Source organism: Rhinatrema bivittatum, chromosome 2, assembly GCF_901001135.1.
Source record: "Rhinatrema bivittatum chromosome 2, aRhiBiv1.1, whole genome shotgun sequence".
Lineage (NCBI taxonomy): Eukaryota > Metazoa > Chordata > Amphibia > Gymnophiona > Rhinatrematidae > Rhinatrema > Rhinatrema bivittatum.
Window position 1 is genome coordinate 175,079,213 of NC_042616.1, and position 143,070 is coordinate 175,222,282.

General features: G+C 40.6%; 1 protein-coding gene across 1 annotated transcript; it reads left to right on the forward strand.

The window, feature by feature from the left end:
* Positions 1-40,699: 40,699 nt before the first annotated feature.
* Positions 40,700-120,038, forward strand: COL1A2 (collagen type I alpha 2 chain). Its single transcript, XM_029588900.1, has 52 exons — positions 40,700-40,906; positions 44,139-44,149; positions 44,791-44,799; positions 45,604-45,639; positions 46,822-46,896; positions 49,633-49,689; positions 55,872-55,916; positions 56,033-56,086; positions 56,195-56,248; positions 56,755-56,808; positions 57,422-57,475; positions 61,142-61,195; positions 63,635-63,679; positions 63,992-64,045; positions 66,041-66,085; positions 70,163-70,216; positions 71,548-71,646; positions 71,744-71,788; positions 71,886-71,984; positions 72,253-72,306; positions 72,413-72,520; positions 73,800-73,853; positions 73,959-74,057; positions 75,175-75,228; positions 75,962-76,060; positions 77,180-77,233; positions 78,584-78,637; positions 78,757-78,810; positions 79,589-79,642; positions 82,314-82,358; positions 83,055-83,153; positions 87,495-87,602; positions 88,912-88,965; positions 89,579-89,632; positions 90,607-90,660; positions 90,788-90,841; positions 90,944-91,051; positions 94,031-94,084; positions 94,183-94,236; positions 98,573-98,734; positions 100,964-101,071; positions 102,841-102,948; positions 104,264-104,317; positions 104,423-104,530; positions 105,449-105,502; positions 107,284-107,391; positions 110,915-110,968; positions 111,092-111,199; positions 112,102-112,348; positions 114,288-114,475; positions 117,323-117,565; positions 119,616-120,038. Exons 1-52 carry the CDS (start codon positions 40,837-40,839, stop codon positions 119,760-119,762), a joined length of 4,071 nt encoding a protein of 1,356 aa, XP_029444760.1. The 5' UTR covers positions 40,700-40,836; the 3' UTR covers positions 119,763-120,038.
* Positions 120,039-143,070: the final 23,032 nt, after the last annotated feature.

The following is a 143,070-nucleotide window of genomic DNA, read 5'->3' on the forward strand; positions in this document are numbered from 1 at the left end:
TCTACCTGGCTAATAGTGTGTTATGAACTTTTCCTCCAGGAACTTGTCCAAACCTCTTTTAAACCCCGCTATGCCTCTGTCGCCTTGATCATGTCCTCTGGCAACAGATTCCACAGCCTGACATTATGCTCAGTGAAAAAGTACTTTCTACAATTTGTTTTGAATCTGCAGGTTGTTAGTTTCATGGAGTGTCCCCTTGTTTCAGTATTATTTGAAAGGATAAATAACCATCCTTTATTTACCTGTTCCACCCCACTCATGATTTTATAAACTTCCATGATGTCCCTTCTCAGCTGTCTCTTCTACAAGCTGAATAGCCATAGCTGGATTAGCTTCTCATCATAGGACAGATGTTCCATCTCTTTATCATTTTTATTGTCCTACTCTGCACCTTTTCTATTTCTGCTATGTCTTTTTTGAGATGGGGAGACCAGAACTACACACAATACACAAGGTGGGTCACACCATGGCTCGATACAGAGGCAATATGATATGTTCCGTTTTATTCTCCTTTCCTTTTCAGATCATTCCTTTCTAGGGATGTGCATCGGGTGCCTGATCGTTTGTGCTTTCGGGTTCATTTGGCCACAGGAAAATCTTTTTTTCCCACAGATCGGCATTTTTTTTTAATTTTAGTTCGGGTTAGTGCACGCTAATTCCCGTTAGCATGCACTAACCCGAAAAATGACTTTCACAAAAATTCGGGGGGGGGGGGGGGGGGGAAAGTGTTCATTTCAAGTTTTAGCCGATATATAACGAATTAAGAAATATCGTATGATATTTCAATTCATTATAAAAACAATTCACATCCCTATTCCTTTCTATTTGCTTTTTTGACCACTACCGTGCACTGAGCCAAGGTTTTCAACATATTGTCCTCATGATCTCTGAGGTCCTTTTCCTAGATAGTGACTCCCAATACAGAACACAGCATTGTATACCCTACATGCATCACTCTGCACATTTCCACATTAAATTACATATCCAATTCAATTGTCCACTCTCCTAGTCTCACAAGGTCCTTCTGCAGTTCCTCACAATCCACTACTGTTTTATCAAGTTTAAATAATTTTGTGTCATCTGCAAATTTGATCACCTCACTCATTATTCCCTTTTCCAGATCATTTATGAATAATTAAACAACACAGGTCCCTGTACCAATCCCTGTGGTACTCCACTAACAGCCTTTCTCCATTTGGAAAGCTGACCATGTAGTCTTACCCTGTTTCCAGACTTTTAACCAATCCACAACAGAACATTGCCTCCTATCTCGTGACTTTGTAATTTTATGAGGAGTCTTTCATGAGGGACTTTGCCAAATGACTACTAAAAATCCAAATACACTATAGCAACCAGCTTACTTTTATCTACTTATTTATTTATATCTTCAAAACATTCTAAAAGACTGATAAGAAAAGATTTCATCTTGCTATAACTATGTGACTCTTCTCCATTAAGCCATGCCTATCTATGTGAGCAATAATTTTGTTTTTAAGAGTAGTTTTTACTATTTTGCTGGACACCAACATCAGGCTCACTAGTCTATAGTTCCAGGATCACCCCTGGAACCCTTTTTAAAAATTAGCATCACTTTGACCACCTTCCAATCTTCAGGATTCATGGCTGTTTTAAATGATAGGTTACAGATTATTAATAAGGGGTTAGTGGTTTCATGTTTCAGTTCTTTTAGAACTCTGGGGTGGATGCAATCCAGTCCCAGTGATTTGTTACTCTTTAGTTTATTAATCTGTACTAATACATCCTCTATTGTCACAGATATTTTTTTTAGATGCTCTGAATCTCCACCATTAAGAAATGTTTTAGGTGTGGGTATGTTCCCAACATCCTCCTCTGAGAAGATTGAGGAAAACAATTCATTCAGTTTTTCAGCTATTTCCTCCCTGAGCACCCCTTTTGCCCCTCAGTCATCTAGCAGCCCAACTGAACATAAGAACATAAGATATGTCATACTGGGTCAGACAAAGGGTCCATTAAGCCCAGTATCCTGTCTCCAACAATGGCCAATCCAAGTCACAAGTTCCTGGCAAGTACCCAAACATTAAATAGCTCCCAAGCTACTAATACTGGCAACAAGCAGTGGCTATTCCCAATTGATTAATAGCAGTTTATGAACATCTCCTCCAGGAACTTATCAAAACATTTTTAAACCCAGATACACGAACTACCTTAACCACATCCTCTGGTAACGCATTCCAGAACTTAATTGAACACTGAGTGAAAAAATATTTTCTCTGATTTGTTTTAAATGTACTTCTGCTAACTTCTTGGAATGCCCCCTAGTCCTTGTATTATCCAAAAGAGTAAATAACTGTTTCACATTTATCCATTCAAGTCCTTTCATTATTTTGTAGACCTCTATCATATCCCCCTTCATACATCTCTTCTCCAAGCTGAGCAGCCCTAACATCTTTAGCCTTTCCTCATAGGGGTGCCGTTCCATGCCCGTTATCATTTTTGTTGCCCATCTCTGTACTTTCTCCAATGCAACTATATCTTTTTTGAGATGCAGCGACCAGAATTACACACAGTATTCAAGGTAGGGTCTCAACATTGAACAATATAGTGGCTTTATGACTTTCTCCGTTTTATTCACTATTCCCTTCCTAATAATTCCTAACATTCTGTTTGCTTTTTTGACTGCCACAGCACACCAAGCCAATGATTTCAATGTATTATGCCCTATGATGCTTGTGTGGTAGCTCCTAATATAAAACCTAATATCGTGTAACTAAAGCATGGGTTATTTTCCCTGTATGCATTAGAGATGTGAATCAGTTCTGGTGCTGGAATTGGTTCCAGTTTTGGTATCGTGGACCCGTGGGAAATTTCGTTTCTCGCGGTCCAGACGGTTTTTTTTTCGGCTGTCTTAAAAAATGGCGTGGGCCATCCATTGCTCCTACCATGTGACAGGGGCCAGCCAATGGCACTGATAGCCCCTGTCACATGGTAAGGGCAAAGGGCCATCGGCGCCATTTTGATTAGTGCAGCCAACGGCCCGAGAGGGGGACATCACTCCCAGGATCCCCGCTGGACCACTAGGGACTTTAGGCAAGTTTTGGGGGGGTCAGGAGGGTGGGGAATTGTAAATATTTAGATCTAAAGGGTTGGGGTGGGTTTGGGGCTTTTTTTTCTGCGTGTCCTTTCTCCCCCCCCCCCCAAATTGATAAGAAAACCACACGAAAATCATACGATGTTTTCATCCATCAAAAAAAACGATACACATTCCTAATATGCATCACCTTGCACTTGTCCACATTATATTTCATCTGCCATATGAATGTTCAATCTTCCAGTCTCGAAGGTCCTCCTTCAATTTATCACAATCCGTTTGTGATGTAACTACTCTGAATAATTTTTTGTCATGTGCAAATTTGATCACCTCACTCCCTCACAGGCTTTTTGCTTCAAATGATGACACTTATTGAAGGGAGCTAAATATACCATCACTATCTATACCAACCATAAGAATTTGTCGTATATCTAGCACACTCAGTGCCTGAATCCATGACAAGCTCGTTGGGCTTTATTCTTTAGCCATTTTAACTTTAAGCTGCACTTCCACCCAGTCGAGAAGACTCAGCGAGCTGAAGCCTTATCAAGAAGCTTTGTCCCCAATGACACTTCTGACCCACCTTGTTATATAATTGAGCCATCCCGGATTATGGTTGCCACTACCTTTACAGTCCCACTAGGGAAAATGGTTGTGTCCAAATGACTGAGAAAAAGAGTCCTGTGGTGGGCTCATGATTCTCGTCTTGAATGTCTTAGACATTCATAGAATCCTGCCCTATGTGCGCAGCCCACAAAAACTCCGGGACTCGATCTTGGGGGTTATTACATCCCTTACCAATACCCGACAAGCCTTGGACTCATATTGCCACTGATTTTATTAAGGATTTACCTCCATCAGAAGGGAAAAATACTATCTGAGTGTTACTGTTCAGCAAGACTCCAGCCTGCTCCCGTGGTGTGCAGTTCGACGGCATCACCCGGCTCGGCGCAGCACCGCACAACTTGCGGCTTGACTCTGTCCCCTTTTTGTCATCAGCAGCCTGGCCGGAAGTTCCCTCAGTAGCGCGGGAAAAAAACTGTATTTAAAGGGAACTCTCCAGCACAGCATTGCCTCGGCTTCAGGCTTGCTTGTGCTGAAGCTACGGTGGTTTCCTGTCTGGATTCTATTTTGATAAGCTGCCTCTCAGAAGTAGGGGTAGAAGGTTTTTTTGTTTGCTGGATTTTTTTATTCCTGACTGGGAGTTCTCAAAATAGGGATGAATCTGAAACAAAACATTTCCCCTGAAAATAAAAAAAAATGTTTATTTTCATTCAATTTCAGACTCAAGCCAATTGTGAAGAGTGGCGTGGGTATGAGCCCTTTGAGTTGCAGTACAGTTGATGCAACCTCGTAGGCAAACCAATGAGGCCTACTCTGGCAACTGGTAACCATGCCCTGTAGCAGGACAGACTGGAGCTTTACCTATACCAGCCACCTCCCTGCAGGTTGAGCCTTTGAGTTTTGATGGCTAGCAGAATCAAAAGGTAAATTGTGGTCAGGGCAGGCAGCAGACTGAAGGAATTGGAGATAGGCTAAGGTTGGGGCAGGAGACTAAGTAGAATCCAGGCAAGAGGTCAGATCCAGGTGGCAGGCAATCTTGGTCAGGTCCAGGCAAGAGGTCAAGATCTGGAGAGTCAGACCAGAGGTGAATGAAGACACACAAAAGACAATGGATGAGATGGGCAGGACAAGGCAAGGCTGGATAAGGAAGGCCTGATTAGGTAGGCCGGAAAGGCAAAGCTGGATGACGCAAGGCTGGAAGACGAGGCTGGATGAAGAAACAGGAACGCTGGATACAGGAACCAGGATTACTAGGCAACATGCAATGAAAGGCAGAAGACCCTTTGCTGAGGTACGCTGATAGTCCGAGTCTGCCTTAAGTAGTAGGAGAGGGTGACATGACAGGAAGGGGCCAGGTTCAGGTTTCCCATACTGAGCCCTTTAAACATAGGTGAACATTTTGCACATGTGCCTAGAGCAAGGTCTAGGAAGAGCAGGAACATGGTGGGGCCTGGACACTGCATTGGTCTCCAAGCCACGTGGTACAGCCCTGGTAGGCTGGAGTAGTGTTCCTGCCACGTGCGGATTGAAACGGCATCAGGGGGCAAGTGAGACAGTTCATGAGGCCTTCCCCTGAGCCACACATCATAACACCAGTGAAAGTTCTAAAATGTAGACTGACCAAAGCCAGAGTAGGAAGGAACAAAGAAGGAGCAGTACCAATCAAGGTTAAGCATTTTTTAACCAGCTTATTTTAGCTGGCACCTGCATGGATTAATGATGATTTCTTCATTTATTTTTTTTTTACTTGAAACTGAAAGCAACTTACAACTTTGAGCAGTTACCATTTTGTTTCCACATTTCTCTGCTGGATTTCAGACAGAGAGGTTGTGCTTTCTCAGAGCCAAAGAAAATGTAGAAAAAATAGATAGAAAGATAAAAGGAAAGAGAAGCTTAAAGTAAGGTAAGCTTTGCTTTCCTCTTGTCACACAGTATGATTGTGTGGAGGAGAAACTGCAATTTTCAGCCTGTTCAGTGTTACAAAGTTACTTCTTTTTTTTTTATTTAATGTTTATTGAGAAGAACACAAACAATTTATAAAAAAGACATTACAAAACAAAGTTACTTCTGAATCATTGAACAGGCAGAACAAACAATAGTTAGCATAGTTATTACAGAAAAACTGTTACCTTTGAGTACAGTAGTGCTAGCAAGTTGTAGTAATGCAGAGCCAACTGCTGGTCAGATCCACTACCAAGTTTAAGCAAAATTCCACAGGCAGATTTTGCGTGGTCAGGAGTTCACCAACGGACAGGACAGACAGACAAAAAAATGGACACAACAAGGACATAAGACATTTTCTTAGAGAAAGAATGCCTAAAAGGGTATACATGCTGACACGTGCATCTGCCTGAAGGGAAACTCTGAACCTTGTTGAGAAACGTATTCCCCCTTTTCATTCTAGCTTCAAACAGCTGTGACTTACACATTTTTTGACCAAGATCTAGTCAATAAAAGAGGCTGATGCAAAGGGGAGCTGCAGCAGTCTTTCCTATTTTAGCATTTTAATATTACAGTAACTGACCTATTCTCCAACTAACATATATCCAATTGGCCCAGTTAATCATTTTGAAAGCTGAGGTCCTCTGAATCAGATAAATTCAGCTAACCAACCGGTACCATCCACTTTTTTAACTTTGAAGGCTATTTTCCTTAGAGATGTGAATCGTGTGATCGATCGTCTTAACGATCGATTTCGGCTGGGAGGGGGAGGGAATCGGATCGTCGCAGTTTGGGTTTTTAAATATCGTGTAAATCGTGTAAATCGAAAACCGGCACACTAAAACATCCCTAAAACCCACCCCGACCCTTTAAAATAAATCCCCCACCCTCCCGAACCCCCCCAAAATGCCTTAAATTACCTGGGGTCCAGTGGGGGGGAAGGGAAGGGGGAGGGCGGGAAAACTGGCACACTAAAACAACCCTAAAACCCACCCCGACCCTTTAAAATAAATCCCCCACCCTCCCGAACCCCCCCAAAATGCCTTAAATTACCTGGGGTCCAGAGGAAGGGTCCCGGTGTGATCTTTTACTCTCGGACCTCCTGTGCGTTGTAGAAATGGCGCCGGCGCTACGTTTGACCTGTCATATGATAGGGCAAAGGTAGCGCCGGTGCCATTTTGTTTTTTTGTCCCCCGACGGCAGGAGCGTAGGAGATCGCTCCCGGACCCCCGCTGGACCCCCAGGGACTTTTGGCCAGCTTGGGGGGGGCCTCCTGACCCCCCACAAGACTTGCCAAAAGTCCAATCGTTTTTCCGTATGGAAAATGGCGCCGGCCATAGGGCGTATGGCCGGCACCATTTTCCGTACAGAAAAACGATTCGCGTGCAGGAAGTCGTTCCCGGACCCCCGCTGGACCCCCAGGGACTTTTGGCCAGCTTGGGGGGGCCTCCTGACCCCCACAAGACTTGCCAAAAGTCCAGCGGGGGTCCAGCGGGGGTCCAGCGGGGGTCCGAGAGCGATCTCCTACGCTCCTGCCGTCGGGGGACAAAAAACAAAATGGCGCCGGCGCTACCTTTGCCCTGTCATATGACAGGTCAAAGGTAGCGCCGGCACCATTTCTACAACGCACAGGAGGTCCGAGAGTAAAAGATCACACCGGGACCCTTCCTCTGGACCCCAGGTAATTTAAGGCATTTTGGGGGGGTTCGGGAGGGTGGGGGATTTATTTTAAAGGGTCGGGGTGGGTTTTAGGGTTGTTTTAGTGTGGGGGAATTGTTATTGTATCACGGCTCTAACGATTTTTGACGATTTAAAATATATCGGACGATATTTTAAATTGTCAAAAAACGATTCACATCCCTAATTTTCCTTATCTTCTCTTTCACCATGGGCCTGCTGCTGCTTCTCCTGCATTGGGCCTTCCTTTGCAAGACATTTACTAGGCCAAGTTGACCAGATATCTGACTTTTCCCATTATCTAGCCAACCTCAGTCCCAAAGTGGACGGATAATAGGTCAGTTACTGTACATTCAAATCTAATGGCTTGCAAAAAACAAAAAAAAAGAGAAACTTGAATGAACATGAGTAGGTATCCTTTCTTGTAGCTTTCTGAGCATTTTTCTCTGCATGCAGGTGAATTTCATTATATGTAGGGATTTGACTTACCCATCTGGCTGTGCCCTCAGAAACTTGGAATGAGCTAAGAAGAAATCTGAGAGTCTGGAAACTCAGCCAAGAAAAGTTCAGCAGGGCCAATATGGTAAAAAAAAGCAAATAAAAAAATCATCTGGAATGTGACAACATCAAGCGCTGACCGTGTAAATGTGTAAGTTAAGGACTTGGAAGCAGCTGTGGAAAACGAAGTCATTTATCCTTCCTTAAAGAAAAAAAAGCAAACATTCTTACAGGCTGAGACATGCATGTCTTGCTGCAGCTCAAATTAAAGCAAGAGTGCTAGGAAAAACATCTTTTTGGATAAATCAGCTGCAAGATAAAGCAAACCAAACTAATAAGATTCCTTTTTATCTCTAATATTTATTTGATTCTTAAGGAGGTATTCATATTTAAACTTCTCCCTAGCCCGTCCTGCTCATTTTGAATCTAAGTAAATTGAAGAGCTGTTCTTCTGAGTCTTATGGAGGTCATTTTGTAACACCTTGAATAAATCAGCCAGCAAATATGTATCTAAATTATACCAGTTTTCAAACGGAAAGTATGTGCTTAGTTCCCTTTCGAAGATTATCCCACCAGAAGTACCCACGCATGATTATTACAAACATTTAGCAAAAAATGTTTCATTTGCAGCTGCAACTGAAAAGGTGAAAAGTTCGAGGCTGAAAGGGTTAGGCCTAAAGAGGTGGGGGAGTAAACAAATAGAGCTCTAAGAGCCCTATATGCAACCCCCCCCCCCCAGTAAAACTACTATGAAAATTATTTGATAGCACCATTCAACCTATCTTCCTACATGGGAGTGGGGTTTGGGGTCTATCATCAACCCCAAACTATGCAGACTGAAACAGAACCCTAATAGAACACCTACACCTCAAGTTCTTCCAAGACACTCTGTGTCCACAGAAACACCCCTAATGATGGTTGCTGAGCAGAATTAGCACACTTTCCTTTACTACTTACTAGGGATATGCATTCTTTCAAAACAAATGGGTAAAATGCAATGAGTCCATTTTTGTTTCATTCATGAATCCCTGAAATGAATGAAGGGTGCACACAAATTTGAGCAAAAATTTTCATCTCATTCATTTTTGTTTCCAGTTCCATTCAAGTCTATGGACCTCTGCATTGCCTAAATACTCCATTGCCAATCTCCAACCCCGGACCTCTGCATCGCCTGACCATGCCATTGCTTCTCTCCAGCCCTGGACATCTGCTTCATCTGACCATCCTTTGACTCTCTCCTTGTCCAGACTTCAACCTTGCTTGCCACTGCTTCCAGCCTGCTGCCAGTCCTGAACCCAACTTGCTTAAAGATGCCTCTTCAGCCTTTGTCCTGGACGTGGTTTATTCAGGCTTCAGCCTGCTCTTGCTCGGGTACCCTCTGTCAGACTGTGTTCCTATTTGTGCCTGGGTCTCCGGGACTCTGCCTCATCCAGCACAGACTGTTACCTACACTGGTTGCTGCTTCTGGGCTGACCTCGATCCATCCATCGATGACCACTGATGGAGGCCACCTAAGTCCAGCCGGCCCCGGCACCCAAAGGCTCAACCCGCGGGGAATGAGGGCTGGTATTGGTGAAGCACCAGCCGGCCTCCGTCCATCAGCCCTCTCTGTCTGCTGGTGCTGGGGACCCATAGGATCCCTCCTACGGGTAGCATCAACCCCACCTCGGCCCAAGGGTCCACCTCCGGCGCAACACTTAGTAATTTGGTTGGTGCCTTTTGCCCCTCATTTGGAGACTTGGGATGTTCTTTTCACTCTGGGATGTTCTTTTCACTCTGGATGGCTGCCTTTTACCTCTCATTATGCTTTGGGGACTGCATGCCAGTTTATCTGTTGCTTTGACCCTCTATCAGCGCATGGGCGAGAGGGGTTCTGCCTCTTTTCGTGATTTGTTGCCACTTCATAGTACCTTGAGCTCTTCTTTCCATACTTGGTGCCACATTATCTCTTTCTTGCAGCCTTGGGCTGTTCATGCCATGGTTTTTGGTGTCCTTTACCCCACTTTTGCTGTCTTGGATTGTTCCAGTCACTCTTGATGCTGCTTTGCTCCTCTGATGGTGCCTTGGAGAACTCCTTTCACTACTGGTTCTGGTTGAAATGCCTTAATTCTTCTGATGATGTCTACCCATCAATTTCATTAGAAATGATTAGAAATGCCCAATTTGGGAGTCCAGAATAGGCTGTATTGCTTCCTCTATTAACTATAATGGATAACAAATGAACAAATAAAATAAACAAATGAAAAATGCTTTTTTCATATAACTGAACCAAATGAATGACTGCAAACTACAAAATGAATGAACAAACCATAGAAACATAGAAACATAGAAATGACGGCAGAAGAAGACCTAACGGCCCATCCAGTCTGCCCAGCAAGCTTCACATTTTTTCTCATACTTATCTGTTTCTCTTAGCTCTTTGGTTCTATTTCCCTTCCACCCCCACCATTAATGTAGAGAGCAGTGATGGAGCTGCAACCAAGTGAAATATCTAGCTTGATTAGTTAGGGGTAGTAGGGGAAGTAACCGCCGCAATAAGCAAGCTACACCCATGCTTATTTGTTTTACCCAGACTGTGTTATTCAGCCCTTATTGGTTGTTTTTCTTCTCCCCTGCCGTTGAAGCAGGGAGCTATGCTGGATATGCGTGTAGTATCAGTTTTTCTTCTCCCCTGCCATTGAAGCAGAGACAATTTTTGACTCTGCACATCCCTACTTACAGTTACTTCATAAAATAAATATTCAAATTCTGATTTATTTCAAAAACAGCAATACAAAACTCCCTCCAATCTGTCAATTAACACAAAAACCAGGAGAAAACACTCAACACCTATATAGCAAACATACTTATCAATCCAGCACTAACACCCAGAACTCAAACAACTACAACACGGCCTACATAAAGGCAGCAACACAAATATTGCAATGTATCCTAGAAAACCAAATATACCTCATATTCAAAGGCATAAATTGCAAAACAGAACAAGCTGGACTGTTACAGATCCCTACACAGAAAATTCACACCTGCACAAATGCAAAAAAATAGAATAAAATCAGAAAAATCTTCATCAAATACAGAATAAGTGATCAAAGACTAGAAACAAATGCAGACAAAACTAAACTGGAAACACAAAGAAACCAGATTCTGTATGCAATAGGGATGTGAATCGTTTTTCAATGATTAAAATTATCTTCTGATAATTTTAATATTGTCTTAAATCGTTAAAGAACACAATACAATAGGAATTCTAACGATTTATCGTTAAAAATCGTTAAAACGAGTTAGTGCGCACTAACGGAAGATCACAACACTCCCAGTATCAGGCAAGGGCACTGTGTGCAGGAAGATCACAACACTCCCGGTATCAGGGATAGGGCACAAGTTCTAGTCACATTGACTGATCACATTACTTTTTTTGTCAAGCTACCAACTGTTTCCATTTCCCATCCCCCATATATTGTCAGTGGGAACCTTGGTAACATGAATAAATAAGAGGGCAGCCAATAGGAATACATATTCATTCCTAAACTGACCTTAACTGACCTGAAAAGTGTCAAATTGTATCATTTTCTGATAGTGCGCACTAACAATGGTTAGTGCGCACTACCTCCCGTTAGTGCGCACTAATCGGAAAAACCGATTTTTTTAGCTAAAAAATCGTGCCAAACACGATTTTCTTCTCCTGCCAGACGATTTCGATCGTTAAGACGATCGGGCACACGATTCACATCTCTAGTATGCAATGCAACACTGGAGAAATAGAAACATAAATTGAAACATAAGTGCAGCAGCTGCTGTGCAAAATATAAAGGTATCAGAGATGCACATTTCCCAAAGCTAACAGAGAAAAACAAAGACTTCCCAAAAAAGAACGAGTAGGAAAAAGTCTTTATAATTCAAGGAGAAAAAAGATAAACAGTGGTTACAGGGAAAAATGTGGCATCCTGCTGACAGATCAAAATGAAACCTCACCAGAGACAGTATGAACCAGCACCAAAACCAGAGACATGCCACTGATTCTGTACATTGATTCTGTAACCTGTACCTTTACTTGATATTATCATTTTGTAATATAAGAACATAAGAAATTGCCATGCTGGGTCAGACCAAGGGTCCATCAAGCCCAGCATCCTGTCCAACAGAGGCCAAACCAGGCCACAAGAACCTGCCATTGGCATACAGACATTTCAAAGTGCATTTTTTGTTTGCAGTAACAATCTGCTTTTCAGTTGATAGGGATAATTTGGAATTCTTTAGCTCAGGTGATTTTTTACTTATAGGCACATGGACTACATTTGCTCTTATTGGATTCTCTCTGTTGGGATGCATCAACTCTCCTGTTTCATTAGTATCCTTAAAAGATATATTCCTCTGAACCATGTGCTGCTGCGCGACTGTCGGCTTTCCCCCTTGTTCTTGTTTAAAAGCTGCTCTATCTTCTTTTTAAAACTTAGCACCTGCAGCCTGGTTCCACTCTGATTAAGGTGGAGCCCATCCTTTTGGAAAAGTCTCCCCCCTTCCCTAAAATGTTTCCTGGTTCCTTACAAAACTGAATCCCTCTTCCCTGCACCATCGTCTCATCCACGCATTGAGACTCCGGAGCTCTGCCTGCCTCTGGGGACCTGCGTGTGGAACAGAGTTAAGGGTGGTTGAGATAGATTTTTTTTTATGGTGTATTTTATATATTAAAGTTGTATATTATAATTGAATATTTTGATAAATATTTTTTCTAGAGTGTTTATATCATTTTTTAATTGATGAATAGGTTGATATAACAAGTAAGGAAGCCAATTTCTTTTGTATTGCAAACACATGCATTGCCAACTAATTATCTTCCTTCTGAAATATATTATTAACTAGAAAGTTAAAGTTGGTTTTTTTGTGAGGATAAAACCAAATCAGACATTGTTATATGAGAGGAAGAGATCCTTGTATGTGAGAGAAAATGAGAAAGATTTTCCAAGGTTTAACTAATCAGTTTACTGTTTGGACTTTACTACACAACCAAGCTCCCGGAGCTGGAGGTTTGCCTGCTTCTGCATCGTGCCCGATTTGAGCGCATTTGTCACTGTCTCATACAGTAGAGATTCTTGTCTTGCTGTTAAAAGAGCGGTGCTAGTGCCGAATTCCTGAGGTTCATCATAAATTCAATAGTGAATCACAAGGGTGGCTCCCATTCTTTCCTGTACTGATTCTTCTCACTGTAATACAAGTGTATGTGCCCACAGTACACTGGTTTCTCACTTATTTTGACCTGATCAGCCCAGTGTCTCCCTCACCATTTTATAGCAGCTCTAAGCAGAGAATTAAACAGTTTTCTGTGTGCTGGAAAGATTTTGGGGGACAGTAAAAGTCCTAGAGAAGATAGGAATGTAAAGAAAGGATGAACCCAAAGGGGCGGATTTTAAAACCCCTGCGCGCCGGCGCGCCTATTTTGTATAGGCCGCCAGCGCGCGCAGAGCCCCGGGACGCATGTAAGTCCCGGGGCTTCCTGTCGGAGGCGTGGCGGGGGGCGTGGCGGGATGACGCGGCATTTAGGGGGCGGGGCGTTTCGGGGGCGGTGATGTGGGCGTGGTTTCGGCCCAGGGGCGTTCCGTGGGCATGGCCGCGGCCTCCGGAACAGCCCCCGGGACCGGACCACGGAGCGGGGCAGCCGGCCGACGCGCGCAAAGTTGCGCCTGCTGAAAGCAGGCGTAACTTTGCCGACAAAGGTAAGGGGGGGTTTAGATAGGGCCGGGGGGGGGGTGGGTTAGGTAGGGGAAGGGAGGGGAAGGTGGGGGGAGGGCGAAGGAAAGTTCCCTCCGAGGCCGCTCCGAAATCGGAGCGGCCTCGGAGGGAACAGGCAGCACGCGCCGGGCTCGGCGCTCGCAGGTTGCACAAATGTGCACCCCCTTGCGAGCGCCGAACCCAGATTTTATAAGATCCGCGCGGCTACGCGCGGATCTTATAAAATCCAGCGTACTTTTGTTTGTGCCTGCTGCGCGAACAAAAGTACGCGCTCGCGCAAGTATTTAAAATCTGCTCCAAAGGGTAATAATAAAAGGCAAATAACTGTTAAGAAACAATTTTTAAAGAAAATCTGGGGAAAGAAAAGAGAAAGAAGATAAGGTAATAGAAGTCAGTTTTACACTCATATTGCAGCAGTGTCCCCATTTCTAGACCAGATTGATTGGAGCACAATTTCTGAAAGCCATTTTCCTGGGTAAGCAGGATTTTACTTAGGTGATTTGTCTTGTCTGAAACTTTCCCACCTTTTTCTGGCTAAAAATGTGCATGGATGTCCGCAGCTCACACACTTTGAGCTGGGTGAAACAGAGGCATCCCCATGGGTATGTTTAGGTCAGTGCTTGTACTTGGCATTTTCAAAAGCATGGGCACTGTATTTTACCACCTCCCTTTACCCACACTAGTAGAGGGTGCAAAGTAGGAAAGCACATTTAGCTTGCAAACTTTATGCTAGTTGAACACATAGCTTGTCTTTGAAAATATGCTACAAACGTCAGATGGTAAAAGTGCCTACATATTTTGCAATTACACAGTCTACTCAAAATTGCCCTCTATGGGGGCAATTTTCAAAATGTGCACATTGGGCAAAGTCCATGGATACTTTTTTACCTGTAGACTTTACACCAGGTTTCCAAGGGAAAGTACTTGCATACTTCACCTTGAAACGTGCCAGGGCTACAAAGTACCCGCAGACTTTTCCACTTGTTTTCCGTGGGTACTTTTTCAATAACAAAAAACGTGTATATTGAAAATGCAATCTATGTGAGTTATTTTCCTCCCTCAACCTAAACACACCCACTGGAACACCTCTCTTACTGGGTCATTCATCAAGCTACGTTAGACCATCATCACGAGCCAAATGGGATTTAGTGCGCGATAAATATACAATGTTTAGTGCCTCATGCATTAGTATTTAAATAAAATAATGAGTATGTAAAACCATGAAAATTATGCAAATAAAGGACTGACCACATTTTGCAGAAAAATATCACATATCAATATTGGATTTTACATGGGATATAAGAACAAGTTTTTGATCTGCGGTAGGGAGGAAAAAGAACCGTGGATCATTGGTTAATATCACACACAATAAAAAGAGGCCTTCTCTCAGACACACTTCACAGCCCTGGTGAGCCAATAATTACACCTTTTGTTACCTGCTCTGTCTTCCTAAAGCTACAATGTTAGAGGGAAGTGTTCTAGTATTGGGTTACTGGATGCTTCTGGATGCTCATCAACAACAACAACAACAACAACAACAACAACAACTACTACTACTACTACTACTACTACTACTACTACTACTACAGATAAGGGAGGTTCAACTCTTAGAAAAGTACCCACATAGGAGCCAGAGGTGCAAGCCCCACCAGTGGAGTGCACTGGCTCACGTTAGGGCTTGCCATGGAGGAGGGCACGCAGAATACAGGGAGCGCATTTTTCATCCCCGCACCACATTGTGGGTATGCCAGAGGACCACATGGTTATGAGCTCTCAGACTATCATAGAATTATGTCAGAAACTCAGAGGGGATCTGGATCCAGTCATGGAAAGGTCCCATGCTATACCAGGACTCACAAAACTAATGTGTACCCTGCATTTTATAGCATATGGCTCAATCCAAACAACAGTCGGGGTTTTCAGCGGAATGTCCCAAACATCTTTTTCCCTCTATCTGGGCCAGGTCATAACACCAGCTATGTGTTCATAGAAAATGGCAGTGACATGGGGGAGGGGGGGGCTATCAGGGGTGTGACTGCATCAGTTACATGTCAAGTGGCTCCCAAAGTTAGGTGAACAAGCCATTGTTCCAGGGCCCAGCTTTCTCTCTCCATGCTGTAGAGGCCTACAAATGTTATGTGTCCCTACAAAGCACTTTCCACTAAGGTCAGTATGTGACCGAGCACTAAAGGCTTTCAACTTGTCTGCTTAAAACAAGTGTCAGTTCAAATCATCTCTCTTGGAGCTGTTGAAAAGTCACTTGTCTACTCAAACCTTTTTGGGCGCATAGTTCAGGGACTCCCAGGACAGGTGTGTCCTGTTAGTGCTCTGTCAGCCGTCAGCTGTGACTATGTCGATACCCTGTCTGCAATGCTTCGGCTTTGACAGCCAGGATATCAGTCACAGTTTGTCTTTACCATGACAGGGGTACAGGGGTTCAATGGAAGCTGTGGGAGTAGATTTTTAGGATAATCCTATTCAGTGTATCATGTTTGATAGAAGTGTATCTCTGGAGGACATACTGCTGAACAGCCAGAGACGTGAACAATCATACCACGAGGTTGATGTCTTTCTGCAAGATCATGTGTGGCAGCTGTGAGGTACATCTTCAGTGTTATAAAAATGCTAGAAGCGGGTAGAGATTGCTTGCTTGTGAGTAACATAGACACATTTTGTACGCTCCCCAGATACATGTCTCCATTCATGAATATCTGACACAACATAAAAAACTGCTATAGTGTACATTTAGGGGTAGATTTTAAGAAAAAGCGCGATCGCGTACTTTTGTTCACGAAGCAGGCGCAAACAAAAGTACGCTGGATTTTATAAGATACGCGCATAGCCACGCGTATTTTATAAAATCCTGGATCGGCGCGCACAAGGCTGCCGATTTTGGGCAGCCTGCGGGCGCCGAGCCGTGCAGCCTGCCTCCGTTCCCTCTGAGGCCGCTCCGAAATCGGAGCGGCCTCGGAGGGAACTTTCTTTCGCCCTCCCCTCACCTTCCCCTCCCTTCCCCTACCTAACCCACCCCCCCAGCCCTATCTAAACCCCCCCCCTTACCTTTGTCCCTAGATTTACGCCTGCGAGAAGCAGACGTAAATCTACACGCGCCAGTGGACTGCTGGCGTGCCGTCATCCGACCCGCGGGCTGGTCCGGAGGCCTCGACCACACCCCCAGGCCGGCGCCACGCCCCAGTCCCGCCCCCTAAATGCCGTGTCCCGCCCCCGAAACGCTGCGTCATTTGGGCCCGCCCCCGACACGCCCCCTTCAAAAAACCCCGGGACTTACGTGCGTCCCGGGGCTCTGCGCGCGCTGGCGGCCTATGTAAAATAGGCGTGCCGGCACGCGAGGGCCCTGCTCGCGTAAATCCAGGCGGATTTACGCGAGCAGGGCTTTTAAAATCCGCCCGATAGTGTTAAATAAAAGATGGCATGGACTTAGGGTTTGTAAATAGCTTTTTATGGCTCATATCAAGCTATAGCTTAGCTTCTAGTGTCATGCTATGGGTGGGCAGCGAGATAACAAAGTCACGGGAGTGTGAATGATGCTGCCATTCTCTTTGTCACAGGAGAATTGTGATATGGTTGTAGGATACCATCACTATTTCCAACATACCAGCAGAGATGAGGTACAATGTGGCCTTATGTTCTACTCATTGGGGTAGATTTTCAAAGGGGTACGCGCGTACAATACGCGGGTGCCTCGCGAAAACCTACCCCAACCCCCCCCCCCCGCGTGTGCCGAGCCTATTTTGCATAGGCTCGGCGGCGCGCGCAAGCCCCGGGACGAGCGTAAGTCCCAGGGCTTGCATGGAGGGGCGTGTCGAGGGCGTGTCGGGGGCGGGCCGCGAGTGACGCGGCATTTTGGGGGCGGGCCCGGGGGCGTGGCGCCGGCCCGGGGGCGTGATCGAGGCCTCCAGACTAGCCCCCGGGTCTGGTGATGGCGCGCCAGCAGCCCGCTGGCGCGCGCAGATTTATACCTGCTTTCCGCAGGCGTAAATCTGCCAACAAAGGTAGGGGGGGGTTTAGATAGGGCCGGGGGGTGGGTTAGGTAGGGGAAGTGAGGGGAGGCGGAAGGAAAGTTCCCTCCGAGGCCGCTCGTGCTGGGCTCGGCGCGCGCAGGTTGCACAAATGTGCACCCCCTTGCGCGCGCCGACCCCGGATTTTATAAGATACGCGCGGCTACGTGCGTATCTTATAAAATCCAGCGTACTTTTGTTCGTGCCTGGTGCACGAACAAAAGTACGCCTGTGCGTACATTTATAAAATCTACCCCAGTGTATCATTAAACACACCTTTGGAGTTTCACTGTTGTACAAAATGGGGAGAGCTTTAATGTATGCCCCACCCACAGTAGCAGAGATAGTGCTGGTCTGCTGTGTATTCCATAATCTGGCTCTTCGGTATGTCATCCCAGAAGACATTACAGATTTACCTCAGGATCCCCCATATCCCCCTACAGAAGTCGGGGAGACAACACAGATTGGAAGCTCCTTTGCCTGTTAGCTGTCATCTAGTCCTTCCCCTTCCATGGAAGGCAGCCTAGCAGAGTTGTTCTTGCTGGTCACATCTGTATCTTTATTTTACTCACTGGTACTCTGTCTGGGTCAGTGTGCAATAGAAACTACTTCGGACTAGTTAGACAATATCATGATCATAAAGCAATAAGTGCAATTGACAGTAATTGACAAAGTAGACACAAAATAAACCTAACAACAAATAGATGTGGCTGTCCTAATGTATTCATATTGATTGTCAGTCCAAAAGAGTCATGTCTCACAAATTCCAATAGCATTTGTGTAGGACTGCCAATACAGTGTGCATAGCTTGGCATAGCTAGAGCCTTCCTGCAAGCCATAGCTACACCTTTGACCCAGTCCTAGCCCTCACATATTTGCAAGATAGTTGCATAGGTATGATGGACCTCCAGCAGGGCTTAGAACATAGAGCCAAGTGCTCTGTAAGTCATAGAAATCACAAGTAGCTCAGCTGCTTAAAGGCACAGCATGAAGCTATAAATTGACAGCTACAACCATTAATCATACAATCTACATGTTAAGGCATATTCCCTAGCTGACATCCATGTTCATCTGTATATATCCACATGTACATCGAAATCATAGTCTCACATGGGGCTGAAAAGTAGGGATGTGCATTCGTTTTGAACGAATGCGCAATCTGCAACATATAGGTCCCTATTTGTTGCATTCGTGGGGTTCTGAAACATATGACAAATCCCACGAATGCAATGTATCACTAATGAATAAAACCCCCACCCTTCTGATCCCCCCAAGACTTGACAAAAGTCCCTGGCGGTCCAGCGGGGGTCCTGGAGCGATCTCCTGCACTCGGGCCATCGGCTGCCGGTATTCAAAATGGTGCAGATAGCCTTTGCCCTTACTATGTCATAGGGGCTACCGGTGCCATTGGTCGGCCCCTGTCACATGGTAGGAGCAATGGACGGCTGGCGCCATCTTGTCCAACCGACTCCCTCACAGGTTTTCTGCTTCGGATATATTTTAAAAGGTTTTGTTGAGTTTTTGCATTTACAGCCAACTTCATTTCAAATTCTCATTTAGCCTGTCTTAACAAAGTTTTACATTTAACTTGACAATGCTTAAGATTTTTCCAATTTTCTTCAGATGGATCCTTCTTCCAATTTTTGAAGGATATTTTTTTGGCTAAAATAGCTTCTTTCACCTCATCTTTTAACCATGCCAGTAATCATTTTGCCTTCCTTTCACCTTTCTTAATGCATGGAATACATCTGTATTGCACTTCTAAGATTGTATTTCTAAACAATGTCCATGCCTGTTGTACACTTTTAACCTTTGCAGCTGCACCTTTCAGTTTTTTTCCTCATTTTATCAAAGTTTCCCTTTTGAAAATGTAATGTTAGAGCTGTAGATTTACATATTGTCCCCTTCCAGTCATTAGTTCAAATTTGATCATGTTATGATTACTATTGCCAAGTGGCCCCACCACCATTACCTCTTTCACTAAATCCTGCGTTCCACTAAGAATCAGATCTAAAATAGCCCCCTCTCTCATTGGTTCCTGAACCCATTCCTCCATCCAGGAACTTTACTTCTGTAGCATGTCCTGATGTTTAATTTACCCAGTCAATATTGGGGTAATTGAAATCTCCCCAAGAACACTGGTGCAAGTAAATCAGTATATTTTCCATCCAATTATAAATCACTGTTTTATTATTGTAAATGTTCCAATATCCTTACTGTGGCAACTCCATACAAAGTTACTTTGTATGGAGTTGCCACAGTAAGGATATTGGAACATTTACAATAATAAAACAGTGATTTATAATTGGATGGAAAATATACTGATTTACTTGCACCAGTGTTCTTGAGTACTTGCTTATGTGCAAGTTGTGCTTCTGTTTATGATTGGGTAATTGAAATCTCCCATTATTACTGCATGCCAAATTGGTTAGCTGGTTCAGACAGCATGAAAAAAGGGTTTGGGACATTCCCCCCACAACCCCTACTGTCATTTGGAAGGATCCGCTTGCCATGAAATGCAGGGTGGCCAACAGTTTGGTGAGGCCTGGCACAACATGGGACCTTTCGGTGATAGGATCCAGATCCCCCTTGGATTTATTCATATAATTCCACGGATAGTCCGAGAGCTGAGGCAATACCTGCAAACTACATAGTCCTCTGGCAAGCCCAGCAAGGGTGTTCGTGGAGGAAAGATACGCTCCCTGAATCTCCTGCGCCATGGGCACGTGGGCCGCCACCCTGTGGGGCCTGTGGCTCTGCGTGTGGTGCAGGTATTTCCCTAAGTGGGCTGGGAACTGGCTTTGCCTCTTCTTAAGGTTGTTGTTTTGATTGTAATTGTCTGCAGTGAGCCTGCTGACGCATCCAATATGCCGCAACAATTACACTGGCCACAAACATTATGGCTTTAGGAAGATAGACAAGGTTAAAACAGGTGTTTTTATTGGGCCAAGAAGGCCTGGTAGGTATGTCCATTAGATTTTATCTTTTTATCGCTCGGAATAAGCGATGTGATAATAACTCGATCCACAATATCACCAGTGATAAAAAGTTTTTTCATCGTACCGCAAAGAAAAAAGGTGTAGTTATTTCCGGTGTTAAATCCCGTGATAGTGCCTTACTCTATCACACACTGCACTAACAGCCCCTCATTTTCATTTACTCCTCCCAAACTCCTACTTGAATACAAATTTTGAATTTGCATACGCATTTGGCAGAGCGGTAAATATCACGCAGGTTACGGCATTATTGTGCATGTTACAGCATTATCACACGTGATAAGGCCCTAATGCAAAATGATAAATGACCCTCCTAGAAAGTATTTTTATTCTCAGCACACCATCAAGTTATATAACTTGTAGCTAGATGATGTGATCAAGGTGACTAACATAGCAGGCTTTAAATGAGTTTGGACAAGTTCCTGGAAGAAAAATCCATAAGCAATTAGCCAGGAAGATTTAGGAAAGCCATTTCTTTTTTCTGGGACTGAGCAAGAAGAAATAGGTCTATTTTTTGATCTCTACTGGATACTTGTGACTCATATTGTATGGAACCAGCAAAACTAAAAATAGACAAAATTGTGGGGGCTGGATGAGATACATCCTAGGAACATAGGCTCCTTATCGAGCTTAGAGTGGTTCTTGATGGTCCACTAAATTGTTGCGCTTCCTAGCCGCATGCACTCCGCGGCCGGGCCTGCTCACCTCTCCAGACTGTCCACGAGCTCAGGCCTCCCTTCCTCTGCCGGTTCCAGCTGTCCCCGTCACTCTCCTCGGCCCGCTCCAACTCCAGCAACATCACAGGCCTCACAGTGGAGCTCCCGCCGGGGCTCCGCGTCTGCATTCCTCGGCCCTGCCCCTAGGCGCGCGCGTGGCTGACCTCCTTCAATTTAAAGGGCCAAGCACGGGAAACCCGGCCAGGTCGCTCAGTGATGACATCATCCCTGCCTAGTATATAAGTGAGGTCCTGTCTCCCAGGGACCTCACCTTGGCAATCGGGTCGATCACTCTTTGATACCAAGTTTGCCTTCCTGCGTTTCCTGTGTCTCCTGTTCCAGTTTCTTTGTTCCAACGTCTCCAGTCCCAGCATCTCCTGTGTCTTCCATTCCAGAGTCTCCTGTTCCTTCGTCTCTCCATCCCTGGTAGTACCCTTCGGACTGATCTCACGGTACTGACCTCTGCTTGTTCTTGACTACAACTTGATTGCTGCCTGCCCTGACCTCTGCCTGGAACTCCGTCTACTCCTTGATCACTGCCTGACCTGATCTCTGCCTGGAACACCGTCTACTGTCGTCTACCACCTGGAACCCGACCTCCTGCTTGACTTGACCACATCTCATCTGACCTCTGCTACCGGCCCTGCCTGACTGACCACTCTACTCCAAGTCTCTGGCCTTGATTCTCGCTATACACTCGGACACTCTTTTTTGGCCTCCTGCGACCTCTGGACTTCCTTGTCTGAACACCAACCACGTACCCTTGTTCATGGTGGGCACTCCCTTGAACTTTCTCTCTAGGAGACCCTGCGAGGCCCACCTAAGATCAGGCGACCCGGGTAACCAAGGGCTCAATCTGAGGGATTCTCGGGTTGCTATTGGTGAAGCTCCAGCTAGCCTCTGTCTCCTCCTGTGCTCCGCCTCCTTGTAGCAGGCACTCTCCGGGTCCGACCAGAGGGCCATACCAATCCTGCACCAGGTCAAGGGTCCACTCCCAGTGCAACATAAAGGATCTGTTAAATTGATCTTTGAAGACAGGAATAATTTTGTGAAATTGGAGAAGAGCTGATGTTGTCCCCTTCATAAGACTGGTAATAAGTCACATCACCTTCTATTGCCACAGGTACAAACGTTTAGGGCCTGTTTTGATTTACTAAGTATTTTCCCCATACACAGAATGGAAGAAAAGCCTTAATAAATCAGGTCCTTAGATTGTGAACCCTTTGGGACAGGAAAATACCCCTCAGTACCTGAATGAAATCCCTTTGAAGTGGCTAAAAGCCAGAATATAAATAAAATAAAATAATAGGGAGGAAGTGAGAAATTGTAAGCTGCTGAGACTCACTTCAGTGGAGGGTAAATGAATGGGGATTCTATTGAAGGAAGGAATAGTGAAGTATCATGAATCCAGCAGAATGCAGGATCTGAGGTGGATGTGGAATAATTTTACTAGAGTGAGATTCTGTCAGATTGATCTGATTGGTTTCTTTGATTGTATGATTAGGGAATTAGATCAGCTACATACAATGGATGTGGTGCCCTTGAATTTCAGGAAGCTTTTGCTACTTCCCACCTTAGGAAGCTCATAAATAAAGGGGTCTATTTGAAGATCCGTGCACACAGGTCCATGTGCGCGCGGTTCCTGGCGCACATACATGGACGTGCTGATTTTATAACATGTGCGTGGCATGGGGGGAGGATTTTAAAAAGCAATGCGCAGCGATGCGAGTAGGACTTCTCCATACCTCTATACCCCTATCTAACCTTCCTACCTTTCCCCCCTCTCCTCCCCAACCCCTACCCCCTAACTATTAGAATTTTTTAAATTTTGTGGCTATCCTGAAAACCCAGCTGAATATGTGTGCCTCCAAGAGAGGATTAGGAAGTACTTCTCTATGCCTGGTAGCTGGATGTATCTTTGCAGTGTGGGCAGGAATAACTAGGCAAACCGCTTTGGCTGGTTGGTCGTTTTCTGCTATCTCTTCTATGTTCTTATGCATTATCCCCGTATTTGACTAATGAAAGACACAGCCACCTTCAATTTTAGCATGCTAGAAATCACGCATTTTAACATGGCTTTTCAGGGTATCCCTAATGAATATGCATGACAGGTTTGCATGTACACTGCTTAAACTGTATGCAAACCTCTCTCATGCACATTTTATACAAATCTTTTCTATACATATGAGGATATCCTGAAAACCAATGGGGAATGCAGATTGTCCACCCTTGCTTCCTGGTGTTGGCACTGTGGGGGCAGGAGGAACAGTGAACACCAGCAAGATTGTACGTGGGTGGGGAAGTCCAGTAAAGTGATTTTACAGGGAATCACTACCCTGCCATCTCAGAAGTGGCAGGATTGCAAAGGGAAATAATTTGTGAGAACTTAAACCCTGGAATATCCCTTTGTGGGCAAGGCTGGAGAGTATAAGCAAATTCTTCTTTCTGCACTCTCTGATTATTTTTTCCTTTACTGAATAACTTTTACAGTGTTTCAAACACACCAAGTAGCAACTGAATGTCCCCTTTAATGACAGTAGATACTTAAGGAAAAAAACCTAACATTCATCCACAATTTGACAGTGAGGGCGCAAACCAGTGAGGGGAGGGAAAGAGCCTTATGTTATTACTGGAGAGAATATCATTCCAGTATCTCTTCCGACAGTGCACATTTTCGGACATAAATTATAAATAGTCTAGGTTCTGTCAGAGAACAATTGTAGCTAATGAGGCAAAGATGAAGATTGCTATTTGAAGACTGAAGTTTATTTTCAATTAATAAAGCCTATCTCAAGCAGAACATGGGCTTACTTTGGAATAGTAATGCTTCGGAAATTAAAAATGGGCTATCATTCTACTACAGGTGCATCAGCTGATGCTTCCACCATGCACGAGCTGATGGAGTTTTATGGCCCTTCATTCCATTTTTCTACATAATATATTCTTCTCTCTGAGACAAATCCTTCTCTTCCTGAGTTTCGAACAAATTCCATTTGATTACGTGGCGTGAAGCCTGCCCTTTTTATTTTTTTATAGGGATGAGCCCAATTTCAAACAAGTAAGCCCTCTATCATCCAGAGGTTTTAGTGAACCACAATCCAAAACTGAGCAAAAAGGACTGAATCCCCAAAAAAATGTGATCCTTGAATCACAAAGCTGGTCTGGATCGGCTCATTTCTGATTCCAGTGTGCAGTGAAATGCCGTAGAAATGATTTCATCTCGTCCGGCAGCTCCCATGGCATTCCAGCCTCTCGGCAGTTCAGAGCATGCTCAGATTTTTCTACCCTCGAGTCCCCTAACATTTCAGAGCCTTTTTTTCAACACAGACGGACAGACCAAGCAGACCTCTGGGAAGAAGCAGTGAGAGAAAGAATTAGAAGCAGGCAAGAAAGTTAGAAAAGGGCAAAAACTGTCCAGTAATGCAGTAAAGTGTTTAAGGAACATTAATCTTTATAAGAAAACCAAGAAAAAGAAAGAGAGGAACAACCATGGTGGTCAGCCTCATATCCATGATGAAGTATGCTCGCTGGAACTCTCTGCATTCTGACTTCTCCATGTTTTTTACGGTTCCTCTCCTTCTTACTTGGTTCATTTAATCCATTTCAGTACATTGCCACTGCTCATTCTCTCCAAAGCTCATTTCTGCCTCTCCCCTGCCCTGCGTTAAGTTTCAGCTTGCAGTTAAGGATTTGCAGTTCCTTGCTTCCCTACTACTCTGGATTGAGTTTCCCCTTCCCAGCTGATCAACCTTCTCCGTCTCACTCTTTGATCTCTCCTTCCTTCTTATCCCCCATCGCCCTGTTCCTTCTTCTCAGAGAATTCCAGGTTTCAACCTTGGGACTGATACTTTACTTTGGATCCGCTAGTGATTATTGTTTGTAAATGAACTTAAGTTACAAGTGCTCTACAAATCTACAAAGAAATATCGCAACACTTTGTTCTCCCTCTAACACTCACAAGTGAATACTGACAAAAATTGACCCATTCACAAGATAATATTTTACAGTAACTATTTAGGACCTTTAACATGTCATAAAGAGACACAAATCATTTAGAAAAAGTAATATTGCATATTTCTTTTAGATGTTAAGCAATAGAAAACATACAGCTCCCTGACAGTATAGCTCCCAGCATACCAGATATGTTTCAGTGTTGAGCGCTGTTTTCCTAACGTGCACCCAGCCACCTCTCCAGGGCGTGTGATGCAGTATTTAAATTAGGAGTCACGCCAAAAAAGGAGGCACTAGGGAAAGTTTGTGCATCCCTAGCGCCTTCTCGGCATCGGGCGCACAGGAAAGGTGGCTGTCAGTGCCGGTTGGGAAAATGGACGCTCAATCTACGAGCGTCCATTTTCTCCCGCTACCGGCAAAGGCACGCACAAGATACATGGCCTGGACCGTGTATCTTGTGAGTTTATACAGGGCCGGTGCTAGGTTTTTTGCTGCCCTGTGCGAACAATTACTGTGCTGCCCCCCACCCTCTCCATTCATTCATTCTCTGTCCCGGGCCCACCCACCAAAAAAAAAAAAGCCCAGCTCCCTTCAGTGATACAAACTTTAAAAACTGACACCATCCTCCCCCCCACCCACCCCCAACTCATGTCTAGGGCAAGGGTATTAAGTGCCCTAGGCGAACCTTATAGCCTTACACATCAAACCTCCCCTGCCCCATTCTACACACATAGTTAAGAGTTATGGATTTATATTTTATAAGAAAAATATCAAAGTACAGTATTCTGAGGTAAAAATCTCACTTACATTATATTTACGTGCACTGCTGAGATGCCAACCAGAAATCCCTGCAAAAAAGACACTTGGAACGCATATGGTATTAGGCCTATGATGATGTGTGTTGGGTGTGGGCTTGACCCTCTAAAAGCCCGAATACACTAATACACTTCCTATTAACTTAGAACATCTGAATATAGAAAGAAACAATAACAAGAAGGTCAAAGAATATTAATTGAAGCACTAAGAGAATGAAAAAAATCGATGCAATGTAATGACTAAAATGTGAAAACCGTTATATTATTTTATTTTATTCTATTTTAATTTTCTTTAACCATGTCTTAAACCTTGTGTTGTGTTCCACGGCCGTGGTAGGCCACGACCGCGGTCCCCTACCTTGCCCGCGACGGAAAATCGCCTCGGGAGTCCCGGGGAAAGGCCCTGACTCGAGGCCCGTCATTCCGGCACGGGTCCCTGTGCTGCTCGCCGCAGGGGGAGCCGTCCCTGCTCCCCCCTCGCGGCGTCCAGCAGCGATTTCCTCCACGGAGGAAATCCAAGATGGCCACCACCATCTTTAGGCGCGAGGCCGCGCCTCCTTGACAGATTTAAAGGGACCTGATCCCTTTAACTAGCTTCAGCTGTTCTCTATCAGCCAGAGCAGGGGAAGTATAAAGGGCGGCTTCCTCTGCTCATTCCTTGACTTGGCAACTTCCTTGGTTAGTCAGGTCTGCTTGCTTCGGTGAGTTCTTGTGCTTTGGATCTTTGTTCCTGTTTCGTCTGGTGTTCCTGGTTCCTGACTTCAGATCGGCTAGCGGTGATTCCTGGTATTGATTTCGGATTGGCAAGTGGTGATTCTCTGATGTGCAACTTCGGTCTGGCAAGTGGTGATCCCTCGGTGTGTGACCTCGAACTGGTGAGCGACGACCCTCTGGCACTTGACCTCAGACTCTTCTTGACCATTGTCTCCAAGGGCCCGCCTAAGTCCCAGCAGCCCGGGTCCCTACGGGCTCCTCCCAGGGGGACCGCGGGCTTCCAGAGGTGAAGCTCCAGTCAGCCCTTGCACCGAACTCTCGACCTCTCAAAGGTCCACCTAAGTCCCAGTGGTCCGGGTCCCTACGAACTCCTCCTGGGGGGACCACGGGCTTCCAGTGGCGAAGACACACTTCCTCTCTTCAAACGCTCGACTCCTCGTCTGCCTCCACAGTTGCCTCTGTCTTCAGTGCCGAGGGTCAGCTGGTCACATCTTCTGCTCCTGCCTCGCCACCTGACGGGAGAACCTTCGGATCTTCCTCCTAAGGTATTCCATCCTCCCGTCGGCCCAAGGGTTCACAAGCCTGAGCATAACACCTTGAATCAAATGTATCGGAACAATTTGATTGTTAGATGTCAATGCCTATTTATGAAAACTACCTCCGTTACCCATCATTACTTGTTGACTTATAGCTATGAATGTTACTTTTGTAAACTGTTGTGATCTTTTACATGGAACGATGATATATAAAATGTCTAAATAAATAAATAAGTAAATAAATAAATATTAGGAAAATGCCTTACCTCAGTCACACCATGCAGAACATAAATAGGCCCTCACCACATCCAGAATAAGCAACCATAAAGTAGAAATACAAATGTACAAAAACTGATCTGAAAACCGCAATAAGGGCTGGATTTACTAATACCACTGGGCTCTTTGAATCCCGTGGTAATGGGGCCGGTGGGGAGAAACAGGGGGGTGGTCCTGCGATAGCGAAACTGGCAGCGAAAACACAGCGTACCTTTCGCTGTCGGGGAAGTCTTTGCGGCGTCATCCCCAGTGCCGTCCCGACTCCTCCTCTTCAGGGGCTGACGCCGCCCCGACTCTGTCCTGATTTTGGTATCGCGTGCGATCCGCTTGGAAAATGACCCCCTTAGCCAGACACTATGCAGTGCAGCAATGAAAAAACAGAACCATCACTATTCCTCAAACATCAAACAATAAAATAAAGAAAAAAATAAATTCATATTCATAATACTAAAACATACTAATAATATTACCATATTTAAAAAAGGCTGATGAATTAAAGATCAAATAATTGAAAACTCATATACAAGTTCTTTCAAATGACCCAAACACCAATAAAATATTTCAAAACAGCAGACATAGCAAATAACATCTCAAAAATAAAACTAAAAAGGATTTAAAAAATTCAAGCTCTCCATACCTGGGAACTTTTGATTTCCAGTTACCCTGGGTTTGTCGTGGAGTAGTGGAAATGGGATGCACACATTTTCTCCTCTCTTTTTTATATTTACACACATACACAAGCTCATCCGTAGAAATGCTCCCTCTCAGACAAACCCATAGGCATCTCTTGCTCTTCTTTGCCAGCAGCCCCAGGGCCTCATCTTCATTTCAGCTGATGGCAGCCCATTATCTCTGTCCCTCTGTCTCTCTGTCTCTATCCATCTCTCTCTCACACACACTCAGACAAGCTCCCATTTATACCCACACACCCCAGGAAGGCTCCCATTCACATCCACCCAAATGCCAGGCAGGTTCCCATTTTCACACACAACCTCTGCTCATCCCAGGAAGGCTCCCATGCATGGAAGTGCACACACACATATTCACCCTCCCCAGGCAGACTCCCATTCACACATACACCCTTCCCAGGCAGGCTCCCAATCACACACACATCCCAAACAGGCTCCCATTCACATACACACATACCCATCCTAGGCAGCCTCCCATTCACCAACTCACTCATCCCAGGCAGCCTCCCATTCATACACCCACTCATCCCAGGCAGCCTCCCATTCACACACACACACACACACCCAGCCCAGGCAGCCTCCCATGTCACACACACATACCCAACCCAGGCAGCCTCCCATTCACCAACTCACTCATCCCAGGCAGCCTCCCATTCATACACCCACTCATCCCAGGCAGCCTCCCATTCACACACACACACACACACACCCAGCCCAGGCAGCCTCCCATGTCACACACACATACCCAACCCAGGCAGCCTCCCATTCACCAACTCACTCATCCCAGGCAGCCTCCCATTCATACACCCACTCATCCCAGGCAGCCTCCCATTCACACACACACACACACACACACACACACACCCATCACAGGCAGTCTCCTATTCACATACACACCCATCCTAGGCAGGCTCCCATTCACACACATACACCCATCCCAGGCAGCCTCCCATTCATACACCCACTCATCCCAGGCAGCCTCCCATTCACACACACAAACACACATATACAAAAACCCATCAAGGCAGTCTCCCATTCACACATCCACTCATCCCAGGCAGCCTCCCATTCATACACCCACTCATCCCAGGCAGCCTCCCATTCACACACACAAACACACATACACAAAACCCATCAAGGCAGTCTCCCATTCACACATCCACTCATCCCAGGCAGCCTCCCATACCTACCCATTCCAGGCAGCCTCCCATTCACTCATACACATATGCAGACCAGGAAGTCAGGGTCCATGGGTCATTCCTCCTCCACAGCTGCTGCTGCCAGCCTATCCTTCTTTGTGGAGAGCAGCTGTTCTGCAGCTCCTCTTCCTGTGCTAGCCCCGACATAATTTAACATTTGTGGTGCTAGCACTTCCTGTATTCTCAAGAATACAGGAAGTTCTAGCACCACAAGTGTTGAATACCGCAGGGCCGGCACCTGAGGAGGACCTGCCAAATGGGTTTCCTCTGCTGTGGCCTTCTGCTTCTGCTGATGGTAGGATAGGCTCCTCTTCTTCTGCCGCAGGTGGGATCGAGTCCACCAGCAGCACCACGGACCTCTTTTTCTGCCACCAGGGGATTGGGTTCACCAGCAGTACCACAGGCTTCCTCTTCTTCTGCCGCTGGTAAGATCGGGTCCAATGGCAGCAGCATATCCTCACTCCCTGCTCCTGACTCTGCCCCACCAGGTGTGCTACCCTGTGCAATTGCATAGTTTGCACACCCGGTGGTGCCGGGCCTGTGCGCATATTGGGCATCCAGAGTTTTTTATTTTTCAAAAACATTTCTTTTAACTATATCTGCTTTATTTGGTTCCTCCTACTTAGTTAGTATTGTGACAATACTATTAGGAGGAATCACAGAAAGCAGGATTTTTCTTTTTTTTTCAATGCACCCTTGAACATGGCAGACCTTTATGCCAGCCCCAGGCTGGTGTAAAAGTTTCCAAGATGCAATGGGCACATTGGCCACTTGGGAAATTTTTTGTATTGCGGGGATTGGCTAATAGCCTCAGCTACATGGAATTTACATATGATGAGCGCTGTTAGCTACATGGTGATTTGGATGCACATTTTGGATGTGCTAATCCCTGTATTGCATCGGGGGTTATGGACGTGCATCCAAAACGCGCATCCAATCACGTGTTAAGCCATGAACTAGCCGCTGTGCGTGGTATTACAAAATGAGTGTTCCCTTTTTTAGTGAAAATTAGAAGTAGGTTAATTTTTAGCTATAGTGTTTTTATATTTACATTTTTGTATAACATTCTTCCCAAAGTACATTACAAAGAAGAAGCAAACAGATAAGAAGAGTACAATAATTACTTAAGGTAGGAATTAGAACCATTGTAGTGAACTAAGGATCCAGGAATTGGAATAAATAAGTAAACTTGGAAAATAGAGTTTTGAATTTAATTCATTCAGATAACAGGGAGTGAGCTGGAATTGTGGGTACCAGATGTCAGCTTGATCCAGAGGTAAGTACTATTAATTAAAAAGCTCAGAAATGAAAAGCTGCTTGTTTTGTAGGAGTGAAAGAGCAAAAACGATTTGTGGGTTTTCAGCAAAAAAATGATAAGAGCAGTCAAGGGGGGGGAAATGAAATCACACAATGGTTTGGTAGAACCAGAGTGGTGGCCCCAGGATTGAACCCTGGGAGACACCAACAGAGAGGGAGGAATGAGAATTGTGATCAACCTTTCTGAACCTTAAAGGAAGGTTTGAACAGGTGGGGGGAGGCAGAGAAGCCAAGCAAAGACCCAATCCAGAGAAACCAAGAGCATAAAGATTAGCCCAAAGAATCGGGTGATCCACAGTATCAACGGCAGTAGAGACCTCTGCAAGAACGTGCATGGTAGTAGAGTTAATGGCAGAGGGGCAGATTTCCAAAGGGTTACGCGCGTAAATCCTTAGGGGGTTACGCGGGCCGGGCCTATTTTCAGAAGGCCCGGCAGCATGTGTAAAGCCCCGGGACTCATGTAAGTCCCAGGGCTTGAAAAAATGGACGGTCCGGGGGAGGTCCGGGGGGTGGGGCGAGGGCGTGGCCAGAGGCCTCTGCTGGGCCGGGGGATCATGCGCCGGCAGTCGGCCGGTGTGCACAAGTTAATTTGTGAAATAAAGGTATGAGGTGTTTTTATTTTGGGCTGGGGGATGGGACAGGTAGGGGAAGGGACGGGAAGGTGGGGGGGAAAGGAAAGTTCCCTCCGAGGCTGCTCTGATTTCGGAACGGCCTCGGAGGGAACGGGGAAAGCCAGCTGGTTTCCCCGAGGGCTCGGCGCACACAAGGTGCACAAGTGTGCACCCCCTTGCATGCCCCGACCCCTGATTTTATACCATGTTATAAAAACGGGCGTACATTTCTGCGCGCCAAGTAGTGCGCACAAATGTAGGCTGCGCGCATACCTTTTGAAATCTGCCCCAGATTGTTTAGTGAAAGGAATTCCACAAACTATACTAGAAAGTTCAGGATATCAACCAACACTTTTTTTTTTTTAATTATTATTTATTTATGAAAATTTTACAATTTTTCAAGAACATCTTGTATAGAAATCAGAGAAACATTGTAATTAAACTCGATATTGTTTTTATACAGTATTGTCTATTATATTGAACAGAGGAAAAAAGAATTTTTATTTGTTTCTCTGAAGAGATCCTCAGAAGAAGGGGAGCGGATCTTACCAAACCTTAGAAGACAAATATAATCTTAACAATTACCGGAAATTCCAGAATTGAACAGCGCCACTTATTACTTATGAGGTATTAGAGATCCTTCTCAGGGTACACCATCTGTAGCTGCTGGTATCTTACCCACCAAGAATTGTGTTAACTGGGGTATTTTGCATATATTTTACCACACACTTGCATGGAAATTTAAGGAAATATCTTGCCCCAATTAGCAAGACCTGAGGTCTCAAAAGCAAGAAGGCCTTCCTTCTCCTCTGTGTCTCACGAGACAGATCAGGGAAGGCTCGGACCATTAAACCAAGAAATCTCTCATTTCTATGTTTTATACTCAATCTTAAAAGTCTATCCCTGTCTGCCTCTGAGGCAAGTCACAATCATTGTTGCCGGGGTAGCCATTCCAGTATCCGATGTTTCCAGCAATGCTGTTATATTGAGAGGTTGATCAATCATTGGTACCTCCATCTCTGATCTTCCTCCTTGATTTTCTGCCTCTACTCTGGGCTTCGACAAATAAAATGATTTCAAAATCACTGGACATTGATCAGCAGGAATTTTCAATAATTCAGACATATATTTATTAAAAACTTCCTTTGAAGATCTCAATGGCAGTTGTGGAAAGTTTATATACCTTACATTCCGGTTTTTTGCACAATTTTCTAAACTTTCAATCTTTTGTCCTATATTTTTATTATCTTTTATAAGCATTGCTTGCGTTTGCTGAATCATTTTTATCTCAGTCCTAGTAGCTGCAGACTGTTGCTCTAATTCCATATTTGACTTTTCATACACCTCTAACTTTTTTTCAAATCTTCTCAATTGTTCCATTGCTGGAGTTAGTTGTTGTAAAATATTTGTCCTCATATCATTAATGGCATCCCACAAAGTCTCAAAGGAAAAAACCAGAGGCCTTACCATGGATGGTATTTCCCTCGTGGAGAAAGAGATAGCAGCTATAGAATTTTCCCCCGGTAGGGTTCCTCCTCCTTCACCGCCCTGCCACAGATCTTCTGTAGGGCTAGAAGCCGCCGTCAGCAACACTCCTGCCCCTGTCAGGAGGATATCAGGACCACTTTGGTTCAGAGTGTCCTCCCCAGGTAATGGTGCCTCTCTCCCGGCGGCTGGATCAAGCGGTGGAGTCCTCAAGGCGGGACTCAAGGGTGACATAGAGCCAGGCAGAGAGGGGAGCTCCACTTCCCGTCCCCCACTCTGCAACGGCTGGTCTCCCGCCTCTCTAGCGCTGCGTGAGACATGGGCGTCCATCGGGCCGAACGGAGCACTCACCGAGGATTCAGCGGGGTAAGGAGTCCTTGGTTTACGCTTCCTTCCCATACCAGGCAAAATTTTCGCAAGAAAAAGGTTACTTTGAGAATTACTCGAGGGCGCTCTGAGCACAGCTACTCATCTGGTGGCCATCTTGGATCCGCCTCAACCAACACTTTTAACTCTTTCTTATTTTTGGATATTCATTTTTATTGAATTTTTAATCAAAAGCAATGTAACAAGAAACCCCCTAAAAACATAAGTATCTCCATCTTGCATTTTATGCAACAAACACAGTGGCATATGAAAAAAATATTATAAGCTGACAAAATAAGAATAAATAAATTTGAGGGAACAAAAATTGAAGGAGCGAGAAGAAGGAGCAAGCTCACAACACTACTGACACCTTCTCAAATGACAGCTTAGTCAGGTGTCATCAGGAAGGATGACCCAATTTTGTTAAACCGCAGGCGGTTTACCTTCTGGCTTATAGATTGTGAGGTCAGTATTTAAAGGGTTTGTCTGGGTAACCTTTCTAGTTACCTGGACCAAACCCAAAATTTAAAGACGTCCTTTTGCTCCCCAGTTCAATTTTGTCCAGGTAACTCATTCCCCAGACAAAATGGAACTGGACAGAACTAGGCAGTGATGGAAGATTTCTGAAGGCAGGCCTAAATTTTAGCCAGTGAGCGCTGATATTCAGTGCTATCTGGTTATAGTTAACCACGGTAGTCTAGTACCCATCCTGAAGTTGCCTGTGTACAGGTACCCTGTTTTATTCAGTGGAACACTTGTCCAGCTAACTTCCACTCAAAAACTGAATAAAGTTACCTGGGCAACTTTCCTGCTCACTGACCTGCTGAATATCAACCTGTATCTTGTATTTTTATAAAGGCTATTGCTGACATTTCTTAACACTAGAGGGATTAAAGAAGTATTCCAGTGACTGAGGACAATCCTTTTTTGCACTATGTGCTATTCTGATTGAATTAAACCTGTAAATGTGGCAAAGCCACATGGGTTGAATTAAACCCATAATAAAGCCACATTTATCTCTAAGTGCTATGTATTTCATAAGGCATAGGACACCTATTTACAGGAGATGCATGCACAAAACTGATTTGATTATTCTAACTTAGGTTCCTGAAGGGTGCTTCCAGTGCAGTGTTGCATCCTGGGATTGCAGTGGAGACACTTACTAGGCATCTGCCAACCCACAGCTCTAACCAGACATAAAACTGGCCTTCAGAGTAGAAAGAAATGCAAAATTGTAATTTACAAAGATTATATGCTATTATACATTTTCAGCTAAAAATATATGTCTCTTTTTAGCAAAGCCATGTTTTCAAACTCATGGTAGTTAGTATTGTTAAGAAGAATGTTGAACTTGGTAGCTGTGGATAATCTAACATTTGCTTATTTTCTTAAGAATACTGTTTTGGTTAATGTGGATGTTCATTGTCTAGATAGATAATCTGATGAAGGAGGTTTAGTTCTCAAAGTGTAGTCACAATACAAAGGTATCACCTAATGCTCAATTATTTCAACATTTTCCAGATTATAATAGTTTCAGAATAAGCAATACCCTGTGTTCACCTTCCTTACAGAAGTCCATGCCCCCAGGGCTACTATTTTAACTTCTCCCACGGAAACAAAATCTTTATCTGCAGGGTCGGAAGGCTCTTCCCATTGTTTTTCAAAATAATTCCCTGTAGTAACAATAATGCCTGTCTTCTCTAGGCAAATGTGCCCATGGTTATTTCCGTCATCCAAAAATAATATCCAAGTCCAGTGTTTTATTCCAGATCTGTTAACCATGATTGTCTGATAGGTTTTCACACAACTAAATATGACAGAGGTATAATCTTATGTGCAGGCGAAACAATATTTTCCAAGCACCTTTTCATCTCAGACCAGTATAATACAACCTGCGACTCTTCCTTTCAGTCCCCCCTTCATTTAGGTTTTTGTACAGCTGTTCCTCACAATTTGGAGTGGGCAGTCATTAGAAAAGCAGAAACTTGTTGCTGCTGGTTCATTTGCATTTGCAGGAATGTACTCACCCAGAGAGAGAGAGAGAGGAGGAGAGAAAGAAAGACACGCACAAGCAATCCTTGGGCTCCTCGTTCCCTTTCCTCCAGCAATGCACATAGAGGATGGGTGACTGGCTGACAGAGGCAGAGGAAATTAATTTGTCTGGAAATGGAGGTTGATGTCTAATCTGTTAAACAATATTAACACATATTTTGATTTTTTTTTTTTGCAATTAAAAATCCTACTGCTCCTGAAGAAAGTGTCTGTAAATTCTTAGGGATGTGCTCTGCCCAGGACGTTTTGAAGTCAGGGTGATAATGTGTGCTAAGCTTAGTGCGTTGCTTTACTTCAGGTTTAGTGCATACTTTTTGTGGACTAAAATTACTTCCCATGTGCTGAAAAAATGTACACTAAAGAAGAAATTAAAAAAAAAAAGATGTGATATAATAAGACATGCACTAATAAAAGTCTATTTCCAATTTAATAAAAGAAAAGTTTACTTCCAATGTAATAAAATAATGATTTACACTGCACTCAGTAGCTGAAAAATATGCACTAAAAAAAGTAAATGTAGTAAACTTATAATAAAGTTAAAAAAAAGCTAAAATGGTGATTAACTTTTTACTTCAGTACTGTTTTTACTTCAATAGTTAGACAGAAGTCAAATTTAACTCAAACCTCTAATCATTGAAATACAAAAAAATTAGAGGCTCTCTCTGGTATGCAGAGCCTGAATCTGAGGTCCTTACGTCTGGGAAGCCCTAGTTTGAGGCTTCACAGCAGAGTCTCAGGCCAAAAAGCCTCATAACTGTCCCCTTCTCTGCCCACTAAGCTCCCAACCCCTAATGCATCCCCCAGGGCAGTCCATCCACCTACTGAGCCCCCAAAACCACTATCACATCCCATTTTGAGGTCAGTGAGGTGCAATAATAGGTTGGATGGGCTGACCAGTGGGTTTGGGGCATCAGTGAGGAATGTTAATAATTTAGTTGTGGAGGTCAGTGGTATATGTCAATGGGCTAGGTATCAATGGGGGTGTGGTATTGAGTTGGGGATCAATGGAGTATGTAATGAGTTTGGGGTGCCAAAGAGATGCTTTAGGTGGTTGTGGACATTGAGGGTTTTAGTGGGTGTGGACATTATTGGGATGCATCAGTGTATTATGGAGCAATATTGGGGTGCATGGTTTGGGGGATAAATGGGTGAGTGAAGAGATGTCATAAGAATTAGGGGCTACGTGGGTGTGTGGGCTGAGTGGGAAGTGAAATAGAGATTAGGAGTTTAGTCGACAGGTATGCTAGAGTGGTGGGCTTATGAGGCTCTCTAATCTGGGACGCTGGTACAAGGGCCCCAGACTAAGGATTCCTGAATACAGGGGTCCCAGATTCACACCCAGGAAGCTTGAAAATGGGTCCCCTGAACCAGAGTTCTGTAATGGAGAAATTCAAAACACCACACACAGACACATACACATAGGCTTCAGCCTCCTGAACCATTAAAGCCCTGACCCAATGCACTTCTACATTCAGCCCACCCAACCACTGGACCCTCAAACTCACCAATGCTCTAAACAAATACTCCCCAACCCACTAATGCACCCCATTAGGCCCCTACTCAGAGATATACCTAACTAATGCCTTCCACTCACTAACAGAATCCCTAATGTCCCCAACTCACTAACTCACCCCACTGAGACCCCCAACCCACTCATGTACCCCACTGACTCCTTTAACCCATCTACATTTCCCTTTGACCCCCTAACCCAGCAACACACCTCACTGACCCCAACCTATTCTATTGACTCCCTAAACTAGTAACATACCCTATGGATGCCCCAAACCAGTAAATACCCATTGACCCCCAAACCTAGTAATGTACCCACTGAACCCTCTAACCCAGTAATATACCCAACTGATTCCCTAAAACCAGTAATGTACCTCACTGACGTCCCTATCCTAGTAATCTACACCACTGATTCCCCAAATGCAATAACATACCCCATTGATCCCCCTCCCTAAATCCATTAAAATACCTCTTTGACCTTTAAACCTACTAACATGGTCCACTGACCCCTAAACCTAGTAAGATACCCCATCAATCACACTCAGTAACATACTCTTTTGATCCCTAAAACTAGTAACATAACCAATGGCCATACACCCAAATAAAGTACTCCACTTACCCCCAAACCCAGTAATGTACCTCACTGATCCCCTAAATCTAGTCCCCCCAGACTAGTAACATACCCCACTGATGCCACAAAAGTAGCAACATACCCCATTGGCTCTTTAAACTACACTGAACCCAATGTACATTAACCGCATAATCTTAATAATTTATTTATATCATGGCACTTCAAACCAGATTACATTCAGGTGCTATAGATATTTCCCAATCCCTAGAGGATTTACAATCTAAATTTACATTCTACTGACACTCCAAACCCAGAGCATGCTCCTTGACCTCCCTAACCCAATGACTTACCCCACTGATTCCACACTCCAGTAAACGTACCCCATTAACCCCCAAATCTAGTAACATACCCTTAATGATTGCTAAACCTATATCTTACTGGCCCCCAAAACCAAGTAATATAGTCCACTGACCCTTTAAACCTAGTAACATACTCCATTGACCCATAAATCTAGTAACATACCTCTAATGTTTGCTAAACAAAGCAACATATCTCACAAACCCATTAACATTCCACATTGACCCTTTCAGACTTAGTAATATTTACCATTTTGGCCCCCAATCCACCAACACTCCCCTCTGAGACCCCCCAAAATACTAACACATCCTACTGAGCCCCCAATCCACTAATCATACCCAAAGTTATCTTACCCACAAACACACCCCACAAAAACACCCCACTATGCCCTTACAACCAGCACTGCACCCCATTATGCCCACAATCCACCAAGACATCCTCCCAACCAGGTATTGATCCACAATGTGCTCTTCAACACACCAGCACATCATAATGCAATGCCAACCTAATAACAATCTTCACCGTGTCCCCAACCCATCAACATACCCCACTGTGTCATACCCCACTGTGTCAATAATGGGTTGGGAGCACATTGAGGTGTGTTAGAATTTTGGAAGGGCACAATGGGATTATGTTAGTGGGCTGGGGACACAATGGAGATCATAAGTGGGTTGGAAGCACATTGTGATGTTCTGATGTATTGAGGGACACAGTGGGGTATGTTGGGGGCTGGGGAGCACAGTGGGCATCATTAGGGGGTTGAGAGAATATCTAGGTGTGTTAGGGTTTGGGGAGCATAGTGGAGTGTATTTGTGTTGGTGGGCACAGTGAAGTGTGTTGGTGAATTGGGGGCATTAGGGGATTTGTTAGTGGATCACTGGTTCAGTGGGGTGTTTTAGAAGTGAGGAGCTTATGCAGTGGGGATTCACAGTAAGGGGTGAGCGATATAATGGGTGGAAGCTACAATCAAGGGTGAGTTAGTCAGTGGATGGATGAATGAGTTATTGTGGGGAAGTGAGGGTTAATGAGTACAGCTAAAATAGGGGATGGGTTTGTGGGTGGGGATTAGTGGGAGAGTAGGGTTGGGGAAGGGGTGAGACATAGTGGAGATGGGGATCTAGTGGAAACCCTGTCCACCTTTCCTTGACATTTAAGAACTGTCTCCCACCCTCCCATCTAACATCACCTCTAGGCAGGAGGTATCCCTACCAGTCAAAGAAGGGACCAAGCCCCCTTCAGAATCTGATTTTGAAGGAGAATTGATCCCTTTTGTAAAAGTGCAGTGAATAACACATTAATAAGACATATGATAGATTAGTCCAGCTGTAGAAATGCCCTGCTGGAGCTGGGAGGAGGTTAAGACACCTCCTCCTGCCTATGAGGAATCAGGGGGAGGGGATGTTTAGATGGGTTTGATTGGGATGCTGGCTGATTGTTTTTATTTTTTTACTTTTTTTTTTTTGTTTGTTTGTGTGTGTGGCTTCCATTTACTTGCCACGGATGAAGTAAAAAAAAAAAATAAATCAGCCTAAAAGAGAAGTTAACAAGTGAGCTAATTTTTAGAGCAGATTACTGCATTGGAAGTAATTTAAAATGCAGGTCATTATCATGAATTTGCATGGAAGTTATGCTAAAATAAGAATATGATGATATAGTACGTTTGCTTAAATTGCAGAGAAAAACACATGGGCATTGCTTGGAGATGATGCTGGCAATTAGGGACCGGCCTCAACAACTCTTCTCCCACAGCCCAAACTTTAAATAGGGCACAGAGCCCAGGGTGGAAGCAGGGGTTTTGAGAAGAACCATTGTGCGGACGAGGGTCCTCAGTTTTAATTTCTACCTTTAATTGCAAGCATGAGTGTGTAAAAGTATTGTTCTTTTGTTTAATAGATGCAAGTGTTGCGTTCTAAAGAAAAGTTCCATAAAAGACAGCAAAGCAACATCTGGGAAGAGGAGAGAGTGTGAGAGAGAGATGGAGCACATCTGTTAGAAATATAAAGTGATTGCAGTGCTTGGTATGAATAACACCATAAGTTTTCCACTCCCTGTTATCCTTCACCACAAATGATTTGCTGTGAAACACACGGGATCTTTCAGATCCTGTATTTTCAGGAATATAGATTATAAAGCCGTGACCGAGTTATGCTTTTCCAGCACCACGTTTCCTAGTAATGATTTAGACAATAACTATAGCTCCACCGACCATATTGTTGCATTAGGTGCCCCTTTTCTCTCGGCTTCCCAGTCCATGTATTAAACAAGCTTGAAAGAAATTCGAAGAAGCCCGATCAACTTCCAAAGTCTGGTTCTGCATCCTGGAAATAGCACGATCCCATAAGGGAATTCTTCTTAAACTGGCAAAGAGGAATTGCTAGTACAATCTTGGCGAAGATGGAGGGGATGTGCCGCGGGTGTTTAAGGAGGGCTGATGGCCAGGAATACAGGGCAGTCGCCTGACTGGAGGGGCTTTGAAAAGAAGCTTGGAAACTGAGCGTTTAAAATAACCTAGAAGAGAACAAGAAAGGTGAGGTGAGGTTTGGTTAGAACCAGAGAGAGGGATCCGAAAAGAGGGCGAAACGAGGAAATCAGAGGAGCGAGGAGAGGGAGTCAAAATAAAAAAAATTAAAAAAAAAGAGCCAGGTCAGGACCAGAGAAGCAGTACCTGGACAGCTCCTACTTTGAAAACCTCTCCTCAAGCCCTCACTGCTGTGCCATCCAGCGAGAGCTCGGTGGCTGGAGAGACACCCCAAAAAAATCAGAAAGAGGGGGAAAAAAGACACATTTTCCTTTTAAAGCCTCAAAGTGTCCACGTCCTCAAAAAGAATGGAACTAATTTAACACAACTGCCTTCGTCATCACAGGGCTTTTGCTGCCAGCAGAGCAGGGGAAGGCTGGCGATGAGGGGGAGCACATGTCCCTGCCCTGACTCGGGCGAGGTGGAGCAGCAGCACTTTCCCCCCTCTCCCATTGGCCGGGAGCTTGGGGATCACACGCAGCCCAGGGAACCTCCTGCCATATAAATAGGGCTGATCGGGCTTTATTATTTTAGCATCACGGCAGCAGGTTTCTGCTAAGTTTGGAGTTACTCATCCCATCTGTATGCCTGTAATCTATAGGTAATAAAAAAAACCGGCAAGGCTCTGCTTCACAAGGAGTCTGCATGTCTAATTGCTAGACATGCTCAGCTTTGTGGATACACGGATTTTGTTGCTGCTTGCAGTAACTTCATACCTAGCAACATGCCAATGTAAGTGTTTCAGTTTGGTTTTTTTTTTAATGTGTGTGACCTGGGGGCTCAATATATTACTTTATTGTACTGCTTTGGAGTTGGGGATCGAGTAATCTTAAAGCTGAGGCTAAGCAAAGGCTAAGCAAATCATAAAATAGTTGATAATAAATAAACTAAAATGGGTGGAGGGGCGGCGTCGGTATTCTAATCTTTATTTCGCGGACAAGGTAGACTTTTGGGGAGTTAGTAAGGATGGCAAATTTCCAACAACTTTTCATTCTCTCTCTCCAGTCGATCTTTGCAAAAATGTAGAAAAATCAAGTTAATTGTCATAACTGCACTTTTAAATAGCCAAGCTATATCTACGCAGCAGTAAACAGCAGCCATACTAAAACGTGTTAAAAATATTGATAACTTAGGAAGTGTCCAGCCTACACCACTCTTAGCAATGCAGAAAATAATAGCTTACAGCAACTTTGTAAAATCTGTAACTTTAGGGCGTTGTACAGTTTTTCTTTTCTAGTATTTATCAGGCGCCCTCTACTGGAGAAAAGATGTCATACACGTAACCTCATTGTAAACCAACGAGGTTAAGCACCGATGTGCTTCTCTATAATTTAATTGTAGAACTGACTCCTGGAATAAATTATGCATCTTCTATTTTTATTTAGTTTAATAAATCCAAACACAAACAATAAATATATATGTGCTAACAGTTTAAAATTCAACCTATGAGAAAAGCAAATGACTGCTTATTTCAAATATAAATAAAACTAAGGTATTATTTTGAATTATAATATTGTTAAAGCCAGGAACAGTGTTGGCTATTTCTGTTAGTAGAGATAAATTAAATTTGGAGCCTCTTATTTCTTTGTCTTCCTTCGCCAGATAAAGACGGAGTTTTCCTTTTAATGTTTTTCTTTTCCACCTGTAACGTTAAGAGTTTTACATCTATTGTTTCATAGTTTGAACAAAAGAGAAATAATAGTGCTTTTTTGAACTCGCATCTTCCTCCTGCTTTTTTTGTGCTTTCACATCAGTCAGAATTGTCTCCTACTGTATTTAGGGTTCTATGAGGCTTCATGCTTTGCTACCTAGCGTTTATCCCCTATTTTATCCCCTCCCACTTAACCCCGCCATGGCAAGTGACCCTCCTCTAACCTAGGACATAGCACTTCCTTCCCTTCAAAACCCAGCCACTGGGTGTCACTGTTACACCATCACCGGGGCTCACTTCGCCCAGACCTGTATAATAGTTAATACTATTCTGGCGTATAGTAGCAAGCTTACATTTACAACAATTATTCTATTATAGTATATTACTGACATATACACTAACTGGTCATTTCTAGTTGAAAAGATGAGATAATTACCTAATTATAGATTACAGAACGACTTACTTGGGCTAATATTCAATGAATGGGTATACGGGGGAAAAAAGCAAAGGGTCTATAATATTTCAGTAAGTAGAGAAATTAGACTAGATGAATCTGGCAGACCTAATCTGTCATCAGTTTCTATATTGCTGTGTAAAGACACACTAAATAAATGGCCCATACTGTAATTCATATAAGAATGAAGAACTTACTTAAATGTTATAGTTAATTATACTGTGCATACATTATATATGATATTTTTATCCCAAATTACATCCTTTATGATAGCTGATTATACTGTAAATGTTAATGTAGCATATGGAATTATGATCACCATTGCTTTCTTTATGCAATGGACTGTACAGCACTAATTTAAAAAAATATTCTGAGGGATTCAATTTGGATGCTGTAATTGTTTTTTTCAGACTCATTTGGCACCTGCAGGTGTAGTATTCATTACTAGGTTATTTGGCAGCTGGGCCAGAGTAACTGTTTGCTCAGTAAAAGAAAACAGTATAATATGCATAGGATTTTTACTCCCTCTGGTGGCACAGAAAAATAGTAGCATTTTTCTAAGGAGAACATTTTATATATTAATGTACTAAAAGGGATCTGAAAATATACTGGAAGGAAGGAGGAGGGCCTAACCCAAGGCTTCACATTTCAGCCCTCCCCCAATTAAACAGTTTCACACTATACATCTGGTAATTACTTATCATCAAATAAGAGGCAAAAGCAAATAATTTTTTTATTTTATGGACTCTTTATAGGTCTTTAAAGAGAAGGATGATCTATAAATATTTAAATTAATTAGATACAGAAAAAGTGAAACTGATCAGCTATGCATTAAATAAACGACAGTATACTATTTCTTGATTAAAGCAGGAGTGATTAAAGTACATATAATTCTGTGAATTTAATTTTTTAAAATAGTTTTCTGAACCTTTTGTTCACTAACTAGCTGCTTAATTTTGGAAATTCACTGATATTTATACATTTATAAACTACAGCCCCTGGATTTTTATGCTTACATTTCCAGTCTGCTTATTTTGTTAATTGACTATGACATGATGCACCACAGCTATGCAAAATGAGAATTATATTAAGTTCGAAAAAGCATAAGATATCAAAACCTTTATCAAATAAGCAATGCCAATGGAAAATTAATACATAGATTGCAATGGCTTTAACAGTGTCCAGAAAAAGATGATTATACTGTAATCTTTTGGGTGTAAAATGTATGGGTTTTGTTTTCAAATGAACAAAGCAGATGCTGAGACAATTGTCTAAGCTGTGCACTTATCTTGTTCATTAGTGTAATTATTTTTTTTTTATATAAATCCATACTTTCTAAAGGCAGATAGACACATACATTAACACAATTGTGCATCTAGCAAAAAACTAAGCATGGAAATGGCTGAGATCAGTATGCAACCTGTCCAATTGCTTGAGCATATGCTTTGTTCACTTTTAATTGTCATAACAGTTTTTTCTTGGCTTGTGTCTTCAGCAAAACCTTTTCATTTCAAAACTGGAGGTCTAAGAGTCACCACTAATAGCTTTCTCAGCTATTGACCGTGAAAAAGTAGGCCTCCACTTATTGTGGAAAGCTGAAATACTTACAGGTGACTAGAAAGCAATTTGTTTCAATCAGATTGTTTAAGTCAAAAGAATTTCACCTCATTTACAGTGCATCAAATTTTAAAACAATGGATCATGATCCTGTTTGCAGTCCTCCTATTCAAAGTGCACATTCCTTAAGCCCTGCTTTCAATGTGATATGTAATGTTCTGTAATTATTGTGGAGCTCCTAGTTCTATTATCACCTTAATTAATTCATTTTATTTTTCCTCCTTTTCCTTCCCTCTCTACAGCTGAAAATGAGGTTAGTATAACTATTTTGAACCTAATGTGCAGTGCACAGTCTCCTGGAAGAGGTTACATCCCCTTAACTCAAATATTTACCCATCTCAATGTATTCCAGAGAGGACTATTTCAAGGCATCTTGTTTTTAAGGGCTTTGGGTATTGCCTTGCAGTGTAGCCTCCCCAGTGTCCCAAGTGGGCCGGCCTTTTCAAAGGATGGCCCTCTTACAGGAAAGCAGCAATATAAAAAAGAAATGTGAAAAAGAGAAGCGTAGGAATTTTTAGTAATACTAGCAAGATGTGGTGACCGCACGACATCTGAAAGCCATGGAGTGTCATGCTCTGCAGTGCTTCAGGAGGATTATGAACGGGCTCAGGTGTGAAGCCTTCTATTAACCTCTTACTATTGATCGGATAAGATTAGAAAACAAGTGCACATTAATGATCCTCCTTATATAATGTTGCTTGGTAGAATTGGTATATATGATTAACTTGTTAAGAAAATTTAAAAGGAGAATAATGAAATTTGAAATTATCAATTAGATTTTAAGAGAGGACATCCATTTCCAGTTGCAATTCTTTTTATGTTAGAATGTGTATGAAAATAATAATTCTAGCTTTAACTAATAATTCCTTCTTGTGTTATATTTGTTTTTTTTAGGTTCGTAGGGTAAGCATGTTTTCCTTTTTTATTATTTCAATGTATAAGTCTCTTCCGCAAAAATGCCCTTTTTTAATTTGTCGCTACTCTATAGTTGGTAATAGATCATCATATTTGCCATAGATTTTTATGATAATTTAAGAACAAAAATAGACAGCAATTATTAAAATAAAGGTGATTAAAAACTAAGAAAAACTGGTAAAAAACAAAATTGCCTATGGGAAATTGCCATTCTAGTTTAAAAAGCTTGCATGCTATTTGCAAAATCCATGTACGTTTTTGATAGTATGTAGAAAAGTCATTTGATTACATTTATTTCCACTCTATAGACATGTAATGACTGTTATAATTGCCTAATTGTAGTACAGTGATCCTTTTTACAATAATTCCTTTGACAATAAATTATCATTTTAGTAAGTTTAGGTCTTATTACCAAATGTAATTCATGATCATTATTTATATGTAAAACCACAGGAGTAGTGCCATAACAAACAATGTATGTAACAAATAAGTATTGTGGCTTCTATCCTGTGTGTCTGTCACTATTATTGTTTACATGTTATCCTGTCAACATGACCTAATATTTCAGCAAGAGATCTTTTTGTAAAAAGCTGATCTCCCATATTGCAAATTGCATCTAATTAAGATCTCATTAACGTTAAGTATCTTCAAAAGATGTTATGCGGTCCATTTTTATTTACGTTTTCATTTCCATGGCTTGATTATTCAAACCACTACCTAGGCTATCAGCAATAGATAAGATTTGTTTTTCTTATACCTATGAGTGCTTCAATCTTATCTGCTTTCCCTCAGGGTCCCAGAGGAGACAGAGGCCCACGGGGAGAGATGGTAAGGAATCAGGATCTCCATTATGGTATTGAGATAGTGCAAGAACTCATATTCTTTAAAAAGAACAGGAAAAAAACAAACACACTTTTTTTTTCTGTGTTCACTAAGCTGAATTATTTTTTTAGGATTTCTGTACCCCTCTCCTCATTCCATAGTCAACTATGATAAATCTGAGTAATAAATTCATAGTAATAGCTAGGGGAAAAGGCTCATTAGAAATGAACAAGTAGTTTTTGTCCTTTCAAGAGTGCACACACACATACATACATACATACATATATATATATATATATATAAAATTACTGAAGGTATATGGGGTATTTTTTACACATAAGCAAGTTTTGCAAGTGCTTAACTCTATTGGTTTTCCATTGATGATTCCAAAAATATTAATAGAGTTGATCAACTTGGCCTATGGCATTCCTTTTGATAAAAATCCAGATCCATTCTCTTAAAAAAAACAAAACCTGAATTTCTACATTTCAAAGAGGACAAGTTCAAAGTATGATACGATTATAATATATGGCATCTGCTTTTATAATCTAGTGATTTTCTCCTGCTTTCCAAGAGTAGAACAGAGGACATAGTTTATAATAAACCTTTCAGTTTGACCAAGACCTCCATATTAACAGTTCTGATTCAGCTCAGTAGGTAGTACATATACATCTACTGAGCTGTATACACATTGTGAATATGCATCTCTTATCTTGCCATGTGATCCTAATTCATTTATGGATGCAAATTCTGTAGTCTGATACTGTGCCTTGGATGCATATTTGTGGATCATGTTTTAAATATTTTAAAAGATATTAATTAATCAAATTTAATAGAAAAGAAATTAGAGTCAGAAGTCTGGCAAAGCAAATCAGGCAAAGTGAGAAATGCCTTCAGATTAGTCTCTATTCTTTTGATATCATTTTCATTCAAATGCATTTACTGTATATCATTCAATATTCTGAGAGTCTCTTGTACCTAAGGAGTACAAATACATTATTTCATTGTGCATTACCGCTAATGTTAAGAATACCCTTGGCTTGTATTAGAAATTAAAACAGACATGAGGAAAGCTTCTCATTAATAACAAAGCTTTGAAAATTATGAGTTTGACATTTGCATGGATTAGGCAAGCACCAATTATTTGATACAGCCTGTGTTTTGTTAATATTTATCATTTAATTGCAGGGTCCACCAGGCCCACCAGGCAGAGATGGTGAAGATGGTCCTCCAGGCCCACCCGGTCTCCCTGGTCTTGGCGGAGTATGTGAACAAACATTTTATTATTGAAATTCAAACAAAATTCTTTAATAGATATTATAAATATACAGATATGACAGTTTAATCATTTTAAAAGCTGAGAAACAACTATTGTCAATTTGTAGGATGGTAATTTTATTATTGGGTCATTTGTAAAACAAAATGATTCTTAAATATGAACTGAAACTGAATTAAGTTTTCATACATTTAATTTATTTTATTGAATCAGAGATTAAGAAATCCATTTGCAGATATTAGCCCTGACAGTGGAATTAACAGCTTTGTTCTTGTGAAAAGAATATTTAATGTGCCATGGATAGGACATACAAGGACTATATCAATGATGGTCAAGTGCTGTTAATGCTGTGTTGGCATACTGATATAGTGCTAACTCAAAAGGAAGAGGTGCGAATTGTTGGTTAGCTGATTCCATGCCCTATAGCATATGATGTCTTTCAAGCTCCCCATGGGCTGTAATTTGCAAAATACACCCTAAAGGATTTCTGAGATCTCATCAGATCAAAATCTAAAATGCTAGTGTAACACTTGCTATCAGTTCCTTAATTTGAATTGGACTACTTCTGATCAGAACATTTACGTCAGGGTTCTGATAGAGCCCCTAGAATAGAATGGAATAATAGACTAAAGGACTGATTTATTTAACATTTGCAAGCATTTTGCTGCATTGTAAAACCTATGTTAGATGTATCGATAAGAGTCACATTATTTTTAATGTGGAAAAACATTGGCACAACCCCAGCACAAAGCTTTGATGAATCAGTCAGTTCCCGAGTGCCCTCTACTAGTTACAGTATACATTCAAGACCATTATTTTTATGGTAAGTTGCAATTGACTGAATTTAAAAGACAGCTCCAAAAAGGCCTGTTATCCTTTTGTTCGTGCTGATATTCATAGAATTGTGTTTTTAAAGCTTTTCAACATATTGGCCTTATTCAATAGCAATTGTTTCCATAAGCACAAAATGGAGCAATATCCTTTTTGAATGCGGCCCTTTGCCCATAAACTCACTGTACTGATAAAAATGTCTGTTTTTGTGTAGTGTTATCACATTAAACAAGCCAATATTTACAGATCAATTAGATTATTTTACAAAATTAGTCTATGAAGGTAGACATAACCCAGCTGGAAACACTCATTTTTTGCATAGCACTGTCCCCATGTAATGTGATTCATTGTTTACAATGTCCATGTCCCAGACAGCAGAGGTAGGTTTAGTGTCTTGCATTAAGTCATCAATGATCTATGGGTAGGGGAATAAAATCCCGGGTCTCATACTAACTGAGATCTCCAACCACTGGATGCACACTACAAGACCAGAAAAGATTCAGATAGAAATTGGATAATTTTATTATACTTCACTAGCAATAAACTTGCGGTTTAAAAAGAATCTAAAATTGATCAATGCATTTAATTTGAGAAATTTTAGTGAAGCACAAAAGGAGAGGTATTTATTTCTCACAGATTATTGTAATAGAAAAGGATCTGCAACAAAACTCTGAAGCTGATATCCTTTAAAGAGATGAGGCAGATTTCTCAAGCTTTTTGCTCCAGGACAAAGTTTGCTCTAGAATCATCAATAAAAGTATCCCAGTATTTTTAATGAGGAAAATATGATTGCATAAAACTAGAGTAATAATTGTACTGAAACAAAACTGAATGAAGACCATGACAAATTTCCCCAAAGGATTCTGATCAAATATGATGCAAGAAACTCTAACTGTAAATAGCATATCATGCAGAGAACCCTTATGAAAAAGTTATATGGCATAGAAAACCTCTCCATTTTGAAGGAACTGAATCAGAAGAACACATAGGGCCAGACCAGATATACTACGGGGGTTTTCTCCCATTATGACTATGGGAAAAATACTTAATAAATATGCACACACATTTTCTGGAGGCCGATTCATACAGGTTTCTTTTATCATATTCTGTGTCTTTGAAAAAAGACCTTTGTGAATTGGGCCTAAGTGATTCTGAGACATTAGAGGAGTGAGAAAATTCAAAATCAAGTATCAAACATTAAAAATGTACAGATCAAGCTGGGTTGGAATCCAGACCCCACATTCCCTCAACTTTCTGTCCATCAACAGAGAGGTGTTATGTTTTTAGATTTAGCAACATCACCCTCAGTACACCAAATAACTTTCATTCCCAAATCTGTTCTGTAGACCCCACTGCCTGCCAAGTTTTCAAGATATCTAATATGAATATACGTGAGATAATTTTCTATCTATTGAATCTCTAATGTATTCATATTTGTCTCATGCATATTCATAGAAGATATCCTGAAAATCTTACAGGCTGTGGGCCTACAGGATGGGTTTGGGAAGTCCTGATTCAAAAGTTATGGGAATGCTGCTGTGGGTGTTGAAGGAATACAGTTGCATTGCTGGAGCTGTCTTTCTAAATTCTTGTACTCATTTTCTGTGGGCCTTTTGAGGAAAGTAGTATATAAATCTAAAAGCAGAATGTGTCCTTTCCTCCTTGACCTAGCCTATATAGCTTGATCTCAGAATTCTATATCTATCCCAACACTACTATTGGTTATTTCTATACAGTAACTTCATCAACATTTCTGTGACTTAAGATAAAGCTTTAAAGGCTTTGTCATTTAAAGGCTTTGTCATTTATCTAATGGCCATGGTTATTATAGAGTCCACTAACATTAATTTAGTTCTAAGACACTCACTTTTCACTTTTTTTCTCTTGTTTAGAACTTTGCTGCTCAGTATGATCCATCAAAAGCCGCTGCACCTGAAGCTGGAGCTATGGTAGGCAGATGTTCTAATTTCTAAGATATAATGTGTATGCTGTACATGTCAAAGTTCTGCATTTAATTTTTCTCATCCAACGCATTAAATAAATAAACAACTAAATAGATAAATCCAGGGCATTGAAAATACATTTGAAATCTGCTTCAGAATAGAACAGTGCTAATTGCAAACTCATCATTCAATATATTATGGGAATAGTTCAATATACACTCTATTAGATAGCATTCTAATTCTTGTTTTACTGTTAGTAGCATATAACATATGGCATTAGTTTTGCAGATCATTCAAGAATACACATATCTTTCCAGAATAACTTTTAAATGAAATACAATTGCAACATATACAATTTAAACTGATGTAGTAAATGATTATATTGAAAAATATATTAATCATATTCACATAACAAGACATTTTCCAAAAATTAGGATTTTTCTGCCTGTGGCTAAGGTAAAATACATCTTACAGGTTCTAATAAGAGCCAGTTACATCCCCAGTGCACCAATTTTCCAGCATTCCTGGCTGAGGTATTCACCTGGCATCGAGTTGTCTTTGCTGAGGAGGTTAGAAGCAATAGATCCATAATTTGTGATCTAGAGAATCATCATACCTTGTCCCCCATTTCCCTCACCCACTTTTTCCCCACCCCATCCCCCTCCCTCACACACATACATACTGTCACACACACACACACACACACACACATGCACATATAAATCCCAGGCACAAAATAAGCTTCCATTTTGTGGCTAAGAGGACAGGGAAAAGTTAATCTGGTGTCTCTTTGCAACCAACGAATCAATATCCTAGATGAGTGCTCTTAGCTTCCTTTTGTCCCAGATACTGAGTGTTGTCTCTATAATTTTCCCAGCTTAGACCAGCTTGAGGAGCAGAGAATCCTAAATTGTAGCGTAAAGTACTGTTTTGTGTCATCATTTTCCATTCCCACCTGATGTTAACCATGTTCATTTCAAATCATGCATAGTGCAAAGGATGGCGGAAATGAGCCCTTATCTCCTCTAAATCTCTAACAGAGCAGAGTCAATTTGGATTAAATTTGTACTCCATCTTATCCCAGCTCCACAGTGGGTAAAAATAGGATTAATGTAAAATGAAGCCATTTTCCATGTTTGCTGAGAATTTGTTAATCTTCATGTTTCTCGGTTTTAAGGTAACCTTTTTAACTTCCTCGCTAAAAGCATCAAAAAGTTCACAAAAGGGAAGGCAAGACCATCTTTTATGTTTCTGGGTTAAAAAGATCAAATGTTGATTTACCTGTAAAACACAGTGGCTGTATAATACTCCCCATGAATTCAACATTTGTCATTTTTGATCATGAAATAATTTTATTCTAGTGGTTCCCATGTCTGCTCTTCCAAAATCCTTGACATGTCTTTGTTTCAGGATATAGGCAATGAATAGCCATGAGATATATTTGCATATATTTGCTCTAATAGCATAACATGAGAATCATGTTTTGGCTAACCTGAAAACCCACACCTGTTGGCAATTCTCAAGATCTGGATTTGAAATTATCTGTCCTATTTATTTATTTATTTATTTATTTGCACATTTATTCACCACTTCTCCTAGGAAGGCTCCAAAGAAATTTTCCAAAAACACCCATAAATGCAATGAACATAACACAATCACTTTACAATCAATTACACTGTGGGGCAGTTCAGCCAAAGCTTTTTCCAAAAAGCCAAGCTGTACATTTTTTCTGAAAATTCAGAAAATCATCTGTAAATTTGATTACAAGAAGTAAGGAATTCAAAAAATGCGGGCCTGTACATAAGAAAGCTTTTTGTTTCATTTTAGCTAGTTTAAAAGTAGGGGTCTCAAGTTAGTTTTGTTAAGACAAACTCAAGGATCCTATTACACAGCTCCATTTACTGTCCTATTTAATGTCCTATTATGCAGCTCTGTTTAATTAACATAACATCAGCTTTTTGTACATTTTTAGGTTCATTGGGGGAGGGTTCTAGAAGATGGGTATTTAAGCATCTTCATAAATGTGACTCCTGTGCAAATTCTTAATATCAAGAAGTAGAATCACCTTAGTCTCGCAACACCTTATTTGAAAAGACCGCTGAGTCTGAAGCACAAATCAGGATTTTACTTGCATACGTTTTCTACTGGGACTCGTATGCAAATGAGCCTAATAGAAAACTTACATGTGTAACTTTCTCTCAGCCAACTTCACAAAAAAGTTGCTTACACTTCAGTGAGAAGTAGGTAACCTTTTTTGGGGAAAACAGCCTGAGGCCTTTTTGCATGCAAGTTTTTGCAGAATTCATTGTTAACAAACTACTTTGCATGATTTTGCCTCACAGCAGCTCATTAACACTTAATTAAACTTTCACATAGCAGACCGTGCATGTTGATTTTGAAGGTGATGTTTGCATAAAACCATGCAAAAGGCCAAAATGGAGGTGTTCCTGCATGTTTTGGGCTGTTTGTGTGTTTTTACACATGTAGTGCTTCCTCTATGAAAACATTCACGCTTTCATAGCTCAGCATCTACATCTCATCCCTAGTGATTGTTTCTCCTCAAACCAATTTTCCCTCAGAGAACTAAAGTTAATGAAGTGCAACCTATCACTTGATCAAAAAGACTCACGCCTCAACTCAACCTAAATGTCCACCATAAGGTGTAGTAATTAACACAAAAAAACCACCATTACCAAAGTGAAAATCAAAATTTGAAAAAGAGAAACCAGGGTGAAATCTCAAACAGAGCCAATGCCTAAATTAAGAGAACAGCTACTTAGCGAACGTTGATATCCTCTAATTGTGCCGGTCTCTTAAGTTAGGCATTGGCTCTGTTTGAGATTTCACCCTGGTTTCTCTTTTTCAAACTCTGCAAGGTAATGGTAGCAATGACAAGGGACCTCACAACAGCCAAGCAATCTCTTTAGATAGTCCACAAGTCTTTTCTAAGTAATACTTTATGAGCTTTGCTTCTCTGAGGGAGACTCAGTTTTAGATGAAACATGTCAGGATTGAAATGTGGTCAGTATTTATTGTCTATACAGTATGATGTTTTCTAGTAGTGCTCTCACACAAAGTTGTTGGCTAGACAAAGGTGTTCCTGCTTCCTGATGTTGAGGTAGTATTCATGTACAAAATGTAACCTAGAGAAAATTATATGACTTATTTTAACCCAATGCACTTTGGATAAGTCCTTTTTTTGTTCTTAATTAATTTTTAAAGTGAATAGTGGTAGGCCATAGTATAAAAGTTGTAGGTCTGGCTAATCAGGTCTGGGTCACCTTTAAAATAATTCAAGTTCATCATTTAATAGAACTTCATAAAAGCCTTTTTTCACAATGAAATTCCTTTCATGTTCCGCTTATGTCCCAAAGATTCTTAAGAATTTTCACTCAGTTTGTGTCTATAGCATATGGACTTTAGGAGCTGATCCTGAAACAAACATTGACTCAGCCTGATTATTCATTCTGGGTTTACTTGCTCTTAAAACACCTGCATCACCCAATATCTCTTTTTAAATCATATTCAAAATGAATACGGTCCTAGGTGAGTAGTGTCCTAAATGAGAATACCACAGAGTTTTGTTTTTTTAAGAATTTTACTGTGGATGATCACTGCCATCACTTAGCATAGGAGGCATTGATTTTTTTTAAAGAACAGTGCTTTTCTATACAAAAGTGGGAACTTGACTTTTAAAGGTCCGGTAGACTGGACATTCCTGCAGTGACTTTCTGCCAGTTCTATACATGGAAATCCATTCCCGCACTGACATTATTAGCTCAGTTCCGAAAGGCACAGCACTATTACATGCTTCATGTTAAAATGACAAAAAAGGAAGGACTGATTTTGAAAACATGATCTTTGACATATCCCAGTCTCCTACTGCAAATAATTACAGTGTTCAAAGAAAAATTCACAGAAGCCCCGCTGTAAAGTCCTATTTAATTGAACTAAAAGGTTATAAACAGCCATTCATTTCTAAAGATTTTTTACTACTGATTTGGATGTAAATATGTTTTGAAATAAGTTGATATGTCCTCTTTCCTTCTTATATACTATTACAAAAATGAGCACGGGTAACCAGAAAAAAGCTTACTCTTGTCTTTCAAATTCTTCATTTTATTTATGGTGGAATCAGAAAAGAAGTATTAGATTTTATTGAAGTAAAGTTGAATCTCTCAAGAATTACAGATAAAATTAATACATCTTTTCCTGAAAGACCTCCTTTCTTTGAATCTCACAGACTGCAATGTTGAATAAATTCTCAATGGGCCATCACCAAAAAGCTGATTATTAGTTTAACGTACAAGTTCACAGTAAATGATATGGTTTGCAGGACCATGCAATACATTTTAATGAGCACATCTAGAACACATACCCTTATAAAATGCAATGAAAGGAAAAGACAGACAGCAATGGGATATTACAACATACTTAGCTGAAGCGAAACTGGTAAATATTCTCTTTTCTATCTTTTCCACAGAAATAGTTTCTTGCATGTTGAGCCCATGGAAGCAATATTTATAGAATAGAAAAATGTTGGTAACAGGTACCAATGTTTAAAACACAAGATCAAGAAGAAAATAGGAATTTGATTAGGTTTGGTCTCCTTTTGTTCTCTTAAAAGCTATCATTTTGAAATTAATTTGCATTTCTTGACTTATATCTTAAGGAGGAAATTTTCAAAATGATTTATGCATGTAAAACTACTTTATGCGCATAAATGGACCTTGGAAGATTTCTGTGATTATATGATGCTTTCACACGTGGAACTCCTTGGAAAATTACCTTTATGCGACTGAATCATTAAAATTATGATTCAGATACCATCTGCGCATTGGAGGCTACAGCCATTCACAAAGCAGTCTATGGTGCCAATGTACAAAAGTATTGTAAGCTTATTGATTTATTTTTTTTTTTGCTACCGTTTTGGCATATTTTTGTGTACTAAATTAACTACCAATTTAATAAAGATTTTAGTGCATGAAAAATCGCACTAAAAAAAAAAAAAAAAAAAAAAAAAGTATGCCAAGTATAGCCCATTTCTATAGAAGTAGTATAGTACTGAAGGAAATTATCCATGACTACTAATGAAAAAAAGTGCATTTAAGCCTGCTAGACCTGAAGCAGGAGTTTTCACTGCTGAAACTTTAATTTCACTTTCAGAGGGGAAGTGTAGAGCACTTTTCTATTATAATGAAAGCCTTTGGGCAGAAGGGTACCCACTACATCCTGGGTCCAAGGGCTCGGATCAGAGGAACTCTGGCTTAGGGTAGCTTGGGACAGATGCACTTTCATCAAGGGTCTCAGGGCAGAGTCTCCCTGGTCCAGGGGTCCTGGGTGAGAGAGTCTGTCAGGTCTGGGGCCTCAGGTCTAGAATCCCTAAGGAGAGAACCTCTGATGGCTTTCTTCAGTGGTTAAAGGTACAAGTTCAACCTAACTTCCACTTCTTAATCCTGAAGTTAAAAACAATAGTAAAGTTAAAATTAGCTACCATTTTAGCACAGATGTTAACTATACTACAATTTAGCAGAATTTTCAGAGCACGTTTTATAACTCCCATGTGGTAGACATACCAGTAGTAAAGTGAATTGCTAGCAAGGTGGTTAAAAATGTGCTCTAAACTTTAGCACACATTTTTGTATTGCTAATTTTATCACACAACAATCTCATACATATTCTAAATTTGTAATAGGTAAAAACAATTACAAAGATGACTATATTTCTTGACGTTTGTATTTTAATGTAGGATGGGGTTTATTGATTGGTACAATATGTTGATTGTCCATTGTCCAAAGTTCTGGATGGGCTAAGAAATAAATAAAGAAATTGCAATGACCATTATATGGCTCAAATGGGTTTGAAAGATTTTGTTAAGATTTCTGAGGAAGAAAAGTCCCTAATATATTTGCAAATGGAGGCTCATGGCGCTCTGTCCAAAAAAAAAAAAAGGGCTATAATGCCATGAGAGAGCTAGAAACACGGAGTGGAAGAAAACTGCCTGGCCAATAAAGAAAAGTCGAATGAGGAAGTACCGCGTTCAGGGCAGGGCTGCGGCACTTGATCTTTATCATTGAACTGCTATAATAGCTATTTTATTAGGTCGTTTAGTAATTCTGCCTTTTGTTTTGCTCTACAAGTATACTAGGGCGCCAGTACTAAAATACTGTTATTATTCTTTTTAATAGGGAATAATGGGACCAAGAGGCCCACAAGGTCCACCTGGATCTCCAGTAAGTACATTCAGCTAACAGTCAAGCTGTTCATCAACCTGAAATGTATGATGTAAAGATATATGAATGATCAGTGATAGTATAACACATTCCTAACCATTCTACCTTCTCCCTAGGGGTCTCACGGTTTTCAAGGTGTTCCTGGTGAGCCCGGTGAGCCTGGTCAAACTGTAAGTCCACTTTCCTAGAGTGCTAAAACAAAGTTTTATAATGAATTCCATTTAAAAAAAAACAACAACAATTGGCTTAATACAACTACATTTGGTATATCTTAACAGGGTCCTGTTGGTTCCAGAGGTCCAGGTGGTCCACCTGGAAAGGCTGGTGAAGATGTAAGTCTAGGTTTTTACAAATTATGAAACACCATTTCGGCTTCACATTTTCAGGATTCTTAAGAAGCTGCTAGTAAACACAGAGAGCACCTTAAATTGGTAAATTCAAGGGAGGTTTGGAGATTTGGGGTTTCTTCCAGGACACACATAGTAACTTGCAAGTGCATTCCTTCATCCATAGGTAGGACAGCAGCATGAATTCTGATGTAGTTTTCTTCTTTTTCTTCTTCATGTCATCAAGTAGGTACAGAGCCTGGAGGCACTCCTCACACAGGCACTCATTCATACCGGGGGGGGGGACATGATTAATGCAAAGTAGATCAACTGATAAATAGCAAAACACACACACAAATATCCTACATCCAAACAATAACCCAGATATGTTGTGTACTGCTAAAAAAAAAATGTTAAGTAGTAGATATATTGTACATTGTCTCTTCAAGAAGTCATTTCCATTGCTGCAAAATATTCTTTAACTAATTGCATCACCTCTTCATTCATGTTAGGGTACCTCTGGCAAACCTGGAAGACCTGGTGAGAGGGGTTCTGTTGGTCCTCAGGTGGGTTTTCATATTAGTAAAAGTAATTGACTAAGGATCAGTAAAGTAAGTGCATATGATTAAAAGTGAAATAATAATACAGTTGTGATACTGACTGAGCAGCAGGCTGAAAATCAGGGAGACCTGCTTCTCTCACAAACGCTCCTTGGGCAAATCCCTTCACCCTCCATTGCCTCGGGTACAAATTACAATATAAATCCTCTGGGGAAGGGAAATGACTACAGTACCTGAATTGTAGCTCACCTTGAACTCAGCGTGGAAAATGCAAGTTATTAATTCTAAACTTCAAATCCAAATCCAAATGGAATAACCTGCCACCCTAAAGTACTAGAAAAACGATGGAATGATGGCTAAATTCTATTCTCTATTGACTGAGTCAGCTGCCATGCGGCTCTGCTACTTAGCTGGATAAGCTAACGAGCGCTGTATATTCAGCGGCCATTTTGAATATCGGCCTCATAATTGCTATGTTTTCACTTTTATGATAAAATCTATGTTGTTATTTATTTGACTACACAAAAGCATTCTCTGTGGGGAAAACCTGCTTATTTGCCAGTTTGCACATTTATATCTACAACTGCAGACCATTTTAACATTTTGTTTTCTTTTCAAGGGTGCTCGTGGTTTCCCTGGAACTCCTGGTCTTTCCGGCTTTAAAGGAATCAGAGTGAGTAAACTGGCTGCTGAAATGGTAGAGAAAATAGCTCATAAGGATAGTGAATCACTAAAATAATAGCAGAAAAACATACAGGCATGAAACCATTCAGATACAAAACTTTCAATGATGCAAATAGTATTCGAGATTTTTTAGTAGCAATATCAATACTAATTATTGTATTTATGCTTCATGACTTGCGTACAAGTTAAACAAAAGGTCCTTTACCAAACAGCACATACCCAAAGTTGGAGTACAAGAAGCTTAGGTGATTTATTCAGAGTTGTGCAGTAACTGATGGAAAACCAAAATGAACTCAAGTCACAAGACTTAATTCATCTGTGATCCAGTCACTGAGCTATATTCCCATCTATAGAATCACAATGGAATCCTGCTTTTTCAGCTGATATAGAATGTTAACACAGCAGATATCCTGTGAGCTGTCTCATGTAATATTATAGCAGATCATAGAACACAGCCCACTTCCTGATATAATAATCTGCGTTAAGTGTGGTTAATAATTTGTGTCTTTGCTGAACAATTATGTAGCTCCTTCAGTTATATGATCTTAGGATCCTATTAGGAGTTACCACACAGGAAAAGGACTCTGGCACCTCCAGGCTAAAGCACCTTCAAGCTTTAACCCGTTCTCACTATCGTATCTTTATAATTATTCCTGCCTTTATCTTCTTTCCAGCTTGTTTTTAAGCTTCCAAGTTCTCGATTCCCGTTGATTGTAACTTTGACTTATTCATATCTATTGTTATCTATTGTTTACCTGAATTGTTCCTTCAGTTATACCCTCTGTTAAATGTAAACCGATCCGATATGGTTATTTACTATGAAGGTCGGTATAAAAAACTGTTAAATAAAATAAAAAATAATAAATAGTCAAAAAAGGAAACGGAATGTTAGTAATTATTAGGAAGGGAATGGAGAATAAAATGGAGAATATCACACCTAGAAGTACTGTGTGTAATTGTGGTCACCACAGCTCAAAAAAGATATAGTAAAACTAGAAAAGGTGTGGAGAAGGGTGACCAAAATAATAAAGAGGATAGAACAGCTCCTTATGAGAAAAGGCTAAAGAGGTGAGAGCTTTTCAGTTTGGAGAAAAGATGGCTAAGAGGAATAAAGATAAATGTTTATAGAATCATGAATGAAGTGGAATGGGTAAACATAAATCAGTTGTTTACTCTTTCAAAAATTAAAAAGACTAGCAACATGCCATGAAGTTACTAAGTAGCACATTTAAAACAAATCAGAGAAAATATTATTTTCACTCAATACACAAGTAAGTTCTGGAATTCATTAATGGAGGGTGTTAAAAAGACAATTGGAGTGAATTTTCAAAGTGCTTATGCATGTAATATTAGCATATACATGTGTAAGTAGCTTGTACTCATGTAATCACTATTTTATAAACATCAAAAGTATGAGTGTACTTTAGGATTCATGCATAGATATATGTGCAAAAAAAGTGGCAGTCTCTGGGCATTCTGGGGTAGGGCCAACAGATTTTTGCAAAAGTTGCTATTTTATAAGAGATTTACATGTGTACATTTGGCAACTTGCTCGTGTAATTTTATACCTGCTAATTATCTTGCATAATCGATATCAAACTTGTTTACTGTCTACTATTGGCTGGGTGGGAGGTCTGGGTGAACTGGGAACCAGGAGGGTCTTGATGACCTGGAGCAGGACTGGGTGAACTGGGGGAGGAATCAGAAACTAGTCATTTCAATTACACTCGCTTGTTTTAAAATATACCAACTTCTGCGCATATATTGGATTTATTTTTTTGTGTATAACATACACATGCATATATTTTTTAAATTGGTAGGAAAAGTACACACATTCATTGCATTGAAATACCCACTTTCAGCGCATTGCATGTATTTGCTCATAAGCATACATACGCAAGCGTATCTTAGGCGTCCACGTATTTTATAATACACGTGTATCTGATATGCACAGTTTATAAAAACCTGTAGATTTCTGCATGGCAATATACTCTTAAAGGGTAACGTTCAAACAAATGTGCACTGCAGCATATATGCGCGTTGAAGGCTGCAAGCAGATCTATGCTAGTCTTTTCATAACTCGCCTGTTTAATGTACACACATTTCATAAAATATGCATATCTCTGTCCTGCAAAATACACACGTATGTAGGCTTACACGTGAATGCATCCAGTGCATTGAAACAACATATAGCAATGCAATGAACGCACATAGTTTTCCTACCTATTTTAAAAATATGCATACATATATTTTACATGTGAAAACAAAGTAGGACTTACTTGTATAAATTAGGATTTATGCGTGTAAGTCAGTGTATTTTAAAACACACATACATGAAGGAAATTGCCTGTTTTACAATTAGTCCACCAGTTCACCCAGTCCTTCTCCAGGTTGTCAATATCTTCCTGGTTCTTCAGCCTGAACTTCCCCAGGTCACTCAGTCCTCCCACCCTGTCACTATTACACAATAAACACATTTATGCCAGATAATTAACTGATGTAAAATTTCATAAATTGGCAAATCTATATGTGCAAGTGTCTTTTAAAATAGCAACTTAAGGGGGTCATTTTCAAAGGCTTATCGCATGCGATAAGCCTCTATCGCGTGCGAAAAGGCCTTTTTCACGTGCGATGGCATCCTGGGGCGGAGTCATGGCAGCGAGGGGAGGAGTCGGGGCGGCAAGGGGGCGGACTCTGCGATGTCTTTACTGGCGGCGATAAGGTTAATAACCTTATTGTCGCCGGTAGCATGCCAAATAGCACCACCTTTCACGGTGGCGCTATTCAGTGCGAAAGCCGGCAGCAAAGACACTGCAGTGGTGCGAAGGCTGCTGGCTTTGGCAGGCCCGCCCCCCCCCCCGTTTTCGCAGGATTCATTGTTCTGCGATAGAATGATGAATCCAGGCCTAAATGAGTAAATGTTGGTTCCACCCAGAATGCCAATAGACTGCCCTTTGTTATGTATGTGTGAAAGTGAAAATGCATGCCTATTTTTTACTTTTATAAAATACAGGAGACATAAATAGGGGCTACTTATGTGTGTATATGCTCATTTTTATACAGATAACATTTTGAAAATTCACCACTTAACTAGGTTTAAAAAAAGATTGTACAAGATCCTGGAGGAAAAGTCCATATTGTATTGGGGCAAGACTCTGATTATCCCTGCGCATAAGAAGCATGGATACTAGATATGATCCTGCCAGGCAATTGTGATCTGGATTGGCCGCTGTTGGAAATAAGATATTGTGCTTGATGGACCCTGGGTCTGACTCAGTATGGTGGCTCATATGTTCTTAGATTCTTCTTGAGAACAGAAGAAAAATCAAAATTAAATTCTTAAGAAAATACAGGCAAGGATTAGAGCAGGGATTACCAAAACAGTTGTGATGATGCCCTAACCAGCTGAGTTTTCAGGATATTCATAAAGAATGTGCATGAGATAAGGTCGTATGCTTTGGGGACCCTGTATATGCAGATTTATCTCATGCATACTCATTGTGAATATCCTGGAAACACAACCGGCTAGGGTCACTAGAATAGGTTTGTGAAGCCCTAGATTAGGGTTAAGTTTAGGGTTAAGAGTGAGATGGAGGAATCAGACATGATGTCTGAAAGAAATATTTATTTTTAATTTTGTTTCCATATCTTTTAGGGTCACAATGGTTTTGATGGTCAGAAGGGATCTGCCGGTGTTCAAGGTGTTAAGGTAAGTAATTCTAATTCAGAAAACTTTCAGGAAGCTTTTAAGAATCTCTTTTCATACAACTGATTCACTATTCTAAACTTTAGTACTATTCATTTTAATTTCTGTTTTTACATAAAAATCACAGAATGTGGAACAGAGCAATAAAAGTCATAGTACAAAAATACACAAACCTCAAGAGAAATGCAGGAAAGAGAAAAACCAATCAGCTTTGAAAGACATAAGAGCTTATCCAGTTGACTGAGATGCACAATTATCTTGACCATTGAAATATACATTTTTGATAAGGATGTTATTCGATTAGTGTATGTGCCAGTTTGAATACTAAACAAAAAAAAATAAAGGCCGGATTTTAAAAGGCCTGCTCGCGGTTTATGTGTGTGGCTGGGCCTTGCGCACACCGTGCGAATTTTCAAACGGGCTCGGCCACGCACGTAAATCCCGGTACTAGCACAAGTGCCGGGTCATTTCAAAGGGGCGGGGGGAGTGGACCGGGACTGCGACATTGTATGCTGTCACGATGACTCCTGCGCCGGCGCAACTTAATTCAGCTTCGGCCCTGAAGTAAGTTGAAAAACAAACAAAAAAAAGGATAGACAGATAGGGTTTAGGGGATGGGGAGGAGAGGAGAGTGGAAGAGGGGAAGAGGGGAAGTGGGAGGGAGTTTAGGTAGGGGGGGTAGGGAAGTTCCCTCCCAGTTCGCTCCTTAATTGGAGCAGACTGGAAGGAAACTGGGGAAGGCCCGATTGCGTTGCTGTGCGTGATTTGCAAAAGTTCACACACATACATCCCCCTCCGCATGTGCTGCCCATACATGCATGCGCGGATTGTAAAATCCGGCACACATGTGCGCACAGCCACCTGATTTTATAACATGCGCACACCGGCAGACCCTCATCTTGATAGCCTTATTTGTTTTAGGTTGGCGATAACCATTTAGTAAATTTACACTTCCACACAAAGCTATTCTCATCTGGTTTTATTTCAATTAGAAGTTTTTCTTTACCTATGGCAGTGTGATAGCTTAATAGTTGGTGAATTTTGAAATTTACTGTGCATAGTTAAATGTTTGTTGTTCTAATATGTAATTTTTAACACAAGCTGAGAGACTCTGTTCAATTGAAACATAAGATGGTAATTAGCTGGAAATGCCTTATTTCACAAAATAACTTTTCGGTATTTCAGAGGTTTCTGCTTCTATTTAAAAAAAACAATTTTATTAAAGGCATAAAGTAATACATTTTACCACATAATAGCATCAACATTTTACCTCCACTGGTGTTCAAGAGCTGTCAGTAGGGTGGTATGTGTATGGATGGCAAAGGTTGACTCATCAGAAAAATTCGTAATCCAGAACAAAATAATTGCATTTTTAATCAACCTTTGTGCTAAAAAAAAAAACCGAAACAAAAAACATGCTAATAGATATTTCATGGGGAAATTGAGTTTTGCTTTCTATGTGGCTTAAAATACTTCCTAAAAAAATATTAACAAAGCACTGTTGCTGATTTTAACAAAGCTTTCGGGGGTAAATTTTCAAAGCTATTGACATGCATAAAACACAGGTTTATGCACGTAAATGGCTTTTTATAAAATTACATGGGGTTGCCTGTTTAAAAGTATGCATGGAATCCAATTTTAGGGTCAGTTTTAAAAGGAGCACGCGAGCGTCCATGTGGGCAGGTTCCCAACGCGCTCACATGGACGTGCCGATTTTATAACATGTGCGCATTGGCACGCGCATGTTATAAAATAGGATTCCCGTGAGCACATGTGCCGTTTGGAAAATGCGTGCACTGCGCACAAGGCCCGGCAACGCACGTAACCCCTGAAATTTACGTGTGCAGGCTTCTGAAAATCAGGCCGTTTGTGCATACTTTTGTTTACACAAAAAAGGAGTTGTGAGGGGGGTGGCATTGCGGCGGAGTTTGGATTTACACAATACTTTAGACTTCAAAAAGTATGCACGTAAATTCCCATGCACATTTTATTTATTTATTTATTTTTAATTTTTATATACCGGAATTCCTGTATGCAATACAAATCAATCCGGTTTACAAGTAACGAAAAGGTTGCCCTGGTCTTGGGGTTAGACCGGGGTTATTTTACATGGAACACAGAAACATGGAACACATGTTACGCGTTGCAAAGTGCGGGTGTTCCTTTGTGCAGAGGAGCTTGTGTGAGTACGTTTGCAGAATTTTCAAAGAAACCTTAGGCTTACAAGTTCACTTTGAAAATTGATGTGAATTGTGGGGATAAGCTGCTGCATAACTCACCAACGATGCTTTGAAATTACCCTCCCTATGCATAGTCTTATGTATGCTACATGATAAATGTGTACACTTAGAAACTGTAGGTTATATTAAGTTTACTTATTGTAGAGATTTTTCTTGAAATGTAAAGAAAATGATCAAAAAAACTCCTCACTTTTCTTAACAGGGTGAAACTGGTTCCCCTGGTGAAAATGGTAGCCCAGGACAACAAGTAAGTATTTAACCTTCATAACACAACAAGGCACATTTTTTAATATGTACAGTACAGAATACTGCATATAATAAATTAAATGTTCAGAACTGCATCATTGTTTGCTAGGCAAATATGTGTCCCCCCCACCAGATAAAAGTTTTATTTTAACTTAAGAGTTCATTCAAATTACAATTAAAACTTGAATAAACTGCAACTCTTTTTGGTGATCTGATGTAATACTGTCAAAAGTGACAAACTGAACAGCTTGTTCTGTTGAATAGTTATATTCTGCAATAACAAATGTGGTTTCTTTTTTTTCCTGCTTTACAGGGTGCTCGGGGCCTCCCTGGTGAGAGAGGACGCATAGGTGGTTCTGGCCCAGCTGTAAGTACTTTTTATGTCCGGCACTTTGTTTTCGTGACAAACTGCCTATGAACATTCCTGTAAAATGGCCTGGAAAAGCAAGAAAACACCACAATTTCTATACCTTCAAATAAACACTGTCTAAACCTCATAAAACACATTAGAATTTCTGTTGCTTTTTTATACATTGAAAGATGAATTTTCAAAAGGTTCTGCGTGGAAAAATTAGCATATATGTGTGTAAATAGCATGTACTTATATGTATATTATTTTATAAAGTAAAATATACATGCATAAATAAGGTTCATGTGTAAATATATGCATGAAAAAAGGAGAGGTCTGGGAGCACTCCAGGTGAATTTTCAAGAGTTACACACATAAATGTAAAAAACTATTGTAGCAATTTTCAAAAGCCATTAACGTGTAAAATGCACTTATGCGAACAAATCCTATGGACAATTCAATGACATATATTGTAGCAATTTTCAAAAGTCCACTTACATGGGTAAAATATATTTACATGTGTAAATCACAGTTTTACATGTGTAAATAGCTTTTTAAAATGGCTATGAGAGTATGTTACATTTATGTGTGTAACTCCTTTTAAAATTACCTCCCTTTTTATAAGCTAAAAGTAAAAATACATGTGACCAGCAGTCCAGCACCACTTACCCGCCGCTTAGCCAGATAAATCTTAAAGAGCTACTTATCTGGATAAGTAAGATAGTTGGATAAATCTTAATAGCACTACTTATCCAGATAAGTAAGATAGTCGGATAAACCTTAAAAGCGCTACTTATCCGGATAAGTAAGATAGTCAGATTAGCCTTAAAAGCACTACTTATCCGGATAAGTAAGATAGTCGGATAAGCCTTAATAGCTCTACTTATCCAGATAAGTAAGATAGTCGGATAAGCCTTAAAAGCGCTACTTATCCAGCTAAGTAAGATAGTCGGATAAGCCTTAATAGCGCTACTTATCCGGATAAGTAAGATAGTCAGATAAGCCTTAATAGCGCTACTTATCCGGATAAGTAAGATAGTCGGATAAGCCTTAAAAGCGCTACTTATCCGGATAAGTAAGATAGTCAGATAAGTCTTAAAAGCGCTAGTTATCCGGATAAGTAAGATAGTCGGATAAGCCTTAAAAGCACTACTTATCCGGATAAGTAAGATAGATAAGTCTTAAAAGCGCTACTTATCCGGATAAGTAAGATAGTCAGATAAGTCTTAAAAGCGCTACTTATCCGGATAAGTAAGATAGATAAGTCTTAAAAGCGCTAGTTATCCGGATAAGTAAGATAGATAAGTCTTAAAAGCGCTACTTATCCGGATAAGTAAGATAGTCGGATAAGCCTTAAAAGCGCTAGTTATCCGGATAAGTAAGATAGTCGGATAAGTCTTAAAAGCGCTACTTATCTGGTTATATAGCCAGATAAGTCTTAGATTTATTTGGCTATCTTACTTAACTGGATAAGTAGCACTTTTACTATTTATCCAGCAATGGGTGAACTGACCAGTTGAACAATAGGGCAGTGACCAAAGGCCCACAACAGGGACCCACAGCAATAGGAGGCCCATGGTCCCACTCTCCCCTAGTCACAGATGGGTGGTTAGGGGCCAATAACTTTTATTGTCTGGGGGCTCAATTCGCTGTCAGTCCACCCCTGTATCCGGCTAACTTACTTAGCTGGAAAAATAGCACTTTTAAGATTTATCTGGCTAAGTAACAACAAAACTGCCACTTAGCCAGATAAGTTTGGAACTTATCTGGCTAATTTGAATATCTGTTCACACATTTCTTTTACATGCTTGTGAATGTTTCTGGATAAATTTATGTTTATTTTGTAACCCGCGCACATATGATACACACAGGTTATAAAATACTGGGATAGATCTGTACATAGCCATATATGGGTGCGCACAGGTGTTATAAAGTTATGCCTGTGTTCTGCTTCCTTATAATGAGTGATGTTATCCAATGCTAGACCATTTATCTGAATATATTTGTTCACAGGGTGCTCGTGGTAGCGATGGCAGTACAGGTCCTGCTGGTCCAGCTGTAAGCATCTATTCTCATCTTTTCCTTTTCACGTCATAATTTATTGCTATGTATTACAATTCACCTGTTTTCTGAACTTCAGTTTCTAGAACAGACTGCATTATGAAAATGAATGAAAATTAATTGATTTTCCAGAATGCTGTGAACAAATGAAACAATCTGATTGCAAATGCTTGGTGCTTCAATTATGTTCCTATCAAATGAACTTTTAAGTTATTTCTCACACAGTAAAACCAAGCAATAAGACATTTTCTTTTGAAGAAACAGAAAAATGCATTTTGGCAGATTTTTACAATTAAACAGTGAAATGCTACATGAAGCCCCTTCCATTCTGATATGTATAAGTTTGAAGGAACATAAAAAGAGCTGAAAAGCATGCATGTGAAGGTCCATTAGTTTCAATGGGAGACTCCATCGACTGATGTATCTTTCAGTTCCCTAAAACCTTTTGCTGAAATTGGAGTAAAATTGTAATAAAGAGTTCTGATCTGTGAAATTTGGAATAGAGCAAGAAATTATGCACAGGAGCACATCTCCTTGGGATAAATGGAAGACTTCATATTCTAGTGCAGGGGTTTTCAACCCAGCTCTCAGAACATACTTAGTCAGATTTTCAAGATATACATAATGAATATGCATGAGATAGATATGCATACAATGGAAGCAGTGCATGCAAATCTATCTCACGCATATTCATTGCAGATGTGCATTTGTTGAAATGACAATGTCAGACATTTCAAAACAGATAGAAAAAGTCACAAAATTTTGTGATTTTTCATCTTTTATTTCTAATGTGCACTAGCACTGAATAATGTGCACTATTTGGAAACAGTGCAGACTATCAGCAAGTAGTGTGCACTGTTTCCAAATAGTGTACACTATTCAGAAATAGAGCTCACACTTTCCAAAATGTAAAAAAAAAAAAAAAATGGAGAGCATTAACAACATCAACAATCAACTCTCAAACAACATGAAATGATATTTTTTGGATCGTGCATTCCTAATATTCATTGTCGATATCTTGAAAATTTGACTGGCTAGATGTGTTGTAAGGACTGGGTTGAGAACCTTTACCTAGTGCCATAAAGTGTTTAAAAAGAAAACTAGCGCTTTTAAATATTATGATCATCATTTTTTAAGTTGTTGCTTTGTGATCTGTTTGCATCTTGGAAGCAGTTAAATTGAGCAGTGTCATAAGCTGCATCATATGAACTTTTACCGAACTGGTTCATGCAGTCTGTGATGGCATAGATCACAACAGGAGTAACAATTATAGATGATAATGCTAAATATTCACTAAATATCATGGACATGGAGGAGGATAACTAATAAATGAAAATAATACATTGAAACGACAATGTTTTTTAATTTTCCAAGAGGCCAATGCAATATCATCCGCATAAAAAACACGCGCGTCCAAAGTGGACGCGTGTTTTTTGAGTGCACACACACATCCACCTCTCCTGGGCACTAGATGCAATATGCAAATGAGCTGCTGTGCTAAAAGGGACATGCAAATGATAATTTGAGCGTCCCTAGTGCTGTGCATCGGGCCCCCAATAGAAGTGACTGTGCATCCACAGGAGCCTGACAAGTGTCAGAGAAAGGACCAATCCCCCTTCAGAACAGCATTCTGAAAGGGGATTGGTGCTTTCACTGACATGTGACAATGACTGGACCAATTGACAGTAAGTGAAGCAGTGAATAAATTAATATTAAGTGCCCTCTGTGCGCAGGTTACCAAAATGGACGCTCAATTTATGAGCATCTGTTTTATCCTGCAGTAGCTAATATATTGGTACAATTCCCACGCACAATATACACGGCCCTGAGAGTATATATTGTGGGTGTACATTGTGCACTTCGAAATTTTTTTTTTTTTACATCAAGATGTTCTTTGCCTGGTACTGCTTTCTGTGGTTCTTTCTACTTAGTATTGTGACGATACTAAGAAGGAGGAACCACAAAAAAGCTAAATTTTTGTTTTTAAGTTGAGCCCTTGATGCGCGGGAAAGACTTTATGCCTGCTCTGGGCAGGCATAAAATTTGACAGATTAAAAAGTAAGCCTCGAGCAGACGGGGATTTTTTGCATCACAGGTTAATAGCTAATAGCCTCATCTACATGGAATTTACATGTGATGAGCCCTATAAGCTATGTACAAGTTTGGACACGCATTTTAGATTTGCTGATCTCCTTATTGCATTGGGGGTTATGGATGCATATCCAAAACATGCATCCAAGAGCTCGTTAACCTTTAACCTTTGCGCTAGGCTCAGCAGACAATATTGCATCGGCTTGCAAATTGTTGACTGCAGAGGCCTCTGATTGATTGGTGTACTGGTCAACCAGTTTGGAACTGATTGAGGTGACTAGGTCTTGGTTGATGTATCTATCTTTCACCCAGTCATTACTCAACCCCTAAAAGATTAGGACCGGTAGATTAAACAAAGTGCATCTATTGTATTCAGACTGGCTTCCTTGGTTTACAACATTTTTCTTGCACTACAGCACCTCCATGTAATCTTTTATTTTCCACGGGAAAACTTATCTGTTTCTACTATTTAACAAAGTACATAGAGTGAACAATAACTATAGTTTCTTTGGTGCTTAATGGGTATGGAATGATGGTAGTCAATTTTTGGTGATACATACACAATATGTATCTTAATATGATTCAAAGAATTAACCCTTGCTCAAACTTATCCCCTTTCCGCCTGACCTTATATTTAAGTGCAAGACCAAGGAAGCACCTGCATGTGTATTTTCTCAGTTTTGAATATGAAACTGTTTTATTTTAACCCACTGAATTTACAGTTTAAATCAAAGCCCAAATGCACTTTAGATCTTAGTTAATTTGACTTTTATATACTTTTATCAGAATTCATATTTCAAAATAGAGATCTACACATTGTGAATCTGATCCGCTTCAAACCAAAATCCATGAATCATAAAAACCAAAGCAAATCTCAAATCAATATTTCAAAGGCTCTTCCATCATAAATTCAGTTTATATTCACTAGATGATCAAAATGTCACTCATGAAGGGTCAGAATGAGAGATATTCCAAACTTCTTCTAATCCTTTTCATCCCACCCCCACCTTGTGACTCCATATATCTACTCTAAATACATTTAAAACACCTGTTGCTTTAGAAATTAGTCACATGTAAAACTCCCCGAAATGTTCAGAAATCATAAAACAAAATTCCTGAATCCCAGGGTGGGTTCACAAAAGCAAACAAATAATGATCCACCATTTTACATTACCTTATTTTTACTGTCTACTTACATTTTTAGCATTTTTCAATGAGGACTGGAAGTGATGTAGCAGTGATTCAGTTCATGCATATGTCTATCTGTCTGGGGGCACAATAGCTTATGTAGGAAAAAAGCAGGTCAGAGACAAACTTGGAGGAAAGGTGGAGCATGGGCCTGGAACCTACCCAATTTAAAATCATCTCAATCTGATCTAGGTGAATGTGAGGCAATGCTCAATGGGGTCAAATTGGAAAGTGCTAGAAAATCCATGCATAAACATGGTTTTCATTTCCTTGTTCAGGTTTATATACTCCAAGAGCTTTATTTATAAAGTGGTTTCTGCCTAGGAAAAGGCCTTTCACAAAGCAGGCCACATTTGCTCTTGCTTACCTAAACTTTCTATTTCTCAATGAAAGTGTTATAACTGCAAGATATATACCCCATGCTTAAAATGAAGCCAGCATGACCAGGAATTTAGAAGACTCAAGTATTAAGGCAGATCTTTTAAAATTCACCAAAATAATTTGTAACATGCTCCTAGGGCATCTAAATTCTAATAATTTGCTCTTTGTGAAAGAAGGTTAAGCTTCCCTATAAAGAATTTAGTATGACTCCCTTATTAGGCCATTGAGGACTAATACAGTGAAAGGTGCTCAAGATATTATTTCAGATATGAAAACACCTGCTGAGTGGTTATTCTTCCTTAAGTAATAAACCAAATGCTTGTGCAAAGATAACATTTTTCTTGATTTTAATTACACCTTCACAGCAGTGATGCCTCATTTTTGTAAACACAATTTGGGCATTTATTCTTCTAGGGTCCTGTTGGTTCAGCTGGTGTTCCCGGTCTCCCAGGTGCTCCTGGTACCAAGGTAGGAATATTAACTGCTAATGAGATATCATTTTTCTTAAACCGTTTCATTGTGGGAGTGGTGTAGAAAATGAAACCAATTTCTAAGAATTTGCAATCTAATGGGATAGAACATGGAAGACACTTTTTTAACAGATAGTATGACTTTGCCATTATGGCTTTCCATGCACAATCACAAAGAAAGAGCTCTATGTAGTAAATAACTATTGTGCTACCATAAAATGACACATCAGTATTAAAGCTCAATTTTCATTCCATCCATAATTTTCCTAAAAAGGGCATTGTCTTGACATTTGGCAGTCAGGGATGGAGTCCTGATATTTATTGATCTGCCAAATTTTAGAAGGGTTTGTTTTTGAATTTTGAGACAAATATGCATTGAAAAATATTGACTTTTTCACTTAAGAAAAATTTGTCAGATTTATTATACTTTGGCCTGGATTCACCATTCTAACGCAGAATGGTGAATCCAGTGAAAACGGGGGGCGGGGGGGGGGGGCAAAGGGTGAGGCGGGCCTGCGAAAGCCGGAAGCTTTCGTACCAGCGCGGTGTTTTCGCTGCCGGCTTTCGCGTCCAATAGCGCCACCGTGAAAGGTGGTGCTATTGGACGCGCTACTGGCGACGATAACGGATCTTACCTTATTGCCGCCAGCAAAGACATCGCAGCGTCCGACTCCACCCCCAGCAAGCTATCGCACGCGATAAGCCATAGAAAATGACCCCCTTTGTTTGATCAAAAAAAAAATAAATTGTCAGTTCAAAACCAAATTCTCATCCTTTTAGTACCTAACCCAAAGCAGGTGCCTTTCTTATTTTCAAATATTTAAGTATGAGAAATTTGAGTAAAAGAACAACATGTTGAAAGGTATGCACTATATTTGCATGGAGTGTGACACATCGCCATATTCCAGACTGCAGAGTTTATGAAAATCATTGTTTATAATACAGGATGTACAAATATTAGTATAGAGGCCTTCACATACTGTACTATCCCCAGGGAAATCTAAGGTTCTTATTTACTAAAGTTTTTCTCCCTTTTTGTGTCTTTGGGGGAAAAAATCATAGTAAAATCAGAGCCTGTGTAATGTTATGGTGATAAATACCAATTTTGAGAATTCTCACCATAATGCTTCTCTAATTACATTTTTATGTGTGTAATATACCTATAATATTTTGAGGTTATTTTACCATGCTGTGCAGATCCTTGCAAGTTTAGGAGTAACTTATGTGTCCAGATATAAAGACTATGCAATTTGCATGGAGACTAAATTAAGCACAGCTTGCCATGAATCTGTTTATTTAATGCCTTCTTGATCTGATTTAATCAAACAGGGTGAAGTCGGGCCTGGAGGTAGCTCGGGTCCTACTGGTTCTGCCGGTTCAAGAGGTGAGCCTGGACCTCCAGGTGCACTTGGCCCTGTTGGCCCTGCAGTAAGTAAAACTAAGAATTTGTCATCTGTGAATTTTAAATATTCAGAAATAAAAGGAATAAAAATGTATTATACTCATAGGACTCTCTCTTTTTTAGGGTAATCCTGGAGCTAATGGTTTGGCTGGTGCTAAAGGTGCTGCTGTGAGTACATTGACATTCTAAAAGAAATGCCTCTAAAAAAAAAAAAATCCTTGCAATTAATCTGCTGATATCTTCTGCATATGCCTTTTACCCTTAGGGTCTTCCTGGTGTTGCTGGTGCTCCTGGTCTACCTGGTGCTCGTGGTATTCCTGGACCCCAAGGCCCCGCTGGTGCTGCTGGTGCCAGAGGACTTGGTGTACGTGAAAACTTTTTTTTTAGCATTTTAGATATTATGGGCAGGTTATTTACTCTTTAAGATTTAAAATAGGTTATTTTTTAATCTCAATCTTCAAACTGGAATGTTGATGGAAGTTGATTTCCTGCATTTCATTGTCCATGTTTTATAGAAATTGTCAATATATCATTCACCTAGTTTATTTTATGGAGTGAACAGTTTGGTTGGAACAATTGCTTTACAAGTTTGAAAAATCTAACCTATGCTCTATTTCTGTATTTGTCCTTAGGGTGATCCTGGTTCAGCTGGTGGAAAGGGAGATACTGGTGGAAAGGGTGAACCTGTAAGTGGCAGTTAAAGAGAAATTCATCTTTTAAAAGATATCTAGTGCGCTGAAGAATATTTGTGAATAATGAGATACGATCTTTCCTCTTTTCTCAATAATAAAGGGTTCTGCTGGTCCCGGTGGCCCCGCTGGCCCCTCTGGTGAAGAAGGCAAGAGAGGCCCCAATGGTGAAGCTGGAAGCACTGGCCCTGCTGGTTCCGCTGGCATGAGGGTAGGTTCATATACCCCTCAGAGACTTCCCTCATAACAGAGAAAACAGGGAATATAAGAAAACAAATATTAAAGATTCAATTAAAATTACTGAATATTACATCTGCATGAGTAAACTGAGATGCTCAACTAGAGCTTTAGGTACACCATTTTTTAAATGTCTTAACTACTGTTGTTTTAGTGCAAACATATTTGTTGACATGTTTGCTAACTTTTTATACATTATAAATTCAATCAAACTTTCCCTGAAGTCTATTTGAGGTTTTATAATGGTAAGAGGCTGAAGGATATAAGAATGTACACCCTGGAAGAGAGGAGGTGCTGGAGGGATATGATACAGACCTGAAAGGTTTTAATTAAGCATGAACTTTGAACCTTTTCTGTTGGAAAGGAAACAGTAGAACTAGAAGTCCCAAAATGAAACTCCAGGGGGGGGGGGGGGGCGACTCAGAGCCAACGTCAGTAAACATTTCTTCATGAGGGTGGTGGATGTCTGGATTGCCCTTCCAGAGGAAGTGATGAAAATAAAAACAGTAAAAGAATTCAAAGGGGCATGGGATAAACACTGTGGATCCCTAAATGCTAGAGGACGGAAATGAAGAAAAGAGTACTCGGGTGGGACAGTTACTACTCTTATCAGAGGCACGGGGATTACTGCCCTCAACCAATAAACAACTGCAACATCACTCTCTGCTTTGATGGCAGGGTGGGGGGGGGGGGGAGGAAATAGGGGAATTTGATTCAGACAGTATACAACATGGGCCTCGACTTTTACAGTCTGGGGTAATGATATGCAGACATAAGGGTAAAAGCACAGGACTGCTTCTACGGCCAAGTCCAAAAGCAAAGCAAGTCAGCATTGCTGGAATTTTCAGGAAGACTCCTCACCCAGTAAAAATGTTGCTAGCAGTAATATTTTATGGGTTTGATAGTTGCTTGGTTTTTGATTGTAAATATTACTACTCTTATCATAAGGCTTGGGGGTAACTGCACGGACTACCCTTAAGAGAAATTTGAGTGTGACCTGCATGGCGCGGCAGATATTACCATAAGAATCTTGCTGGGCAGGCCGGATGGACCGTTTGGTACTTTTCTGCCGACTTTACTGTGTTACTGTGTAATTAATTAATGCAGTGAACTGAAAGAATAAAGGAAAGCAGGGAAAACAGGTGACCCCGTAAAGCTTTTCACCTTCTTTCAAAGCATTTCCTCTTAGATACAAACAGCAACTTTCCATGTTTGTCCAGTTTCTAACCTGATTTATACTTGTACTCTTTCAGGGTGTTCCCGGATCTCGTGGTCTGCCCGGCCCTGATGGCAGAGCTGGTGGAATGGTAAGGATTTTTTTTAGAATTATATTTCTTAAGAAAAGTCTGCATCCTTTTTCTGTTTTTGCTGGTAGTAAGTTGTTCTTTTATTTCTCTTTAACTGTTTTGTAGGGCATGCCAGGCAATCGTGGTGCTACTGGTCCCGCTGGTGTCTCTGGTCCTCATGGTGATGCTGGTCGCCCTGGTGAGCCCGGCCTTTTAGGCCAGAGAGTAAGTTGTAACTAAGCTACGGGTACTGCACTTTGTTCCAGAAAATAAAATATATTTAATAAAAGGGAAATCCCAGTTGAATCACAAAATTGTTCCTCTTCCATAAAAAAAAAAAAACGTACATATATGTCCCCCATATCTTGCATCCACCTGATGCCCTAATGATTCATTTTTTTCCACTGATTTTCTCCCATTTTTGTTCATTGCAATAAATACTGATAAAATTCCTGGAAAAATGAAATAAAAACTGAAAATGAAGGTCCCCATTTGTATGGTAGACGAGTCTGAAATTGTTAATTTTTTTATCCAGCCATTTGGTTATCCAAATTTTAGATTTTTCACCCTGCAAATATCTCTAGCTCCAAATCTATGTCTGAATCTTTATGTTTTAATTAAGCCCTACTGTATGTATAATGCAAAACATTGCATGCTACTTTGATGTTATGTGATAACTAGGTTTATATAAGTATGTAGTATGGATTGGACTGAGAAAATGAGAAATATTTCTGTGTGGAGATGAACAGCTTAGGGTGTAGTGCAAGCTTTTCTGACCTACCTTCAGACCTTCAATCAGCGTTTCCCTTTTATATTCCTTTACAAGTTTACTTACATTTATTTGGATCTGCATGAATATTCATTCATTCATTTAAAATGTTCCAAATAAAATGGTTTCAGAGCAAATTATATAACATACATATATAATAATGTAAACCATACAAGTTTCACATATGTATTCATGTATATATTGTGTATTCATAGATACACAATATTTGAAAATACTGTGAATTTGGAAATTCATGGAATATAAATATGAACCTCCAAATATTCACATCCGAATGAGTAAAAAAAGACCTGAAACAGGTAGCAGTGATGATAGGAGGCAAGTTGTGAATAGCTCAAGATTTGTCCAGTCAATTTACAGTTCGTCCTGTTTATCTCTGATTATATCTGACCAGTCCACCAGTATTCATTTAGAATTTGGATTTAATCTGATCTGGTCTAACAAATCCTAAAATAGTTTTTCATTTAAGACTTACAATAATTGCTTTGTTTAAAGAAAGTTATTTTTAGCAGTAACTAAAAGAATTCTACATAAAGAATATCTTATTGGTTTTAGGGTCACCCTGGAAACTCCGGACATGCAGGCCCAACAGGCAAAGAAGGTCCTTCTGTAAGTACTTACATTGCTGTGTTTGGAAGGCATTTTTAAAACCAAAATACCTGAATACACCTGCCATTGAACTTTCTCGCAATTAGTTAATGATAAGCAGTAACATAGCTAGTCGAGACACTTGGTCCTTGTCTCCTCACACAGCCTCTCGCAATATCACAATAAAGATAACAAGCAAGTGTATAAAGCAAGAGCTCCACTTGTATTGAATACATACAACTAGAATCGCCAGCTGTAGTCAGTAGGAGAAGGGAGGAGGGCTCTGATGGGCTCACCTTTATGCCTTGCACAGAGCTCGACCACTTCTCAAGTGTTCCCATGGGAAGGACCCAACCAGCAGCCATCAGGACCTCAAGTGAAAAAGTTGCAATGGGATGCATGAGCTCCCAACCTCCCACTATACCTTTCCCCTTTCCTCCACTCCATCCACCTTTGGTGGAAAAGTGAAGGGGATTGATCTCAGAAGAGCAAGGGACCAAAATGTCAGTCCACCTCCTACTATCACTGAAAGCATATGTTAAAGAGAAGCTGTCTTTACAAAAGCCAGCTAGATATTAGTTAAGTACTATGCCTTATCTAGCTTACATTGCAGTCTCTTCACTTCAATCATATTATCCCATTGCTTATTTTATAATTAATATTTTTATCACTATTATTAATAGTTATTCATAAAGCTTTAAACCCAAATAACTGTTGAAAAACAAATACTGTGAAATGTCATTTTTGCATTAAGGGTCCCCAAGGTATTGAAGGCCGTACTGGCCCAGCAGGTCCAGCTGGTCCAAGAGGAGAGGCTGGTAACACGGGATTCCCTGGTCCATCAGGTCCATCTGTAAGTAAAGTTTGAGTTTATATTGTCATTAAGAAATATGTGTCTCTATAAAATCATGGATAAAGGAAAGAATACTGTGATATTCCACCAAAAATAAAATTAGTAAGAAAACTAAGTGATTGGATAGACTAGAGATGATGTCTTTATAAGTCTGATGAACATTTAACTAGTAGTAAACACAGAATAGTTTAACACAAGGATGGTGCATTTCATCTATTTCCATTCTTGCACACTCCAACTTGCCTGCTCATTATAATCAACCCTAACCTCACAGTCTTGACATCAAAGGAGCCATTCCACTTGACAAATCTTGCTGAAATTTAGCATCACTACTGACTCCTCAGCAAGACACTCTGCTAACAAAGTTCAGCAAGATCTATCAAATGAAACAATCCCTGAAACATGTGTATAGGTAGACAGGCAGGCAGACAGACAGACAGATGGATGTACCCTCCACAATAGGCTTATTCCCACTATCAAAACACACCTATAAATAGAAGCTTTTTGGACTACCAAATTCACTTCTTCAGGCAATGTCTGACATTACAAAAGATCATATGCACTGTTATTTGCTTTCTGTAATTTTTTATTTAGTTAATGATTATTTCTGTAAAACAAAAAAGAAAGCAACCCTTTTTATAAATGGAAATCTAAATGTATGCAACTGAGAGGGGAAACATTTCATTTAAAGTAAAGAAAAATCTGCCATATGCCTTGATACATGACTCATTTTTAACCCCTGATGCCATAATGAAGTTTGACTCTCAGTTTTGAGCATGCAACCAGTTCTCATTTGTATGCAGTACAGCATATAACTGTGCTACAAATCTACAGCATTTTGTGACATCATAACAGCTGAATGACATCACTGTAGATTCTGTGAACATCGCCAGCTTCAAGCCTTTTATCCCATAGTGTAATTACTCTCCCCAGGTGAGAGAGCAGCAAGTCACTGCTTGTTCAGTTTGCAGTAAGGCACGTTCTCTCCAAGATACCCAACAAATACTAGATTCTAAAAAAGTTACAACTGTTTAGGTTCCATGAAAATTTCTAGGAGTAAAAATATTTCTGTCTTAGGTTAAAATGGCAACCTAATTTTTTCTCATTTTTATTTTTTAGGGTGAACCTGGTAAAAATGGTGAAAGAGGTAGTACTGGAGCCACTGGGCCAAGGGTAAGTCTGACATCTAATATATTGTATTTATTTATATTCAATTGTATTATTATTATTATTATTTAAAAGCTGCCATGAAGTCCCATCCTTAAAGGTAGATTAAGCTATCTTGTCATACACATTAAAGTTGTCTGCATATATGTGTCTAGAATCTGGAATTGTAAAGTACATTGGGATTCCACATGGATAATTGGTATCATTTAAATCAAAAGCACGAGTGCTAAAACTTGCATCCAACATGAAAACAATTATTGCTAGCTTATCCAAAATTCAGAGCACAGTTATTAAAAACAACTGCTCAGACCTCAAAAGAATAATAAATGAGGGCTGGACTCGTGCGCCACCATGAGTAGGGTCCCCAGTTCAAACGCTGCCTTGGGACTTCTGAACCCTGGGTCAGCTGGTGCTGTGGAGGCAGCATTTACAACCTCTGGGGAGAGGAAATCATGGTCCTCACTAAGGGCAACCACCTTGGTGGCTGGATTTAGAGCCCAGAATAGTGGAAGGGGCCCTGGTGCATGGCTCCTGCTCTTGGAATCATTGCTGCACTGAGCAGATAAGGAACAGTGAGAGGGGGCTATTAAAAAAGGTGAAAAAAAAGATCCCCGGGGTAGTTGCAAATTAAGGCTCATGATGCCAGAATCCCAGCACCGGTTCCAACTGAGTTTGAAAAATAAAGGAGAAGCGAGGGAACTACCATGCCAGAAAAAAAAAAAGCATGAATTAATATTTAACTTCACAGTTGACTGATACAAAATTAAGCAACAATCCCTGATAAACAAGATTTTAAACTACCTTGATGATAGTCCTTAAGCCAGAAGGACCATTAATATCCAACTTGGGGCCCGATCCACAAAGACTTTTCTCCCATTCTGGGCCTATGGAGAAAGACCTTTATGAATTAGGGCCTTTATTTGAATAACCAAAGCTGATTATTATTATTGCATAGTCAAACTGAAAATCTGTTTTATTTTTATGAAAAAGAACAACTGTTCTTGTGGTTCAGCCCATAGCACTGAAATTCCTTTTATGTGCTGTGCAAGGAAGGATTCTTTGTTGAAACAATAGCACAGCACTGGGATGCTCACATCCATGCACTGCTCGTACCTGTAAGCAGTCCTGTTGCTTTCTGTAAGATTGGCTGTGGCTGCTCATCCCCACAGATGTCAGTATAGCCACCATTTCTTGACTATTACTACTAATCACAGTCATTTTAACGATGGAGACATGAAAAAAACGTGTAATTAATCCTAACAGAAGGGGGCACAATATTTCAGAAATGTCTTAGATAACTGTACTTGTGAATAATACAGCAATAACCAATTATTTTCCTATCCTGGATTTGTCTAGGGAGCTCCTGGCCCTGATGGCAACAATGGTGCTCAAGGCCCCGCTGGCCTCGCTGTAAGTTATAATGTCTACACTAATAATATAGTTGTTGTTCATTTTCCATTTTGTTCTATAAAATATTCTACTACTGGACTATAATTTCTAAATCAAAAAAATAATTTTTCATTTACTAGGGAGGCCCTGGTGGAAAAGGAGAACAAGGTCCAGCTGGTGCTCCTGGTTTCCAAGTAAGTAAATACAAATACAATTTCTAACTTTTAAAGCTAATTTATTCAAGGCCAGCCTGATAGCAAGCACTGCTATGTGAAGGACCTGAATTTGAATCCCAGGCCAAGTTTCTGCTCCCCCAAATTGGCCAAGGCTGGTGGTGCTACAGAGAAGGATAGAGAGATAGGGAGTCTCATGCATTATGGTGACACCTAATGGCCATACTTAGAGTCTACATTAGGAGTGGCCAATTCCAATCTGCATGAGGCAGAAACAGGACTAGTTTTCAGGATATGAATAATGAATATGCATGAGATATATTTGCATACTATGGATATAGTGCAGGCAACTCTATCTCATATATACATTGTGGATATCCTGAAAACCAGACTTGTTTGTAGCTTTTGAGAATGAGAGTTGGTTACCTCACTCTATGTTAATCAGTTTCCAGAGGAAGTCATGGTATGCAGTCCGTGGCCATGGCCAAGAACTATTACTGCAATGGCTGAGATAAGTTGAGAGGAATATATGAGCACTGGGAACAAAACCCCAGGTGTTTGCAAATGAAGCCCCCCCCCCCCCCCCCACCTCATTTTCAATAGAGCTAAAACCCCAAAGGAGCAGCAAGAAAACTGCACAGCATGAAAATGTGACTTTCTTCTGGATTAAGTGAATGCTAGGACTATCAAGAATAATGATACATGTAATTGACAATTTCCAATTATACTTATATCAGCTGAGCATTTACAATTAAAGTTGGTTTATTAAAATCTATTTTTTATTCTTCTTCAAATCTAGGGGCTTCCTGGCCCTGGTGGTCCTGCTGGAGAACTTGGCAAACCTGGAGACAGGGTGAGTAGCAAAAGCACTGTGATGCACGTTCTGAGTTGGCATACAGTTGGCCTTCTGTACACTTTTTGCATAGTATAACATTCCATATGCATTTGTAGTGTAGTTTGGTTCAACTTGTTTAAATATATCAGAATCTACTTATCTATGTAGAAAAAACTATCTGCTGATCTCATTACCATCCATGTTAGTAAAACTCAAGAACAGAAGTTGGCAACTTTTTATGGCAAAGTACCAAAAAACCAACAACTTTACTATTTGTGATGTTGCCATGCTATGAGATCCCCTTTCTTTAGCAGGTTAGGACACCATCTACTGAAATCCTGTCTTCTTTGAGGTAGAAGGATATTTCCTTACAAAATCTAGTAACTTGTAGCAAAAATTAAATTAATTCCAGACTCAATATTGCTACTTCTTCTCCTTCACTTCCCCAGCATGTCACTACCTTGTAAGTATCAGCACTGTCAGGGGCAGATTTTAAAAGCCCTACGCGCATAAATCCAACTGGATTTACATGCGCAGGAGGGGGTTACGTGCGCCGAGCCTATTTTGCATAGGCCCGGCGACGCATGCAAAGCCCCGGGACACACATATGTCCCGGGGCTTGAAAAAAGGGGCAGGGTGCGGGCGGTCCAGGGCAGGGCGGGGGCATGGTCAGAGGCCTTTGTAGGGCTGCTAGACCGGGGGATTGCGCGCTGGCACTTGGCCGGTGTGCACAACCTACGCCTGCCCTGAGGCAGGCGCAACTTGTAAAATAAAGGTTAGGGGGGGGGGTTAGGTAAGGCTGGGGGGCAGGTTAGGTAGGGGAAGGGAGGAGAAGGTGGGGGGTGGAAGGAAAGTTCCCTCCAAGGCCGCTTCGAAATCAGAGCGGCCTTGGAGGGAACAGGGAAAGCCATTGGAGCTCCCCTAGGGCTCCGTGCATGCAAGGTGCACTAGTGTGCACCCCCTTGCGCATGCCGACCCCAGATTTTATAACATGCGCGCGGCTGCATGCGCATGTTATAAAATCGGGCGTAGATTTGTGCGCGCCGGGTTGTGCGCACAAATCTATGCCCGCACTTAGTTATTAAAAATCTGCCCCTCAGTGTTTTCAAAGATTTCAGGCCATCTAAGATAACCTTCTGCGACATGAGGCAAGTCCAGCTGGATTGCACATTTTGAAAACCATCATGATACACTAGTGGCACACATACTTGGGGGTTTCCAACCTTTGCTCTAAGACAATATAAAAACCAACCTATAATAGGTACAGAGAAGGGCTACCAAAATGATAAGGGGAATGGAACAACTCCCCTATGAGGAAAGACTAAAGAGGTTAGGACTTTTCAGCTTGGAGAAGAGACGACTGAGAAGGGATATGATAGAGGTGTTTAAAATCATGAGAGGTCTAGAATGGGTAGATGTGAATCGGTTATTTACTCTTTCGGATAGTAGAAAGACTAGGGGGCACTCCATGAAGTTAGCATGGGGCACATTTAAAACTAATCGGAGAAAGTTCTTTTTTACTCAACGCACAATTAAACTCTGGAATTTGTTGCCAGAGGACGTGGTTAGTGCAGTTAGTATAGCTGTGTTTAAAAAAGGATTGGATAAGTTCTTGGAGGAGAAGTCCATTACCTGCTATTAAGTTCACTTAGAGAATAGCCACTGACATTAGCAATAGTAGCATGGAATAGACTTAGTTTTTGGGTACTTGCCAGGTTCTTATGGCCTGGATTGGCCACTGTTGGAAACAGGATGCTGGGCTTGATGGACCCTTGGTCTGACCCAGTATGGCATTTTCTTATGTTCTTATGTTAATAAAAGTCAGTGACAGCAATTTATACTTGATTCTGTTTTATGGCACATTAAACACCAGCAGACAGAGAGCAAGTATATTATGGTCTATTCTGCTCAGAGCAACTTGTAGCTAAAATTTATTTCATTTTTAATCTGATTCACATTTCAGTTGCACTGTGAACTTAAAAACTACAAGTGTGCTGAAATAATGTCATTGAGAAGACCTTTAAAAATGAGCAATAGATTTCAATGAATATTTTTAAGTGCTCTCTAGTTAGTTCAGAAATGTCAGCATAGCTCATTTTCTTTTTAGTCATAGTTTAATTAAAATTAAAATTTAAATCTTTATATCCTGAAACACGATGGCATATTCATGAAACGATGCAAGTTTTGGGCAGGAGTAAAATGTTGTCAATAGTAGAGCATGATTCTCTCCCATACTTCCACAAGCCCTTCCTCATTCTTAGGGGGTTTTATGCAAAATCCTCAGCAGACTAGAGAGCTATTCTGTGCACTATAACTCTCTAAACATCCATCAGTCATTCTCCTTACAGTTGGTTTGAATGTAATTGATAATCAGAATGCAATTGAAGGGCCGCAACGATGCCTAATAATGAGCACTCTTTATCACATGTAGGTTTCACATGAAGCCATTGAGATCTAATTTAGGGAACGATGTACCATAGACTTTCTCCGATTATTGGTCCTATTTGCTATGCTTTTCCCCCTTAGACCCAAAATGGGAAAATGTCTTAGTAAATCCGGCCTAAAATTTTCCTTGGGAAAAATGTTTTCTACATTGGGTCTTTAATTTTCACAATGAATATTAAAGAGTAATTGAAGAAAATAAAGCGACTTTGACTACATTCTAACCAAGGCTTTCTGCTTCTTACAGGGTGCTCCTGGTGAATTTGGTCTGCCTGGCCCTGCCGGTCCAAGAGTAAGTTTTACTCCATTATATTTATTTGTTCTTATGTTCTGCAGATTCCAGGATAGCTATTTAACTTGGATTTCAGCATTAAACTCATAATATATTATACTTGCACACACAGTAATAATTTAAAAAGCAGATAAAATATCTAAATTAAATAAAAACTTGAAGAAAACTGTGAGAAAATCCACAAACCTAATGCATCACTCATAAGCTTTCGAATGGAGTTTAGCAGTTATTTTCTTCCCAAAGCTCAGATAATCAATCTCATCCCTCAACTAACTTTCTAGGGGATTCCACAATGTGGGACCTACAAACTGAAAATGCTCAGTTTCATGTCTCTTGTAATTAATTAATGCGAGACAATTATATTCATGTGATTGGCTTGTACTTTTATTTTATAAAAAGTTCTCAATCGAAACTTTAAGAACTGAATTTTACTTTTCCAATTCAACCATGAACCTTCTGTGCACCAATAAAGCAGATCCTATATTACATGAACTTTCACAATCACAGAGCTCATATATTAGAGGATCTTTCTGCAAGTCTAATAAAAGGTATCACAGCCTATTTTCTAAGATTCAGCATGACCAGTAGAATTCAGTTCAATAATGAACTCTCCCAATCATGAACAACTTTCAACTGCCCATAATTAATCTGAATTATATTTTTGAAATCACAACCATTCTAATTTGTTTTCTGCAGGGTGAGCGTGGTCCCCCTGGTGAAAGTGGTGCTGTAGGACCTCCTGGTTCCTTTGGATCTCGAGGCTCATCTGGTCCACCTGGCCCTGATGGTAATAAGGTAGGATATATAACTATAGGGTAATTATTTCTTAAAGTGCTAGGGAGTTGATCAGACAATCATAATTTTTTATTGGCTTATAAACCACTACCTATTATTATATATACACTTGTGCTTTTGAGCAGGGAAGTAATTATTGGAAGGTGCCACTATATGAATTGAGAGAAATTCTTTTAGTTTTATACAATATTGATTTATTACCTTTAAAAAAAAATGTATAGGATGAAAATGCACATAACACTTGTGAAATTCATAGCTGCTAGCTATAAATTAATAAATGAAAAACAACAAATATTTCATTATATATATTGTACATATTGGGGTAGATTTTAAAAGGTTGCATGCGGGCGTACATGTGCATGTGGTGCCCGGCACGCACACATGTACGCCCGATTTTATAACATGCCCGCGCAGGCGCGCACATGTTATAAAATCTGGGGTCGGCACGCACAAGGGGGGTGCACAATTGTGCACCTTGCGCGCGCCGAGCCGTGCTGCCTTCCTCCGTTCCCTCCCAGGCTGCTCCAAAATCGGAGCGGCCTGGAAGGGAACTTTCCTTCCCCTAACCTAACCTAACCTTCCCACCCCTTCCCCTAACCTTTCCCCCCCCCCCCCCCCCCCAGCCCTACTCTAAACCTCCCCAAATGTTTATCTTACCTTTTGCACCTATCTCTGGGCAGGCACAAGTTGCACGCGCCGGCAGACCACCAGCACGCGATCCTCTGATACAGCGGCAATGGCCGCTCTGTTGGAGGCCTCTGGCCCCACCCCTTCCACACCCCACCCCTGGACTGCCCCTTTAGTAAAGGGGCAGTCCAGGGGTGTCCCAAGGCTTTATGCGCGTCACCGGGCCTTTTTAAAATAGGCCTAGCGCACGTAAGCCCGGTTACGCGCGTAGCCCTTTGAAAATCTGGCCCATTGCTTACATATCATACCTTTGATGAACATAAGAACATAGAAGTGCCATGCCTGGTCAGACCAAAGATCCATCAAGCCCAGCATCCTATTTCTGATAATGTCTAATCCAGTTCCCTAGGAACTACCCAGGAGATCCCAAAGAGTAGATCCATTTCTTGTTACCCAATACCAAGGACAGCAGTGGCTTTCTCGCTTTCTCTGCGTCTACCTGGCTAATAATTATATATGGACTTTTTTCCATGAACTTATCCAAACCCTTTTTAAACTCAGCTATGCTAGATGCCTTGACCACATCTTCTGCAACAAATTCCATAGCTTAATTGTGTGGTGTGAGAAAATACTTTTTCCAGTTTGTCATAAGTACATAAGAAATTGCCATACTGGGCCAGTCCAAGGGTCCATCAAGCTCAGCATCATGTTAATTTTATGGAGCATCTCGAGTCATTATACTATCTTAAAGATTGATTTTAGAAACCTCTATCATATCCCTTCTTAGTCAGCTCTTCTTCAAGTTGAAGAGCTCTAACCTGTTTATACTTCATAAGGAAACAATTTGATTTCCTTACACATTTTTGTTCCCCTTCTCTAATTCTTTTCTAGTTTCACTATATTTTGTTTAGATAGGTTGACCAGAAGTGAATGTAATACTCAAGGTATTGTTGCAACATACATCTATATAGAGGCATTATCTTATTCTCTGTTTTGTTCTACAATCTTCTTTTAACTACTTCTGCACACTGAGTTGAGGATTTTCACATATTGTCCACAATGACACCAAGATCCTTTCCCTGGGTGGTGACTCTTAATATAGAATCTAGCATTGTGCACCTATAGTTTAGATAATTTTTACTTATGTGTATCACTTTGCATTTGTCCAAACTATATTTCATCTCTCATTTAGATGCTCAGTTCCCAAGCCTGGCAAGATACATTTTCAGTTCCTCACAATCTGCAAGTGCTTTAACTACTATGAATATTTTTGAGTCATCTGCAAATTTGGTCACCTCACTCATTGCTACCTTTTACAGATCATTAATTAATAAGTTCAACAATACTTGCCTAGGCTTATGTGCCTTCCTATTTTCATCATTAGGTCCTGCTCTCCATTTTTTAAAAGATAGCTTTTTGGCTTTAATAGCTTCTTTCACAAGGCCATTTAGGCACTTTGAGGGACACTTGTTCTTTTAATTTGTGGAATGCATTTTATCTGGGCTTCCAAAGTGGTGGAATCATCTTTCTCATTTTCTCAAACTATCACACTCATTCTCTGCTTCACTATCTTAACAGATTCCTCCTTAACATCTAAATTTTCTATCTTGCCTTCCTCAGCTCCCACTCCCAAATTATCAAAATTTAGCATTCTCAATAACATATCTTCACATTCTCAATAATTATTTTGTACAGTACCTTGGGAAAAGCACTGTAAAATAAGCTAAATAGAAAGGTCAGCTAAATTCCAAGCTGCTTGATTGTCTGCAACATAGAGTATTAATTTCCAGAAATGATAAGTTTTATTGACATAGCTTTAAAATGTTTATGTCAACTATGAGGGTAATATTCAGTAAGCCAGCAAGTGGACACATTATCTGGCTAATGTTAGCCAGGCAATTTCTCCCAGATATTCATTGGGATAAATGTCCTACTGAATATCCCCGATTAAAGTTGTCCAGCTACTTTTAGCCTGATAACTTTAATCCTTAGTGTCAAGCTTTTGAATAGGGCTGGTTGGATCTAAAATTATCCCGCCTTGAGTGACTAGATAACCAGCCACTTAACAAGATATCTTCAAAAGATACCCAATTAAATGGTAATCCTCTCCAAACAATAATAAACCACCATGGGCCTCCCAGCCAAATTCCCCCACACACATACCTCAGATGTGTCAAACACCATGCTGTCTGAGATCCCCCTCCCCCAAACCCCTCCTAAACCAAAATCTCAGTGCCAGCTCTCCAGCATGTCCCCTTCCCACCCTAGGGAAAAAAATTGTGCAACGTCACCAGCCTTCAGCCCCAACTCCCACACCGCGAGCTGCCTCCTGAAGCCCTTCTACCAATTCAGTACCTAAAAATAGCCCCTTATATGACCCAGGGTCGTAGTATGCTATGATCCCGGGGGCTTCCAGCATAACTCTTACCAACCACTTGGAAGCGTAAGCTATCATCATAACTGTTCATCCAGCAGCTGATCAATTATGATGATAGCTTATGCTTTCAGCCTGGCTGCTAAGAGCTTTACTAGAAACGGGCCATATAAGGGGCTGTTTTCAGGTACTTGGTGGCATGGGGGAGGTTGGAGGATTCTGTCACACAATGTTTTCAATTTTTTTTCCTAGAGAGGGAGGATGGAAACCTGGAGGGCTAGTGCAGAGATTTTGATTTAGGGAGTGGGGGTGGGAATCAGGCCAGAAAGTCCATGGCGAGTTATTTATTTTTGTATAGGAGTGCCACTTAAGTGGATAACTTTTGAAGATATCTGGTTATGTAGTTGGTTATCCAGCTACAAAAGGCCAGATAACTTTAGACCAGCTCTAAAGCAGGTCTAAAGTTAGCCAGCTAACTTAGGCCTGGATTCATCATTCTTTGCAGAATGATGAATCCTATGAAAACAGGGGGGGCGGGGCGGGCCTGCGAAAGCCCACAGCCTTCACACCATGGCGGTGCGATTTTGGCGGCCGCGGTGTGCCGGCTGCCGGCTTTCACACCGAATAGCGCCACCGTGAAAGGTGGTGCTATTGGGCGTGCTACTGGCGACGATAATGTTAGTAACATTATTGCTGGCAGCAAAGCCACCGCCGACTCTGCCCCCTCCCTGCCATGACGCTGCCCCCCCCCCCCACCCCAACTCCGCCCCAATCTAATTTGCATGCTATCGCACGTGAAAAGGGCCTTTTCACATGCAATAGAGGCTTATCACAAGCAATACGAGCGTATCGCGTATGATAAGCCTTTGGAAAATAACCCCCTTAGCCAGATACAACTGAAGTTCAGCTAAGTTAACTGGATAACTTTGACATGTCTGGAATGCCCCCAGAACACCTCTTTTATATGCGGCTAGATTTTAGACTCAAAAACATTTGAATATTGCTACAATTTATGTTATTGAATTGTTAATATTATTTATTTATTGATTTATTTGATTTATATTCCACTAGGTTTTACTTGTGTTATGTGCACTTAACATGGGTAAATGGGATTTTGAAAATTGCTATGATAGTATGTTACATTTACATTTATATTTTCCTTTCAAAATTATCCTGTATATATGTGAGTATGCATTAAAGCAGCACCAGCATACTGTTAATTTTATGAGTCTTTTTAAAATAATGGTTACTGTATGCTTAGCTAGCAAATACAGAAATATATTTTTCTCTAAGACTTCTGAAATCAATCCTTACATTATTATATTGTATTTTTTCTCTAGGGTGAACCTGGTGTTGTTGGTGCCCCTGGTTCTGTTGGCCCTGCAGGTTCTGGTGGAATCCCTGGTGAAAGAGGTGGTGCTGGTACTCCTGGAGGTAAAGGCGACAAGGTAAATAATTGGACCCAATTTATTTCACAGAGACACTTTAGAGTGCTTGATTATAGATCATATACATTAATCATACAAAGCCAAATTAAACGGTAAGAAGAAAGTGAGAACAATATGTTGGATGTATTTAACAATGCTGTCAAGAGTTTTTAAAACAAGCAGCCATTTGCTGAATTTGCTTAATATAAATGTGTGATTTGGCTACAAGAAAAACTCAAGTGAGGATTTCATAATAAAAGAAGAACATTTAAGAGGGAAAGGTTTTGGACGGATGCATGGCTGCAAAGTGCCCTTGGACCTAATTTTAAAAAGGAAACTACATAGGTAGTTTCCCTTTCAAAATTACTTCTGGGTACAAAGTAGACTGGCTCTGCCTTTTCTGTAAGCAAAAAATTTGCTAGAAAATAAAACAAAAACACTGTTGTTCCCTGCTTCACCTTTTCCCCTCTCCCTGAAATTCCTCCCGTACCAGCTAAAGGTGGAAGCCTGAAAAGCTTTTAGCTGGGCAGAGCAGACATTTTTCAGACAGGTCGATTTATGAAGGCAGAACACAATTTACATGGACACAAGACTTTCAAAGTTGTCTTGTGAGGGGTCAGTTCTCAAATAGCAGGTGTCTGACGTGCTTTTTTTAATGCATGTACTTCAAGCTAACTTTCAAACAGAAATTACCTGTACCTGTATTTACTACTGACTAGCAAAATACAGGCCACCTACATATATAACTATCCGCGATTTTCACTAACGGGTCGAATTTAAATCCCCTGCGCACAGAAATACTGGGAGATACGAGTGTATGTCCCAGAACGCACGGATGTGCCAGGTTCCTAAAAAGGGGTGGGTTCTGAGTGGGGGCTGGGCAGGGGACGGTGTGCTCATGAGAGCAGGTAAGTTTTAAAACAAAAAGATTTAGATGAGTTGGGGAGGGGGAGGGGTCAGGGTTCAGGGCAGAGAGGGGGAAAAGGGTGGAAGGATAGTTAGGGGGTTAGGGAACTTTTCTCCCAATCCGTTCCTTTATTGCAGCGGACTGGGAGGGAACCGGGGAAGGCCAGATCGCGTCACCGCACGCTTTTAAATAAAATCATCCCCTTGCGTGCACGAGTGACACCCGTGCACTCATGCACGTGCCAATATAAAATCGGGCGTGCGCATGCGCGGGTATTGGATTTTATAGCAAGTACCGTATGCCCATGAGATGAACTAAATATGGAAAGCAATGAGAAAATTATTAAAGCAAAGGAAAACACAAGAGGAGTTGTCTGTTTCTGATGTTTTTGAAGCAATCTTAAAAATGTCCTTTTTTTTCAAGGGTGAAGCTGGTGCCAGGGGTGACTTTGGCAACCAAGGAAGAGATGGCGCACGTGTAAGTATATCAGGCCATTTATTTTTTCTATCATTAGCTTAGTATGGGTAATAGTGAACAGAATATTATATATTCTTTCCTTTGATTGACAATAAACTTTCCAGAATAGCATGTTCAAAACATGAATCTCAATGAACCTGAACTGTTCCATTAGCAGCTAACATTTGCAGTGAGGATGTTTTAATTACCTTGAAGTTATCTTGTTTCCTGTACACAATGGCCATTTCTGCCTTATATATTTGGGGGTAGATAGTCAATATCCAAATACACGATGAGAATCTAATTGCTCTGTCAACACAGCCTTTTGTAAAACCTACTGCAGGAGGCTCTAGCTTACTATATAGTAAGGTATCATGTTAGATAAGCACTTTTAAAGAATGAATGGAAAACTATAGAATTAGAAAATGACCACTGGTTATCCCAGGTATTGAACATCTGTAATGATGAGCTCACAATATTCCCTGGTACTCAATACTGAATCATCATGCAACTCAGAATGCCTATAGAAAGCATGATCTTAAGAAATAGTGAGATATAAGGCATGATAGTAAGGCACTTCTTGGTTGTATTTATTTAATTAAAAAGTATATTGTGTTTTTCTCTTGCCATTTAGGGTCCCGCTGGTGCTGTTGGATCTCCAGGTCCAGGAGGTGCTTCTGGTGATAGGGTGAGTATGTAAACTGGCTGCTTTTAAAAATAGCTTGACAGAAACAAAAGATTCTTAAAACTGAAAGTATATATTTCAAGGTTTCAAGAAAAATATTCTTTAGAACTAAATGTACTAAATCCCTGGAGGCTAGAATTGTTAAACCTCTGGAGATGGGACGTTGGTTGTGCCAATTGCTTATTACATTTCCAAAATCTTCTGTGCTCAACCCCATTGTTGCCCTTAACAAATGGACCTGATTGTAAAGTTTTCCTTCCTGCACTGCCACCCTTCCTTCTCCCAAATGGTGATTCCTACCAGTAAATGACTGAACCATATGAGTTGTGAAAGTGGGTAAGAGGCAATGATCATGTTTGTCCCTTTGCCTAGGGTTGCCCCTTGGATCCATGCCATTAGAAACAGACTGATTCAGTTCTGGGTTTACAAAAATGGAGAGACAATCAGCATATAACAATCACAGGTCAATCCAAGTAAAGCTTTAAAGCTTTATTCAGTTCTGAGTTTCCACATTGCATGCATGGACTTGTACTTCTGATTTTTTTCCATTGAAAACCAGAACAACACATCCTGGCATGTACTGGAGTAAAATCAGGACTGAATTCAGATGTAAAATGTTGGTCCTGCAGGAAGCTTCAGAAATAGACCTGCTTTTAGATAGTCTGAGTTGTGTGTTGGAACTTAAGCAGTTTTAGTGAGATGAGGTTTATTATACCACACTCAGAATTATAGAGCCAGGAATATTCAGCCAATCAGAGTTATCAATTTCAAAATGCAATTTTAAAATGTAATGTTCTTACTGAAACCAATTAACATGAAATCATGTGAAATGTGTAGTAATCACTAAGATCAGCTAGAATGTGAACTCATCCACATAAATTATTTCACTCAGCGATGCAAAGAGTTTAGATTGAGCTCAGTGTCAGATCTCATGGTTGCTATTCAGTAAGATAACAATGACTTTTTATTTACTTTAGGGAGAATCTGGTCCTTCTGGCCCTGCTGGCCCAGCTGGTCCTGCTGGACCTAATGTAAGTAGCAACCAGACTCCTTTATCCTTGCTCAAATAATTATTCTGATCAATTTGAACTCTTAGGGTTTTTTTTTTTGTTTGTTTTTTTCAACTATTATCATCTAATGTTTATTATTCCATCCCAGGGTGAACGTGGTGAGACTGGTCCCGCTGGTTCAACTGGCTTTGGTGGTCCTCCTGTAAGTATGAAGTAAAAATACATTCACTTTCATAAATAAAATGACTGGAATTGTTATTGCAGACTATATTTTAGTAACTGTTGCAAATTTTGTACTGAACAGGGTGCGGCCGGGCACACCGGAGCTAAAGGCGAAAGAGGTGTCAAGGGTCCCAAAGGTGAACTTGGTCCATCGGGTCCTGTCGGTCCTGTAGGATCCAGCGGTCCAGCAGTAAGTAAATAAATAAATAAACAGAACGTGTTATCGAACATAAGGTATCCTCGAAGATACAAACTGTGGTGATCCAACTGTTAGGAAACCTTGTTACTAGAATCTGGAATTAATTATAAGTAAAGGAAAATAATTTTTAGATTGTGATGTCATTAGTTTCATTGTTCATTGTCTTGCTTGTCTGTAATCTTTAAAAAAAAAAAAAAAAGTTGATACACACTATAATAATACAAGGTTGCCACCAATCAACAGTAGTCCTCTGTATAGCACCCGCTAGGTCTCCGGTACAGCTAATCGTGGGTTGTTAGAGGAATCAAGAGGATACTGCAGGATCCTGGGGATTGCTAGCATTGTATCATTCCACACTAGTACTGTATATGAAGAAGGCCATTCTGAGCATTAAGCATTAACAAAGAGCATCTAAAAAGTCCAGTGGGCTTCATTTAATTATTTACCCACGAGGAATACTCATAACCACACAAAATTAGCATTTTATTTAATTAGTAACAATCAGAAAGAAGGGGCCTTCCTTAGTAGAGAAATAAGTGAAAGAGCTTAAAGATTGAGCTGTTTCCTTGGACCTTTTACTCAGTCGATTATAACTTGATAATAGGTTCTGACTCCAAGGACAATGTTATTACACACTCTTTAAGACAATTTACAAGTGAGACTTTTTGATCCAAAATATGTCATTGCATTACATTATACATCTTGTATATTATAAAATGTGTTTTCTATTGAGTCTTGAGTGCCCTCATATGTGCAGAACAGCTATAGATAGAATAGATACTGTCTATCAAAATCAGGGTAGTCAACTTCAGTCTGGTTGTGCCACAAACAGCCCTGGTTTTTCATGACATCCACAGTGAATATGCTTGAGAGATATTTGCATATACAGTAATTGAGACAGTGCATGCCAATATTCCTCATGCATATTCATTGTGGCACCCCAGGATCAGAGTTGCCTACCCTTGATATATATGGTAGATCCCATCACTAATTAACTATTATATGAACCCTCTTTTCATAAGAGTAATTCTTGCAATTTGGTGACATGAATGCTTTTTTTTTGCAATCAATTCTGAGTATAAATAGTTCAAACAAACTAACAGGTAAATTTTAAAAACCTGATCCATTCCGAAATTAGAAGATGTGGTGAATAGGTTGGGCCGGCACGTGCCGAGTGGATTTTAAAAGCCACCCGGATACACGCATACTTGCCAGTGTTCACACAAATGAAAAGTTAAAAAGGGGTGGGGTGTGGGCTGGGTCTGGGCAGGGAATGGGTGTTGCTGGATTTTTAACTTGAAATTAGCGCAAAAGTACGTAGGTCAGGTGCACGCCGGGGTCCCCTGCCCATAACTTTACTTCTGCTTTGGATGATGTGTAAGTTGTCAAACATAAAAATCTAGGCAGATCAGCGGGTTTTAAAGGTCAGGGCTAACAGGGGAGAAGGGAGGCTATTAAACTGGGTGGGAGGTTGGAAGTCCTATCCCTTAACTGGGTGAACTGGCAATGAACTGGGAAAATTGGCAATGACATCAGCACGCATGTCTTTTAAAATCCTCCTACTTATGCGGTAGAAGTGACATTTGCGCACACAGGCGCGCATCCACTTAAAATTTCATGCACATGCATGCGGTGAGGCTATTTTATAATATGCACGTGTGTACACATGTATGTTATAAAATGGCTTGTGTCCCTGGGTGCGGGCAGGTGAATATGTGCACATGTACATACCGTCTAAGTCAGCGGTTGGAATAAAACATACTGGAAAAAAAAGAGTGGTTTTTTAAAGCCATTTTGCACAGTACGATCTCTATTGTACATTTATTCCCTAAATCAGTGGTTCTCAACCCTGTTCTTGAGATACACCTAACCAGTCAAGTTTTCAGGATATCCGCAATGAACATGCATCAGATGGCTTTACATTGCCTCATTTGCATGCAATGAGACAATGCATGCAAATCTATCTCATGCATATTCATAGTAGATATCATGAAAACCTGACTGTTTAGGAGTATCCCAAGAACAGGGTTGAGAACCCCTGCCCTAAACTCACAAATTTCATTTCAGAATACTTCTTTAAATTAAGCAAAAACATGCATGTTTTCCTTCTTTGCTTAAAAAAACTCTAGAATAGAAAAATAATTCCACCAGTTCAATTTAAGGGCTGGATTCATCATTCTTCACAGAATGATGAATCCAGCGAAAAAGGGGGCAGGGGGGTGAGGGAGGGGGCGGGCCTGCGAAAGGCCACAGCTGTTCGCACCACGGCGGTGCGATTTCACTGGCCGCAGTGCAGCCAGCTGCAGCCTTTCGCACGAATAGCGCCACCGTAAAAGGTGGTGCTATTCGCCTCGCTACTGCCAGCGATAATGTCCCTCACATCATTGCCGGCAGCGGTGCCGTGGCCGACTCCTCCCCCTCCCCCTCCCCGCCCCGACTCCTCCCCTCCAGCTTATTTGCATCCTATCGCCCTTTTCGCGTGCGATAGGGGTTTATCGCGTGCTTAGAAAATAACCCCCTAAGTTATTAATTTAAAAAAAAATTACAATTAAAAAAAATCTAATATAAAAATAATTCCAGAACGAAAAAATGAAAATAACATTTATTTAAAAGTTGAAAATATTTGGCATATGTTCTACCATAGTGCTGAAAAGTTTCAGCATATGCAAATGAATTAGTAAGAATTTATAATGTTAAATGCATTATTTCATATATGACCCTATTTTGGATATTTTCAGAAACAGGTCATGCTTAGAGAAAAGTGCACATCAGAGCTTTCCAAGAGTATGCCACTGATTTGGCAAGGGAATCAACTAAGATTTGTGCACTTTCAAAAATGACAACTTTCAATGTGAGATTTAGATTTAACTAAAAACAAGCAGCTTGAGTACTCAAGAAATAGGATTCTGTAAATGATTCATATGATTTGTCATATTGTCAATTTTTTTCTATTTTCTTTATTTTGTATAGGGGCCTGCTGGTCCTGCAGGAGCTCCTGGCGGCCGTGGTGAAGTTGGCCCAGCTGTGAGTCTTTTGTGTTTCCCATGATTTACTGGTTTTTTTCATTCTTTTGATTTCTACTGTTTGAGAACCCTGAACTTGCATTTTCTGTTTGTTGACAGGGTGCAACTGGCTTCCCTGGAGCTGCTGGCAGAATTGGTACTCCTGGTCCCTCAGTAAGTATTTGGCAAAGTTGCTGAGAGCAATATCCAACAAAGCTGATGAATCATTGATAATAGGGCATGGGAGAGGTACTTGATCTCACAGAATTACCATGCATTTTTCAAATGGTTTTCCAGTTTCTCTACTTCCATTTATCTATTTGCTTCAGTTTGTGGTAAAAGGGGGAAAATGCAAATATAGAAATCAATATTACACTTTAGATTTATTCATAAAGGAAAATATTAATATTTGAATGGAATAAGTTTTATTGTTCAGTCAAGAACATGTGTCCTTTTGACATGGTCTACCAGTTTCAGATCGAAGCAAGTAAATCATTCTCTTACTTAAAAAATAAGCCTTGTGCTGAATGATGGGAGGGCACCCATTTGATGCACTGAAACAGCAAAGCACATCTTCCATTTTGTACAGGAATGGGGTCACTAACTTGCATTGGTGCTCTAAAGGAACATGTACAGCGGCAGCACAGACCCTTCTTCAGGGCTGCAAAAGCCACAATCCAATTTAGTCTCATCCTTGACCAATCAGACACTTTTCGCTTACTGCACAATAGGGCCCATTTCATTCACATGTAATAATTTTCTCTTGGTATCCAATGGAAAATAGCATTCTGATTATCAATAAAAGCCATGCAGCAAAAAAATTAGAAATAGATGAATTATTTTTGAAGGATGGTCATTCAATAGCTGCTTAATTAGATAACAATTTCGGCTTCATGTGTCAAAAATGAAGGCACATCACCAGGGCTGATGCTGGACTCCTGACTGGATTTATAATTTTATGGGGACAAGGATTCAGTTCTCAGTCCACTAATGTCAGCCAGTCCCATTTTTATTTATTAATCTGTTTATTTAGGAAATGTATTATCTGCAGCTATCTAACATTCTAAGCAGGGAATAGTTTTATCATTCATTTCCATATGACATGTAATGTTATTGAGTCCCAGACAATGGGGAATCTGTTAAATATCTTAAGTCCAACTTTTGGGGGATTTACAAAGCACTCAGTCACTATTTAAAAAAGCATCAGCTCATCATGAGTTCTTAAGGAATTTATTTTGAATTTATGATTATGTATTTTAAACAATTGTATTTTTAAAAACATATTAGTTGTACCTTAGGCTTCTTAAAATGTGGAAGATCAAATTGTAAACAGCATTTCAGTCATACATTGTTATTGCCTGGACACTTCACAGCTCTAGTTCAAAATATAACAGTAGCACCAGCACAAGTGGATAAGATACTGTACATGCAATTCATTCAGTCTTTTAGGACCAGTTTTGGCTTTCTTCCTCCCAAATGAGCTTGCCAAACTCTGTGCACTGCACAAGCCCCAATAGGAACAGCAGAGGACTATAAAGGCCAGCAGCTGTATGAGTTGGTGTTTCTGAATACAGGCAGAAAAATAATTTCTAGCAAAAGCTCATTTCATCATAAAGCACTGTAAAATGTCCCTCTACCCCGTACCAAAATTGTTTTCAAGATATTCAGCTCTCCTGTTGATCATTTTGAAAAGTGGCATTCATGTATTTTAATCTACAAAATAGATGCAGATGATCTGGATAGGACCAAATATTCTGAACAAAATTAAGAAAATAGACTTAAAGGAGGTACATTTTCGGAAGCTTCGCCAGGATCTGTGTATCTAATACAAGGCATAAAGCAAGTCAATTTGCTGAATCTTAGTTAGTGGGTTTTCAGTCACCCGACATTATGGCATACATTTCGCCACATTTAAAAAAAAAAATGGCATTTCCAAGGATGTTTTAGGGTCCTTGCACATATATCTTCGAAAATGTAAGCACTTACTTTAAATCACATAAACTGATATGAACACACAATGTATGCCAGCATCTCATGCTAGAAAATAGGGTTTGCGGGGGTGAAATGCGTGTGTGTACATTGCCATATAGGCGCCCTAGTGAGAACTTATCCTCCGGTCTATGAAAAAGCTCCCATGCCTTCCCCTCCGCACCTTTAACCTCAGGTGGTGTTCAATCAAAAAGGCCTACCTATCAAGAAGTACTTTCAGACTTGACCTTGATGAGGATACAGAGTAACTGAAATGGGAGTAAAGCAGGGCATGCATTAGAGAAAGAGAATCTTTTTTTTTTGGGGGGGGGGGGAGTGGAAAAATGTTATTTGTTTTTTTTAATATAAATAAAAGGAAGCGCTCACAACGAAATACTATGTTATCATTATTGTACCATATATAGTATGTATATGGCTGGATGCAGCACATTATTCACTCAGTATAAGTGTTCCATGCATATAAAAGAATTGTATCTCTATAGGTCTTAATTGTTGGTTTTGAAGAACTGTTTCAAATACTGTAATGATAAAACCATTTAAACTTTAAGTGCAGTCAGTCTTGGAAACATAAGCATGTAGTGAAATAGAAATATCACTAAAACTGTTGCCACGGAGCATTTATTTATTTATTTATTTACCTATAGAGATTTACCAACAGAATTAAAACCTCACATAATCATCCAAATATAATACAAAATCAAATAAAACATCAAATAAAATACCAAGCATGAGGCTTCCTCCAGTAAAAATCACTTTACCGCTCTTTTATAAGACAATCTAACTCTCTCCCATAAAAAAAAAAAGGTCATAACCTGACTCTCAGTAGTCTATATTACACTTAATTATAATACATTTCTATGTTAGATCAGCTGCCTGCACCATATTAAAAGCCAGAAAATGTAATCACATCACCCCACTCCTCAGAATACTGCACTAATTCCCAATACACCATCGGGCCATATTCAAAACCCTGGTCCTGGATTTCAAGGCCCTCAAAGGCTAGAACCCTACTTGAACTGACTCACCCCGTACACTCACACGTGCCCACTGCACTCAATATCTCAAGCTGCCTGATGGTGCCAGCCCCTAGAGAGATGAGAGTGAAGCAGCAGAAAAAGAACATTCACAGGCTCAGTCCCCACTCTATGGAACTCACTTCCACCTGAGATCAGACATGCCCCAGACTTTCTCACTTAAGTCTGGAAACTTGATTTATTCATACCAGCACAACCCCAAACTCCTGAAGAGATCCCTGATGCTCTACCCATGCACACAAGCTCTCCAACTGGAGCCAAACCCTCCCAGCACCACTGAGCTGTGTATGCCCCAGCTCACAAACAACTTTATCTGTTGTGCCTTACCTGTACTATATGTAATAATATTATATCCTATTCCCCCAATTATAATCCAGCTAAAAGTATCATAAATATGTCTGCTATTGAACTGTATACTGTGACTCATCAATTTACACTGATATCTATCCTTTTCGTTTTCCTCTAGCATGCTTTGAACTCTTATGGTGGAGAAGCGTGATGATAAATAAAAGATGATGATGGTTTTTATTTAACAAAATACATGATGATTTTATATAGAGAATACAAAAAAAGAAACACCACTGCCTAAGTGAAAAATACTGATTAAACTAAAAAAAAAAACGTCACTTGGTGTCAATACGCATCTAAGGAAAAAGACAAAATCACTTTAAATGTAAATATATTCAATGCCCAAAAATATAATGAGAGAAGGGGGTTCACTCATATATGTATAGATGATATTCAATCTCATCATCGTTTTCCCTTCCTCCACCTAACTTATTTTTTAAGAATTTTAAGAATATGCAATTAAAAACAAATTTCCTGTCTTTTGTTTCTTCATTTCTGCAATCTCTTGAAATTGCCTATAAGTGTGTTCAAAATTGTCTTTCTTTTTTGACTATAGACACACTGTATTCATAGCATGTAATGTCAATGCAGAGCAGCATCATAACTCATAAGCAGCATAAACAAAGCATATCGTAATCTGACACTGGCCATGTTTCAAAGATCCTTATTTATCAGGGGTTTAAGCTTAGAGACCCATTTTTAACATAGCCATGATGCTGGTAAATTTAGCACTTCTCGTTGCGCTATAGACCCTCACAGAGTTTTTGGCATCTGAGGTCACTACCAATTCCATCCACTATGACCACCATGCTATCTACTATACACCAAACACACAACACTCCAATAGGACTCTCTCTCCTCAGCCTTCCTCTTCCATCCCCAGTGGGAACCCCATAGTCAATGGAAAGACAATTTCAAAGGTGTGCTGTTATGAATTGGTGATCGCTACTTTCCTCACCCCCATCATTCCCTTGGGTTGGGTATCTCAACCATGCTCTTAAATAAGAAGTAACATTGGAATACAAAAATTGCCGCAGAGAAGCTTTTGTTAACTTTTATTTGGATTGCATGAATAATATCGTTTATCTAAATTACAATGAATTGCCATGTGGAGTAATTGTATTGTTTATTTATTTTAGGGTATTACTGGTCCATCTGGACCTGCTGGTCATGCTGGTAAAGATGGGCCTAGAGGTCCACGTGGTGATAGTGGCCCAGTTGGTCGTCCTGGTGAACAAGGTACTCTGGGCCCGTTAGGTCCTTCTGGTGAGAAAGGTCCATCCGGTGAGCCTGGTTCTGCTGTAAGTCACTTTATATACTTTCAGATGTTTCTTAATTATTTTATTAATGTAAACCTATATATGATATAGTGTTTTTATTGCCACACTAATGTTGCCAATTATAATTATTATAAAAACATTTCTATAAAATACTAGAGAAAAGCCAGGATTAGAACAGAAATTCTTACCTATATCTTTTTAGCAACAGAAACTTTCAACTAGTTAATACTCAAAATGAAGAATCAATTGGTTAGAAAAGCATGCAAACCTTTATGTTGATACTGAAAATGTAATCAATAGTTTTGCATTTTTCTTGCATTATCCCATGTGTTTATAGGACATAAAGATCCTGAGCACAGCACTGCTGTGCGCTGAGACATGACATTTAGCGTCCGAGCAATTTCCATGTTAGATATCCTGTTAGGTTACAAATTGCAACTTCTCTTTATCAGAATAGTAACTAAAGAGTAAATTTTCAAAGGGTTACATGCAAGGAAAATTAGCATATACATATGTAAATAACTTGCACGCAAATATCCTATTTTATAAACATCAAAAGTATGCACATATTTTCAGTATCATGCCCACATTAGCTGCAAAAAAAAGGGATAAGAGCATAGTTGCTATTTTATTAGAGATTTACACAAATACATTAGGCAACTTATTTGTTCATTTATACACCTGCTCCTTATCTAGCACAATTGATATCAGACTTGTTTGCTTTTTTCGGTTGGGAGGTCTGGGTGAATGGAGGGCTTCAGGGTGAAGTACTATGAAGGTCTCAATGAACTGAGAATGTTCTGGGTGAACTGGCAGAGGTATCTGCAAATTGCTGATTTCAAGTGCATACACATACATATTTTAAAATATACCTACTTCCACATATAAATCAGGGTTATACGCATTCAAATTATATTTTCTCTTACATAAAATATCCAGCATATGTTTGTGTAATAGGTATAGAAACTATATGCTTTCAGTGCATCGCACTTATACTGAAACGTACATGCATATGTTGGGGAATGGATATACATGTATTTTATAATCTGTGCATACTAGATATGCACAGATTATAAAATACTATAGTAGATTTCCATGCACCCATATACATGCATGTATAGAGCTGCACAGAGATTTTTAAAGTTATCATCACAGTAACATAGTAAAATTTACTATGTCATTATTCTGTTGTAATAGCCTTTATTCCAGCACATTAGCTCTGGATTCTAAATGGTTTCTCTTCTTTAGCACCAGTGATATTACTATAGCAGCAACATTAATCATTTGTAAATGAGCCCTTTAGATATATTCTTAGAGAGGTCAGCATTGAAATATTAAATCTGACTAACCCTTCAGAAAATATTGGTTGAAAAAAGGGGACATTTTAAAGTTTCATTGAAATGGTTTAAATTGGCTACATTTTTCTACAGAACAAAAACTGGTAATTTTTTAAAAAAAAGAATATGTGTTCCTTCAAATTCAAAACAGCTGGCCACTCTGTTTAAGTTCGTTAAGCATGTTAATATATTTTAAAAAACCCAGAAATGTAGTGTTCCATTTGCTTGATTAGATATCATTTATCCTTCTAATATCAGTCTACTGCCAATGCCACAAAGGAATTTAGCATTTTGAATGCAAGGCTAGAAAATGTGTATCTAAATCAGTCTAGTACATGCAACAATAAATTTTGAATATGGCATCCATAGCATTGCATGCTCTATATGAATTGAATATGACATCCATAGCAGAGTTAGTTGCATCATTTTAATGAGAAAACATGACATGCAAAACAGGTATATATATATAAAGTATGGAACATTAATAGGATATAAAATTTGTTATACTCACAAGAAGCATGTTTCATAGCTCACTTCTAGCTCTAGTAGCCTTAATGGAAAGCTGCTTTAAATCTATTTAATTTCAGTGACTTGACCCTCAGATTTTCTGAAGCTCTGAGAATTGTATTTATTATATGAAATGCAATTAAAACTTATTAAGCAAAGGTTGCTGACTAAGAGACTTATTCTGGGACAAATTTCACATTACTAATAGAATCAAATGAACAAAAAATATTAAAAAACAAAAACATTTTCTGAATTTGTCAAGAAAATAATGGAATTGTCAACAGTAAGATATTACAAAAAAAATGTAAATACTGTTCTACAAAATCAAGGTAAAGTTGCATTTTTAAAAACATTTATAATATCTGCACTTGTTATTAATAGGCCTTCTTCTTCCTTCCTTCCTAAGGGTTCTCCTGGCAGTGCTGGCCCTTCAGGGGTTCTTGGCATGCGTGGAATTGTTGGTCTGCCTGGTTCCAGAGGTGAGCGTGGTCTCCCAGGTGGTTCTGGAGCAAATGTACGTATATTGGATTCAATTTTAAGTAGTATGGCACAATAAATCTAATTGTAGCAGCACATTACAGATTTCATTTTATTCCTTTTATATATTGTTGTATATAAAATTTTCCTACTTGTAACAAAAGATCTAGCAATGTTACTTTTATCAACTTAATACAATTGGTACATAAGCATACAAAGCTTGACCAATAATATGAATACAGATGATGGTATTCAGTGCCACTTAGCTTAGGTTTGGACTTATCCAGCTAAGCTGTGCTGTTTGAATATTTGGCTGATATTCAGTTAACTTAGGGCTAGATTCATCAAACTATCGCATGCAAAAGGAAGAGGGATGTGTTTTATGATAATAGCCTATTTATCACAATGTGCACTATGCATAGGTATTACTGTAAAGTGTGATAACTTTTTCACACTAATACCACAATTATTTCAATTCCTACCTGCAACCACTGGGGGGGGGGGGGGAGGGGAGGGGAGAGGGAGAGAGAGAACCTCTGGGGAGGTATACCTCTTATTCAACTTTTTATACCACTGTAGGAGGGCAACTAGTAACTCGGGGTGAGGTTTTGGTGGAGGCCTAGGTTTTGGGGGGAAGTTTTACATGCACAGTCAGAGGTACGAACAGCACCATACACAACAGTGAATATCTGATGTGATTTGGAGTGATGAAAGGTACACAAAGATGAGATCTATACAATGTACTCTCGACCTAGTTTGATGCACTCCCTACCTAGCTGCTATCAAGCTAGGTCAAGAGTACAATGTACATATCTCACCTTTGTGTACCTTTCATCATTCCAAATCACATCAAATCTTCACTGATGTGGCCCCTAACCTCTACACTACTACATAAACCTCACCTCAAGTTACTAGGTAGGCCTCCTATAGTGATATAAATAGCTATCTACTAAACAGCTCTTATAGCTAGTCAGTCTCTCTCTCTCTCTCTCTCTCTCTCTCTCTCTCTCAAAATGTCCTCCCCCCACATGGCTGCTCCTACTGCCATTCCTTTGTCCCCTTACCACTTCCATGGCTCTCCAGAGGTGAAATGGATAGAAGTGATCTCCAATCACACCTGTCCCTCCAGATCTGTTTAATATATGGTGCCAGCAGGCTCCAAGTTGTTTTATGGATAAAAGCAATACAGATGTGAAACTAGTTTTATGGCCATAAAGCTTCTTTTACGGCCATATTACTTTATGGCCATATTGCTTTGCAGCTGAAAAACTGTTTGGTGCCAGCCAGCCCCAAGACTGGCACCTTTTTAAAAGCAGAGCCAGAGGGGCAGAAATAAATGGTCATTACTGCTGAACAATTCAATTTTGGAGAGCCATAGAAGGAGTAATAGGGCTAAGGAGGGATATCTTTTTAACAATTATTTGTAAAGTGTATGCTATTTGCTAATAAATAGCATGCACTATTTGCTGAAATGAAAGCCCCCCATTTTTTCAGGATTTCCTGGGGCACCAGAGATTTATTTTGTTTGATACCAACCAAAACAAACAAGGGCTTTTTTTTCGTTCAGATTGCAAATTATTTGCCTATGAATGTACATCCCTAAAACATAGTAGATGATGGAAGATAAAGACCAAATTAGTCCGTCCAGTCTGTTCGGTTGACATTCTTTCCACATTGCTTAGATGAGCATGTAAATTGCCAAATGCAATCCAATACCAAGTCCCCATCCCCCTCCTCCTCCATTTTTCTTCTGTAGTTAATGAATAAAAAAAAAATGCATTTTATCGTGCCTTGTTTTCTTTATAGGGTGATTCTGGTCCCTCAGGTCCTGCAGGTTCTCCTGGTCCCCGTGGTTCCTCTGGTCCATCTGGTTCTACTGGTTTGAATGGTGCACCTGGTGAAGCTGGCCGTGATGTAAGTCAAATTATTTTGTAGTTTGGAGCCATGAATATTTTACCTAAAATTGTACAGTAAAGTATATGCCAGTACTTCTTTCTTACTGTCCAAATAGTCAATTAGAACTGTTCATTTCATTTGCTGGAAGTTATCCGAAGTTAAATGGTAATTTTTTGCATTTCAAGAAGGGAGTGAGAGACAGAAAAATTAGAAAAAGCAGAAGTACTATAAATATATTAATAATGACTACACAAAGTATGCATTGCTTTGGGTAACAATCACTTTTGGGGCATGCCATTAGGGAAGAGAGAGTACAGAAACATCATTAGCGGACATAATATTTTTAAAAATCCCTTTAAAAAATATTAATAAGCATCATGGCTATGTTTCTCTACTTCTACCTGCTTACTAGCCTTCTGCAAGGATCAGTCAAAAAGCTGCTCATACAAGTTCATTTCTACAGTTAGAGTCCATAGTGTTCAGGAACCTGTAAGAGAAAAACTCTGGTGTGGACCAAAAAGCCTTTAATTTTTTATATTTTTCATTCTCCTTGAAATAGTTTATTGTTATTGTTATTCAAATTGTACAGCTACTGCAGAAAAAAAAATGAAGGCCTACAGTTTTTTAAAGTGGTGTTTTAAAACCACTTAAACATGCACTGAAACAGTGCCATATTCAGTCTTCTCACACTTGATATATTAGCTGTATAAAGTTCAAAATGCAAGTTGAAGGACTTAAACAATGTGTACAACTCAGGTAGGGATGTGCAATTGTTTTGGACAAATTAGGCAATTTCAACAAAATTTCCTAATTCATCCTGGTTCGGGGACCCCGAAAACCAAAGGAATTTTTCCTGAAATTTTGGGAAAATTCGTTTTTTGGGTTAGTGCGCACTAACCCAAAATATCAGGTTTCCACGAAAAACAAAATCCCAAACTGCAGGAAAAATGAAATTTCCTGCGGCGGGCCGAAAACGAAGCCCGAACCAAAAGGTTCGGGTGATGCACATCTCTATACAGCTGAAGCTGAGAAACAATATCTTCATCTGTATGAAGATATAAGTAGCAAATTCACCACTGCGACATTGGCATGCTAAGGTTGACATTGCTCAACATTCATGACTGTAAACTCTTTTTCTTTTTTCATGTAAAATTTACCCCAGTGAGAGAGTTAGTAAATCTTAGCCTACAGTTCTTTTCCATTGCACATTCTTAAACTGTACTGTCAACAGAAAGAAATCAGCATTTCAGTAGATTTTGCATTTGCAGGAATTGTTGATTTGAAGAGAGGAAATGTAGTCCTTAAGAATTTTTTTTCTTCCATGTTCTGACAGGGCAATCCTGGTAATGATGGTCCTTCAGGCCGCGATGGACATGCAGGCCCCAAGGTAAATTTGTTCAGGTTTTTTATTCAAATGGAAATACTTTTAAAAATTGATTTTTTTTAATATTCAAGCAATGTCTTATTTTTTTTCACATTTGCCTCTTTTTAGGGTGAACGTGGCTATCCTGGTAGTCCTGGAGCTGTTGGAGGTGCAGGTGCCCCTGGTGCTCCTGGCGCTGTTGGACCTGCTGGCAAGCATGGCAACCGAGGTGAATCTGTAAGTTTAGAAAGATTGGCAATTTTTTTTTTTACTTCTTGCCCAGCATTATGACAAATGCAGAGGAATTGGTTGACTAAAGTTTGAGCATCCTTCACCCACCTAAATTGGAGACGGTTGTATTACAGTCACCCTTTAAGTGTTCTTTGGCTGACATCACCACCGTCATCATACCCACACCTCTATATTTAGGGTTCCCCTTTATTCTCTCTATATGTGTGAAAGTCTAATGTTTTGCATTGGCAATAATAATATTTCTACCAAATAAATTCCACTTTTGGTTGAAACGGGGCGTACAACATTTTCATTCAGGAGAGACTTCTTCTAAAGCATACTAAGCACCTACCATTCAAAAGTGGCAAAACATACTCTTGAAGCTCTTTAATTTGAATCATTACATGATAATGTATTAATTTATAGGACAACCTTCCCAGCTATTGCCACGAAAAGATGTTGATGAATACTGATACCAGTAATAATAGACAATTTTGGTCTTCAGAAGTCATCTCAATTAACAAATAATGCCCCATCCTTTAGCTTTGAATACGTTTTTACAATTCTGTTAGCTTTTGTTTAAAATGTGATGAATACATAGAGATTATGCCCCAGGTGACTAATAAATAAAATAATAATAATGAGGCCAATATTCTGTGGCTAACTCTGAGCGTGCCGTAGGGCTACGCTAAAGATAGCCGGATATACTTATCTGGTGAACTTTAAGATAGCTGGGTAAATTCAGCAGTATGGCCGTGCTGCTGAATATCCCAGGAAAGTTAGCCGGAAAGGTATATCTGGCTAACGTAACTAGCCGCTCCGCAGCTGAATATGGACCCAGAAATAATACCTGGCGCTTCTTGTCCTTATCAACAATTTGTATGTGCCTACATTTGTTCCAAACTGTTTTTCTTCAATCTACAGGGTCCTTCAGGTTCTCAAGGTTCAGTTGGTCATGCCGGACCAAGAGGTCCTGCTGTAAGTACACATTTAAGTTACTCTAGAAGTATTTTCATTAAAACAAAAACTAATACACATTGGGGCGGATTTTCAGAGCCCTGCTCGCGTAAATCCGCCCAAAACCGGGCGGATTTACGCAAGCAGGGCCCTGCGCGCCAGGAAGCCTATTTTACATAGGCCTCCCGGCGCGCGCAGAGCCCCGGGACTCGCGTAAGTCCCGGGGTTCTCCGAGGGGGCGTGTCGGGGGCGTGTCGGGGGCGGGCCCGGTCGTCGCGGCATTTCGGGGGCGTGTCGGCAGCGTTTTGGGGGCGGGTATGGGGGCGTGGCTATGGCCCGGGGCGGTCCGGGGGCGTGACCACGCCCTCCGTACCCGCCCCCAGGTCGCGTCCCGGCGCGCAGGAGGCCCACTGGCGCGCGGGGATTTATGCCTCCCTCCGGGAGGCGTAAATCCCCAACAAAGGTAAGGGGGGGTGTAGACAGGGCCGGGCGGGTGGGTTAGGTAGAGGAAGGGAGGGGAAGGTGAGGGGAGGGCGTTAGAGGATTCCCTCCAAGGCCGCTCCGATTTCGGAGCGGCCTTGGAGGGAACAGGGATAGGCTGCGCGGCTCGGCGCGCGCCGGCTATACAAAATCCATAGCCTTGCGCGCGCCGATCCAGGTTTTTAGCAGATACGCGCGGCTCCGTGCGTATCTACTAAAATCCAGCGTACTTTTGTTTGCGCCTGGAGCGCAAACAAAAGTAGGCTATTCGCGCGCCTTTTAAAATCCCCCCCATTATGTTGTTTGAAATTTGTGCATGAGTAGTTATTTTTCTCACAGGAAAAGGGCAACTGAACAGAACCATAGTCCATACTTGTGGAGTAAAAGGAACCCTAAATGCTTTGAGAAAGCAGGAAGGCATGAAATATCAGTGCCAATGACTGGCTCTTTTTGTCTTTGTAGGCAGTAGCCAGTTTTACTACAATATATAACATTAAAGATTTAAAGAACAATTTTGCTAGAACCTATTGTGTGTCCAAGCATCTAAAATTACAGTTTCAATTATTACAACCTGTTCAAAAGCATAAATCAACCCACTCAGAATAACAATTACTTATATCAAAGTGGTTTCAATGTTACAGTCAGAAATCATAGCTGTGAATGATGGACCTCATTGTTGCATTTGGTGAGCCCACCTCTCAATTAAGCATTTACCAAAGGATAAAAATTATTAGGGATGCGAATCATTTTTATAACGAATTGAAATATCATACGATATTTCTTAATTCATTATATATCGGTTAAATCGTGAAACGAACACTTTTCCTCCGAATTTTCGTGAAAAATCGTTTTTCGGCTTAGTGCGCTCTAACTCCCGTTAGCGCGCACTAACAAAAAACAGTTTATTTTTGTTACTTTTTGTTATTTTTTGTTAGTGCATGCTAATTCCCATTAGCGTGCACTAAACTGAAAAATGATTTTTTACTAAAAAAAAAAAAAAGCCGATCCGCAGGAAAACGAGAAAGCGCAAACGATCGGGCACCCGATGCACATCCATACAAATTACGCATGGGAGACTGTACACAACCTGGTAACTTTGCATTGTAGGACTGAACCATTTTGGTGATAGTAGAATATTACCAAGTTGTACAGATTTTCTTATGCTGAATTTTGTAGGAAATCATTTTAGTTCTTAAACATCTACAGTTAAAGCTACTTATTTAATCAAGTGAATCATAAATTATTGATGGTCAGTTCAGTTCAGAGAAATGCTTTTTAATTTATTTATATTTCTTTCTATGTTGGTTTTTTTTTTTTGATAGGGCCAACAAGGTGCTCGTGGTGAGAAGGGTGAACATGGTGAGAAGGGAGGAAGAGGTCTCGACGGCCGAAAAGGGCACAATGGATTACAGGGTCTGCCAGGTGTTGCTGTAAGTATTAAAAAGTAAACAGAATGTTAGGAGTGATTCAGAAAGGAATGGAAAATAAAACAGAGAATGTCCTAATGCATCTGAACAGATGTATAGTAGTATCACACGTATCTCATGAAAGATAAAGCAGAACCAGAAAAAGTTCAGAGAAAGGCAACAAAAATGATACAATGGCTAGAACAGCTCCCTTGAAAAGAAAGGCAAAAGAGGTTAGGGCTCTTCAGTTTGGAGAAATGTCTGCAAAGTCATATGATTGAGATCTATAAAACCATGAATGGGGTAGAACAGATAAATATAGGAGATAATTATTTATGCTTTCATGCAGTACCAGACTAGGGGACACTCTATGAAACTAACTAGAAGCACATTTAAGACAATTTAGAGAAAGTCATTTTTGCCTCAAAACACAGTCAAGTTGTGGAATTTGTTTCTGAATGGTCAAAGCAACTAGCATAGTAAGGTTTAAAAGAGGTTTGGACTAAATCTGAATAAAAGTCTTAAGAGAATGTAATTAAGTTGCTTTCACAACTGTTTTCTTTAACAATCTGGGGCTTATTTTGACTCCTGAAAACATGAGAACGTTTCCAAATCTGAATGTATGGGACCTTATTGATTTTCAAAATATTTGCATTTAACTGAACTTCTGACTGCAGTTATTCATGTTAAGCAGATATTCTAAAAGACACTAAATTTATGATACTCCTGCAGCAAAGTAACATGATAATTTAATTTATGTAGGTTTTGAGTTAAGGACTATTAAAAACATTGTGTAAAAGCAAATGCTCCCCATCAGCAAAATCTGTTTTCAGAGTATATTGTACTCTGTATCTCTATCACATGAGAACCACTAATTGTATTATAAAACTTTGTATAATCATTATGAGGTAGATTTTAAAAGCCCGGCTTGCACATCAGCTGGGGTATGCATGCACAAGTCAGGCTTACACGAAGTGACCGAATTTTAAAAGCCATCCAAATGCGTGCAGATCTCCCGCTGCGCACATATCTCACTCAGTTTCAAAAAGGGGTGCGGTGTGGGTGGGGCATGGGAGTGGCCATCACAGGGCATGGCCAAGAGATGTGCACGTAAATACTTACACGCCTGGGCATTCGCAATACCCTGACTTACGTGGTAGAATCGGGATTTACTTACCTAGGCACTGGTCTATTTAAAATTGGGCACACATGTGCGTGCATGTTATAAAATTGCTGCATCCCTGGGCGTGGGCCGACGCACACGCATCAATGTGTGCCTGCACGCCCGTTTGGAATTTACTGTCCCTTTAAGCATCCAGGACTATTGGTCTTCCCCCTCACTCATATCATCTTTCACAAACCATACATTACCATTTCTACCCAATAAATTGGTAGAAACACATCATGTGGATATCAAGGCTGCAGTTTGACTGACATTTAGAGCATGGGACTATATCCAAGCCAGCAAATAATACTAAATCACCACAGCTCGACCTGGTTAGCCCATTTGTCGTGTCCCGGCAAGCAGGCTATTCTTCAAACCAGCTTAGCTTTCAGGGATTGTCCAGTGGAGTTGCCACCATTATCCAGGCCCCTGCCACATCAGTAGGTTACCCACCACAGGCATGATTACCTCCAGTCACACTCATTCATCTGTTTATCCAGTGTAACAGTCCAGCTGCACCAATTTGGCACCATCTTTCAGTGTGACAAGCCCTGAATCAAAAAAGCAGTTCCCCAGGATTTCCTAGTGTTGTCCATTACCATTCGGGCAAGGCACATTCATACCGCTGTGAACCCAGTAGATGGCTTGGGTATCCAGTCCCTTTGCAAGCTATGAAATACCAACAATCCTTAATTAGAACCCTACAGCAAAAGCAAAATAAAAAGGGTGAATGAGAATGTTACTGTGTCTGGGGTGGCCAGGAAGAGTGAACTCCCTTTTCCTCATCTCCAGCCCTCACAACAGAAGTCACCCAACCAGTGCTTGGTATTTTCCTGCCTCTTGGCATAGACAGCAAGGGTCTGTCAACTAAACACATCCACCACTACCCCTCAACTCCATTCCTGTATAGTTCTGGAGCAGGAGAAGCTGTTACATGCAACCACTGGGGGGACTGTGTTTAGTAGTTTAAAGCTCTTGGAAAGCCAGCCTAGCTGTGAGGGCCCTTTGACAAGGGGAGGAGAGAGAGAGATGAGCCATAATGCCCTCATCCTAGGTAGATATAGGAGGCCCACCTAGTAACTCGAGGTGAGGTTTAGGTATTAATGTAGGGGTTAGAGGCGAATTTGACATTCAAAGTGAGACATACGAACAGAACAGTGGTCTCTTGTGAAGATTTGCTGACCTTCTGATTAAGCAACTTACCCAAAGATGAGATTTGTGCAATGTTCTCTCAAGCTTGATGGACTCTCTACCTGGGTAACCTCAAGGTAGGTTGAGAGAACATTGCACATATCTCATCTTTGGGTGAGTTTCCTCACTCTGAAGGTCATCAAATCTTCACAAGAGAGCACTGTTCTGTTCGTACATCTTACTTTGAATGTCAAAGTGGCCCCTAACCCCTATGCTAATACCTAAACCTCACCTCAAGTTACTAGGTGGGCCTCCTATAGAGATATAAATACGTACCTAGGATGAGGGTATTATGGCTAGTCTCTCTCTCTCTCATTAAAGGTGCTTAATACATGCAAAAATTCCATACAGCACTTTGATAGTCACAAAATATAACTTATCTTATACATGCACCACAGAGACATTATGGGTCTGATTTTAAAAAGCATTTACATGCGTAAAACTGGGTTTTACACGTGTAAATGCACTTTACTCGAGTAAGTAGGCTTTTGAAAATTGCTACAATATATGCCATTGAATCGTCCATAGGATTTATTCGCATAAGTGCACTTTACGTGAGTAAATGGCTTTTGAAAATTGCTACAATAGTAGTTACATTTATGCACATAACTCCTTTGAAAATTACCCTCTGTGTGTATCCACATGTGGAGCCAGGCTTCTACTGCACTTTCCAAAAGCCCATTAGTTATTCAGGTGATACAGAACTAACCATTTTTTTTAGTCCTTCTCAAGACTTAACATAACCAATTTAGCAAAACAGAGAATTATTTTTCCCTCAAAAAAATCTGGAGATAACTAATTTCCAAAATGTATTCAGTTTACTTTCTGGAAAAAGAAAGTTATTTTGATTTCCAAAAACATGAGAATATATCTAAATTTGGAATTTTATATCTTCTAAATATTAAAATTAACTGAAAAATTATTTTCTTTTTCTTAGAACTCAGCAAAGAAATTGTAAGTCCTAAATATGTGCTTTGGATCTATTTCCCCTGCAAAACTAAAAAAAAAATATTTCCCAGATTTTTATTAGTCCTTTTTTATTTTCAGGAAACAAGGAAACATGACTTGCTTTCTCCCAAATTGCTTTTGTTGTTACATTTCTTTGAAATGATCTTTTAAATTATGGAACAATAATTTGACTGTGCAGATCTTTTTATCTTTATTGGTAATGGATATTTGATTTATTGATAGGGACATTCAGGAGAATCAGGTCCTCCTGGTCCTGCTGGCCCCTCCGGTCCCAGGGTAAGTTATTCTACAATAGAAACATTCACAGATAGATCAATATGATTTTTTCTAAGTTCTATAATTTCTATAGGTTTTGTACACATATTGAGAATTTTTATCAGAAATTTATTTTTTTCTTAGGGTCCAGCTGGTCCTTCAGGTCCTTCAGGTAAAGATGGTCGTTCAGGACATCCAGGTGCTATTGGCCCTGCTGGTGTTCGTGGTTCTGCTGGTCATCAAGGTCCTGCTGTAAGTAAAAACCATTGGATAATCCAAAATTTAAAAAAAATGCATATAACATAAATTTGTTTACATACTAAAAATAGTTTTTCAGGAAACAGATAAATGGTCAATAACAAAAGAATGAAATATTCAGAATATTATTGATGTATGAATGCCTAAAGTAAAAAAAAGGAATTTTCAAAAGCATTTATGTGCTTAAAACTGGGTTTTACATGCACGCGCACGCATGTTATAAAATCGGGCGTAGATTTGTGCGCGCCGGGTTACGCGCACAAATCTACGCCCGCGCGCATGTTAGAAAATCTGGCCCTATGTGCATATCTCCCGATACGTGCACAAATCCAAAAGGCAAAAAAATGGGTGAGATGTAGGCGGAGTCTGGGCGGGACATGGGCGGTTCATGTCCATAACTAAAAATGTGCGCATAAGTACTTAACACGAACAAGTGTCTGTCGGGGTCCGCTACCATGTAACTTTACTTCTGCTATGGAGGAGGTGTAAGTAGGAAAAAACAAACTAGGCTACTCAGCAGGGTTTTAAGGGTCAGGGCAGGTAAGGTAAAAGTTAGCTAGGGGGATAAAGAAGTCCTATCCTTTAACTGGGCAAACTGGGAATGGACTGGGGAAATGGGTATTGGCATCAGCACGCATATCTTACAAAATCACATCCCTTATGTGGTAGATGCAGCCTTTGTGCGCACATGCGCATGTCCATATAAAATTTTGCACACATGTATGCCTGTCCAGCTGATTTTATAACATGTGCTCATATCCGTGCCTATTTTATAAAATGGACGCGTCCATGTGCGCGAGCCGGAAAATATGCACACGTGGCGGTCACATGCCAGAATGAAAGTTTACGGTCCCGGTGATTGATTTTGCTTTATTATTTGTTTATGATATCTGTAGGGTCCCCCTGGCCCACCTGGTCCTCCGGGCCCACCCGGTTCCTCTGGAGGTGGATATGATGGTGGTTTTGATGGTGAATTCTACAGGGCTGATCAGCCTTCTCTCAGACCAAAAGATTATGAAGTGGATTCCACTCTGAAGTCTCTGAACAATCAGATTGAGACCATGCTAACCCCTGAAGGTTCCAAAAAGAACCCAGTTCGTACCTGCCGAGACTTAAGACTCAGCCATCCAGAATGGCCCAGTGGTATGTTACATATGCAAATTGATTTTTAAATTTCTTTAATTAAATAGAAAATGAGTATGTTTTATGTAATTTCAGTTATTTGAATTCACTCAGTGCCAGATTCATCAAGGTCTTTTCCCATAGGCACAGCATGAAAGAAAAGAATTAGTGAATCAAGTCCTTAATGAGGCTTTCATTTTTAAATGGTTAGAATTCATTTCTAATTGCAATCAAAGTAAGCTTAGTCATGACAACTTGCATTGTGAGATATCAAATGGAAAGAATCTATCTTTCCCAGTACAGACTCTTGCTTTTTAGACAGTTAGAGCTGGGAACACTTGAAAAATAGTGTTCACATTCTGAGGGGAGATGACTTGCTAATTGATATTTCTTAATACTGTCTGAAACAACTTTATGGGAGTTACCATTGTCAGGAGCTTCAGCCTCTATTCTCATGCATGTGATGACTTTGCATTACTTACATGAACAGAAGGAGGGAAAGAGTCAGGACTGGTGCTTCTGTTAGGCAAACTAGGTAATTACCTAGAACTCCATGACTTTGAGGTGGCAAAATCCCACCAGTGCAAAGCCTGGAGCCCATCCTGCCAGCAGATGAAGATAAGGAAGAGGTTCGGGGGCAGAGCCACTGTCAAAGCCTTTCCCCAGCAGCCAAAGAACAGAATGAAGACCAAGGCACCTAGCAGAGCCCATCTCATAACGGCTGAAGAATGAAGGATAAGGCATAGAGCAGGGGTGGCCAACTCCAGTCTTCAAGAGCCACTAACAGGCCAGTTTTTCAGGATATGCACAATGAATGTGCATGAGATAGATTTGCATACAATGGAGGCAGTGCATGCAAATCTATCTCATCCATATTCATTGTGGATATCCTGAAAACCTGGCCTGTTTGTGGCTCTTGAGGACCTGTGTTGGCCAACCCTGGCATAGAACTTCTGCATTAGGAGCGGAGAGAGAGGGAAATGAATGCTGGGTAACTGCCGAAGGATGGAGGGGGGGCACTGGGCAGGCAGGTGTTAGAGAAAAAGAGAAGGTGCTGGGTGGGTGAATGGTAGGATGGCAAGAGAGAGTGTGAATGCTGAGCTGGTAGGTTACAGAGAGAGAATGTGTGTATTGAGTGGTTGGGGTGGGAAAGAATGTGCATACTGAGATGGGATGGGGTGGAGTGGGGTGGAGAAAGAGTGTGCTGAGCAGGTGGCAGGGTAGAGAAAGTGAGAAGGTTGCTAAGCAGGTGAGAGGTTTAGAAAGAGATGTGCGGGGAGAATGAGAGTGGGGTGAAGAGAGAATGCTGGCACTATGGAAAGAGGGGAAAGATATTGGGATGATGTTGACATGTTAAACATGGAATTGAGGGAAGAGAGAGGAGAATGCTGAGAAGCTGGGCAGAGAAGGAGGTGATGATGAGCACTATGGGCAGGAAGCAAAGAGAAGGAGATGCAGGGCAAAAAGTGAGGGAAGAGATTGAAAGAGTGCTGTGCCAGACCAGTGTTGCCAAAAACGTGAGCTCTGTGCTGCAGCTTCTGTGATAGGTACATCAAGAGTTGGGGGTGCAAGACCTAAGGTCTGCCTAGGGCACTGATATCCTTGCACTAGTCCTGGAAAGAGTAACAGACAGTACGTAATGAGTCCAAGAGAACATATTGCACCTGCACAGGTAACTGCATCAAATTTTCAAGCAACTACACTGTTTGAGCCTCTCTGTGGCAGTCATGCCAAAAAATATTAACTAGATGGCAAAAAAATGAACTGAAAATGATAATATGGTCAGCATTTAGAAATATAGCTCTATCCAGTAACATAAATACATATATAAATTTTCAATGCCATGGAATGATTCCTATAATTCTCCTTTTAAAAAAGCAACATATCATGCTAATTAAAAGCTGTCAAATTGAAAGTTCAAAGACTTGCTACTGACTGCTTCTTGGTCGCATGTTGATAGGTTACTACTGGATTGACCCTAACCAAGGCTGTATCCTGGACGCCATCAGAGTGTACTGTGATTTCTCTACCGGAGAGTCTTGCATCCACGCCAACCCTGACATCATTCCAGCCAAGACATGGCACAACAAGAATCCCAAGGATAAGAAGCACGTATGGTATGGTGAAATTATGAATGGTGGTACTCAAGTAAGTATTAGAAAGAAAACATATAAACAGTAAATTCAAATTGGATTTCCTGCTTTCTAGAGTATTATAAATCCAAAGAAAACATTTCACAGATTAAAAATGCTTTCTCTGGGAAAAAAAATGTGACTTATTGTAGTTTAGATTAGAAAAATTTAAAGTAATGTCTTTTCATAAAAATATTTCAAGTAATTGGTGCATAATTTAGTTTCTTACAAAGAAGATATTTAGAGGTATTTGGCACATGACCATGACAAGTAAATTCCAGTCGCACTTCTACTAAAGCTATCACTTCTGCAAATAATTTAAATGAAATAATATAGAAACATACACTTCATATGATACATTGGATTCTCCATACCCTATGTAACACACTACAGTGTATTAAAATTGTATAGTGCTCAGACACTTGGTAATTATATAAAGAGGTAATCATTACTGCCCTCCAAGCAAATATGTTATAAGTGAAATAAGGATAAGGATGTTTACCATATCAGAAAAAGACTGCAGTAGCTACAGATGTTTTTATTATTGAAAAATAAGGTTAAGCAATAGGGTGAATTTTCAAAACTTTTTGCACAGAAAAATTTGTATATATGTGCATAAGTAGCCTCTACTCAAGTATTCCATATTTTATAAAAGTAAAAAATATACATGTATGCTTACTTTCATGTACACATATACAATCGTAAGAAGAGACTATCTAAAAGCATTCCGAGGCAGGGAAAATACTTGCGTGCATAAGTTACTATTTTAAAAGATGCACTTAACCATTTTCCAACCTACTTGCATATTTTTAAATCTGCTAATTATCTGGTGTACATGATATTAAAAGTGATTATTGTGTAGTACTGACTAGGTGGGAAGTCTGGGTGAATTGGGAAGCATTCAGGCTAAAGAACCAGGCAAGTCTGGATGATCTGAAGAAGGAATGGGTAAACTGGTAGACTAATTGGTAAACTGGTTAATTTCATTTACATGCGAATATTTTAAAATTGGCCAATTTATGGGCATATATTGAAACTAAAGTCCTATTTTACTTCTGCACATAAAATATTCGTGCATATATTTTTAAAATAGGTAGGAAAAGTGCAATATACTTGGTTTCAATGCATTGTATGTATTTGCATGTAAGCATAGATATGCACATATTGTGGGGTAAAAATAGGTGTATTTAATATGTATGTATGTGATACACGCAGGTTATAAATATGATGGTAAAACTCCACCCCAATGGACCTCACCATCCCTTTACAGCTTCACTCCACCTCTCGTCCGACTAGACAAACTCAGAAAGGCACGCTAAGAGCCCATCCTCTCAAGACTTCACTTAGCAAAAGAGCTATATCCACTGCCGGTCCTAATCTCTGGAATTCACTCCCACCAGACCTTAGAATTGATCAATCGACTCCCACCTTTAAAAAAAAGACTAAAGACCTGGTTGTTCAACCAAGCATTCTCTTAATTTCAATCTTAATACCTAAGCTTTGATCTCCAGTAAGGTCCACTACTTTGTATATAATTACCCTTAAGTTATTATTTTTATTTTCTCCAAGTTCTATTTATCCTGTTCATTGTAAGACATTATTCTAAATACTGTCAATCTATTGTTGTAATGTAAACCGAAGTGATTAGTAACTTTGTTACCAGAACTTCGGTATATAAAACTGTTAAATAAATAAATAAATAAATAAATAAAACTATGCATAGCCATCATGCGTAGTTGTTTGAAAGTTATCCTCAATGGGGTACATAATTGAAAAGTCATTTATTTATTTATTTGTTTATTTTTATATACCGACATTCAATCTGACATATCACATCAGTTTACATTTAGACAGATAACAGGAAAGTTATTCATCTAAGTGGCTTAGCCACATTTTTAAAATGCTTACCCGGCTAAATTCTAGCCAGACAATTCATTAACTTAACCAGCTAACTCTAGATATGCCATAGGCAGGTCTAAAGTTAGCCGTATACCACATATCCAGCTAACTGTAACTTATCGAGTTTAGTGGCATGGCTATGCCACTGAAGATCCTGATTAAGTTGGCCAGATATGGATATCTGGCTAACTTAATTAGCCGCTTAGAGGCTGAATATTTACCCCAATATGTTCACAATAGGTAGGATAGGGATGACAAGAGAACACAATTTGAATCTACCAAACGGGAAATGTTATTTGTTTAAAAAATGTATAACCTGCCAATTCATGGTTCTATGCTTCTAACAAAAACACATTCATAAAATAATTCATAAAATATAAAAGGATAACATAAATAACTATTACTTTGAGGAAGAACTATTTTACTGTTCAGGTGATCAACTTGTGGAATGTTCTTTCCCACAAGGTTAAATATGCAACACATTTGGATATTTTTAATGGAAACTTTGATAGTGCCCTAACGCACGCAATAATGACCACATTGTGCTGGTATAATTTAAATAAGGGAAAGGGGAGGGGATTGGGTGAAGTTTGGGCAGGATTAAAATAGTTTTGGAACCAGTTACACTGCGGGTGATAATGTTTTACACATTATCGCCAACAGTAGCACCAGAAATAGCTATACCTTTTGCAGGGGCACTATGGGGGCGATAGTGTGTGCTGTGGCCACAGCCGCAGTGGGAGAAAATGGCAGGATGCACACTATCGCCCTCTCACCCCTTTTCTAGCCGCAGCTCTTCATTCTGCTATATTTATAGTGCAATGAAAAATCCTATGGTTTGTTTGTCAGTATATGATGGTGACCTGAATTTGATCAAAAAAATTAATGACAAATTGTGTGCCTGTTGAGATTTTATAATTACTGTTACCTTTGGATGTGATTTGAACTTCTTCTGTTATTTCAGTTTGAATATAATGAAGAAGGTGTAACTCCCAAGGACATGGCCACTCAACTTGCCTTCATGCGTCTGCTGGCTAACCACGCTTCTCAGAACATCACTTACCACTGCAAGAACAGCATTGCATACATGGATGGAGAAACTGGCAACCTGAAGAAGGCAGTCATGCTGCAGGGGTCCAATGACGTTGAACTACGAGCCGAGGGCAACAGCAGGTTCACTTTCAGTGTTCTTGAAGACAGCTGCACTGTAAGTAATATTGAATTTCTGCCTGTGAACACCGGGGAAGAGAGGTTTCAGTATGCAGTGCTAAGATCTGAAATGTTGCTGGCTCACAAGAGGAGTGCTACTGATTTCAGACCAACCCAAGTACTCCCATAACCCCCCCCCCCCCCCGCCCAGCATTTAGCAGATACAATGCTATATATACTAGAGATGAATAAAAGGATAGATTCCAGCAAACGTAAACCCTATATTCAGTCCAGATATTGCTGGTAGGTGGTATTTATTGGATCGCCATCATCACATTACAATTCTAGTCAACTGGGAAAAAAATTACACTCCACATTCACCAATCATTTCAGAATTTTGCCAATATTACCCTGATTTCTTGAGTTTGTATCATTGTAATTGGCATTTATAATGTAGTACTGTAAAATCCAGCTTGCAGGTGAGCACCCCAAGTTTTATTAGTGGAATTTCTAATATCAATATTTTTGCCTATCTCTAGTATATAGCAGGGACATGTTTGTTTATTCGTACTGATTATAGGTAGGGTTGTTCATTCATTTTGTTTTGTTTTGTTTTTTCATTTCAATGTGCGTGTAACTTTTCATGCACATAAAATTGATTTTAGATATGTGAACACAACTTTAATGTGCAAAAAATAACTACACATAAAAGTAATGACATTAAACAAAATGAAAAAATGATAAAAAGAAAAGAAAAAAATGAAATAAAACAAATACAATGTTTCCCAGGCATTCCCCTAATTATGGGTTGTAACTTATAAATGATGATGCCATACATTTTAGTGATGGAAATGTATTTTTTCACAATAAGACTGAATTAAACCTGTAATTTGAATCTTAAATTAAATGGAACCCCCGCAGCCCTCACCCCCAGCTCCATTACCAACACATCCTGGTCCAGGTGCAGTGTACCTCAGAGTAGGATCACAACTGAACAAGAGATATTTACCCACTCCTAGAACAGCCATATGGCAACTAAAAATGTGATTTATTTCTGTGACATTCAGTAAATTAAGATCATATTAGTATCAAAAAGATAACTTAAGAAATACAAATGAACATAATAGCTTTAGTTGCCATAACATGGTACAACTTTTGGGACCTATGCAGACAGTACCATATGCTCTGATGTGTATCAAACTGGAGGGAGATATTGGGTGTGATCATATCTGATGACCTAAAGATTGCAAAACAGTGTGACAAGGCAATGGAGAAAGCCAGAAAATTATTAGAGCATATAAGAAGTGATATTACCAGTAGAGAAATTTGGTGAGCATATTTCTTTGCAAATCATTGGTGAGACTTCATATGGAGTATCATGTACATTTCTGGGGGTTGTGTCTTCAATAGAATATATAGACTGTGTGGTGGCAGTCCAGAAAATTACTACCAACATGGTTCCACTTGCACCATTACCCTCTTACAGGAGAGAAGGACTTACATAATGTATATCATATAAGAGATATAAAGAAAGGAGAATTGTGATTGATATTCATATACCAGTATGTCATGATAGGAGACCCCCAAGGGAGGTTAGACTCAGGGTAAGGAAATATTTATTCACAGAAAGGGAGAGGGATATATGGAATATCCTCTCAGTAGTAGTGATGGAGACCAAAGCAGTAAGAGAATTAAAGAAAGTAATGGATAAGTAGAAATGATCCTTTGTTGAAAGGAAATGAAGGTACAGCCAGAAAATAAGCAACTGCAGTACTGCCACAGGAAAGGATAATGGATAGACTAGATGGGTCTGGCAGTCTTTACCTCCTGTCATTTTCAATATTTCGTGATTCAGATCTTTTATAAAGCCATCTATCAGAAAGAGAAAGCTACTATATACACTGTAAATATCAGAATAAGTCAAATCAAATTAGTAGATTCAAAGCACCTTGACTAAGTTCCTGTGCTCAGTTGCTGATTAAAGTCAAAGTACTTTGGACCACAGTAAATATAATTTGCAGGTTTGTCAGCTTATTAATAAATAAATATGCTGTTGTGTCTCAGAAACTTCATGTGATAATATATTCTTATGTCCTGTTTTATTGCAGAAACACACCGGTGAATGGGGCAAAACAGTTATTGAATATAGAACGAATAAGCCATCTCGCTTGCCCATCCTCGACATTGCACCTTTGGACATTGGTGGTGCTGACCAAGAATTCAGATTGGACATTGGCCCAGTCTGTTTCAAATAAATGGACTAAAACTAAATTAAGAAATACTCTCTCTTTGCCATTCCTTTTTTTTTTTATACTGAAAGCTGACTCCTTCCATTTCTTCTGTCATCTACTTGCTTAAACTCTGGGCGAAAGAGGAGGAGTGATTGGAGCATTGTGCAATGCAATTTAATACAGCCCCCAAAAGGACTCGGAAGTCTTTCAAGATTTTAACACCATGTTGTGGGAAATGTCAGCCTTTGTAAAAAAAAAAAAAAAAAAAAAATTTTTTTTTGAAAATAAAAAATAAAGACCGTGAAAGTTTGCACCACTTGTGGCCTTTGAATATCTTCCAAAGAGGAAGTTTAAAACCACAACTGCCAAAGGTTTAAACTACCTCATACACTTATACCCAAGTGTGATCCACATCCTTCTAAGGTAATTCTATATATGAATCAAGGTGCTTCCAGTTTCAATCAGGATACACAGGTGCTAATTACAGTGTTATCGCTCTCAAATACTTGAAGAACTTTGATGGTGCTAGCAGCATTTAAAAACCACTTTTCTGTATTAAGTTGTATTGTTCCTTTGCAATTTGTTTCCAAATGTAGCCAGAATGTCCCATCTAGCTCCTGGATTAAGCTTGTGGATCATTTCCCCCATCTTTGTCCTCTTCCTTAAATTCAGGTGTTCATGCTTTTCAATCTCATTTTCATCATCTTGGATGGGTAAAAAGAGGCATCAATTCTCAAAATTTTAATTGTACCTATTTTGTATATGTGAGATGTTTAAATAAATTGTGAAACAAATTGAAATAAAGCATGTCCAATGTTCCAAAAATAGTTACTCGGTGAGTAAAGTTCCTTGTATAAATGCAGTTGCACCAAAATATATGCATTAAGATGTAGTTTACCCGATTCTTTAATTTAAAAAAAAAATAAGAACAGGAGAACACTCATATCATGCTGGTGTACATTTCTACAGTCTCTGTATTCCTGTATTGCATTAATAATTTAACTCTCACATTGAGCTTCTAATTAAGTACAATTAATGCCACAATGCTGATACAGGTACTGTATCAGCTTTTTGCTGCAGGTATAATAGGTTTGACTGGTATTAAAATACTCAGCTGTCCTGCTTTGGTTTTACAAAGGCTGAAGATTTACATTTCTTGCAAATGCTATCTAAATCAAACTACATATTTGGAAGGAAAATATTTGAAATAATGTTCTATCTTCACTGTTGCACACCATATATTGAACTGTTCACCATGCATTCTATTTTTGGGTTAGATGTAAACTGGCACTGTGTACTCTCTCCCCTTGGCTAAAATGTGCAAAGGCATTTCTCCTGCTCTTTCAGTGTTTTGCTTCATTCTTACAGAATGTGTCTGTCTTTTGGATCACAAAAGGTACTTGCCTCACATCATTTGGAAAAACAAAGGGATATTCAAAGCAATATTTCTGAACTTCTTAATGTGTATTTTCTACCTCGCTTTTCATCTTCTTGACCCCCTCATCTCATTTAGTTTCATCTATCATATTCTGGAATTTTAGCTACTTTGTGATATTATTTGGCAAAAAGAGTAGTGGGATAATGCATTTTCTAATCAATTTAATCATAGGTGAATGTGCTATAAAACTCTGGTATTGAATATAGTGCAATAAAAGCATACAGTATATGAAGCAAAATATTTTGATTTTCATAAATTCCAACCACTCTAATAATAATTAGTTTTCTAAAAAATCTTCTATTTCAATTATGCAACTGCAAAAGAACCCATTTGCAAAGCAAAATGCAAAGAAATTCTATAAAAACCTTTTTTTTTCAGTTTAAAATTATCATTATAACCTTTTCAGAGAAAGAAGGATTGAATGGGGAAGGAAGAGTAGTGGAAAAGTGAGAGAAAGAGGATTAGACTGGAAAAGTACCTGCCTTTAGTTCCACTTGCGGTTGTAAGTCAGAAATGGTGGGTGTTAATATTTCATCAAGTATCAGCTTCTGTCTAGATATCTGACTACCCCATACTTTAAACCATAATCAACAGAACCACTAGCATTTCTTCGTTATGCCAAACTTTAACTGTAGTGAACTGAAGTAGTTCCTCTAATTCTTGCATACTGTTTGTCATATCAATCAATTCTCCTCCAATGTGTTAGTCTTGTGATACATAAATTATGTTTTTCCAGTCTTTTTGCAATAAAGAAAATTCATATTGTAAAGCTGAACTTTCCCTGGACTAATACATTCTTCTGAAACATGAAAATCTGAAGATTTAATTCTATAATACAATTTTTAAAAAAAATCGGTTATTTTCAACTTCTGTGGATCACAGCTTAAAAAAAGAACTGAAGGGTGCAGCCATCAGTAAGGACTTCTCTGAAAAACATTTGATGGTCGTTGAAAGTTCCTGGTCACCAAACATGAGGTACTTGCTCTGATGCAGACAGCAACACTCACACTGGACCTGGTGTGTCCCCATTAGCGCATCTCTGTGACAGACCGCCTACGCAGCACTGATGGAGAATGTCCAATGGGTTTGTCATTGTTCGGGATTAATGCTGTCCAGGTAGATGATCTGAGAGACTTTTTCTTTGCTTGGCATCTTTATAACACAGAATGTTTGTTTCTCAATAAACACTGTCTGACTGAAAAAAACTGTGCTGCAGTGACTTTGTATTACGACTACAGATTTAGGTCTTAGTCACTGTCACCCTAGGATATTGAACTGTTTATGGGTGACAGGGGAATTTCTGTTGGTCACAAATGGTAAAGTTAAGAATTAGTTACAGAACACCTCCTTTTACAAGCCAGCGAGAATGTATGAAGTAATGGTTAGCCATGATGTATTCTGTTAGGGGCATGGGTAGAAAGCTTTTCGCTTGAAAATACTTTAAATTACCTCCTGATGTTGTTTCAAATTAGTTTGGTTTGATTAATTGTGTCTTTCTGACGACATCATTCACTGTGAAAGGTACTATGACATGGTCGATTGCATCGTTACATTCCAAATCCAAAACAGCTTCCATTTTCTTTTCTCAAATATAGGTTTTTATATGATAATTACTGAATTCTAAATATAAGCTTTAAATATAAAGAATTAAACTTTGGAAACTTTCCTATGGCAAGTTATATGATTTGTCAACAAGCCCTCTGGGCATCCCTGTTTTTCTTCTTGAGAAAAGAGATAAAATAAATATATTCCCAATATATGAAGAAACATCTCCAAAACTAAAAAGATGAAAGAAAATGACTTTAAATCAGGCATTATAATCATTTTGCTGCAATAAAATGAGAATGTTTCTCATCTTGAGTAAGTAAATTTAATGTTGCTTCCAAAATTGAAACAAATGCAACAAATCCCACTGGTGGATAAGCTGCAATTCACACAAAAGATTCAAGTCACACAAATTTGAACTTCAGAAAATGTATGTCCTAAGGTTATTCAACTAGATGGGCGGATAAAAATATTTGAATCCTAAGTTTGAAAACACAGCTCAGAAACCTGTGTATCTCAGAAAGCTCACCCTTACTCTCTGCACATTTTTAAACCAGTCCCGACTCCAAATTGGGTAACATATTATTAGCTTTAGTACTGTGGAGTAGTGGCCTAATAGTCAGAGAAGTAAGCAAAGAACCAGAGGCGGCAGGATTCAATTCTTATTTTTCCCATTGATGCACATAAAAGCAATACACTTCACCCTCCATTGCCTCAAGTGAAAACCAGAAGGTCCATAGTCAACTCGGAAGGTAATGGGCTGGCCCATGCCATTTTGAATAATGGTGCTCACCACCTATCATGTGACAGAGGCTGTACAATGGCACCGATAGCCCCTGTCACATGATAGGGCAAAGGGCAGCCCATGCCATTTTGAATAATGGTGCTCACCACCTATCATGTGACAGAGGCTGTACAATGGCACCGATAGCCCCTGTCACATGATAGGGCAAAGGGCAGCCCATGCCATTTTGAATAATGGTGCTCACCACCTATCATGTGACAGAGGCTGTACAATGGCACCGATAGCCCCTGTCACATGATAGGGCAAAGGGCAGCCCATGCCATTTTGAATAATGGCTGCCAGGCCTGGGGGTAGGAGGTCGCTCCTAAGCCCCCATTACACCACCAGGGACATTTTGTGAGTCCCGAGGGGCTCGGGAGGGTGAACTCAAGTGGGGCAGCTGGTCAGGGATGCATATTTTAATAAAGAGGAATGCTTGGGGCTGGGTCCTACAAGCGTTTGTTTGTTTTTCCCTTAAATATTGCGTGTTTTTTCCTATCATTTTTTTAAAATCCCAAAATAAAATGAAATAGGAAATATACGGTCAGATTTTAAATGCCCGGCGCGCGTAAATTCCGGCCTTTGCACACGTGGCCGGGCCTTATGCGCACCAGGCGAATGGAGGCCCGGCCAAGTGAGTAAAGGCCGGTACGCGCTCAAGTGCCAGGCCTCTTGGAAGGGGCGGCTGGGGTGGGCCGGGACAGTGCCATTGTTCACTGACCCGGAGCCTTGCTGTCCCTGGCGCACGCAACTTAACTTCAGCTCAGATGTTTCTATTTTTGAGGCAAAATAACCCAGTGCCCCTGTTGCCCTACCAAAAGAGGTAGGGCAACAGGAGCAAGAATGGCAACTGACAACACAGCAAGGCACTGAGAGCAAAAACATGTGTGCATCGGTTCAGTGTAGCTGTGCTCTCAGTCCTCCTGCTACTTGCATGGAAATTAAGTGAAGCACAGCAAAGGGAGGTTTTTCTTAATGAAGATCAACATTTCCACTTAAATGAAATTCCTTTCACTTGTAGATTAGGCAATTCAGTTTCTAGTATGGAACATTCAATCGAATTCTGAAAAGAAAGAAACCCGATACATACAGAAACCCCAAAATACTATCAAAGAATACAGTAAAAAGCTCCTTCTGCTGGGAGACTGTCATCAGAGGAACTGACTTGGGGACTCATTTTCAGAGACACACAATAGTGAAATGCCTTCCTGGACCCTCAGCTGGCAGAAATGCAAACCAGATTGTCAATGCAATTAAAGAAGACCTCTATGGGCTTTCCAAGATACTGCATGACTGAAATTTTTGCTGGGGGAGATACTGGTCTCTGTTGCCAACTGCTTGTGTCAGGGGAGCTCATTCTGCAGTGGCCGGGGGGGGGGGGGGGGTGTGGTGTGGTAGGAGGAGATGCTCCTACTCCTCATGAACCTATACATCTCATCATCACTACTGCTACACGTGCTAGCTCCATATCTCTCTAGAGCAGCAGTTCTCAACCGGTGTGTCGCGACACATCCGTGTGTCACCACACTTTCCGTTCCCCCGCTGACCCAGCTGCTCCCCCTACCCAAGTGAAATAGGTCCTCTGCTCGGGCTTAAAATGCTGATAGACCAGGCGGAACGCAGCAGAACAGCTGGAGTCAGTGGCACCACATGCTCTCTTCTTCCCACACCCCAGAAGAGGAAATGGTGAGCAGCAGGTGCGTGCATGGGAAGAAGAGACCTTGCGAGTGCGCTCGGCATCTGCCCAAAGAAAAGAAGAGAGGTGCAGCCTGAAGGATGAGCAGCACAGCTCAGAGTAAAATGAGGAACAACGTCAACCCCCACGGCCAATGGGACTCCTTTCTCTGCGAGGGCTGAAAATGAAGGAGTTTGTTGCTGCCTTTAGGGTTGGAAGTGGAGGAGACTGCTGGTGCTAGTTCGGGAGGGGGGGGGGGGGAGAGTGAGTGAATGAGCAAGCATGTGTGTGTGAGATCCTCTGTGTGTGTGTGTGTGAGTGAGACAGCATGTATGTGAATGATTGAGAGCCTGTATAAGTGAAAGAATGTGTGTGATTGGGAGCTGGTTTAGGTGAGGGAGCATGTGAATATGTGATTGAGAGCATGTGTGTAAATGAGAGAAAGAGAGAGAGCATGTGTGTCTGTGTGTGATTGAGAGTTGGTTTAGGTGAGGGAGCATGTGAGTATGTGATTGAGAGCATGTGGTAATGAGAGAAAGAGAGAGAGCATGATTGTAAGCATGTGAATGAGAGTTTGTGTGTGAGAGAAAAAGGCAGCATGTATGTGTGTGATTGAAAGCCTGTGTGTGTAAGCGTGAAAAGACAGACAGCATGTGTGTAAATGTGTAATTAAGAGCCTATATAAGTGAGAGAGAAAAAACATGTGTATATGTGAGCGATGAGAGCCAGTGTGTGAGAGAGAGAGAGAGAGAGGAGAAAGTTGCAAGCAAACCATCCCTCCTCCTGCTAATTCAAAACAATCTCAGGGCACCTGGATATCAAATGTTCCCAGGTATGCAGAGCAAAAATATTTTTGAATCATTATTTTTCATTACTGGGTTTTTGTGTCTGCTATTTTGAAATATTTTATTGGTATCTAGACATTTTTGATATGAGTTTTTAATTATTGGATATTCCGTTCATCAGCTGTTTTGATATAATCTGTTCTTTTTGTTAGTATGGTTTTACTGCTACTGATTTTATATTTCCTGATTTGTTTTATAAGGATGAATGATGTTTCTTTTTTTCCTTTGTCACACTGCATACAGAGACTCTGGCTTGTTGCAGTTTCCAATTCAGTTTTTTCTGCATGCTTCTAGTTATGCGTTTTGGTCTCTTTATTCTTTGTTAGGTGAGGGTCAGCACATGTGATTCAGGTGAGGTTTTCTGCTGGTGTGTAGTTTCTGTGTAGGGCTCTATAGCAGCCTGACTTGGTCTGTTTTCCTAATAGGAGATATATTGGTGTCTTAAAGCCTGGTGTAATATTTTCAGTGTTGCCTTTTCTTAGGTAAGGTGGATACTGTTTAAGTGCTGGAAATCAGTGCTGTTTTGGTGTGGGATGTTTACTATTTATGCAATTTCTGTTCAGACAGAATACGTATCTTTTCCTTGTGTCATTCTTAACAATAAAAATAATACTGGACCTTTATTTTTATTTCCTCCGTGAATTGTAATGAGCAGTGTGTCACACATGTGAGCGTGGTCTGTCAGGTGTGTCATGATGGGGAAAAGGTTGAGAACCACAGCTTTCACTCTTCCTCTATCATTGCCAATTTTGCTTCTTGATGCCAGTGACATGAAGGAATTTATTACAACATATCACTTGTAGTGTTATAAAATGTACATCCAAGGATGGACACTCACAGAATGTGAGATCAGACAGTCATTTTATTACAAGCAGAGTATATGTATGTATTTATTTATTTATGTAAAATTATTTATATACTACCTTTACAATAAAAATTGGTCAAAACGGTTTACAGTAAAAACATTCATAAAATTGGCCAAAACAGTCAACAATAATACAAACAAAAGTTAAATAAGTTAAAAAATTAAACTAAAACAACAAGAAAAATAGTTAGTGACTGACTGTGGCTATGGTAGATTTAGGTGAGCTGTGAGATATGAGAATTGAAGGCTTTGGAAAATAGGTAGGTTTTATATTTTTCTTGAAGTCTTTGGAGCAGGTAATTTGTTGTAATGAACCAGGTAAGGAGTTCCAGGGTGAAGGACCAGCAACAGAAAAGGCTCGTTTCTTGGTAATATCTAGTCTGGCAAGACGAACAGATGGAATGCCAAGGAGATTTTTATTTAAAGATCGAAGATGCCTAGTGGGTTTGTACATTTGGAGAGCAGAACATAACCAAATAGATGAGGGGTTATGTATAAGTGAGTAAATAATAAATAGAATTTTATATTGAATTCTAAAACTAATCAGAAGTCAGATAATATGGGGGTTATGTGGGTTTTTTTTAAAGGAGAATCAGTTAAAATGTGGGTGGCCAAGTTTTGAATCAATTGTGAAGGTTGAAGGAGGAGTCTAGGAGATCAAGGTAAAGGGCATTACAGTAATCAAGACCAGAGAAAATTAAAGACTGAAGAACAGTATAAAAATCGCAGAAGAAAATAAGAGGACAATGACTTTTAAGCATGTGTAGTCTTTAAAATGGAGGATATATGGGAAGACATAGACAGATCAGGCTTCGAGCTTTTGACAAAATTGGAATGGAGAGATCATTAAGCAATTCATGAGAGAGGGAACTGCATAAGGACTGAGATTTTGAGAATAAATGTAAAATTTTGGTTTTGGAAGTATTGAGTTTGAGACAATTGTTGTGAAGCGGCCTAAAAGGCCTTGCATTCTGTTATATAATGGGGTGTTTTAGTGTGCCCTTGGGCCTCAGCCCGACCCCAGATGGATCCAGGACCGAACCAAGGGTTGGTGACGTGTCCCAGGATGGCAGAGACACGGTCTTACCCTCTGCCGGGCCTGCAAGCTCCCAGCACCAACAACAAGATGATGTTGGAAGGTGAATGGTCCTCCGACAGTTCCGAGCCCTTTCGGACCTTCCGTTTGGATCGGCATGGAGCAGCAGGCCGGCCTGAGGATGAGGGCAGACGGAGGCCTTGACGCGAAGACATGACACCAGGGCTTTGAAGGCATGACACCAAGGCTGATGCAATGGCACCAGAGACGAGACGAGGAACTCGACGAAGCCCAGACAAGACGAGAAGCTGGGCAGGTAGACATCGGAACTGTCTCTCAGGGCGCCCTACTCAGCCCACCTTCACGGGTGGACCCAATGGGCTGGTCGCGGACCACCCTGTCCCACTGCGCGCCCTACACAGCCTGAGGAGGCTGGTCACGGACCATGCGGAGAGTGGGACAAGCGCAGGGAAGAATCCAGCCGAGGCAGAACTTCGACGACGGAGCCAGATGTCATTCGAAGCACCACAAAGGCTGGCAGGACAAGACGGCCCAGGAGCACAGGACACCAGTCCACTGCCAGCATCTCCCATGATGGCCACCCATCACCCGGAGATCCACGGCCGGCAGAACAGAAGGCTCCGGAGCAAGAACGAACACCAAGGAGGGCTAGAACACCAGGAAGCGAGACATCAGGAGATGAGACACCAGGACACCTGGATGGGGACTTCAGGCAATGAAGACATGGCATGACGAGATGACAAGACGAGACGAGGAGCTCCATGAAGAAGACAGAAGACCTGACGGAGCTCTGGCAGGCAGGAGCCTCCAGGACTGAAGCAACTCCAATGCAAGGCAATGAGGAAATGCAGCCACAGCCCTTTTATAGGGCTAGCACAGGAAACAGTCACTAGGTGGGGCCCATGGCATATCCGGATGTGGGCCCTTTAAATTCAGGAGAGAGGCGCGGCCACGCGTCTAGAGGAAGCAGGAAGCCGGCTGTGCAGGACCATGGACAGTGGTTCTGCACCGATGTCCACGACGCAGAGGCAGGGCTGGGCCCGGAGGCAGGCCCCGAAGACGGCAGCGGCTCCAGCCACTGCTGGAGGCCCCGGGGGCAGCTCCAGCTGCCAATCCAGGCCGGGGCTTGTGGCCTCTGGCCGCGAAGATGTGATGACGTCGGTGGCGGCTCCATGCCGCACCGATGGCAGAAAGACCGTGGCTCCAGCCACGGTGAAGAGGAGACCCGATGGACGGCCTCCGGGCCACAGGGGGAAGGCAAGTCCGCGGCTCCGGCCACAAAGAAGGCCCGACTTCGGCTGCTCCATGCCTCGTCAGGAAACAGGAAAAGCAGCAAGGTGAGTGGAGCCTGCTTGCAGGGAAACCCATGGGCAGAGTTCATAACAACAATTATGAGAAAGCCAAGAGTTAATTGTTGTTATGTAGAGAGTTACTGTAGAGAGAGTGTTAGACTAAGAAGAGATGTATGGGACAAAAAATTGAATATTGTCTACATATATTTTAAATTGAACATCGAGATCTGACAGAAGGATAATAAGTAAATGTTGAAAAGGATGGGAAGAGAGTACCAATTGGAGGAATATCAACCAATATTAACTTGCTGAGGACAGTTGGAGAGATAAGATGCAAAACAATTGAGTACAGAAGCTGAGAGTCCAATAGATTGTAGACTAGATAGAAGAATTTGATGGTCAAGAGTGTCAAAAGCAGCAGAGATGTCAAGGAGAACTAGAAGAGTATACACAGAGAAGAGTATACGCAGAGAAGAGTATCAAAAGAAGATAAAAGAAGTGTCTTGGTGCTATGACCTTCTGGTTAGGATGGAGAATATTATTGTCAGTCAGGAAATCAGTAAGTTGATGTAATACAACTGATTCAATTAGTTTTGCGAGGGAGATAAGTAAGGCAATGGGCTTTAAGTTGTTAAGATCCAGCGAGTCCAGGAATGTATTCTTTAGTAGTGGAAGGACTGAGGTCTGTTTAAGGCTGTCAGGAAAAATTCCTGAATCAAGTGATTGATTTACCAATTGACAGAGGAAAGTGCTAGCAACACTATTTAAAGCTTTTAAGAGGTGACCTAGCAGGGGTTTAATGGGGAAAAATATTTTTTTTTGTTTTTGAAGAATCGTTGTTAAAGTGGAAATAGAAATAGGGTTAAAGGAAGACCAATTGCAATCTAGTGGGGGGAGGGGGAATTTAGGAAAGGGTAGATGAGTAAACTCATGAGATATTTTGACAATAGTAAACTGCTCATGCTTACTATAAACACTACTCAAACGTAGTGTAAGAATTACACACATAAGAATGAATAAACTGCCACTGGCTCTTTTACACATAGAAAGCCATCTGCACTCTGTGATAGTCACTGAATGCTCTGAACACACTGAAAGAGTCAGTCTCTCTGTCTGTATCTTTCCTGCAGACACTGATCCACTGTTTACTGTAGTGCTAGTCATACACTGATAATATACAATGTATAGAGTACACTGTATAAAGATTACAGTTTCTCTGCTACTCCACTCCAAACTACAGCTAGGACACAATGACATTGACATAAGAGTACATCTTGCTTTATCCTCTAAATTTAAATAGTTTTTTTAATAACCTTTTCTTTAATGCTGAACTTTGAAGCAAGGAGCTTCAGAACCTCTGTCTGCCCTCTCTGAGACCCAGCAGATTTAAAAACGTGACTGCTTATAATTTCACTTCTACTTAAAAATATGATAAAAGCCATAATGTGAAGGTATAATAGGCTGGTTTAAAAAGTGCTTCAGTATGAAAGGTTTAACTCCTTCTTTGACCTATTCCCAACCAGTTCTGCTGTATTTGGCATGAAGTAAAAAAAAAAAAAAGCATTGTTTTGCTTCCCCCATATATTTTAATGGCACTGAACCAAATGACCAGGCACACAATAGAGGTGGAGGCTCTGAACCACAATGAAGAACAATCACAAAAGATCAGAAAATAATTCTTAAAGTCTACTGGTTTTGCTGTTCAAAAGAATAACTTTATAAGATTTCATAGAACAATTCAATCTGCAATCAGGTAAAACTAATGGGCCCCCAACATGAGCCATGTTTTGAAGAACTTCATCAGGAAGAACCAAATCTTTTTTTTTTTTTTAATTTTGCAATTTTTAACAATTACATTTAAAGAAATAACATACTTGAAGTTGTAAATATGTGAAAATAACAAAAAGGTATTCATAGGATAATAATAGAGGCAAATACTAAAGATTATTGAAATCTTCACAATTCCCAGTCCTCTACATGGAAGCTCCAATATACATCTTTAGGAAAAAATATCTTATCAAGAAATAATTAGGAAACTAGCCTAGAAGGATTCTACCATTATTGAACGATGAACTCAGACCAATGCACCCTGTTTAGGCATAGGAGAAGAAGAGGAAACCATAGTAGCCTTACTACTTATAAAGGAAACCAGGTGAGGTGGTTGGAAACAAATATAAGACACATTCAAGTATTTGATTATACATTTACATGGGAACTTTAAAATAAATAAAGCCCTCATTTCTAAGACTTTTGGCCTTAATAGCAAAAATTGATCTCTCCTCTTCTGTGTTTGACATGTTAAATCAGGGTAAGCGTATACTTTCAGATTTAAAAAAAAGCTCTGTTCTATGGCGGAAAAATAACCTCAAGATTGTTCACACGAGCCTACACATGAGCCGCACTTGTCTTCACTCCTATTCCCCTGCACCGCCCCGCCCCTCCCCTCGCCCTCCAGGTCCTCGATTGAATTCCCCCCCCCCTCAATTCTCTCCTCCTAGTATATTATTGTACATATTCTATTCTTGCATTTAAGTATGGTTTTTTGCGTTTAACTATTTGTACAGTTTAACATTAGTTTCCCTTACCCCCCTACCCCCCTCCACATCCTCCCCTTCAAGTTCTTTTCAGTTTCAATGTAAAGCCTCTTCCCTCTATCCCCTCCCCCCCCCCCCTAGTTCTTTTATCAGTTGCATTGTAAAGCCCTGTTGGCCAATTATTGTTGTATGGAAACCGATGTGATGTTTTCTTAACGAATGTCGGTATACAAAAAACTTTAAATAAAAAAATAAAAAAAATAATAATAAGATCCAGTCTCTGTCAGAGTCCAAAAGAAATGATACAATCAGAGTAGATGGTTTTACTAACTCTTTCTGAGAAGTTTCCAATACAGCAGAGAGATCCAGCGTTGATGTCTCAACTGGAGATATGGTTTGTAGCCCTTCTTCATTTACTTTACCCTTCCTAAAAGGTGGGATATAATACACCTTGGATATTAGCGGAAAAGTTTGCTCTGACAATTTTTTCCACATTTCTTTCGGTGCCACTAACGGATATTTAGGAAAGTTAATGAATCATAAATTGTTTCCCCTCATTTGATTTCCCAAATATTCTAGCCTTGTAGCAAGCCATTTATTCTCCTTAATAATGTTGTGCTGCAATTCAATATTTGTATCCATATCTTTCCTCAGCATTTCCACTTTCTTCTTGTTAGAAGAAATCTGTTTCCAATATTCTTATTGAGATACTGTTATTCAACACTTGTATCGCATCCCATATTGTTTCCAATGTAAACTCAACTGGTCTTACCAGCTGCGGTGCGCTTGCTTCAGGTAAAAGTAGCTCCTCAGTTCCCCCATGGCTTACAGCGGCACTGCCCTCGAAGCTCCCAGCGTCCGGTTTAGGGGCTAGGTTAGATGATCCCGTCCCCCGTACAGGTGTTCCAAATTTCCCCGCCTCCAACAAAGATGTTTCAGCCCAAGCTATTTCCAACGCTCGGGTATCCGCTGGATTCACGGGAGGGAGTCGCTCCTCGGGGGATAATGAAGTTGAAAGCTATGGGAGGGGGCTGGGTACTTCCTCTTCCCGGCCTTCCTCCAGCGAGCATAACCCCATTCGCAGGAAGGGCAGAATTGTTCACGTTCTCTAGCCCTTTTCTTCCTTCCCGAGTGTGGCATAACAATTTTTTAGGAAAACACCCTCAGAGCTGCTTCATACGTGTCGTGCTATGTCGGCCATCTTGGAGCTGGGGGAAGAACCAAATCTTAATTCCAAAGTATCCATACATAAACAGCTGTAATGCTGTTCAATTTATTTATGGATACTTTGGAATTAAGATTTGGTTCTCCTGATGTAGTTCTTTGAAACACAGACCCTATCAGGGGCCTATTAGTTTTACCTGACTGCAGATTTAATTTTTCTATGAAATCTTATAAAATTATTATTTTGAACAGCAAAACTGGTGGGTTTTAAGAATTATTTCCTGATCTTTTGGGATTGTACTGAACCAAATGAACAAAAAAAAAAATGCTATTACTGGCATCAGTAGTATGGGAACTTCCTAGTGTTTGGATACTTGCCAGGTTCTTGTGGCCTGGTTTGGCCTCTGTTGGAAACAGGATGCTGGGTTTGATGGACCCTTGGTCTGACCCAGCATGACAATTTCTTATGTTCTTATGTTGTTGTTTTTTTTCAGGCACTTCATTATTTTGGTTCAGTTGCAACAAACCAAACTGACAATCAAATCGTGTTATATTTTCCCATTTGGATTCAAGCAAATTGCTGCCCATCTCTATAACAGCAGTAGATATATATAGAGAGATATGTAAATCTGAATGTTTACTGTACATATAATTTATAAGCAGTAGTTGCTCATGATCATTAATGATGTCAATCTACTCACTGAAATCACTAAACTGTTTTAAACTTCTAATAGTTATTATACTGCCAATAGCTGTGCTTTTAAACATTGGAATATTGACAAATATTGATAGGACATCTGATGTTCAGACATTTAATTATTAAGTGTTGAAATATCACATCTCACCAACAGATGGCATTCTTGACATGCAAATCTTGTTTTCATATAAAGAAAATATGTGCACATAAATTGGACACATGGTAACAGACACAAAAGGGATTTGAAAGAGCACAAGTTTGAAACTTGTGATTGACACTACTGCCATCTGGCTCCAGATTTGTGTGACTTCAACCACCTTTTGTGACTTGTTTTCTTAAAAATGATGTAAATAAACATCAATCAGGGCATACTGGGACCATTGGCTACATTACCATTGCTACAAAAGTCAATACCATACATAGCACAAAACTGTGTCAGCAAAACTGAAAGATATACTTTTATGTCTAGTAAATTTTACTTACCAGAAAATTTTATTCCAACAACAAACAATATTTTTGCCTTTTTTTTTTTAGCCTTCTGGAAGTGATCAACAAAAGTTTTTGTAGCTTCGTTCTGGCAAATTTGAGAGGCACATAAACAAGTAAATACTGAAAAATATTACAGTTTTGAAGTTCTGATGTACAGAAAAAGATGTATGACTTCAATTCGAAATATCCTATCTTTAGTTTTCAGTTTTCTCTTCTATCTTCTGTCCTCCCTTACTAATTCCCTTCCTCTCTGCCTAAACTACTCCTAGGGCTGATGCAAGGGTTTTGGGTGCTCTAGGTCAGGGATGGCAAGCTCCAGTCCTCGAGGGCCACAAACAGGCCAGGTTTTTAGGATATCCACAATGAGCACGCACGAGAAAGATTTGCATCCAGTGGAGGCAGTGCATGCAGATCTTTCTCAATCATATTCATTGTGGATATCCTGAAAACCTGGCCTGTTTGTGGCCCTCCAGGACTGGAGTTTGCCATCCCTGCTCTAGGTGAACCCTATAGCCTTATGCCCCCTCCCCCGAATTTAAAAAAGGTTTAGATAAGTTCCTGGAGGAGAAGTCCATAAACTGCTATTAATCAAGTTTACTTAGGGAATAGCCAGTGTTTATTACTGGCGTTAGTAGCAAGGGATGATTTTAATGTTTGGGTTCTTGCCAGGAACTTATATCCTGGTTTGGCCAATGTTGGAAACAGGATTGTGGGCATGATGAACCTCATTCTGACCCAGTATGGCAACTTCTAATGTTCTTATATTCTCAATCAATCTCACACAATGCTCACTTCCACACACTCCTGCTCACATTTTCTCACACACACACACACTTTCTCTCACACATACTTTCTCTTATTCTCACACACATGCTAACTCACACACTTCCTCACTCACATACACACATATGCTCTCTCTTGCTCACTCACTCACACTTGCTCCCACCATCACTCATTCTTCTTCATCTCTGAAACAATACAAGTGGCAGCAGCCTCCTCCTTCAGCCCACACTGTAGATAGGACTCCTCCACCTTCCTTGGGCCTTGTAGACTGACACTGCTTCTGTTCTTTCTTTGGCTGTGCAGGCCAACATTGTTCCACCTCTTGCTCCTGTCAATTAGCCACAGGGACCAATGCTGCAGCCCACTCTTGCTCCTTCCTGCTGCAGTGTTTGCATGTCCTTCTTCCCACCTGTGCTAGTGCACTTGACACCACGTCCTCTTCCTGGCTCATATGGCCAAGAAAAAGGAGATGCAATGGTCATTCTACTTCCAAAACTGTGGCATTTTAGGCCACAGTTTTGTACTGTTTTGCCTAGTTTGTGTACTGTTTTCCCAAGCCTGACTACTCCCATATTATTCTTCCCTTCTCTACTGCTTTTCTTGAATCCTCAATTCACACTTCCAAGGAACACCCTTCACAGTTTCACAAACATAGGTTCTCTTTCTCAAAGTCCCTAGCTTAGTCTCATTCTCCCAACTCTAATAAGCAGCAGTTTTATTTGTTCTCAGTAGCTGCAGTATACTCAGTGGGTTCTTTTTAACCTTTTGCTAAATGTTTAAACATTAATCTGGGGATACATATATGCAAAAGATTATAATGAGAGAAGAAAATAGTGAAATGATTCTGATAAGATACCTTATGACTGAGAATAGGGGTTAACCTTAAAGGTCACACAAATGACAATTGTATGCAATTATTGGTTCCATTTGAAAACTCTGAATACTAATTTTCATATTAACTGGTCCTCTTGATTATCCTAAGTGATTTTTCACACATCACTAAAATTTGGCAAAACCATGCCCTATATTTTTACAATTTTTTTTATAAGAAATAAATTACTGTACAATTTTGTTGTCAAAAAGTAAAATATCACTGAAATAGTATTACTGTACTTTTCTCCTTCCTGTCCTGCTCCTTCAGTCCTAACACCCTTCTTTCTCTCCTGGTCTATTTCTTGATGCCAAAGCTCCTCCTCACCAATGACTTCCCCCCACTTCAGCCCTTATCCCATTTTAGGTTCATGGGTCTTCTAGGGGCAGGAGTGAAATCCCCAGTTGCTGCTGCCCCACAACTCTGGCTTTTCAAAATGGCCACCAGAAAGGAGCTGGACTTTATTTCATAGTCCCAGGCCACTGAATGAATTGGGGTGGGGCAAGACAGTAATTTTTTGCACAGGGCAGCAAAAAAGTTAGCACCAACTCTGATTTTATTTATTTATTGATTGATTTAAATTTAATATCCCATCTCTAAAAACGATTAGCAAGCAGCTTTACAATAAAATTTCATATACAATTAAACAAAATAAGCAGACAAATTACAATCACAAATAAGACAACCACATTTCAGTAAAATAAGCTAGCTTACAATGATAGCATAAAACTGCACACCATAAGTTAACGATCTCTAACAAAAGCTTGATTAAAAAAACACGTTTTTACTGCTCAGGGAAGAGATTCCCTGCTGGCTTCGAGGCTAATAGCTAAGGGAAGGTGCAAAATAAAGAAAGCCTTTCTGAGAAGAGGGCAGAGTACAAGCTGGAGAATAAGGAGTTAAGACCTTAGAAAGATATAGAGGGAGCCCAGAATGAAAAGCACAAAAACATAAGCAACAAATTTAAAATCTAATGCGAAAACTGACAGGTAACCAATGTAATAATTGTTAGTCAGGGGTCACATGGTCACATTTCTTAAGTCCGTGCATTATCATGTGCTCTGGAGTAATTGTAGGCACTTTAGTTAGTAGGCCTAGAAGAAGAGAGTTACAGTAATTAATTCTCTAAATAATGAAAGCATGTGTTAATTTCAAATTGTGATGGTCCAACAATGTGTGAAGGCAGCTAATATATCTAAGAAAGAAAACAATGTTTGAACTGTAGCAAAATGTAGGGAGACAGAAAGTTTGGAGTCAAGTTGAAATCCCAGCGTGATGATGACATCTTTCAGCAGAACTGGGGTGTCAAGCATTAATGGTGCACAGACATGAAAGGATGTTCTGTGATTAAAACACAGAGCTTCATATTTAGTTGGATAAAATTTCAGTTTGTGGTCAGATCCAGTGGACTTCTGATCTAAACAATTGTTCAGATCAAGGATACTGAAGATAGACTTAGTATTTATGAATGCTGTAATATGAATATTGTAATTTAGAATGAAGGATTAAATCTGCTGTCCTGAACCAACATGGTTAATGAGGACAGAAACATGTTAAATAATAGAAGAGCCACACTGGGCCTTGAGAGATACCAAATGGCACTGCATGATATCTGAAAGTTGGTGTTCTCATTCAACCTGAAATGAATGTCCAGACAGGTAACAGCCATGTCAGCAAGCTCAGTTTCCTTGAGACGTTTAAGCAGTAGGGTGTGAAAAGGCAGCACTCGTCCAAAAACCCAGTGAGATTATCCTTGCTTGCTTCAGCTTGAAGTTTAATGTCATTGGTTAGTGCAAGTAGAGATTCAGTACTGTAACCTTTGCAAAATCCTGACTGAGATGGATGTAGTATATTGGTTTTGCTGGCAAAGTTATTGAGCTGGTCAAACAACATCTTCTCAATGACCGTGGAAATAATAGCAAGATCTGAAATGGGTCGGTGATTTGCCAGAATGCTCAGATCCAATAATTCCTTATTAAGGAAAAGCCTAGCAATATTAAGTTGCTCAGGAAACAGACCAGAAGTCAGAGAAGCATTTACAATGGTGGAAATAGGTTTAGACAAGCCAAGAGCAGGATTTCTAAAACATTTCAATGACATGGAGTCTGAGACATATAAGCCAATACAGAACGGTGCACTCGGCCGAGCTCACTGTTAGCCCCCGTTTGGACGCACGTTTTTGATGCGTTATTATTACCCCTTATATTCAGGCTCATACAGTAAACTGCGTAGGAGAGCCAGTGCTCCAAGGCGAGCACCCTCTCTCCCAACACGCACCCAGGCACCTCTCCTGGGCGCGCAATTCAGTATTTAAATTAGGGCCCACGCTAATAAGGAGGTGCTAGTACACTAGCGCGTCCCTAGCGCTTTCTTATTGGCGGAAGTGGCGGCTATCAGCGTCGGTTGTTGAACCTGCTAACAGCCACAGGTTCGGAACACGGATGCCAGCAAAATTGAGCGTCCGTCTTCAACCCGCAGGCCGCGGGCAGATTTTTTTTTTTTTTTTTAAGAAGATTTTTATTTTTTGGGCCTTCGACTTAATATCGCTATGATATTAAGTCAGAGGGAGTACAGAAAAGCATTTTTTTCTGCTTTTCTGTTCACTTGCCCGGTGCCAACGGAAATTAACTCTTGCCTTTGGCAGGAGTTAATTTCTGAGAGTAAAATGTGTGGCTTGGCCACACATTTTGCTTTCTGTATTGCTGGTGAATACCTAATAGGCATTTGCATATGATGAGCGCTATTAATTTCGGGGGGTTGGCCGCGCGTTTTCCATGTACTGGCCTGACAATAAGGGGTAATAGCGCATGGAAAACACGCGGCCAACCCCCCTGAAACTAATAGCGCTCATCACATGCAAATGCATGTTGATGAGCCTATTAGGTATTCACCCGCAATACAGAAAGCAAAATATGCGGCCAAGCCACACATTTTACTCTCAGAAATTAAGTCCTGCCAAAGGCAGGACTTAATTTCAAACGGCACCAGGCAAGTGTATTGTTTCTCACTGAGATATATGTTCTTGTAAGCTCTACTTTCTCTTTATTCTTAAAAAAATCAATAAAGATATTTGAACTGAAAAAAAAAATTACATAGTATGCAGTATGCACAAGTTTTAAATGCACTCCCAGAATTCCTAACCCTAGTTCACATAAAAGTATGCATGTAACCAAGTTACAAGTATACTTTTACATGCTCTAAAGCAAGGCCAATTTTATAACAGTTATTTATATTTATGCACATATAACTGTTTTATACATATAAATGGCTTTGAAAATTCAAGACAATAAGGTAGCATGGTTCATTCACTGGAAATTATGTAAATATTATAACATTGTGGTACCAGAAAAACACTGGAATCCTGTTCCTGACACAACTGCAGAAAATAAACAAGCTCTTCTTTCTCCCTTCCCAGCACAGGGCCTTGATTCTTGGCAGCATGATTGTCAGAAGCTTCTCCTCAAAATGGCCAGTGGCTTCTCCTCCACTCAGCAATCCAGAGAAGACCTGGAACCTGCCAGAATCCTGGAGTCAAATCTCTAAACTTGGATACACTGAGACTAATCTGTCAAGATCCCAGGTATGCCCCTTCCCACCCTCTGCCCCTCTAACATTCTTTTCTTCCTTCTCTCTCCTCGTGCCCTGGAAAAAAATCCTGTAAGGTGGCAGTGGATTGACTTAATGCCAAGGTGCCCCTATAATGAAACTTTAAGTGGCTCATGTAGCAGCAGAAAGAATATTCTGGATGCAATGTCTCACAAGCTCCATTCCTGCAACTCTACACACACAAAGCCATGTGCTGCTCCTATTTGCCCATGTTTCTCCTGCTTGAGAGCTATGACAGCTATCTGGCAGACTGGGGGCCTCACAAAATTTGCATGCGATCCGTCATGGCTCCAAGGGCTTTTGGAGTTTTGTCTACGTTTCATGATTTTTTTTTTCAGGAGATTCACTCCTTTTGCTGGAAATGTATATTTTCAAAAACTGAGAAAGCTGCCTGGACCTGACTATTCTTTTTCACTGCTTGCCCTGCCCTTCTCTGACTGTTAAGCTTGCCACCTACTCTGACTGTGGTCTGTCTCTAGACTCTAGCCACAATCTCCATCCCAGGGCCTAAGTCCTGCCAGCCACCAGAACCAAAGGGCTCATCCTAAGGGGGAGGTGGCTGGTATAAAAGAAAATTAGGTTCTTACCTTTTGCTAATTTTCATTCCTGTAGTACCGAGGATCAGTCCAGACTCCTGGGTTTTGCCCCCCCTCTAGCAGATGGAGACAGAAGTTTATAAACAAAAATCTCCACCTATATATAGGCTGGTGCCACCTACAGTCTGGCAGTATTACTTAATGTCAAAGTAGCAGGATAACCCGCAACAAATAACCCATAGAACACTTAACATTACCTCCAAACTATGCAAACTGAAGCTTAACTCCACCCAACTGGGTACCGAACTCGAGGTAACCAACAAATAAATTTTCCAGATTCAGCACACAGACCACACATCCTCTCCCGGCAGACAATCGCAATACTGGGCGGGACTCTGGACTGATCCTCGGTACTACGGGAATGAAAATTAGCAAAAGGTAAGAACCTAATTTTCTTTTCCCTTTACGTACCAGGATCAGTCCAGACTCCTGGGATGTACCAGAGCTTACCTTACTGAGGGTGGGAGCCGGAGAGGCTTGCTCTAAGCACCCCTTCTCCAAACCCCGACGACCCTGGCGCTTTCACATCCAAACGATAGTGCCGGGCAAAAGTGTGGACCGATTTCCAAGTGGCCGCCCTACAGATCTCCTCTGTAGGAATATGTTGGCATTCTGCCCAGGAAGCAGCCTGGGCGCGAGTAGAGTGAGCTTTCAGTCCCACAGGCAACGACCTCCCCTCCAACAGATATGCCGAACGAATGGTTTCTTTCAACCAACGAGCAATCGTAGTCTTGGAGGCCGCTTTACCTCGCCTGGAGCCACCATAGAGAACGAACAGGTGATCGGATACCCTGAAAGCATTAGTGACCTCCAAATAATGTAACAGCACGCGCCGAACATCTAACCTACGAAGGTCCCTAGCCAAGGGGTCCGAAGACTGTACCTGACCAAAAGATGGCAACTCAACCGTCTGATTCACGTGAAACGACGAAACCACCTTTGGTAAAAACGACGGCACAGTGCGCAATGAGACTCCTGAATCCGAAATCCTCAAGAAAGGCTCTCGACACGACAGAGCCTGCAGCTCAGAAATACGCCGCGCCGAGACCATGGCCACCAAAAATACCACCTTGAGCGTCAAGTCCTTAAGAGTGACCTGGCGAAGAGGCTCAAACGGTGCCTTACACAGCGCTTTAAGGACCACATTCAAATTCCAAGACGGACACAAAGGACGAAACGGAGGGCGTAACTGTTTAGCCCCCCGAAGGAAACGCACCACATCCGGATGCTGCGCTACCGAAGCTCCGTGCACCCGCCCCCGAAAAGATCCTAACGCCGCAACTTGCACCCGCAAAGAACTATAGGACAGGCCCTTAGCTAACCCATCCTGGAGAAACAGCAGAACATCCGGGATAGTTGCTCGGGTGGGTGCTGTGCCGCGATCCAAACACCAAGTCTCAAAGAGTCGCCACACGCGCACATACGACAGGGACGTAGACTTCTTTCGGGAGCGCAACAGCGTGGATACCACCGACACAGCGTACCCCTTGGAGCACAACCGCTGCCTCTCAAAAGCCATGCCGCTAGACAAAAGCGATGCACCAGGTCGAAACAAACGGGACCATGATGTAGGAGGTCCGGAAGAGACGGGAAACGAAGCGGCCCCTCGACCGCTAGATTCACAAGATCCGCGAACCACGGCCTCCTTGGCCATTCTGGAGCTACCACGATCACGTCCGCCGGGTGCTTCTCTATTCGACGCAGCACCCGTCCGATAAGCGGCCATGGAGGAAACACGTAGAGCAACACGTCTATCGGCCACTGAACCGCCAGTGCATCCACTCCTTCCGCCGTCTCCCGTCGACGAGAAAAAAACCGAGGAGCTTTTGCATTTTGGAACGTGGCCATCAGGTCTACCGCTGGTGTGCCCCACCGATCGCAAATGAGCCTAAATGCTTCCTCTGCGAGCTCCCACTCCCCGGGATCTAACCAATGACGACTGAGAAAATCCGCCTGGACGTTTTCCACCCCGGCTATGTGGGAAGCCGCGATACTGCTCAGATGGGCCTCTGCCCATATCATCAACGACCGAGCTTCTGCCGCTACCGGCTGACTCCTGGTTCCCCCCTGGCGATTGATGTAAGCCACCGTGGTCGCATTGTCCGACAGAATCCTGACTGATCGACCGCAGACAAGCGGGAGGAACCGCAACAGAGCTAGCCGCACCGCTCGAGTTTCCAACCGATTGATGGACCACGACGCCTCCCGAGCAGACCACGTTCCCTGAACCGCTCGCCCGAGACAGACTGCTCCCCAACAGAGCAGACTGGCGTCCGTGGTAACCACCGTCCACGACGGAGTTTCCAACGAAACCCCGCGACTCAAGTTTTCCTGGCAGAGCCACCACGGCAAGCTGTCTCTGGCGTCCTGGGTCAACGGCAGGCTGAGGAAAAATTCCTCCGAGACGGGGCTCCAGCGGGAGAGTAACGCTGACTGCAAGGGACGCATATGCGCAAACGCCCATGGAACTAACTCTAGCGTGGAGTTCATAGAGCCCAAGACCTGTAAATAATCCCAGACTACTGGTACCGGTTTGCGCAACAACCTGAGAATCTGATCCTGTAGTTTGAGGATACGCTCTTGCGTTAAGGTCACCGTGCCTTGACACGTGTTGAACACAGCCCCCAAATATTCCAGGGATTGCGACGGAACCAGATGGCTCTTGGCTAGGTTGACCACCCAGCCCAGCGAGCATAACAGCTGAAGAACCCGCTGAATTGCCAGCTGACAAAGCGTCCTCGACTTGGCCCGAATCAGCCAATCGTCCAAGTATGGATGCACCAACAGCCCCTCCTCGCGGAGTCTCGCTGCCACCACCACCATAATCTTGGTGAACGTGCGCGGAGCCGTTGCCAGGCCAAAGGGCAACGCTTGAAACTGGTAATGTTGCCCCATTACCGCAAACCGGAGAAACAGTTGGTGCTCCTGCCGAATACCAATGTGAAGATACGCCTCTGTGAGGTCCAGAGAGGCCAGAAACTCCCCCTTTCTGACCGACGTGATTACGGACCACAATGTTTCCATCCGAAAACGCGGAACCCTTAGGCACTTGTTGACACTCTTCAGATCGAGAATGGGACGAAACGTTCCT

Bases quoted from the DNA above. Each gene is read 5' to 3' on its own strand.
- COL1A2 (XM_029588900.1), top strand. From the start codon at position 40,837: ATGCTCAGCTTTGTGGATACACGGATTTTGTTGCTGCTTGCAGTAACT. The intron at 90,842-90,943 runs GTAAGTATGAAG...TGTACTGAACAG, and splicing joins CTGGCTTTGGTGGTCCTCCT to GGTGCGGCCGGGCACACCGG. The intron at 111,200-112,101 runs GTAAGTAAAAAC...TGATATCTGTAG, and splicing joins CTGGTCATCAAGGTCCTGCT to GGTCCCCCTGGCCCACCTGG.